The 144,179-nt window shown below is 39.3% G+C and overlaps 6 protein-coding genes and 2 long non-coding RNA genes across 20 annotated transcripts; 3 read left to right on the forward strand and 5 right to left on the reverse strand.

Annotated features, from left to right (window-relative positions):
* Positions 1–9,177: 9,177 nt before the first annotated feature.
* fam3c (FAM3 metabolism regulating signaling molecule C) lies at positions 9,178–15,180 on the reverse strand. 4 transcript variants are annotated; one of them, XM_044185766.1, is made up of 10 exons: positions 15,064–15,180; positions 14,518–14,572; positions 14,262–14,366; positions 13,781–13,807; positions 13,256–13,379; positions 12,218–12,276; positions 11,721–11,771; positions 11,555–11,639; positions 11,280–11,406; positions 9,178–9,998 (listed from the first exon to the last, which is right to left on the reverse strand). In XM_044185766.1, exons 2-10 carry the CDS (start codon positions 14,531–14,533, stop codon positions 9,909–9,911), a joined length of 684 nt encoding a protein of 227 aa, XP_044041701.1. In that variant the 5' UTR covers positions 14,534–14,572; positions 15,064–15,180; the 3' UTR covers positions 9,178–9,908. The 4 variants fall into 4 exon arrangements, with proteins under 4 accessions (XP_044041701.1, XP_044041704.1, XP_044041702.1 ...); XM_044185769.1 differs by having other exon boundaries at positions 15,055–15,075; XM_044185767.1 differs by lacking the exon at positions 15,064–15,180 and adding an exon at positions 14,804–14,955.
* Positions 15,181–15,230: 50 nt separating this feature from the next.
* si:dkey-159a18.1 (sortilin) lies at positions 15,231–28,046 on the reverse strand. Its single transcript, XM_044185755.1, has 21 exons — positions 27,435–28,046; positions 26,913–26,975; positions 26,476–26,552; positions 26,264–26,360; positions 25,434–25,601; positions 25,212–25,285; positions 25,022–25,068; positions 23,757–23,893; positions 23,493–23,576; positions 22,608–22,668; positions 21,354–21,506; positions 20,257–20,354; positions 20,046–20,145; positions 19,631–19,805; positions 19,290–19,483; positions 17,882–18,074; positions 17,556–17,672; positions 17,333–17,477; positions 17,106–17,212; positions 16,904–17,018; positions 15,231–16,786 (listed from the first exon to the last, which is right to left on the reverse strand). The coding sequence occupies exons 1-21, from the start codon at positions 27,690–27,692 to the stop codon at positions 16,772–16,774; spliced, it is 2,478 nt and encodes an 825-aa protein (XP_044041690.1). The 5' UTR covers positions 27,693–28,046; the 3' UTR covers positions 15,231–16,771.
* Positions 28,047–31,501: 3,455 nt separating this feature from the next.
* Positions 31,502–34,456, forward strand: LOC122871114. Its single transcript, XR_006376791.1, has 3 exons — positions 31,502–32,029; positions 33,678–33,890; positions 34,087–34,456. It is a non-coding gene; the product is annotated as an uncharacterized LOC122871114 (long non-coding RNA).
* Positions 34,457–37,301: 2,845 nt separating this feature from the next.
* LOC122871113 lies at positions 37,302–39,998 on the reverse strand. The gene is made up of 2 exons (XR_006376790.1): positions 38,784–39,998; positions 37,302–37,933 (listed from the first exon to the last, which is right to left on the reverse strand). It is a non-coding gene; the product is annotated as an uncharacterized LOC122871113 (long non-coding RNA).
* Positions 39,999–50,470: 10,472 nt separating this feature from the next.
* Positions 50,471–65,470, forward strand: impdh1b (IMP (inosine 5'-monophosphate) dehydrogenase 1b). Of its 9 annotated transcripts, none has more exons than XM_044185760.1 (17): positions 50,471–50,627; positions 52,866–52,964; positions 53,127–53,207; positions 56,968–57,016; positions 58,671–58,772; positions 58,887–58,961; positions 59,272–59,277; positions 59,526–59,732; positions 59,839–59,926; positions 60,017–60,216; positions 60,695–60,785; positions 60,954–61,049; positions 61,664–61,807; positions 62,024–62,168; positions 62,269–62,412; positions 62,499–62,582; positions 63,367–65,470. In XM_044185760.1, exons 2-17 carry the CDS (start codon positions 52,867–52,869, stop codon positions 63,386–63,388), a joined length of 1,632 nt encoding a protein of 543 aa, XP_044041695.1. In that variant the 5' UTR covers positions 50,471–50,627; position 52,866; the 3' UTR covers positions 63,389–65,470. The 9 variants fall into 9 exon arrangements, with proteins under 9 accessions (XP_044041695.1, XP_044041698.1, XP_044041700.1 ...); XM_044185763.1 differs by having other exon boundaries at positions 53,130–53,207; XM_044185758.1 differs by having other exon boundaries at positions 50,503–50,735.
* Positions 65,471–65,552: 82 nt separating this feature from the next.
* Positions 65,553–87,635, reverse strand: prrt4b (proline rich transmembrane protein 4b). 2 transcript variants are annotated; one of them, XM_044185753.1, is made up of 4 exons: positions 87,501–87,635; positions 80,970–82,036; positions 75,573–75,716; positions 65,553–68,325 (listed from the first exon to the last, which is right to left on the reverse strand). In XM_044185753.1, exons 2-4 carry the CDS (start codon positions 81,943–81,945, stop codon positions 66,266–66,268), a joined length of 3,180 nt encoding a protein of 1,059 aa, XP_044041688.1. In that variant the 5' UTR covers positions 81,946–82,036; positions 87,501–87,635; the 3' UTR covers positions 65,553–66,265. The 2 variants fall into 2 exon arrangements, with proteins under 2 accessions (XP_044041688.1, XP_044041689.1); XM_044185754.1 differs by having other exon boundaries at positions 87,505–87,629.
* A 13,261-nt stretch (positions 87,636–100,896) lies between these two features.
* On the forward strand, positions 100,897–103,769 carry LOC122871115. The gene is made up of 3 exons (XM_044185771.1): positions 100,897–101,086; positions 101,982–102,634; positions 103,140–103,769. The coding sequence occupies exons 1-3, from the start codon at positions 101,061–101,063 to the stop codon at positions 103,499–103,501; spliced, it is 1,041 nt and encodes a 346-aa protein (XP_044041706.1). The 5' UTR covers positions 100,897–101,060; the 3' UTR covers positions 103,502–103,769.
* Positions 103,770–110,379: 6,610 nt separating this feature from the next.
* LOC122871119 (leptin-B-like) lies at positions 110,380–111,974 on the reverse strand. The gene is made up of 3 exons (XM_044185774.1): positions 111,429–111,974; positions 111,035–111,191; positions 110,380–110,773 (listed from the first exon to the last, which is right to left on the reverse strand). Exons 2-3 carry the CDS (start codon positions 111,188–111,190, stop codon positions 110,453–110,455), a joined length of 477 nt encoding a protein of 158 aa, XP_044041709.1. The 5' UTR covers position 111,191; positions 111,429–111,974; the 3' UTR covers positions 110,380–110,452.
* Between the last annotated feature and the right edge of the window lie 32,205 nt (positions 111,975–144,179).

Here is a 144,179-nt window from a genome sequence, read left to right on the forward strand (position 1 = left end):
TGTTAGAAAATTGTTTTTCACAAAATGAAACCACCATGGACGTAACACCACATTAAATATATGTATAGCACACACAGTATACCACAGTCTATTACAGAGTATATGTATTACAGTACAGGGCAAAAAGAGACCTTGTATGATAATCTAATCCTTGTACCTCCACCCATATGAAATATAATATGGGATTAGAAGACAATGGCAACCTCTTTGTCACTCTAAGAAGACAGGCAGTGGTCCAATAAGAGAAAATCCTTGCAGCATACTGATCAGCATGAATCATGTCCCTTGACTCAAGGCTCTGATTCTCTGGCTCTTATGTCATGCATGTAGCCTTTATAATGTTAAATGTATATTGTTTCTGAAGTTATGAATAAAAACAGTTTCTTGTTGATCTCAGATACAGAACTGATAAAGATGGTCACAAGGTGCAATTTACTGCACTTTGTTCAAAAGTAAAAGAACACCATGTCAAAAGCAATGCAGTACAGTGAGATTTCACAATTTTACAAGCCCACAGCTAAAGTGATTTGGTTATAACAGAAATCTGTACCTGTACAGAGCAGAAAATGAGTTTAAATTCAGTATAAAACTATTTTTTATGCCAATGTTTTTTTCTGGGCTGTAAAAGAAAAGGAGAAGCCAGAAGAACTGAAACTATTCATGTTTTAAAGAAAACTGTAAAAAGTTTGTATTTTCTGGTAGTTCAAACTTACCAGTGCGAACTGTAATAGGGGTCCATAATGCAATATGCTGATGATGTTACGATACTGCAAAGGGATAACAGACAATATATCCAGGAAAACTACTGTATGGATGCATAATACCTCTCTCTCCACATATGAACATCATCTAACACATCACTTTCAGACAAACCACAAAGCAGGGCCGACCCGTGTCATAGGACCCCACCCTTGTCTGCGGGCTCCCCTGCACACATTTGTTTTCACATTCTACATGGTTATGCTTCTGAGGTTGCATTCAAGGCTGCTGGTGCAGAAAATGGTTCAGAGTTTAACAATATCCAGCTCTACATGGTTGCAGACAAACTCCAGTAAGATCTGTAAGATCACTGTAAAGGATGTTTTCATCTGAAGGGCTTGTTCAATCCACTGGCTGTTATCTGTGGTTGTGCAGTTTTCAATTCAGTGTATTCACTATGTCAATCACTACAGTTAACATACAGTAGACCTTTTATGAGGCAGCTGGGTAATTCTGACATGAGTAAATAACCCAAAATATCTGTGAAATCTGTTCCAATGTAAAAGATTCTGGAAAAGTATTTATCTAGGCTGTATCAAATCTGCTTGAAAGGATAGTTTGGTCTATCTACACCCTTATTTTCCCTGTGTTTGCTATAATGATCATTTCATTTAATGATAATTTATGATAATTTTATTGTATCATTGTTTGTGTTTTGTGCTGTTTTGTATGTATGTGCTATATTTTTTGTTGGGCTTTGAAAATACATAAAACTCACCTAAGGACAGGCCTTGCAAAGTAGCTTATGCTATAAATGCTTTGGTATGTGGCATTGATTCATGCTATATACTTGTCCCTATAAAAATACAAAAAAAATTCTTGACTTCATTTTAGAGTTATATGAATCTTTAGGATGATCGTTATCCATTCACACACACACAGTGCTAACACCAAAAACACTTTCATTTTGAACTGATATAATTCTGGATTAAGATATGTAGCAGGGGCCAAAAGCTAAACCTTGCTTATAGGGCCATAAAAAGGCTATGGTCAGCCTGTGCAAGTGAAATGCATTTCATGGCTCCAAACACACCAAGAGTATGTTGACATGAACTCATTGGAATGACATTCAAGCAGTTCAGAGTACTGCTGTTTATAGTTCTGCATATTTTTTTTATGTTATGCTGTACTTAAGTATGTGTTGTGGAGCGAAGGGCATGCAAGATGCAAAATGATGCAGTGAAATTTATGAGGTGGCTGTATTTATGGGAAAAGGCTGCACTGGCATGCCAGAAAAATATAGTGTGATTTTCTGCTCCCTCTCAATACCAGCTGGCATAGTTATGACTCTGTGAGTAAGCATGTAATCATTCTGATACTTATTATGCCACATATATGTAACAGTGTAATAACTCTTGTCAAAGTCATTGATTTGGTCAGAACAGTAACTCTCTCACATGCTACACATCGACTCGAATGAGGTTGTTGACGGGCAAAAAGTCATCCAACTCTCCCAGCAGGTTTCATGACGTTAATCTCTCACCTGCTTCTTCTTGATAGCCTCTAGAATAAGCAGGCCAAAATGTATATTATCATTTCAGCCACTTAATACTGGTAATGCAAACAAGATAGTAAATGGAATGGCAGGTGCACTGATGCCCTAAAGCACTGTGCATTATAAGGAATCACAGCTTACAGAGTGATAGTGCTCAATCAGGTAGAGTAGAGGAGAGTGTTGTCTGGACTGTAGACACACTGTTGCATAATGAATGAAGTAGACTTTGTGGTCATGTTTATAATATTCTTCCAGACAGCTTTTATATGCTCTAATGTCTGCATGCACTCACTTACAAACTGGGGTAGGTCCGAAATTATACTTTGTCCAAATGCAAACACAAGGGATCTCTTTTTCCGATAGTGCAGCTGAAGATAGACAGGAAAGGGGGGGAGGTGACACGCAGCAAAGAGCCGCAGGATGGACTCGAACCCAGGCCACTGCGGTAAGGACCCAGCCCCAACACATGGGGTGTGCACCAGACGAGCCACCGGGGCACCCCCACAGCACCATTTCTTAAGCACTGCTAAAAGTGTTAAGTAGAAAACTCTGTATCCACATGTACTGTATTCATATTGTAAACATACTGTTAATATTGTGCAGCTTGAAAGCATATTCACTCGCATTAATAGTATCTAGCTGTTTAGTAAGATAATATTCACATATTTGACATTTGCCTCTACACAATATGGCAAAGCTACTGCTGTTACAATGCCACAAATGATCCTCTGATTAAGTACAACAAAACTTTACAAAGCATAGTTTGCACCTAAGAAAATACCAATCTGAGGGAGTTAGGGGTTATTGCATACTGGGGAAGTAGTGCTCACCCTGGTTCGTGGTTTCCGCTGGTCCATTTGGGAGTGTGTCAAAAACGGGATGTGTCTATTTTCCAGTGATCTGATCCACCTCAACTTCCTGACCCTAAGCTAGAAGTAGCAGAAAGTCAGAATGAGGACTATGAATAAGACCTTTGTTTTACAGACAAGACCAGAGGGACCATGTGTGAATTTGTTTTATGAGCCATGTTAGCCATTAGTGAGGATGAAAAGGTTAGTGCTGTTTCAGTGCTCAGCATGTGTGTTAGTGTAAAAACTTGATTTTGTTTTTCCCTGAAAAAGTCTTGGTGGGATTGTATAACTCCATGAGGAAAAACAACACATCTACGGTCATAACAACTACAAAGAAACTGACTGTAAGGCACACTATTCAGCCATGCAAAATAGTTTTTAGTCTTCTGTATGATTCTTTGTACAAATCAAGTGTAGTCTGTCTGCTTGTGTGTGTCCATTTAGAAATATACAGATTGTGTGAAAAGATCCATATGATCAGTTATCAATCCAGTTGAGTGTCTGCAACCTGCGTGGTTATTGTCTGTCTGCGCTGAGGTCAGCAGGAAGTTCCCACAGACCCACAGAGTATAAACACTGCTGTCTGGATCAGTGTGTGTGTGTGTGTGTTAGAGAGGTAATTATAAGATTGGAGGTGGGGTGGAAAGCAAGGGCAGTAAGGCCATTGCTCAGATTGAAGGGATAAGGGGTAGCTGCATCTCTGCATAGCTGCTACGCTGTGACACTGCTTCCCATGACGCATATTGTGATTTCTGTGAGACCGATATCTGCACTCAACTCTTTCTCCCTCCTTGATTTTCTGTTTGCTTCACTCTCCTTAATCTTGACAATTTTTCAAAACTATCTTAGCGTTAGGGGGTAGCATCTGTTGCTGCCCTGTTAGCTTAGCTCAGAGCCTAGCCTACTAAGTTAGCCTCTAGTCATCCACCACTAACGCAACCTTGCTAACTGTGTTACGATGGTTTGTGTTAACTGTTCCGCCTTTGCAGATAGGATGTCTCTTCTAGAGAGACGTGTCCGTCGGTTAGAAGAGCTCATCTCTGCTAACGTTACCTTAGATGTCATGGGCACTCCAGATAGCTTCAGCCACTGGCCTGATGTTAGTGATAGCATTCGCACAGCCCTGTCTGCAGATGATGCAGAGTTTATCCCTGTTCAGCGGCGTGGGAAGGCTGAAAAGACCAAGCAACCGTTGTGTGGTCTGGTCTGCAGTCACCCCTCCCGACTGCAAACCAGTTTTCGACTCTAGTCAGCCCCTTTGGTAATCCTGTTGGCCTGTGTGCCTCCTCTGCCCCTGATGACAGGGTTAAACAACACATGCTAGTAATAAGGGACTCCATTTCCCACGTTAGAGTAGCATTGCCAGCCACTGTTTACTGTCTACCCAGGGCCGGAGCTTTTGACACAGAGGCTAATCTGAGGGTGCTGTCATATGCTGATTGTAAAGCCCCTTGAGGCAAATGTGTGATTTGTGATATTGGGCTGTATAAATAAAATTTACTTGACTTGAGCGTGGGTGTGAAGGAATCTGAAAGAAACAGTAGTGGGAAAAAGTTGGAAGGAGTTGGAGGGTTGATGTGCAGAGCTGGGTGTAAACAAGAGGGCTAGGCTCTGTTTGGGGTTCAGTATCAGATAAGAGACAGATTAAAGGAGGGGTTACAGCCTACAGACAATACAGGAACTCACAAATAACTATGTTTATGTTAGGAAAACCCTGCTCCAGGACCTTCATACTACATAATATGACCTGTCAGATTGTGTGATGAAAGCATGGTGAATTGTAGAAATAAAATAAAAAGATGCAAGAAGTGACTCATCAACTTTCATCTGTGCTGCTTTCATGTTCTGAAAATGGCAATTCCGCAAAGTGAGTTTGAGGTAAATATGTGTAAACCCTAGTTCCTACAATTCCCATAATGCCACCTCGATAGCATCTTTTGTTAGACCCCTCTTGCCTTGTAAATGCATACATTGTTCAAACTCCACATCGTCAGTTGTCACATCGTCACAGGCTTTCTGTTAGAAATGTGTAGTCTCCAATTCCAATCTGAGATGACCCTGATGACGTCCCTATACCAGCTATCGCTGTCCATATGTCAAAGTGTCCTTGAGCAAGACACTGAACCCCAAATTGCTCCTGGTGTGTGTGTATGTGGGGAAAAAAATGTTAGTCTTCTAAGGCTTTGGACAAAAGTGTCCACCAAATGAAGATCAGATAAAATGTTATTTTCTCAGACTTGACAAAGCTCTGTTCACAGCCACAGAAAACCATATAAAATTGTTTACACAGACTGAGTAGTACTCAGCATGACAAGTTAACTGATGTTGATGTTGTAAAATCAGTGGATTTTACCTTTAAAATGTATGCAACAATATAACTGCAAGGTTTCCTCCTCACGCAGTGTGGAGTGGAGTGAGGAAGCAGCACTGTGCTCAGTGCTGCCACTGCTGGCCAGAAACTATATTGCAAAAACACGCACGTAGGAGCATAGACTGTTGTAATATAACCTCTGGCCACCAGTGGTCACGATATGTATGATGTCTGTTGTTCCTAAGTTTTGGGTGTTTGGGTACATTTTTGGGTGCAGAGACACATAAAGTGTCTTTCTGGGTTAGGTATATGAGTTTGTGCAGAGAGTGTCTTGAAAAGGTCAGGATTGAGATGTTAAGGTTACTGAGAGATTTTTGTGGTGAGCTGACTCACAGGGTAGAGGTTGGGGGAAGCTTACAATACAGGAGAGGAGAGTGTATGGTAATGTGTTGGTGTGTGTGCATTTTGGTCTGTGGTGAGATGTGGTCAGCAATGGGGGTAATAGTGTTTGCTCTACAGAAACAGTGAGAGATATGTTTAGCTTTGGCCATATGTGTTTTAGTCACAGAAGTAGACAGGAAATGCATTTTCATCACAAGCTTTATGATAAGTAGAAGAGGAGTTGTTCTGAAGCTTGTTTTGGAGCACACAGAAGCGACTTGGTCATGGGGTGAAAGGTCAGGGGTCAGAGGTCACACCGAGGCAACAGCGAATTAGAAAGTTGAGCTCTTCACAGGTTCTTTGAGAGGCAAGCACCTTTGTTTAGTGGACAGATTTATTTTGGGAAGCAGGCAGAGGGGGAGAAAGAAAAAAACTCAACTTGTTCTATACAACAACAACAAAAAAAGTACCCACCTCTCCTGTTTCGTGAGAGCATGTTATCCTCTTAGTCCTCCTGTGTTTATACAGCTTTGCCCTCAGGCTCCCACAAGATGTCTCATCATTAGAGGTTTATGAGATGGGAGATATTCTATGTTCATACATAATGCATCATATAGCGTGTCTTATATAAGATGAGTTGGAGAAGATTCACTCCCACATCTCATCTCTCAGCGCAGAAACATGGAAGCTCAGAGGAGCTTCAGCCTACACAAACACCGACGAACACACACTTTTGAAGGCATCACAAGAACATACCTCTCTAACTGCGCACAGACAAACAATAACATATTGATATGTGAGGTTCCACATAGAAGGCCACATGAAGCACGAACAATGTATAAACTGAACAGCTGCCAAACAAATGCTCTCCCTTACATAAACACACATGTCAGAGGGATGTCGTGCATGGAGCTCAGAGGAGATCAGAGGGAGAGCCCCACGGTGTTTTTTCATTTACTGGGAATAAGGAAGAGCTTTGTGTTGAGGGGAACTCAGAAGGTCATTCTACTGGCAGAGGGACAAACCCAGAGAGGAGTCATGTGCAACATACAAGCTGGAGTGAGTGCGTACGTGTACATGAATGTGTGTGTTTACAAGTGACTACAAATACACAAATGGCAGTGAAAGTACAGAGTTGTTGAGTAGTATGTGAGTGTGCAGATAAATAGAGACTGAGGTATCACAATGTCAATCTACTTCTATCTAGAGTAGAACATCGTGTGAGGTTGATGCGTAGGTCTAGTCCATCCTGTTATGTTGCAGCAGTAAAAAAAACAGTCAAATGTACAAACTGTATACACACACACACAACTGAAGCACATGTACAAATGCATTATAAAGGACACAAACAATAGAACAAAAACTCTCACACTCTCTCCAACGATACACACATCATGTAATTTTGATCATTTTTCTCATGTGTGGCATATAAATTATGCAGTAGGCAGTTTACATTTAACCAAATTCTTATTCAAAATAGACCACACGTTCTGATTTTACACTCATGAGATGGTATAAATACTGCTAATAAAATCTTCTACAGAGCACAAGCAGGTGATTCTGTTGTTGAATGTAAAGAGAGTTTAATGAGAAAGAGACAAGCTGCTGACATATATTTAATCCGATGTATTACCGAAGCACAACTTCAAACACAACAAATACTGCACACATTGTACTACAAACCACAAGACACAGGCTGAACTAAATGAGGCAATGGCGCCCTCTGCCTGTCAACTGAAAGACAGCAGTTCTTATACAGCAGATGTTGCAACGATGTCTCACTTTCTTGCACAATGTGACGGCATAATGCATTGAAATTAGGAGACATGGACCATTGAGATATTCTTTTGAAGCATATTAAAACAAGCAGAGAAAGACTGAGGGTAATATGAGCGAGGAAGAAAGAGGGTGTTTTGAGACATTTCTTGAAAAGGTTGCTTTAAATGTGTAACAAAATGTCTGCTCAAGAAAATGTAAAAAGTAAGAAATTATGCAAAATATCCAGAACTTAAATATAATGTAGCATACAAGGAATATCTAATTAAAATGCTAGCCTATTTTAAAATCAGACAGTATAGATGGCCCCTATCCTATGGACTAATTTTGAATTGTTTGTTTTCACAGGAGACAGTTTTTGCAAGACAACAATAAAGGCAGGGCTCAGTGTTTTGGCTTGTTTGGGTTCGGTGTAGGAAAGCAAACAGCCACCCTCGAATAAAGGTGCTACGGTGAGCTAGAATAGAAGGATGTGCTATATTCACTCTCTCACAACAACTGAATACATAGTGGAAGTAGCTCAATGTGTATGTTTTCAGAAAGGCATCTAGTCCTCCAGTAAATAAGACATCTGTACAACAGTCCCACTTTTTGAGACTTATTAATGGGGTTGTCTGTGTTTGAAGACTGACACTGATACAGACAGAATGACAGCATACAATTCTCCTGCCATTCACACATTTGTAAAGCTCTATATCTTCAAAGTGTCTTGAAATTTTCAGCTGTTATTTTTTTTTAAGTTGTGGTTCACCACATGTAAATACTATCTACTATCAGCTGCAACACCTTCAACACGACTGCATCTTCCACCATTTAGAGATCACGTCACTCTGCACAAAATGTTTAAAATGACTTTTACTGGCTAACGTGCTGTATGTACCCACTACACTCTTTCAGTTCCAGACATACCGACGAAGTAATGAAAAATGATGAGGGTAAATAGCTTAATATTGTAGTAAATAAATCAAACTTTCAAGCACAGCTGCACAGGTGTGTAACACTAGGTTGATTGCCAATTAGCAGTATGTGTCAGCCATAAGAGGGTGGTACTACCAATCTGAAAATGCTGCTTATTAGAGCTTTAAAAATACATTTTGTGCTATTTTTACCCAAACGTAGAGCATACTGCAAAGGCATGTTTATTTTTCTACTTTCACTTCTTATGAAAAGACAAATGAATACATGTTTGATGTGATAAACTTTGCATTTAAGAAGCAATTCTGTAAGGTAAAGCAATGTAATTACTGATTTTAATGGGCCCTCGGTAGAAACTGTAAACTGAAAATAACACAGGAAGTCAGAGGCGGTTAACAAAAACTTGGATTGGATAATGCAATATGTGCATATTGGTCACTTCCTTTCAAGTCAACCACACAAACTACACCTGCCTGAAGATAACTGCCCATAAACGTCTTTGAAAGTGGTTGTAAACTGAATGTTCAGTGGACACAATGACGTTCAGTTGATCCACAGCTGTTGGCTGCTCAGAGCGTGAGTTCTACTGTACTCCATATGCACATAAAAAAGCAGTATCTCATTAGCACAAAGAATTAACTACTGACCACTAAATATAACAAAACACTTTTAATCCACACACACACATATTACTAACAATATAATTTATTTTAAGAAATTATATTATTATTACAATGTTCATTAAATTAGGATCTTTCAAATATGGACCCTACTCTGAAGAAATATTTACAAATTTCACAGTGAATTTGGTATATTTGGTTATAATATGGAAAGAAATGTCTTCAAACCCTGTTAATAATAATTTTCTCAAAATAAACGGAACTCCGAAAGGAACAAAATGAATCACAAAGTGATAAGAAAAGTCAAAAAACATGAATAGGTTAATGAGATTAAGGCAGGAAACAGGTAATGGAAATTTAGCCCCCCAAAAATCTGGGCTATGACATCAATTTCCATCAACAACAGTGCAATAATGCAACACTATCACAACTAAGTGTGTGGGCCTTACAGATAGAAAGCAAAATAAGCCAATAATCAAAGGAAGTCCCTTATAATCAGTGTACTCTACCTACTATTTGTAATTACAAGCCCCAATAAGCATCTATGTAACGTTATCCAATCAGAGGGAGGGACTGAAGGTGCATGCCAGTTCCTCTTTCCTGCTAATATCATCTGGTGAGATGTTGTTTTGTTCTGGAATGTAAATTTGAATAAAAGGCTTGGGCTTGAGAGCTGTAAAATGACCTTTCTCAGCCAAAAGAAGAGTAACCACTAAAAAGTCTTGAGGACGGGAATGTCAGGAGGACATGGTGGACATGCGAGACAAGAAATGGGTGGTCGATGATTACAAGAGCTCAGATCAGTCCTGCCTCTGAGGCACGCAGCCTTCCATCTCCAACACCTCGGGCCAGCCCTCGAATTTGTTGGTGTCTGCGCTGTTCTTTATATGCTGAGGAGGTAAACACAAGACACACACTCACATTGTGTTTTATGAAACCAGATTGTCTTTATAATTCAATGGATACAGTATCCTGGTCCTTGTCAGAAAAGCCCAAGTGGCAGGGTGTGACATACTTGAGAAGTGGCAGATACATTATACCGCCCAACAGCTGACATGAACGGGGTTGGACTGTTTAGCGCTGATAAGCACAATGACCAATAACCCACAAAAGCTTGTAACTCATAAGTGTTCTGTATCTTAAAGATTACATTCGGTTATATGAGACCTGTGTGTCCTCATATACAGTAATTACATTAATGCCAGAAGAATGTATTTAAAGCCTGAATGGCATGTGCCCCAATGCATTCTCCCTAAACCTGGCGTCTTCAAACTACATTTTATATCACCTCTTACTTTTACTAGTGGAAGTACAAGCTGTGCACGGGTTCACACTTTCAGGAACATGAAAAGGCTGACAGAGACATAGACAGACGAGTAACATATTAGGTACTGTATTTGTAGTTTTAGTGATCTGCCATCTTGGCATCACTAGTTTCTTCTTGTGACTGACAACAAGTCATGTTGCACTTCCTCCACTTGAAATCTTTATCTTCTCACACAAAGACATATTGTTTTTAGAAACAGAGGACAGAATCAACTTGTCTTGATGACCAAAGTGTTTGCAGTTAAAGAGTGTGGACATGGTTGTACTAATTTTAATAAGGAACTACCAAGTTACATGGAGGAATGCCGCGTTCAGATCAACATGAAAAAAACGCAGCCTTCTCATTCATTTGAATGGAGCCAGTCCGTCAGTGCAGCGGGGGTGCCAACACAAGGGGGCTCCGGCAAAACAACGCAGGGTCGTCTGGCAAAAAAGTTGAGCCAGGCTCAACTTTTGCTGCAACGTGAAGTCAAAGCTGCTTTGGCCAATCATGATTCCTGGTAGATTACTTTGTAATGTGAACGCTGTACTTCTACTGTTAACCTCATGATCGTCGTGACGAAAGATAAAATAGTTGCTGACGTGAAAACTTTACCATACCTTGGAACAACACGCTCCCACAAACAGCCTTTTAACAAAGGGCTGTTATCGGTCGGAATGCCTGCTAAGACCCAAGCACAACACACCTTTTTACTCCTTCACGTCCTCCACTTCCTGATAGGCTTGCATTCTCAATAACATAAACCTCGCAAACACACAGTTCCTTTGAACTGACCAAACAGATGTTAGATGTGAATACTTTGGGAGGGAGTAGATGTAAACATGGGATGTGTGGGTCATGTTACCTGTTCAAATGGACTCTTGGTCTTGATGCCTTTCCCTCCTACAAAGATCCAGTTATCTCGGAAGCCCAAATTACTGATAGCTGAGCTGCCCAGATCAGCAATTAGCTTCCTGGCTTCATCATTGAGTCTACAGAACAAAGAAGACATATTATTTCATGGCCACATCTGCAGCGACACTAAAGGCCAATATTAAAGATCACTAAAGAAATTCATATTAATCATGTGAATCTAAATTGTATCAGTAAGTGAGGGGATATTGTGGAAAAAGCCCTTACTTTGTTGCGGGATCATCAAATGAGGCCATCATCACGACTGTCCCGTCATCAATTTCCTTCAGGAATTTAATTAAAGGAGCCACATCTACACAAGGTTACACAAGGTTAACACAATGTATATGTGTTTTTAAATGTCCAAAACAAAAAGATTCTGAAATAAACTCACCTCCTGCCCACATATCAAAAAAGTCTGTCTTGATAACTTCCCCTGTTTTCCCTGTGGGGGAAAGACAACCCAATTTAGACCACTATAAATCTAATGTTCACTACATAAACCACAAGTTTTATAGTTTTTATTACCATTAATTAACTAACAACAGCATACACAACTTTTAGACCCAAGTGCACAATCTTGGTAGTGGTTCATTGCTATTTACTATAGGTTTACCACTAGGAATGACATTTTGGTTTTGGAACAGACGGGGTAGTCAAGCCTTTGTTTCTGATATGAACTGACCTGATTAACAGGTAATACAACATGTGAATCTTTAAATAGAACTAAGTTATTCTGCTGTGTAAAGGCTTTTGCTTTTGTTTATAAATGGCTCCATTCATCGTAGCACTTGTAGTGTAACACTGCTGTAGTATTATATTACCATCAGCAGTGGCTTCTTTATGAAGCAAATTGACTTTAAGGTGTGGAACTCCAGCCGACAACGTTACCATTAACCAGGGCAATGTTGATTCCTCTCCCCACGTTGTTCTTCACACCGCTCATTAGTCTGAAACAAAGCAAAGGAGGACAATGAGAGTAGAGCCCATAAGGATATTTTCATAAAAACACATTATAAAAAGGTAATTATAAGCAGATATGTGTGTGTATTAATGTATTTGTTAACAACTATAACTCTGTGGGTACCCATAAGTGGAGGCTGGTGTATAAAAAGATAATGAATGAAAATATAGTAAAACACAAGTGTAATAATATAAAATATGTCTTCATAGGAGAAGTTCTAAGTGTTGACAAATACTGTGCATTGATAAACACTTTAAAAAGTCCTTATACCTGTGTACAACTACATTATAGTGTGTTATAAACCATTAATTAAATGTTTATATACTGCTTAAATGCTACATAGAACTTAAAGTAAACCCAATGGAGATATGTTTGACATGACAGCAGTTCCTGGACTTGGTCATTCTGCCACCTTTAGCAAACATTATGACAGTCAGGACTTTTTACAACTGAGCTGTTTTAGCAAACATGTCACAAAGCACAAAGAATCAGCTATGACTACAACTATTGAGCATTTTCATTATCAATTAATTTATTGAGTGTTTTTCTGTCTGTGTTGTTATTGTTGTTTTGCTATTTACCAATTAATCATTTAATTTATAAAATATTTAAAAATGTCTTGTTTTGTCTGACCAACAGTCCAAAATCCAGATATTCAATTTATAATCATATAAAAACAGAGAAAAGTAGTAAATCCTCAAATTTGTGAAGCTGGAGCCAGTGAATGTTTGACATTTTTGCATGACAAATGACTGATAACAGATTATTCATTTTCTGTCAATTGACTAATCGATCATTCGATTTTAGCACTACAATCTGCACTTTTCAACCACACAATAAAGCTACAGTATAATGTATTTAAAATTGAAGGTGGTGAAGCTGTCTTGATTAGTTACTATGACAACCATGCATTTCTGAAAACTACAAGAATTAGCTATAAAGTTTCAAGATGTCACTTCACTTACAATTTGTCCTCAAGGCAGATTCTGGGCCCCACCACACTGGCCGCTCCACTCGCCATCTTGAAGGCGAAGTGTCTAAGTGGACATGACTTGGACAGCCCACACTTGTACCTGACTGGCTTTGTTACTGTGAATAGAAAACTCCATTTAGACACCAAGAAAAAGGTAGCACGATATCAGATAACAAGTGGTCCAATTACATAAGCCTATCCACAAACAGGTGCAGACACAGAACAAAAAGCAACGGTTCAGCATGAACTCTACCAACAGGAATCTATTTCACTCTAAATGCCAAGCACTAAGCTAAACAAACATGATAACTGTGTAGTGCATCTGTATTATCTAGATGCATACTGGAGAATTTAACCATAAGCACAGCACTGTGTGACACAGGCTCATTATTACCATTCTTGTGTCGACCGGTATAGAGAGATAAAATAAAAACAAGGAGGAACATGTATCAAAACAGATCAGTCATTGAGAAAACAAAGCTAAAAGATTAAATGATAATAATTTAAGCATACTTACAGCCATCATTCACTGGCATGGATCTTGCTGAAAAACAAAAAATATAAATGTTTGAGGAGATTTTCAGTTGTCATTTAAATGCAGCTCTGTGGGGAAAACTCCCTTCCCTAAACAAAACACATGCTGAAGCATACAATGAGCAGTGCTGGACAGTTATCAGAATACCATATTTGGTTTCTGTAATGTGAACACACTTACACTATCATTACTAAATACATAATAAAACTTTATTTATAGAGCACTTATCAAAACAAAGTTCAAAGTGCTTCACAACAAGATAAATAAAATACCACAGTGAATGATGAAATATAAAGAAATAAAATACACAAAGGCAAATTACAAAAAAACTTCCTCACAAATCTCTGAATAATTAGGTGTCATGTTTCCTTTACAACTGATACTCTCCCACTTTCTTTGTACAGCTGCTCAAGGCAATATCTGAAGTTGTGATGAGTTTCATCTAGCAAGAAATGTTACTCACATATCACACTGCCCAGGTTAAAATCCAAGTTAATCTGTAGCAGTTGAAATGCCAGAAAGACGGCTAGGAGGAATGCAAAGATGAGCGCTACTAACTTCAAAACACCTGTAAAAGTAAGCGATAAAGGAGATAGATAGATGAAACTGTCAGTTACAAATCATTAATCATCATCATTCACACAAAGATTTTCCATGGTCTTATACTATTGTGTTAAACCTTATACTGTAAAGTTATAGCTTAAAGGGCACACACTTACCGCCAGCCCTGATCATCTTAGCGAGCCTCCAGCCACTTTTTCCACAGCTAACAACCTGTGATGATAAAACAAACGACCAGTTTGTCAATTTTAACTATTTATCTGTGTCCCCGCGGTCTATGGAAGGTAGAGAGGGCGTCCAAAACAATTTTGGCTGCTAATAGTTGACATGAGGCATACGGCTAGCTAATACCACACGAAGTTAGTTGGATATTTTTAAGTTAACGTCACTTCAGCTTTACTGAATTGGTTATTACAAGGCAGTAGGCCTTTATGATGCACTTACCTAGCGTCAGTTGACTGTATGATACTGTACATAGCTTGGAAGCTAAATTTTGAAAAGCTAACTAAGCGTCAACTGTAGCATTTAACGTTAAAACTACGTTACGCTACGTTGGTTGGTCTGCTGTGTAACTTCCTCGTCTCTGCCTGGGTTTGCTAACTGAAACTGAAATAACTATCCAGCGGGAATTCACGGTAGTACTAACGTTGATTTGGAAGTAACGTAAAAATGTACCTTTGGATGAATGTCCACACCTTGCTTACCTGTTCAATTGCCGCGGTAACCAGGAATTCCCGTATGGTCCACGATATCCTAAATTCATAAAAGTCGTGTAATGACAGCCAGCTGAGCTGGTAAGTAGAAGGAGAGAAGGTAAGAGGCTCCACTCAGTCGGAGAAACCAAAGGCGAACAAGCGGTCGGACCCGTAGAGAGTGTGTATCGATTTATTTTTATAAATATATATAATTTTTCAGCCGAGCCCAACATTATCCAGCATAAAAAAACAACCTTTTTTTTAGCACTTAGCAGAATCTAACAAGAGAGTTGTAAAAAAAGTTTGTTTAAACAATCTAATCTTGACATCAAATATCACATTTATAAAGACCAAAATCATTAATAAACAATGTAAAAATGAAAACAATTTAATAAAAAACAACACGCCCTTTACAACAAACCATTCATTAAGTAAACTGGGGGGTTATGGGTTATTTCAGCTTTTATTTAGTTAGTTTTGGAGTTTGTATTTGTTATTGTACATTTGCATCTGTGTATGAAATACATCACCAATAAAATCATTAACAATAATTTCAACTTCTTTGTCCTCCACAATAATCCCACACTGAATGTTTGTAAATGTAAAATGTTTCCCATTTATGGTAAATAACAACTGTGAAAAAAGATTCAGAAGTTCAGATGTTTCTATGGCAGATTCACAGAAGGCAGTTATTTAAATCCAAGTTAAATCTGAGTCTAATATACTCCTTGGAATTATATATATCTAGAATTTTAAAGTGCATTTCTTTGCATTTAGGGAATATGGGAAATTATACTTATTTGTTTCTTAAAGCAATGATCCCTGAATGTAAAGTCCATTAAAAAAGATTTTCCCCACTGTAAATTAACATTTGAAATTTGATCATTGCAAAGTTCCCCAACACAGCAACATGGGACTCAAGTATCATGGCTAATTCAACAATATAATAATAATAGAATTATGTTATGTTACGGCCATCCTTTAGGAATAGTTTTACGCACGTTTTTGCCCAAAGATTGGTATGAGAATGGCATTAAATGCTAGTAGTCTCTATGGCCAAATATAGCATGTAACTAGCGAGCCATCTCTCTGTATTTCTTTATAGTACATAACATGTTACTTCCATACTGAGGAGTAATTTTCACGAGTGAGACATCTCCTTAATAACTTATCTGTGTTTCCGTCCCACTTCCTCCTTTTTCTTCTTCTCTGTTCACTTCGAAACAGATGGGACGCTACATCGCCACCAGTGTCCACTGATGGACAGAATCTGTGAAACGTTTACTGTGCATCTAGTCCGATCATGGCATAGTTTAAACTGTAACATACACAATAGAAAGAACACATAATAATATGCTGTACTTTGTTTTTGTTTTTTTTGTTTTTTTACAAATGCATATTTTCAGGATTGTCTTGTTTGTTTTCACATTGAACAGAAACAAAGATGGTGCAACACAGAAGTAACTTCACTTCAGTAAATAAAAAAAAAAAAATACTGTACAAATCAAAGAGTAGGCAAAGTAAAGCAATGAAATGAAATGAAATTAAGTAAGCGCAATAAATTAAGACACTGTCATGCTTGTCATTCAAATCCTCAGAACTTGCCACAAAGGGTGCTCCCATCAAAATATTAGGGATAAGTCCAGACAAAATGCCATTGGCAGTCTTTTTCAGCACAGCTGCTTTCAATCATGAATATTTATTACAATAATATGTGTCATTCAATAAGATCCTGTAAAAAAAGGACAAAAAAGTTGTCATTATTCATGGGGAAAATCACACCATCAGAAAGATTTTATAAGATCATAACAATACAACAAAAACTAAAACAGTGCTAAATAACTCTTACATCATCTGAGTCCTGCTGGCAGGCCATGCCATTGCTACTGGTGGCGCTCTCGAGATCTGCTGTGGCGGTGTTATCATCCTGGATCTGGAGGTTGGAGAAGCGATACACTGGTGTCCTGTAGAGGGCGACATGAAACCACAATGGTCAGCTAATATTGGGTGAATGAAGGTGTACATGCTGCACGGATGTGTGTCCAGCTTACCCGTTTCTGTAAACCACCCTCCTGACAGCAGTGACAGCGGAAATGATAGCTACCAGGACGATGACTCCTGCTCCTGCACACACCAGGATCAACACCAGCCTCTCTCGCTGGAAAATACATGCAACACCTGTTATATTCTTAAAAACTTCAACATGAACAATTAAAGATACATACACACACACACACACACACACACACACACTGATTAGAGCAACAAGTCTACTGACCGGTGTGTCAAAGTCTGTTACTGGAGACGTGGACCTGGCAGGTGGACCAGGGCTGGGTTTAGCACCACAGGGTCTGATGACTGTCTGCACTGCGAGCTGAGGAGTGAATCCCCTCTCACACCTATCACTCGGGACCTTACGGTACCTACAAACATGTCAGAAGTGTGTGAGTATATACAGGAGGTGTGTCTCTTCATTTTAAAAAAGGAGTGACCATTATTACCCTGCTGTCAGAAGCTCATCCTCCTCTCCATTCAGACAGAGCTCCAAGGTTTTATTCGCACTGCTGGATTGTCTCACACACTCTGAGGTGTTCGCGTGACGATAGTAACCGTAGTCGCTGTTGAAGAGGAGAGAGGTTAGGGCTTCACAAGGGAATATTCTCCATGCTGTCTTAGTTGTTGGGGCCAAAACATGTTCCCATACAAGCTTAAGTTCTGATAAAATTGTTTCAGAGGCCAGGTTTCACAATTTGGGATTTCAGATTTGAATATGGCATAATATCTACGTATTTTTTTTTACAACATGTCAAAAAACTAACTGACGTACCATAAGTAGTCTTCTCTGGTGCACAGGCAGGGGCTTTGCTTCTTGCTCACCACAAAGCCTCGTCCATTTCTGCACACGGATTGTTTCTTTAGCCTCCTGTAAGTCTCTTTGACACCCAAGACACAGCCGTTTCTCTCCAGGTCCCCTCCATCTGTAGAATGAGCCAACCACTCTTCATAGTCCTGGTCATTACCTGATGAATTAGATGATGACCAGTCAGAATACAACTGTTTTATTTCACTGGGAAACACCATCTAGTGGGCCTCCAATTGGTTAACCAATGTAATGCATGTTTTCCATTCCAAGAACAAGGTGTAGCCACTGTCCCCACATACTTCCTGGAGCTAAATTTCAGCCCTGCTCAAGAGGTGATGCCAAATCAAAGTTCCATTTACTTTCAGGCATTGCTAACAGTGCTGCTGTCACATCACAACAAAGATTAGCACTACAAACACGAAACAACAACCGTCATTTTACTTCAAAATCTGCAACGACAACCACTGTTGTGACCACACAGCAAAACTGAGTAGAAGAAAATATTAAAGCCCCTGAAGTATCTCTATGACATTAAATAGTCGTGACAAAAAAAAGCAACAATCAAAGTTAAAAAAAATCTTTTAATCTTTTTTAAGGGTTTAACTGTCAAAAACTCAGCTAACCACCCACAAACTGTCAGATTATCACACCAGTGAAAAGCCCAGAGAATAAAATACAGAAACAGAAATCTCATGTATGAAATAACTGTGATAACTTCTGTTTCTGCAGAATCCCATCACTGAATATAAGAAGCTGAATGAGAAAATATGTTTTCAAGGCCTTTAAAAAAATGAATGCTTACAGAAAAATCAAGGACCACAACACAAGCAGAAGAGTAAACAGCAAATTATTAAATGGTTTGGCGCACTGGATGCCTTTTTGGCCAACTGTCCTATGTTTCCAAAGCATGCTGGATTGTCAAATATATTAGAAATGAAAAAAGAGGAACACAGTGTGTAAGTCTCATAGGTTCTCAGAAGTTCAGGTTATGGAAAATCCCAGGTCATGCGTTATTAAAGCTAGGATAGGTAACGTTGGAGAAACTAGCAAGAGACAGCTTGATTTTTAAAGTATCCAACCGAAAAAATGGACTCTTTTCATGTGCCACGAGTGCAGAGTTATGTAGGCCTGTGGCAGCCACAGATACCAGATTTTTCCTTTTTTTTCAGAGCATTTGATTTATTGATTCCTGTCGGGATGTAAAGAGAATTTCAGCTTTAAGTTTCTGTAATGGAAAACTACCCCAGGCTCCACCTTACTGGACACAGCTTGATGCACCTACCACCAGATGGTAACATGCCCTATAAAGGCGCGGTGAGCCCGGGGAAGAATAGAAAATTGTAGTAGACGGCGTTGTTGCATTTTGACTCACACTCTCTTGTAATGAGGCTCTGGAAATCAATGGTGACAGCCACCCACATGGGCTGGCCGTCTTCCTCAGGCCGGAAGCCCCACACACTGACATTCATGGCCTTGGTCCCCGGCTCGGATGCCAGGCCTGCAAAGAAGAAGGGCTGCTCGGTGAAGTTGTAGGACTTCCAGCACTGGCCCTCGTCTGTGGAGAACCTGGTGATGAGAAATGATAGCAGAAGTTAGGTATAATTTGGAGCAATTTAGGTGTAAAGAAACTTTAAATATAAGAACATTCTGCCCTCCATTGCCAAATAATACTATTGTTTCATTGTGTATGAAGTAAAAATATCTGCTCAGTACTTGATAGTCTTGACTTGTCCTTCACGCTGGGCCTCCACAGCCACAATGAGACCACCAGAGTCCAATATGCTGTAGTGGTGAGTACCCCTCAGTGTCCCCCTCCAGTTATAACCCCCGTCTGAGGAGACAAACACATCTGGGTGCTGTGACGATGACAGAGAGTCACCCACAGTACCTGGAGAAGAGAGGAGATCTTCTGAATACATTTTTAAATCATCATCATTACATTAGATTTAAGACAAAGGATTAAAAATAGAATACATTTCTGAAAAAATGTCTTGAATTAAAAAATGACAGAGATATTTATTAAAGTTGCAAAAGGGTGCAGTGTATATCTAAACTTTGACATCATTTGTTCTGTGTATCAGAAGGTCTTGTATTGAAAATAAATATAGGTGCGTTGCTGTTTAATTACCATGGGCAATAACCAGACCAATAGCAGTTGGCTCAGACAGAGCCAGCATGGGAACGATGCGGTTGTTGCGACTGTGCTCTCCATGAATATGAAGGTTGCACTGATGAAAAACACACACACATAATGTTTTAGAGAACACTGGCTAACTTGTAGAATATAATGTTAAGATGCACATGCAGACTGGGATTCGATTTTTCTGCATATAATATACATTCTTGACTTGCTCTCCACAGTCCAGATTCTCAGGTTTGTTAAGTTGTCTCCATGTCCCTCCTCTATTAAAGGAAATGACAGATCTTATGCGGCCATCTGCAACAAAACACATCATTAAAGTCAAATTTCAGTATTTTATCAAAATGAAAAGGTGAAAAAGGAGACAGGTTATCTGTGTGATTTGTGTGGATATCAAGACAAGCAGTCTGATGTAAGGAATAGTTAATAGATGGATATATCAGTTGATGTCATGAGACAGCTCACCTTTCTTTACCTACTTAAGTTTAAAGGATAAGGCTGGCATTATTTGGTCAAAAAATCCTATTAAAAAACGAAAACCAACAATGTGTTAGTCTGTCTCTCAGTACTACTTTAAAAAATCTCACAAATATATAGTTTCATTTTTAAAAACACTCACTAATTTCCTAAAACAGCTGGGCACTGGTTTTAGCAAACATTACTCAAACAGGAGTAAATAGTGGATTTGTTGGGGACTATTTTCAGCTGTGGATTAATATACATTTGGTGTTCTAGTGAGGATTTATGGCAGCACAGCCATAAACTACAATGTTACACCCAGTGCCACAGTGTGGCTCTATGATTTCTTTATGTTTTTAATAGTTTTTGGACAACTATGACACAGAGGCACAAGTTCTATCAGACTTTGGATACCCAGACAATACTTGCTAACACATCAACTCATTGCTGGTTTTGGTGTTTTCAAGGGATTTGTTAATTAAAATATAGAATATCACCAGAGTTATCCTTTATGGTTAGTGCAATGCTGTGCAGACAAGAAATTGGGAGGCAGGGCCAACAGATCAGCTTGTAGCTCAGCTTTACAAAGGCATCAAACTCTTGGTTGGTCTACAACATGAGAACTGCACTACTGCAGAACAGAAAAATGTACTGTGGACTGTTGAACCAAAATGTCCGATTATAATGCCATTTCCAGTTACATGTAGGTCATTGTGAACAAAATAAAACCACTAATTCAATGTACACTAAGTGCATTGTTAGCACTAAAAGTGCTATAATTACTGCATGAATATATACAATGGTTGGATGGCAAGACACACAGGAGGAAGCCCCTACCCTCGTCTAGTTTGTTAGTGAGGTAGACTCCTCTCAGTGAGGTTATGTTGGTGAAATCGCTCTTCCTCTGCCCATCAAACAAGTGGCGCTCTAGTGATTTGGAAAACAGGATGCCGCGGTCGTCTGACGTGTACATGGTTCCAAAGAAGGTGTCTGTGGTGAAACAGAAGACAACAGAAAGAAACAAATGAGAATTTTAGTCTCTCACTACAGTAAGACACATTATTACTATTCTAATGTCAAGGGTCAAAGTTATCCAGTAGCCTATTTTGTTATTTAATGGAGATACCAGGTCACCTGCTAAGTGATAACTTAGCATAGATATTGTATTCTTTCACAGCCCAGATCATTGGTAGTGTCTATTTCATGTTGGTGGTAGTGTTTTAGTGTTCAGTCAAAACCTAATTTCCAACAAACCACATTACTTCCTGGTGCAAAGATTATGTGCTTTTTGTTTTATTTGAGAAACAAAAACTACTGAAAGTGATTTTTCTTTTGGTCTTCCCATCATTGTATAATCTGCCAGTGCCACAAAAGTTTTATTCGCAGTCCAGCATATTTCTAACCAAAACAAAACAAATCCACTGGCACAGCTCTCAAAGATGTCTCTAATTGAATGTAGTGAGGATTTATTGATAACAAGTCGCCCTAAATCACATTTTAACTGTGTGAAGCTCACACACGTGTCAGCTAAAGCCATTAAGGGCAAGCTCACCTGAGGGAGGTGATGGATGGGAATTACGTTTCCCGTGTGTCTCTGTGTGCGTGTGTGCTTGTGTTACACCCTGATCCCAAGATATGTTTGTCAGCTTTTGCAGTGTAAACTAAATCTCACTCCGTCCTGCCAACAAAAGATAAAGCCCCTCTACCCCTATTTATCTCAGCAGTACAAAAGTCCCATCACCTAACCCACACAGCACTAACTGGAGCACTTGCCAGGGAATGAAATATAACAATAATAATGTGAGAGGAAACCGAAATAGACATGAATGAGAAAGAGAGACTGAATGAGACAGAAGCCACGAGGAGGAGGGAGAAAGAGAGAGAAATAAAGGAACAAAGACTGGGTAGTTGGACTTGCATGCACAAACACACACTCAGTAGGATAAAATGACTTGTCAGCAACACCAAGAACTTGTGAAACCAGTCCGGCCTTTACCATTGAGCTTTTCCATTACAACAAAAGGGGCTGAGAGAGCTATAAATCCTGTCATGTTGTCTTCACAACATGGGCATATTTTTTTTGTCTGTTACCTCCGGGGTTGTCCACATGCAAGAAGAGCATATCTTCATCTCCATCCAGGATGGAGTAGAACTGCAAACACACACATATGGAGGGAGAGAAAACATGTGGGTGAGAAAATTGGGAATTTGCATTACAAAAAAACAACAACAATTTTGTGATGATTAATTTAATCTTTGCCATAAACCTTGTCTAATCGCCATGAGAGAGAGCGTGTGTTTGTGCTGTCAACAAGACGCCGTGGGTGTGTAAGTGTGTGTGGAGGTGTTTCACCAGAACAGTTTTGAAAAAGGAAATGTTGCCATTGATGGGTTTCTTTAAGGCAAACCAACCTCTGTAATGTCCAACCACTTAAAAGCATGTGTGTCTGTGTATCTGAAGGGCTTGACAGGAGAGTTTCTTTCCTAAATCCAAGTCTGACTCAAAGTGTAAGATAATTATAGTAACAGTATAACAGCTGTACATTTCCATGGTAAGGCAAGGTGTTGTGTGAAATATTTCGATACTAATGCCAATACGGTACCTGATACAAAAGTTACAAAAGAAGCCAAAGTTCTCAAATAGTAAATAAGAAGCAGCCATACAAGAACTTTGCCTAAATAAAAAAAGTGCAGTGTGGTTTGATACCAAGCCCTGTTAATAGACTTGTCCTTGGGCTCGATTTTAACTTAACTCCAAGTTAAATAAGCTAACCAAGCTTGGAGATGGAGGCCATTTTAAAATAATATGGGAACTCAGCAATCAAAAGATTGCAACTTGGGTCTTATTTTTGTTTTCACAAAACTACAAAAATAATAAGACCCAAGTTGTAATAAACAAGAAGTTTTCCTAAGCAGTTGTGAGCCTCTTTTCATTAAGCTGTTTCATCTCTCTGACAGTATTTTAATCTTTCTCACCTGCTCAGTGGAGGCAGAAGGGAGCAGCGCTCGACTGAAGGTGTCTCCTTGGTCTGATGAGAAATACATGACACGAGGGGATCTCTGGGAGCAAAACAACACATCACTGTGTAAACACTTACTCATTAATGAACCGATGACCAGCATGACTGTTATTAATGCTAGACGTTCTCATTTTAATGTATTGGTGGTCTTTTACGCCATTTGACTGCTAAGAATTTGTTGTGTTATCTAGAAAGGAGGCTTTGTATTCATACTACTTACAGAATCTTCCATCACAGAAAAGAAGAGAAAGGCTCCTATGTAGCCAAAACTGTAGATGTCCTCATGGATTGTGGTGAAGGTCTTCCCCAGATCCTTAGTCCTCTTCAGCACTAAATCCCCCCTCTCATCTGCCTCAACTTGGCGACAAGAAGCAAGACTTGGTGATAGGAATGTGAGACATTCAAGACTCTTATTTATTGATTTTCCCTCTGCTTTTTATTAAATTAAGCCCTATATTTTAACTGCTACATGTTTTAAATCTTAATTTTGAGACTGATAGGTGGATAGATAGGTGGAGTGTGGACTTTTTCTACTTGTAGACCTCAGAGGGTCAGCGTAAACACTGTTTGTCTAAGCACTGCATGTACTCAATGGGCTCTCTACAGTGTTGTGTCCTGTCTGTCCTGTTTATCTTCTATATACAGCACAATGGCAGGCACATTTTAAAATTCACAGATAACAGTTGTTGTCAGTCTGCTTCATGAAAATGAGTCACCACACGGGCCTATGGTTAATGAGCTTTTATAGTGGTGTGATAAGAACGTTTCCAAAAACCAAAGATCTGGCTACTGACTTCAGAGATAACATTACTTGCATTTGATACAGGTGTCTGAAAATGAGGCACAACAAGCTCAAAGTTTCATTTATTCCATGTGTAGTAAATGTACTTCTTTCAAATGTACCATAAACTGCCATTGAATCCCCCAACATAATGGGGACATAAACATAAACATAATCTTATCCTCATTCTTCTCTCTTGTAATTTTCATCAGATGGACTGTTTTATCACATTTATATTGTGTGTACAGTAATAACACTTTTAGTCATCTATTGTTTTATTGTGTGTTTATTGTTTTTATGCTGCCTTACTGCAGAAAGGATTTCGTGGCACTTTTTGGGACAATAAAGATCTAAACTGACAAACAACCATACAATGGTGTTTATTTTTTGATTAGATTTGACTACACTTTAATGTCAGATTTCCCTGCAAGGTGAACACTTTTTAACACACATAATAAAACAAAAACATTAAATCAGACAACAAAACAAACATCTGTATTACAGTCTGTCTGAGATTTGAGGTGTAGGGGCAAGCTTTCATCCATAAAGCACCACAGAGGTTAGAATTGTAGAATTGCAAAAGTCATAAATGAGTCCTTGAGTGATCAAATCACTGGTCACATTTTTTATACTTTCTAAGTGATAGGTGTCAACTTTTCTAAGCTCTTTGGTATCATGCAAGGGCATTTCTTACAGCTTCTTACCTGTGTCTGTTCGACTGCAGCTGAAGAACAAATGAATGCCAGCACCCCTGATGGAAAGAGGAAGTTAAAAACATGTCACAAACAAACAACACCAGAAATGTCACAACAGTGCAGTGTTGGTTCATCTAACATGCTTTCTTTTAGACACACTGGGATTTGGCGTGTGGTTTTGTTTCCTGTTTATTCTCACCATGAGAAAGAATGCACTCCATCATGAACTTTTGTCCACTTGGCGCCAAAGTCCAGAGACAGCCACAGACCGCCCTGCAGGTCAGGAACAGAGGAATTTTTACCTTTACTTTAAGGTGTTTAAGGTCTTCAAGGGAGACCACCGAGACCTTAATGAAAATAAAAAAAGTAAAAGAAACAACATTTAAAAGGCAGAAAGGAAGCTGTCAGCCGTCTGACTCACATCGATGCTGAGGGCCACAAGGTAGTCAGGGTTAAGGAAGTGGTACGTGATTGGCTGGGCCAGGTGGAAGGGCAGTTGGATGAACTTGAAGGTCGCACCGGCATCCGTGGAGGTGAAGATGATCCCGCCTCGGTTGTCCACCACTGGTATGTCTGCTGTCAATATCACCTGTCAATTAAAATCAATTAAAAGCAGACCTGAGATGGAACGTCGGTAGGGATGATGACAGGTTACTAAACATAAGTTAAATACAAAAATGACATTGTTTACGACTGCACATTTTGGAAAAGATGCTGCTTTTTCAAAGGGCAAAAAGATTTACTTTCTGGATCCGTGCAGAATTCCTGGATTAAAAAAAATCAACCTACATGTCGGAGAAAATATCTTTTTTCTATTTCTTTTTTTTTTTTTTTTTTTACATTTTCTAACACTGCTCACATCCATAACACTTGTATCTCACACCTCCCCCAGTTCACAAATATACCTAATTTCATGAGCAAGTAGAAGTTAGGAAGAAAAAGCTGGGCGGAAAACGAGGAAAAAGAGCTGAAAACGTGTACAACAGTGAAAATCTTGCTCTGCATACGTCTATTCATCTTTGTGGGGGTATTTTTTGAACACGTCAGCCACAACACTGTGAGGAAAAGAGCAAAAGTGGTTTGCCAATGAAGTTGTGGAACAAGCTGATTAGACAGCAGAGCAACAGGCGAGATGTCTTTACACTTTTTTGAGGCAACATCACACACTCCTCCCCGTGTAGGAACATGCAATGCAGTTCCCCAACTTAAACTCTAACTGGTCACTAGTGGATGTTACTACTGTTAACTTACAGAACTCCCTGGTCCAACACTGACTCCAAACTCCTCTCTTATGAAGGTGTTGTTGATCTGATGGGAAATGTCATGGAAGGATTTTCCGTAATCCGTGCTGATGAGAGAGGAAAGAATGTTTTTACTGTATGTTTGAGTTCTGCTCAGGGTGGGATGGATGTGCTGCTCGCGTTACGCTGCAATTTCCTGTAAGATATCAGTCACTAACTCACCTGCGATAAAGTCTTGAGGAGCCTCCTTCTATGAAAGAATCTATCGGAGCACTAAATGTTGACAGCACCAGGACGACCTAGGAAATGCAGCAATATGGTTTAAAAAATATCTGAATCTGATTCACCCATGAGGGTCTGTATGACCCCAAGTTATCATTTTTATGTCTATGTATGAGGGGCTTCAGGTAGATTGTCCAAAAAATATATATTTCAGATCATTTTTTCAAATAAAAGTAGGCTTAAAAAAACAAATAAATATAATATTTTGCCTAAAAATGTGAAGCTGAAATAATGAAGGTGTATGCACTGCCACAGATTAGACAGCAGTATAAAAGTTTGAATATTCACACATTTTTGAGTCTTTAAAGAGACAAGTAGACAGCATGTTGTGTTGATGATCTGAGGTTGTGGTACTGTAGTAATACTAAGATACTCACTCCTGTACCATCGCCCACCCATGTGAGAATCACATAGGAGCCGTCATCACCGTTAAACCCTGTCTAGGGGAAAGAGAGAAGAGATACTCACAGAGATGACAGCATCATAGTTAAACCACATTTATTCACTTCCTGTGATGGTCAAATAACACTGCTTGCAAAATGGGCTGAAAAGTATGATAAAAAATATTTAATGGTTGATTTACACAGTGGTAAGTAGACCATCAGTTTGCACAAATGTCATTTAGTATCATAATCATGCTTAAAATCTTTTTGGTGTTATAATTCCACTTGTTTCTATCATAGTTTTACTTTTTTGTTGTGTTTTTTAAGAAATATTTTCTCCTTGAATATCCTGAAACAATGCCAAAAAGCAGATAAAGCAAGAAAAATATCACTACCTGTCCTAGAAACACGTTTATCTGTGTGATTATATGACTCCTCTGCTGGACATTGCTCCTGTCTATTCACCAAACCCTTCGCAGCTTCAGAACAATGTCACATAACTCAAACACACCTCACCTCATGTGTATTGTCATCCAGAACCTTGTGCTCGGCGGAGGTGAGGGGGGTCCGGCAGGAGGTGAAGAGAGGCCCGTGAGAAGGCCTGGGGGAGCCGGAGTGGCTGCTGATATCCTTCCTGGGCCGTGCGCGCGCTTGGCCCTGGCTCTCATCCTGCTGAGTCCGGTGGAAAGTCACCGTCCTCCCCCCGCGGCTTCTGCCTTCGGCACCCAGAAGAAGGACGTACACCCCGTAATAGACCACAAGCCTCCAGATCATATCCGATGAAAAATAAGGGGACCTCACTAAAAATAACAGCACCAGTGACCGAGATGTCTGCCGACACTAACTGTATGCTAGTGTTGCGCTCTAAAGGCAAGTGGGGGGTGGAACATGCTTGGACGGGTAACATAAAAAGTGCTGTGTGAAGTGGTGCGTCCTTCACCAGCAGGTGTTTCTGCCCGCATTCAGGTGACCTGTGCTGCTATGAGCGTAGTTGATGGAAACGCACCTTGTGGGCATTTGTTACCAGTGCAAGAAAGGAAAGTTCGGGTTTCAGTGTGACTAACTGTGAGAAGTTAATTTGTGATGCGTTCATATGTTGTAATTAAGAATTACAGACAAACAAAATGTTTAAAAGCTGAAATGGAGAAGTTTCTTCTGTGGAAGGAGGCGTGAAGGCAGCATAACAGTGGGCACAACTGAACTCAAGAGGACGTCATGTCATTTAGAAAAAAATACAAAACAAATGAGCTTTTAAAATCATTATGTTGATGGTTTGGGAGTTGAATGAGGTAACAGTAACAGGTTTGCACAACTCGGCACTCCTACAGGCATATGAGAACAAAAAAACACAAGAAGCAGGTGTGCACCAAAATAAACCACACCAAAACACTGAAAATGCTGTGATGGCATGATCACGTCTATATAAAGTCTATTTAAGCTTCCATCCAGTTTGGCCGTCTTCAATCGACCTTTTGTATTAGAAATTAGACCTTCTTTGAAAAATATAAGAAAACTGCATGTTCATTTGTCACTATTGCTGGTGAATGGCAAAGTTAGTTTCCTTGTTATCATATATTTTTAAAGCTGCCTGTTTTACCCAAAACTATAATTACAATGTAATTAATAAATAAAATTTAAATAAATTTTACAAATATAAAAAAAAAAAAAAAAAAAAAGTAAATATAATGTCTCTTTTTCTGTCTTGCTCACTCACACATAAATGCCATGGAAACAGAATGATGGCCTAAACCGAGGTCATGTTAGGGCTGTATGGGATTACCTAACTAAGCAGACTAGTTTTCTCTTCAATTTATTTATTTATTTTATATATATAGCGCCAATTTATAACAGAAGTCCCTCATTGCACTTTTCCTATAGAGCAGGTGTAGACCGTACTCTTTATAATATTATTTACAGAGATCCAACAAATCCCACCATGAGCAAGCATTTGGCGACAGTGGCAAGGAAGAACTTCCTTTAAGAGACAGAAACCTTGGACAGAACCAGACTCAATGGTGGGCGGCCATCCGCCGCTGCCGCTCTTGATTGTGTTGCCTGTATTGATGTTGAACAAACAGTAACAATTTATTTTCCCCCTTCATTTGGTAAAAACTATCCTATTAAAAAGGTGAAAAAAAGTATGACAAACTGTCAAAGTGAAGTTAGGAACCATCACTAACTTCATTCATCCTCAGCACTCCATGTAAAATATCTGCATTTCTATGACTTATTTATTCACCCATCTACTATGTATTTTAGTTTATAATGTTTGTTTTTGTGAGTAGCATAAAGGCAGCTACAACATAATGTTGTTATACAACCCTGTGTTGTAAAATGATAAATCTACCGTGTGCATTGTAATGTGAACCCACGGGTTCCTCTAATCCAATTTTCACATTAAAAGGAAATGCAGCATGAAACTTCGTTAATCATTTAAGAACTGAACATTGTAATTTCTGTAATAATAGCCACTGGTCAATGAAAGCTATAGTTTTAGAATTACAAGATCACATAAAAAAAACTCTGATAGAGTTATTATTGTTTAGAAACAGACTTTAGACTGTTTCGTGCCTCCTATTGACTTAAGCTAGAATGCTTGTGATTATAACAGAAACCAGCAATTCCTTCTTTTAATATCTCAAACGCCAGCACTGGTGCAAGTGCTTTGTGGAGGGACTGGAAATGACTTCAAATGTCTTCCAAGCTGTAAATGAATAGTGTCATGCAAAGCAGTTTACTCCTTTATGTCACAGATTAAATACCTTTGAATCACGGTGTAGAATAGTCCAAATTCACGCATAGACCTGATTCTCACAATATCTTCCAAGACCCTTTTTTGTTATTTGTAAGTGGTCAAATTATATCATACTTTGTGCACACTAAATGGCATCTATAAACCATCACTGATGGTGAACTGTAAAATGTAATCAGTATACATTTTTTTGTGTTTAAAGTGGAAAAGTAAGTTTCTTGCTCACACATTGCCACATAGAAAAAAAACACATAAAACATTTAACATCTGACACATAAAAAAGCAAACAAGAAATTAATGTCTTTACTTTAGATTACTATATAAAGAAACTGTAGACACAATTGATCAGAAATGCAAGTTTTACTTCTGTACAATGACAGCATTTCAAGCCCCCACATGTATTTGGGGCTTCCTATTGGATGAAATCATATGATTGTCACCCATAATTTTGTTTTGAAGCTTCACTGCCACCTGCTGTCAATAGAAAAGAACAGCTGATATTAAACAATAATTTGCTGCATTACAAAGTGACTTAATGATACATGTCCTGTTCACATTTATGAATTATGATAGTCAAGGCAGCAATATTTTTCTGAGAAGTAATGAATATATTCAGAAAACAGGATCCAATGACTCCCTGAACGACAAATCGGGAAGAGAATAAATGGTAGAAGCTGCTGAGTTTTGGGAATGCACTGGATGATTTGAACTTTTCACAAGCAATATTGGACATAAGAAAAATTGAAAAGAGTGTTAAGGGAATGAATAGAGAGAACCACTTCCTGAAGGGGTCTGAGTCTGTGTAACCCTGTGGTAACTTGGGAACTCCTACTTTATTATGTGGTCCCCCCTGATTGCCCCTATCAAACTGTATATGATAAAAGGTAAACACACACTTTACCATTATACTTCAGCATGGCCACATCTGCAGCTTCTGCCTCATTCTGTCACTTAACACTCTCCTCCATTCACCAGCTGAGAGACACACAAGCATAGACACACAAGCATAGACACACAAGCATAGACACACAAGCATAGACACACAAGCATAGAAACACAAAATTAACAGAATTCACTGTGTATTTAGGGTCTAAACTCATCTCAGTATAGCCTCTTTTAAAGAAAGGTAAAACCAGAAAAAAATAGACACTCACCACCACGAGAGAGAGAGAGAGAGAGAGAGAGAGAGAGAGAGAGGTAGGGTGTTAATACGACCACATTCTATGTGTTAACACAGAACTTAACTTACACAGCTAAGTTATCCTCTCTGCTAGTTCATTGATGTCATCCCTGGCACAAAAAACGTGGCATAGGGCTGCAGACCATTCTGATTTCTCACTTTGCACTTGGACATGAGTTGACCTGTTGCAAACCCAAACTGGACAATTGAAGTGCTGGAGAGAATCTGGTAACGGTTTCCTGAGACACAGAACTTTTTGATAATATTCCATTAATATTTCCCTTTAACTGCTAATATAAATGATCATGTAATGTTTTCAGTTAATTTAATGGCATAATTTAACCAAATATCGTTTTAACCATTTACTTCTTCCCTTCAAAATAAGATAACAAGTTTTCATCAACTCCAAATTATGCAGTAAAGGCTCCATAATTTCCATTTTGAGTGTATACCACCACCTGCTGAATGTTTTGTTAAACTCTATCTTTTCAATCGTTTGCAAAAAATCTGCTGATGCATTAAATTTTGTGGTAATACACACACGTACACTATATTTCCAAAAGTATTGGGACACCCTCCCAAATCATTGAATTCAGGTGTTCCAATCACTTCCATGGCCACAGGTGTACAGAATCAAGCACCTAGCCATGCAGACTGCTTTTACAAACATCTGTGAAAGAATGGGTCGCTCTCGGGTTCAGTGAATTCAAACGTGGTACCGTGATATGTTGCCACCTGTGCAATAAGTCATTTGTGAAATTTCCTCACTACTAAATATTCCACAGTCAACTGTTAGTGGTATTATAACGAAGTGGAAGCAGTTGGGAACAACAGCAACTCAGCCACGAAGTGGTAGGCCACGTAAAATCACAGAGCGGAGTCAGCGCATGCTGAGGCGCACAATGCGCAGAAGTCGCCAACTTTCTGCAGAGTCAATAGCTACAGACCTCCAAACTTCGTGTGGCCTTCAGATTAGCTCAAGAACAGTGCGTAGAGAGCTTCATGGAGAGCTTTCCATGGCCGAGCAGCTTCATCCAAGTCTCACATCACGAAGTGCAATGCAAAGTGTCGGATGCAGTGGTGTTAAGCACTCCACCACTGGACTCTAGAGCAGTGGAGACACTTCTCTGTCTGGCAATCCGATGGACGAGTCTGGGTTTGGCGGTTGCCAGGAGAACGGTAATTGCCTGACTGCATTGTGCCAAGTGTAAAGTTTGGTGGATGGGGAATGATGGTGTGGGGTTGTTTTTCAGGAGTTGGGCTTGGCTCCTTAGTTCCAGTGAAAGGAACTGTTAATGCTTCAGCATACCAAGACATTTTGGCCAATTTCATGCTCCCAACCTTGTGGGAACAGTTTGGGGATGGCCCCTTCCTGTTCCAACATGACTGCGCACCAGTGCACAAAGCAAGGTCCATAAAGATGGATGAGCAAGTTTGGTGTGGAAGGGAACTTGACTGGCCTACACAGAGTCCTGACTTCAACCCAACAGAACACCTTTGGGATGAATTAGAGGAGAGACTGCGAGCCATGCCTTCTCGTCCAACTTCAGTGCCTGACCTCACAAATGCGCTTCAAGTAGAATGATCAAAAATTTCCATAAACACATTCCTAAGAGTTGAAGCTGTTATAGCTGCAAAGGGTGGGCCAACTCCATATTAAACCCTATGGATCAAGTATGGGATGTCATTAAACTTCATGTGTATGTAAAGGCAGATGTCCCAAAACTTTTGGCAATATAGTGTAATATCTGCAGTGCACTTGGTGCGGAGTAAGATTTGTAGTATAACTATAAACAAGTGCTCATGCATGAAATGGTCATTTTTGGAATCAAAAGAAAAGATCATGAAAACATTTATTAAATTATAACACCCATTTTATTAAATAACACAAGACAAAAAATGAAAATAAATCAAACTAAATATCTAGACACCAAACATCATCATCGTCCAGATCCTCTTCCCAGCCCACACAGGCGGTGTGAAACTAATTGTGGCAGTTGTCGCACTGGACCCACTACACCAAACCCTCTGAACTTTCCGGAGGGTCAGGTTTCCTCCACCGGCCAAACTGCCAAACCGTTGGCTCCTGTCCTGTCTTTCCAGCAGTGTGAGGGTCCAAGGTCCAGCAGATGAGGCTGCTAAAAGGCAACGGTGGAATTGTGAGGAAAGCCACAAGAAGTCAGTGCTCTCAACTTCCGGCCTCGGCGTCCACAAACAGAAGCAGGAAAGAGAGCTGCAGGGAGTCAGCACTCTCAACTTCAGGATTGGATTGGAAAATTGTAAATCCTTGTCCTTTTGAATAATAGTTCCCTTTTAATAGTAATGTATAGGACACCTAAATTAACTGCATTTAAGTAGTGCTTTAATCAAAAGCACTTTCTGATGTGTTTCTCTTTCACCCATTCACACTCACACACTGATGGCAGCAAGCTACCATGATTGTTCTTTGATTATTTTTTTTAACTAAGCTGTAGATGCCTATGAAAAAGGTAAGTTAACAATTAATGACAGCATTAACAACAATTTTTTATTTAACTTATTTAATAGTTCAGAAATGATTAATCTTACTCCCTCTTATACTGTTATGTATTTTTTTATAAGGTATAGATGGCTATACCAGACAAAGGTTAATACCTAATAACATCAACAAAAGTCTCCTGCAAGTGATAATCTCACTCACCGGTAATTCAAAGATTGTTTAGTTTAGTCACTCTGTTGTATTTTGATTTTTTTATTTTTACTAAGGTATTGATGGCTTTAACAGACCGCGTTAAAGTAATAATTAATCTTACTCACTCTGTTGTCTTTCATGTTTTTTTCCCCACAGATGTGTAGATGGCTGTGGAAGCTGAAGCAATTCCCCTGGTCTTCTGCATCCAGCAGAGGAAACCTCCCCCACAAGACAGCAACAGCGTGGAAGCCTGAGACTCTACATTTCCATTACAACAGAAAAGATATGTTTATTCCGGACCAGATGAGAAGGATGCATGACTATAGGACCAGCTGGAGAGCGGTGGCCACCTTTCTTTCAGTCAGCTAAGTACGTTATATCCCCTCACTAAGACTACAAAACTAGTAGTAGTGACATAAAGCAGTGATAAGCTAAAGTTAGCTTTACATATGTGGATTATATTTACTATAGGATTAAAGGAACCTTCTTGAATATCATTCAGTAAATTCAACAACATAGCTACCAACAATGCAAATTATTCATTACTTGTTTTTCTATTTAATAGGGCAGGACTCTGTGATTTTGGCGTTCCTGGGACAGCTGAAAGTGGACGTCAACCAGCCAATCATCTACACTCAGACATTCAAGAAAGAGACACAGTTCAGGCTGAATGAGGGGGAAAAAATTAATTCTAAAAGGTTATAAGTATTTAGTTTGTCACATTCAATACAGTCTGTTACTGTATACTGTATGTACAGTATGCACACCCTTTATATCCTGAATGGCCAGTGCAATAAATATAAGACAAACATTTCTAAATATTTCTTCATATTATCCACCAATATTATAATCTTTCATGTATTAGTCAGAAATCTGACAATGTATGTCTGAAATAAAATTAAATAAAATTATGATTTAGTGTGTTTTCATTTTCATTTAATTTCAAGTGTAATTTTGAACTGTGATTTTGAATAATTTGGTAAATGTACAGTATAATACTAATAATATTACATGTTGATCTAAACAACAAGTCCCACTCTTTACTAAATTAAAATTTAGGACTGTTGGAGAAATTTGAGCTCCTCTGAGTAGTTTTATGGGTGTAATAGAATTTATGACACTTGGACTAACATGATTTTACAAAGGAGGCCTGTGATTATGTTGTTTTGGATCATGTGGCATCAAATGTTTACCATAAGATTAGGTGTACCTCGAGAAGGCTCTCTCATATATTCATGTAAGGACAAATGAGGCTCTTTGAGTTATTCTTTAGTGAGGACCATCTCATCAGTACAGCTCTATTTCAACAAGGACCATTCTTCCAACCATTTCTTACAAGTTTTATACCAACCCCCGAAAGTAAAGCGAACAAGTATGCTACATGTGTGTTTGAAGCCAACGCTTCCCAAGAAATCACCAATACTATGTGGTGTAAGAGGTATTAACTCATTCAAAAAACATTTTAATTGTCTTTATAGAGCAGGAGGAGGAGGAAGAGTTTCTTTGTCCTTCAGCTCATGTTGATACATTTTAATTTTATCCAGATGTTTACATGAGCTCCAATTAGAGACAAAAGTATACAATTATAACCTTTTCATTTGGTTACATGCTAGTTAGAGGAAGGTAAACCACTCATAAAATGTGAAGGTCAAATCAGCCAAGTAGAAAACTGCTACTTACTGAGAACTTGAGGTAATGCAATTCAACAAAACATAAAACATATTGGCCTTATAATGACTCACCTCTGAGTCAGATGTCTAGTCTTTGTTGGAGTGTGGGCGTGCATGCAAATCTTCCCACTGTAACCCCTGATAGTGAAAAAGCTTTAAAGCAAGCTAGTACACTTCCTCACCTTTGGGGCAGAGGGAAGACTGGGAACAGAGGATAAAGAAAGATATCTGCTGGTTAGGGGCCTAATGGAAACGGTTTTTTGTTTTGGCAACTTAAGGGCACAAAAACTCCACAACAAGCAAAGTCAAATCCCAGACACGTTTCGCTTTGAATCCTACACTTCCCATAATGCCCCCAGTTTGTACTAGGCATCGGGTTTTCCAAAAACAGTCACATGAAATATTTTTGTAGGGGTCATATGTAACAGATTGGGAAGGCACTGATAAACACTGTCGTCCTGCCAAATAGGGGCTTTAGACTGGAAACGCTTATATGTGTTGTTTTGAAAGTGTCACAGCTCGGCTCTTAGACTGGGACAAAAAGGGGAGACACACGGGTTTACTAAATCATAATTTATTTACAACAAAATTAATCAAAAACAAATACAAACAAATCAGTAGGTCAAATCTGTAACGTCAGTCATGTAGGGAGCAGATGAGTGGAAGTGTGCTGCATGGGTCTTGTGTTCAATGAAACAAAAACTTAAACGCAGAGTGTGGGAAGAGGAGATCTCTAATGTACTGGGTGTTGCTCTGGCTTTTATGCCTTGGACAGCAGCAGCCAGCCCATTAGAAATCTCCTCGCTAACTACAATGCCCTACAGCCCTGGAAACAGAAAACACAGAGCAACAGCAGAGCAAACCAAGCAGAGGGAACGCCGTGAAAGGCAATGACAGACAGCTGAGTTTGTAATTTCGTTTGGAAAACGTGTTACTTATTACACACCGAGCAGACATGAAGCAGCATTAGCATTCACGTCTGGCCATGTTATGATCACTGACTATATACTTTCTTCATTCTTCAACTAAGCTGAGTGATTGCTTCACTTTTCAAAGGTAAATTATCAAACACAAGCAAGCAATTACATTCACTTCAGTACACATCAAGGTCGGTTCTGTGACTTTTACAGTTTTTTAACAAGCTTTTAACCAGGAAATGACATATTATATATCACGGCTGAGTTTACAATGGTGCTTTCAGTCACCAGTGAGGGCAGCTGCACTGCTACAACCTGCTGAGTCAGTCTGTGACAATAATTCAGATAGTTCTGAAAGTGCAGTATTCACTTTAACTTTTGCTTTTTTTTCACCAACTCATGACCCATAAAGCCAAACCAATGAGCTAAAAGAGGCTAAATTGCTGCAGAGCCCCAGACATCACTGATAGGCCTAACTCTCTGTGGGGCTTCATCTCTTTGAGCAGTCCCTTTCCACATAACATAATCATTTGATTCAGTACCTACACAGCCCCTGTTGTGCAATAAGCCAAACCCTTTGAAGAGAGAAAAATGTCTCTTTGAATTGCCTCTCCTAAGGCTGTGTTGAGACCCGTTGCTCTTGTGGGATTGTGAATCCCACTGAGTCATTGCATGTATCAGTTGAATAAATACAAAGAAACTTAACATGATTTGACTGCTGTACTTTCAGCTTGACTTCACTACTGTATGTTCTGCACACTTGCTTTTAATTGTAAAGAATTGTTGGTATGAAAGGGTCGTGTCTTCATTCTATTCAGACAAAAAAAAAAAAAGAACAAAAGACCAACTTTGTACTTATCTTATCAAAGTCTTTGACTACTTTAAAGTGAAGATACCTTGTGGGTTAATTATTTTGAGAACATATCCCTACATGTATTTGTGTTTTTTGTGCCCACTTTACGGGGATGGTAGAGCACTTTGGCAATGATGCGAGGCTCTGGTTTATCAACCTTTAGTTCCTAAATCCCTGCTGGAATGGTTTCAGTATTTTTTGGTTAATTTTCTCTACCTTTGATATTTGTGAGTCAGCCTGGCTTCCAACAACAAACTTTCCAGTTAACAGGCAGCCTATGACTTCTTTCTGTTTCTTAGAAGAGGATGCAGTATACTTGTACTCATTGCAACACTTCAAATACAGTTTTTTTTTTTTACTTTTATTAAAAATAACAAAACTCAAAATACAGATATAGACAAAAGACCAAACTTTTTCTAGTGCAAATCATTGTTCAGTAGTGCGGTTACATTTGTCGTCAGAGTTGTAGTTGCTTTAACACAGGCCAGCTGCTACAGTGTTCGACAGCAGATACAAAGCGGAGACATGCTGTGGGATTATGCATCCAAATCTACAAACCATCTAGTGCTGAGCTTTTTCAAAGTGCAGAACACGTCCAACAAGTTAGACATTACAATGACGTCAGCAATGGAACCAGTACAATTATTGTCTCCAGTTATTATAAAGTCTGTTGATCCATTGCCACAGTATCCAACATCAATCCAGTTTCCATTTTTGGTAAACTGATGAAGATGTTTCCCTTATGAGCCGATGTTTTTAGTCAGAGACGACCCTCTCCTGTGGTTGCTTGAGGAGACCTGCCTCTGCGTCTGGTGGTCAGGCTCCAAAATGTAGTACTGGTCCTGGACGTACATCAGACCACCAAAGGAGTCCACTATTCCATACAAGACTGCAAGGACACTCAGCGCCGTTCCAATAAAATACAGCTTGAGAACTGCTGCCATCATGGCTCCTGTGGTAAAGGACAATTGGCTGAAAAAGAATGATATTTTAAAGATTAGTTATAGTTCTTCTTTTGGGGTTTTAACAGCGGTTAGCAACCAGTATATTAGGTGCATTAGGGTATATGTTATTGTAGATGTATGGTGAGATATTCACATTTTTACTAGAAGTCATACCTGCACAAATACACTTTGGCCAATATTTTTGGACAATTTGAAACATCTATTGCACAATATACATGTGAAATAAATTACTGCAGTACACGATGCAATCAGTACAGGAACTGGTAGAGGATTAAGTAAAAATTACTTGTGCACGGAGAAAACGTATTGTGCAAGGACGTTATCATCAGACCACATCAACAGGAAGAACCAAGCTATTGGTGTGTTTAGAGGCTGTCGGAAATATCGAATTTGAATGACTAGCAACTCAAAACGGACCTTATTTGACTAAAATATTTTTTTAATTTTGATAAATGAAATGGAGTTTAGTTTGCGGGGAGTAGACAATGTTCAATATTTGTATGTTAAATTGATACATACGACTCTTCTCTTATTTTTCCTATCTTCATTTGGTTTTTAAACATCTAGGGCTCTATAACTCTTCCTCTTCCAAACGAACAACCACTAAACACCACAGTTGTTAAAGGAGTTATTTGTAATTTTGTTATGTACGTTCTGCATTTCTTTGTTGACGAATTCGACTTGAAACTCAAATGCAGGCGCTTAAGAAACGAACTTTAAGGCAGCCAAAGCGTGTCGGCGCGCAAGGCTTTGGAAACGATGAAACAAGAACCCACACGGCGAGGAGCAGCTTGAGTTTCGGCTTGTCCGTCTTTAACCCGTACTAAAACAAGGACACGTTATTTCGTAAAACTTACCAGAGGCTCGGCTGGTCCACGTGTCTCTTTCTTTTCTTTGCCTCGTGGCTGTGGAGGCTGAAGTCGCTTCCAATAACAAACCAGAGAAATCCGCTGATGTTTGTCGGTCAATGATTACAGACGGTTTTCTCTTCTTTTACGCTTAGAAACTCTTCATCTCACTGAAGCTGAAGTCCAACAGCTGTTGTCTGTCTCTCTCCCTGCTGTTGTCTATGCAGTAGGGCATATCAAGCACTGCTAAAGTATAATGCGTAACAGTGACATCACGTTGTGCAGTAGGCAATTTCCTGAATCATCAAAGAAGTTGACCTGAGGAGAGTTCAGAGATTTCCCCAAGGTTGTTATGCTTATTTCATACTTAATACATATATAAGTTTTCATTGTTTTATTTTGTCAGAAATAAGTGCTTAGTTTGTGCTCCTTTTTTTTTGTTTACTGTATTGCTGTCATGAGGACACATAAAGATGCTGTCAGGGGACTAGCCGTTTTATAACAGTGAGGTCAAGTATTCCCTGTAGATTTTATTTTCCAAAAGCCTGTTTCCAAGCCATTAATTCACCATATTATGTCTTACAATATTGAATATTTATCAATTAATTTTGCCTAAAAGAAGTCCATTTTAAATATATTGGGTCTAACCTAGGCACCGTGTAGGCTAAACACAAAGTACAGCTGAGACTAATGGAAATGTCATGTGTTGCACAAAAATTTAGTCATGAACCAAATTCTGGGTAAAACTCACCGTTGACCTGATGACAACACTCGATGTAAAGTTAAAGGGGAACTCCACCGATTTTACACATCAGTGTCTGTTTACAGGTCTTGGGGAGTACTATTTAATATGTGATGTGATGTCACTTGAGTCAGCATCGGATGAGTCTGAAGACTGCAAGTTTGAAAATGAAGAAAATCTGAAAGTGTGGCCTTAGAAAGAAGTGAGATTACCAGACCTCTGTAGTCTGGTCGAGTTGCATTGTGGGTAATGTAGCCACCGGGTTTTGACCAAGGAAGAAGAATGCATCGAATAAAAAAAGATATCTGGTTCTGCTGCATCGATTTTTGATTTTGAACTCTCTCTTTTATGGGATCAAAGTTTTAATTCATCCTGAGGGGGACATGAATGTCTGAACCATATTACAATTTGTCCAATAGTTGTTGAGAAATTTCACGTAAAACCACAAATGTCAACCTCATGGTGGCACTAGAGAGGCAAAGTCAGGGGATCGCTGATGTCAGTAGGATTCATCCTCTGGGGGACAGTGAATGTACAAAATTTTATGGCAATCCATCCAATAGTTGTTGAGATATTTCAGTTTGGACCAAAATGGTGGACAGACTCACCAACCAACATTGCCATCCCTAAAGACACGGTTGTGTCTGGATGGTAACCCTGGATTTGTGAAACTCTTGCAAGATTTATATGTGTTGTTTTTTCATTGTGCGCTTTCCTAAACCTAACCAAGTAGTTATATTGCCTAAACCTAAATCTCACGAGAGTTTACACAAATCCAGTGTTACCATCGAGGCAGGACCTAAAGACACACCGCTAGCATGACTAAAAATATGGAGTACCTGACCTCAGTGCTCTTAATGGGAGCTGTTGGTACTGTTGGATGTGATAATGCCTAGATACTGCTCTCATAGGTTGGCTGTTTAAATTTTTCCTTGACTGACTATTTTTTCTGTTCGATTACAGTTTGTTTTTAGTGTTGTAGAGACTTGGGGCAATGTATGTCATAATAGAAATACCACATCATGCCCTAACAGAAAATCTTGTACCACAGGCAACCAAGAGAATTACGAGAGAGATGATATCTCATTTTCACTTCTGTAATTTGTCTAAAGTGTTTGACGTATGTTCTCACTGACTCACAACAAAAGAGTGAGTGAGTAATCATTAAGGGAAATGTATATTGCATTTTCACCACACACCTACCTTGATGGGCTCGCTCAGACCTGTTCCTAACACTGTATAAACTTGTAAGAAAACCTGTTGTCTAAAAATAAAATCAATAAACTGTAGGGGTTTCCAGTTTATTCATGTACCAGAGCAGAAATTCCAGACTTTCACTCTGGAAAATTCCCCATTCAGAAGAATGAGCAGAGCAAAATAGCAGTGCTGTTATGTTTTCATCTACCAGTCATGATTTCACTTCCCCTGAGGCTTGAAACATTTTTTTTTTTTTCGGAAATTCCAGCACAGAGAGCCACTAGTAAAGTTCACTGGAGAGATAGTAACACAAATGTAGGGTTAACTCTTAAATCAACACCAAACATTTAATATGAGAGTATATAACTAATCAATACTTCATGTTTTACAACGTGTTAACTAATAATTTGGCAGGGTTGAAACTTTCTAGGCAAGATATGAGTTAAAAAAGCTGAGCATGCTGAAACAATTTTATTCGGACAAGCCTGCATAGTTGTAAATGACTTCACAATTAATTTCCTTTCTGTGTCTGTGATAGTTACTTTAAAATGGTTCCTATCAAGAAAATCAAGTCTGATGATTTCCTGAGGTTAAAAAAAGCATGAAGTTGTGTAACCAGCTTTTAGAGTACAAGACTCTAGGAAGTTAATATTCCGCATGTTTCACAAACTGCCATTTTCTTTTCCCACAGCAGCTAATGGCAGGCAGCCAACAGTAAGGATTACTCATCTACATGCACACATTAAATCCTTTTGTTTTTCATTTCACTGTCTGGACTTAAAATAACTGACTGTCAAGGAGAAACAATGGTATCTATTAACTATCTACTGTATAAACACTGAAAGGTTGACAGAGTCAGTAAGATAGGCAAACAATGGGACAGAGAGAAAGCACAAGGAGGAAACTCTTTAGTTATTTGACACAGAATCCATTAAATTGTTGTCAGGTGATCTTTAAAAGCGAAGGAATGAGCACATTATGGTGATTTACTGTATATGACTGACTAAGAATGAACAAATAACACAATACAATTAATGCAGTAGTCACTTTTAGTATTTCACACTTGCTATCCAAGGACTGGAAACAGTTCTAATTTCCTTTCTCCAATAATAGAGCTGACAAATACATGGCAGTACATCCATGAATAACAGTAAGAAAACTGCCCCTAAAAAAATCCCTGATTTAGGAAATTATAATGGTGTTTGGGGCAATGAAACATTGCATCCACTAGATGACAGTGTTTGACAGTTAATAACACATTCTCACATGGCTTCAGGTTTGGAGAGTAGTCTTGCATTACTACGTTTTAGTAAGAGGTCAAATTCAACACACCGAACACCTAGGCTTCAGAATACTGTTTATATTGTAATATTGTACCGTATTTAGTCTTGTAATATTATACTGTATCATAATAGGCCATAATAGTGACTGATGGAATTCAGCCATCATTCATTTTTATTATTTTCACCTGTGCTTTTCCTACTGATAACAGGCCTACTGATTGTTTTATATCTGGGCTGGGGGGTGTTAGCATTTAGGTTTATTAGCATTTTCTGACATACATAATTTATAGATGAAGCCCGCTCAGCTAGTTAATTTTGTAATGCCTCCTCCCCGTCTGCGGCTCAACGACACCAGAAGCGCAAGCTCAACAGTGAGGTTCCGGAAGTGAAAATCCCATTCATATTCTGAATAGAGGATTTTGATTATTAGCCATAAGGTCGGAATCATCCAAGGTAGACTTACCACGAGCTATGAGATTGTGAAACGATGGTATATGATCCTGTAGAAGCCACAAGTCTGTATGAAATCAACTTTGTTTTAAGAAAAAACACGTTTTATTCGCGATCTCATGGAGAAGTACTATATTACCCACAATCCTAAAGTGTTACAGCGACGTCTCTGATTGGTGGAGCTACTTGTTACCATGGAAATATTTACCGTAAGCCGCGAACGGCTATTGAGCTTTTTTTTAAATCTTTATTTATTCACTTACAATTTACAACAGGGCTAGCTAGTGGGTTACTGCTAGTGCCACCACTGAACTCTATGTTCGTTCACGTTACGTTTACCACAGAACAACCTTTTTTACATGCTGCATTTTTTTTAGAGAATCACTACAACACTATAATAATAACACATTCAAAAAGAAGAGCGCCACTATCGTTAGGTTGGAAATTGTTGGAAAGGTATCATTTGCAATGATACGCAGTTCCTTCACTCTTAAAATAATTATGTACACAGTCTTGTAACGTTTGCCTTTTTTTTTTCTTTTCTCCGTTTTCCAATCTTTTTTGGGCAGTGGGCTACACACCCACTGGTTTGTATCCAAGGCTGGTTTACCAACCAAGCAAAGTGAGCAACTGCTCCAGGTCCACAGACCCCAGGGGCCCCCGAAAGTCGTCCCAGGTTCACTGCAAGTGAATGGGTTTTAGTAATTTGATTAATTGCACGCTAAGGAAAAATATCAATTGAGGTAACTCCTACATTGCTAACTGCATCTTGTCTTTGTGTCATCTAGTTTTAAGACATTTATTATTGTAGTTTTATAAATAGGTCTATATAGTTTACATATATTGTGTTTAATCAAATTACCACAAGCACTGGAGTACTGGTTGGTGCCTGGGAATATAAGGAAGCTGCCATGTATAATCTTTAGTGTGCTTTGTACCTCTAATGGTGAATGTGTTTGTGACAGGTTACATACACAGTGCACAGGGGATGGTAGGTGGCGGTGGCCCAACTCCAAATTTTTGCCCTGTGGTTTTTTGTTTGTAACTCAGGCTGTCCATTTAGTTTCTCTGACTTTAGAAAGCTCTCACCACAATCACAGAACACATTATACAACTGTTTTTACAGGCTGCGTATTACTCCCAATGACTAGTAAATTGATCTTGATGTGTAAAATCAGTTGAGTTTTACTTAAATATTGTTATTCTGTTTCTCCACTTCCTGTACAATTCTACTTCCGCTACTTCTGTCAACTCTGTGCATACAGTACAGCCTCTCTTGCTCTTCCTGAGGTTTCTTTTTTCTTGTTAAAGGGTTTTTTGTGGAATTCTTTGTGGATGGAGGGTGTCGTATGTTGTTGAATATTGTAAAGTCCTCTGACACAGATTTGTGATTTTGGAATATACATAAAAAATTGACTTGAATCATATAAGAGCAGCAGTCCAAAATGGTGCCCCACGAGATGACACAATGATTGAAGCAATTACAGTAAAATATTAAAGCTGCAAGCAGCGATGAATGGGCCCTTGCATCTGATTGCAAGTCGGGGCGTGCAGCGTCATTGCCGGAGGTCGGTCGATGCGACTCTGAAAAGAGTGGAATGTCACTTTCTGTGTCCACTACGTGGCGCTAGAGAACACCCACTAATTATACATTGTGTTCCAGCATATCAAGTGTAGCCCACATCATGTGAATTTCATGTAAATCAAACAATGATTGTCACACAAGGCTGAAACGTGCTGCAGGGGCTGCTTTGTAGGGGGTACTAGCGAGCCATTTTGCCACACTCATGCCCAAGACCCAAATGAGACGTACATTTTCACCACTTCTGAATTTTGTGCAAAGTTTCGTGAGTTTTCAAGCACCTTTAGCCCCTCAAAAATGCGATTTGTTTGGATAAATAATAATAATTCCTTCGGTTTCAATAGGGACCTTGCAGTGGTGCTGCTTGGGCCCTAAAAATTGATAAATAACAGTTAATCACAATTGTGTTACTTACAAAATCTAACTTTATACCTGTCTTTTAAAAACATCAAATGATAGAAAAGGAGACACATTTATTTCAGTCCATCTAGTGTAGTGTATTGCTTAAAAAGAGGCCTGCGCTGTATCAAAGTAGTGTGACGTGAAATTAATTACAACTCTACTGTAGATTCAGATCATGTGATAGATGATATCTTCAGTAGCCAGTCATTCACACGCACAAGGAGTACTCTTTTGTTAGGAATGGTTACCCTTGTGTTAAATCTTATGACTCTGATTTGTCTCAGCCAGTTAATGAGTATCCACACTGTGCACATGACATTCATTATGACAAATGTAATTGAATGAGAGGAAGGACCGTGCAAAACCTGAGTTCATGCACATGTGAAATTAAGAGTGGGGTCCTCCCATCTCTTTAACTAACCCTTTAATGCCATAGATTACATGATTTTACGGGACTACAGCAGCAATGGTCTATCAATCCATTCACTTTACAAATGTATACTCAGAATGTATCCTTGGTACTAAAAGTCAGTTTCCTGATTTGTTATCTTCATTGCGTGGGTGAGGGGTTTCCGTTACCATGTGTTTACGATGAATGTGAGTTATAAGTGGGGAATTTACCAGAGCCTCAGAGGACAGGCTAAGAGGATTTTCCATCTTAACGTCTCACCAACTGTCACAAACAGTCAGTCACCTGGAGGTGATCCCTTTGAGAAGAGTGACAGCTCACATGTGTGTATGTGTGGAGGGGAACCCTTTCTACTCGCTAAACTGTACAAAAGTGTTACACAAAACCAAATAAACAATGGATGAGTTGACAGATACACTCCGTACATTGCATACTGTATGCAAGCGGCGGTGCTGTATGTAAGAACATTTGCAGAGCATAGGGGATATTCTTTTGAAATCAAAATGCTTTTGAAACCATTTAGAGTGATTATGTAACACTCTGACACTTTGGTGCAAGCTTCACTCAGCAGCATCAAGGTACAAGTACATGTTGTGTTAGATTGTGGGTCTAACCTCTTTTAGGGAGTGTAGTGGTTAAACCAGAGCTTATTTTCATACATACTCATTTTTACACAGCTATGGATTAGAAACTAAAATTTTCTGTTAGACCTGCACAAAGCATAAGAAGCAATGCAAAATCACACCCGTGGGTCCTGGTGTGAGGAGCTAAATTTATCATTCAAGTCCGGAGTCGTAAAAAAGGCTCTCTCTGTGCCAAATATTTCAAGAAATGCTGTTTGCTGTATGTATTTGGTTTTAGTAGAGCCCACTGAGACGAATAAAAATAACACACCACAGTGATGATCTTGCTGTTTGTGCCTTAAAAATGTGCAGCTCTCTTTGCAAAGCTCGTTTCTAGTCCTGTTCTTTCTAATTCTGAAATCTTCTTTGTGAAAGTGCCACTGATAGAAAGCAGGAATAACCCATACATAGAGAGGGAGCAAGACATAGAGAGAGTTTCATGGAGCACTCAGCAGGACAGTACCACTCACTCCATTCAACTTGTAGAGGAACGCTAAGGGCAATGAGTGCTTTATCCCACATATAAGTACAGTACAGGGCTGTACTGTGCTCATCTACCCTTTCCATTACCCTCTGCCTTCATTACAGAAAATCTCCTCCAACATTTCAAAGACATCAGCACAGCAGCCACTCCACAACAGCGCTCTGCTGCTGGCACCATTTCCACGGCGACACCCTCTCAGTGGGAGAATTACCTAGGTGACGCCCTCTATTGACACGCCTAGGGGTGGCTGGTGCCTTTTTGTAGGCAGGTGCATCCTGTGCAGGGGCAGACGACGTTGCCTGACACAGGTCTATTTTTTTCTGTTTTCCTCTCTGTGGGAACACCTATGCAGCTCTATATCTAGTGGAAGGCTGCAGCAGAGTAAATAGAGCAGACACTGGAATTTAGATAAGAATATTTAGAAACAAATAGAGAGTTAGCATTTGTTTTGCAAATTGTAACTCCTTAACTTTAACCAGGCTTGGGTTATGAAGTTCATGTAAATTCAGGGCTTCAAGAAGTCTTCAGTTTTGTCCCAAATGTAATCTTCAGCTGTTGGAAGTTTTCAGTGACTTTGTAAATTCTGTTTAAAACCAAGGACGTGTTGAAAAGCTGCAAAACAAGGCTCAAGAGCCACTGGATTCAGAGACTGACCTTGGACGTACTATGGAGGGGTATGGTTATGAGCACTTTGGTGCAGAAGGAGCGAGGGAGAGCCAGCAGGTGGATTATCGGAGAATTGTGGGAGACACTCAGCCCCCACGTACCAATGTTTCATCCCGGGAAGGTGAACATTATGTCCGTCAAACCTCACATGGCCATGGACATGAAACTGCAGCCCAGCGATACAGCGCCACACGCATCCAGGCCGGTCTAGGCCCAGAGAGGTGAGTTGCTGGGAAAGTGTAGAGAGAATGAGCCACCTTTAGGTATAACTCAAGCAGTGTATCGGTTAAAACACATCTATTTGTTTTATTATCTTCACAGAATGTGTCAGAAAAGAGAGTTCTGCAAAAAAACAGACAACTTCTTCCAGGATTTACAGATAGAGGATCAGTCTTGGTTGTAAAAAGATGGTTCAAGTGCAAAATCAAGACTTAAAATGAACTCTGCAGAAAGAGAAGAATGCCACAATAATCTCAACCCACAATGCCAATATCCGATGTGAAATAAAATTTCTATGTGATGTCAATCCTCTAGCTTTCATGCTATACTTTCCCTGGCTGTACCTTCATAAGGCTGCACATGTAAATTAACTTCATGTTGTCGGGTCGGTTTACAAGTCCACACAAGCTTGCATTTAGATCAGTTTGCAAATGCCCTTGAAGTTACATCTCTTGCTTTGGATGATACACTTCATTTTTGAGTAGTTTGAAGGGCCTGTAGATAATACTTTTGGCTTATGAGCAGACGCTAAAACAACAAACAATGGCTTAAGTTTTCAGGTGCTATTTTTAACGTGGCCCTTCTGCTCCTTGTGCGCACCGACAGTTCTGCAATGCAACATTAAGGCAGGATTGAGCAGCAAAACAAGGCTGAATCAACTGCTCAGAATAGCTACAGTGCAAAAAAGGAATCACTGACCCATATCTGCAATGACCCACATTTAATTTGACACAGAGTGGGAAACTCCCTGAGTCACCTTTGCAGACATATCTAGCAACCTAAGATTATAGAACAAGAGAAGACTGTGAAGCATACTGGGTTACAGGGAAGACCACATGGTTCTCTATTTTATTTGATTTCATGTATTTGACATATCAAAAAAAAAATATATATATATATAAAATATATATATTTATATATATATATATATATATATATATATATATATATATATATATATATATATATATATATATATATATAGCATTCAATATCTGAAATGTAATGTCAGTAAAACATCTCTGCAAGAAGCAGCCCCATTACAAATCCAACACAATATTAGCAACATACATATTTGCCTGATACTGCATGGGCTATGTGTCAAATTGCCATTGGTTGAATTTATACATGCAAGATTGTTTAAGGTGATAGCACTTCTGCCAGAAAACAGACTACTGGACTTGAATGCCTCTAATTCAAGTCAAAATAGCTCTTGACATGGTTAAAGTCATAAATGTGAAATTAATGATGTCCCTCCTTTTTTGGCAGCACATACGACAAAGCCTTTATTGGTAGTGAAACATTTTATTCTGATCTTCTGCTCCATGAAGGTGTAGAAGAGGTGATAAAAGATGCTGATAGTAATATTTTTAGTTGTCAGAATGCAACAGTGATTTTTTTGGCAGCGATTTATGCCAACCATTTATGCTGCAGAGAGCTCAATGACAAGAGCAGCATGCTGACATTCTCCATTCACAATGGGGTGTGCACTGAGCCATTTTTGGTAATGCTTTTTACAGATATTCTTAAAAGACTACTGCTCAATAAAAAAACTTTACTCATTAGATTTCACAGTATCTAATGAAATAAGCTTTAAAGTATGTGATTCTAATCCAATACATGTCTTTTTGTCAAATTCAGCGAATATCTCCTCACAGTCCGCTAGCTATCCGTTCTGTGTGTGTGTGTGTGCTGAACAAAAATCTGGTGTTTGTACACAGCCCTGGAAATAAACAAAGTGGCTCAGACCGAGCCACACAACACTATTCCAGACATTCCAGTCATGATTTGTGTGTTAGGTAACGTTTAATGACTTGCCCACAGACATTCAGCTTGCTTTCTAGTCTGCCAACATATGTTGTTGTTGTGATGTTTGCTATAGTAGCAGGAGAGTTGTGAGTATCGCTGTCTGGAGCTGGTGTGCTGGCTCTGGGAAACTGTCTCGTCCTCTTTGCATGTTAGCTTTGCAGCAGCAACTGTAGCGACAGTTTGCTAACCCACAACCTAGCTAACGTTAGTTATATTACTTGCTGTGTCGTTGTTTGCTCTATATCGTGGTATTTGTCATGGTAAAGGATTTCTCCAGAATCGCATACCCCACCTTTAAAAGATGTTCTCATTTTAACCCATGCCATTCTCTTCAGTGACCCCATGTATTATTGTTATAGCCTAAAATAGAACTGCTTCCTCTTATACTGGTTGAACTTGCTTTTTTTTTCTTAACAAATGCTTGTAAACAGTACAACACACTGAACAGCAGCTATAATGCATGCTATGATGCACAATTTATGAGTCAGTTTATCCACTTTTGTACTGTATATTGCATATATAAAGGTATTGGAACAAAAAAGAAACTGTGAATTTGATCCACATCAAGATATTGTGTTCCTTAACATAACATAAAGGAATGATATGTGAGAAGCTGCCACAGAAGTCTTTTCCTTAAGACATCATATCCAGCCTGAGCTATAGTCTGTTACATGTGGCTTCTCTGCACACTTCCTGCAAGTGTTGTCATGTGAATGAAATGTGGTTGGTGCTGGCTTGTCATTACACTTAATCCAGTTTACATGATTTACATGTGACCATAATTCAGACAGTGCTGTTAAAATTCAGCATGATGTTTCTCCAAGTTAAGGAAAATTATGGCATGAAAGGTTTGATTTTGGGAAGGCAATCAATGCACACACATGCATTTGACAATAGGTCTGAGAAAGTTGCTTAGCCACATGATTTCCTATTGCAAAGTGTTAAAAGTTATTCCCATACACTGTCACGGATTACCATTCAACCCTGTACATCTACCTAACTCTGCCAAGCATATGTTCAGCAAACAACACATGAGGAGTATTTTTCATTACACTAAAAATGCAAATTTTACAACAATACAAAAAACTTGTATTGACTAAATGACAATGATAAAGGAAGTACTCAGATCCTTTCCTTTAGTACAATTAGCAATACCACAGTATAAAGTACTCCATGACAAGTAAAAGACTTCCCTGCATTCAAAATGTTACTTGAGTAAACGTATCAAAGTATTATCAACAAAATGTACTTCAAATATCAAAAGTACTCATTATGCAGCAATAAGCCCCCTGTCAGTGTTGTGTTATATATTATAATACTGGATTACTATTACAGTTTAACATATAAGCAGTATTTTAATGTTGCTTATTTTAACTACACATACTGTTGGTTGAATCTATGGCAATGCAATCCTAATCTAAAAATATATAATTAAGACTTAATATGTGTAGTGGAGTAAAAAGTACAATATTTCCCCTCTGAAACTGTAGTGGAAGGATGAAGAAGCATTATGGAAGCAATCAAGTAAAGTACCTCAAAACTGTACCTAAGTACAGCACAGTAGCTTTCCACCTCTGCCAAAGCAGCTTTTAAAATTACCAATGCTAAAGTGATTTTAAAAAATGAAAGTTGGGGACCCTCTTAACTCTAATAACGTACCTAACTGGTGTCCAAGCATGGTCTATTGACATTGGACTGGCATCTCTGATAAACAGGTCTGTCAGCAGTTCAATACTAAAACTTTGACGTGAACCACTCTTATTGAACCCCTTCCGCCCTACTATGGTCCTGAATTTCACAGTAGCAAAACGCAGAGGGTTAAACACGCCTCTGTGAGGAGAGGGGATGTGACGCTCACGCTGCTAGTACATAACACCAACACGCACTGTCTGCAGCGAGAGGCAATCATTTCTGATTCACATTACTGCTGACCCCTACTCTCTTGGAGCCACGAACGGCCAATATTTCATCGAGTGTGTTCTTCGAGGTAGACTGAATTACTGCGTCTATCTTTTTTTTTTTAGCCTGACTTCTGTGTAAATTAACAGCTGGAAAGTTGCTTCCCTTTTGTCAACGTGGGCATCAGTTCCATGAGGTAACCATTAGCTAGCTAACGTTAGCCTTACTCGGTCTAGGTAAACATTATTGGAGTTTACGCTAACTAAGAAGCTATATAGTTTAAAACACATTGATGCCTGTTTAAGGGTGGAGAAACTAGCTTTAAAGTCTCGGGAGCGTTTTCCGTAGGTGAAGCCAAAATAATCACGCCGCTATTGCTAAATGCTAACGGTTGCGCGCGCCCACATGTCTGAGGGTTCGTGGTCTGGACGCAGCTCATGTCAGGTCTGCCAAAAGTTCAGTCTTCTGCGCATTAGTGGATTATTAACACATCTAGACCAGTTGGGACAGTTTTATAGTAGCGTCAATTGGGTAGAGTTTTCCTACTTAGCGTTATTTACGCTGATATAAAGGTAAAGAGGTAAAGTTAAATTGTAACGTTAGCGACATGTAGCTAGTATCTGAACGTTATAAAAACAACTGATGGCTTAAATGAGATAAAACGCGTAAATTAGGTAACTAACGTTTGTGCTTGTGGATTATTTTTGTCAAACTTACACGAGGTATTTTAACTTGCCTGTTAATTTAGCATGTAACGTTGAGTTAGTTAGCTGAATCGCTGATTGTTATAACAGTATCTCCAATCCTCCTAACTGTTTGCTAACATAACAGGTATTATAACTCTAACGTTAGGCCAATAGTGTTAACGGTCAAACCTGTTGTTGTGGTGACTAACTACATAAACAGATATTTATGTAGTGTTTCGTGTGATTAAAATATAAACTAATGCATTTCATTGAACGGTAACGTTACTACTGCTGGTACTTACGTTAACTAAAAGTACATCACCTCTCCTTCGCATTACTGAAAATGTTAGATGGTTATGCCAGCAATAATAACCTGCATGTACGATGCACGCCCGTGCTGTTGGCATGAAGCCCGACTTGCGCTTAAAGGCAACACCAAACTCTCTTAAAAACACTGCCAACATAGTGTTGCCTCTGTTCTCAATATGGCGTTATATATGGTAGAAAAAGATTTTACTTAAAATAGTGTATACAAGGAGCCACTCTTCAATTCGGTATGCATTGAACTCTCAAAACCTCAGTTATTGTAATAATAAAATGTCAACTTTTACTGTTGGTTTAGCTACCCGTTATTCCCACATTATTCCTCTAAAATAACGTTACATTTAGGTTTGCTAGGCTGTAATGGGTGGTGACTAAAAATGTAATCCAATCCTAAAAAGGACATTTTGTTAAGTGCTGCTTGGTTGATATGTTTCCAAAACACAGTGATGGTTAGCCAGGTATGGACTGAGAGATGTGGGGGGCTAACATGGATACTAGCATGGATAATGCTGTAACAGGGATGCTGCGTTGCCGCTTTACTGTATAAACAACAAAGAGAGGGCTAAAGTAACTCTAGCATATGTTAACTACGGGTGTGCAGTGCAAGGAGCTAATGTTTGCTAGCTGCTGATAATGTAACGTTAATGTAGGTCACCAGGCCAGTAACAAGCCTTTACCGTTGAAGTCGAGACAGTAACATTTTGAGGATATTGTGTTCTTTGGACACCGTTTCAATGAATATTAAAATCGAAAGTGTGTAGTAGTGGTTCAGTTAACGTTACATGTTAGTTGGTCACCCGGTCATATTTTGCTTCACACGAGGTCGTGTTGGGACTAGCTACTGCACTGTTATCATTTGCCCTATATTCTCCAATTTATGTTTTGAAAGTAATAACGGTCTTAATATTTTAGATGCAGAGACAGAAAATTACAGTAGGATTTTTATAGTGACGTATTACGTGTTTGTGGTACTTGATGTGTGACCTTAATGTTAAGGAACGGTTTTACTTCCTTGGATGTCGCTGCAGTAGTCACAAAAACAATGTGTACAACATTGTTACAAGTTTATTATTGGATTAATAATGGCTTGTTTTTGCAAGCAGAGGAAACGGTTGCATCTTGTACCTGACTAAAGGCTGGCTGGGGGATGTTGATGTTGCTATGGTTATGTCTTCCTGTGAGAAGGTCGCTAAAGCTCTGCCTGCAAAGTGGATATCCACTGTTCTTGCAGAGCATCATTTTCTGTCTTTAGCTAAACATCTTAATCTTTTGGGCTGCACAGTTGATTGAAGTTGCCTTTCCTTATCATTTGGCAGCATGGCGGATTACTTAATCAGTGGTGGTACAGGCTACGTCCCTGAAGATGGACTCTCAGCTCAGCAGCTCTTCTCGATTGGAGATGGCCTTACATACAAGTAAGTTTCCCTGCATCACAAAATTTGTTTGTCCGAAAATCTTAGTCAAGTAATGAAATTCATTCAAAGTAAGGTCTCCTAATTTTAAAATCGCACCTTCGCGCAATGGTGGTTGACATGTACGCAGCAGTGCTTTGTAATGGCCAACACATTTTGAACCAGCAGATCTGACCAACAGTGCGTTGTCTCCGATGGTCATACGGCTGAAGAGCTATGCTCTAAAGGAGATGGGTTGACTTACAAGTGAGTAAAACAGTCCTCTTCAAACTGTTTTGAAACTGTGCTGTTAAAAATCCTGTCTCTCCAAATAGTTAATTCATAAGGAGGAAGCAAATTACTGTCCTTTTTATAAAGCAATTTTACTTTGAGTGAAACAAACCATGCCAAATCTTAATCTGGTGTCATGAAAGTGCATGAATGCAGAAGATAAATGGAGGGCTTGTTGGAATGCTCAACCTGATCTTGGTCATGGGGATCAAATTTGCTTCCAGTGGACATAACTGCATTACTTACTTCAACTAACCATCACAGTGCACAACCTGTTCTGTGAATGCAGCATGCATGATAGAATAGCTCACGCCCTTTCTTACACATACTTTTCTTTGAGAAAACTACTAATTAAGCACTAATTTCTCACCTCTTACTTAACCTCACTCAGCTCTGGTAAGCGTTCTGGTGACAAATGAGAAATGCTTTGTATTTGAACTGATGCATTTTGAAATTATTTTCTTTTATTAATCCTTTTAATCACCCTTTTATTTTCTTAATCACGAATAACAAGAAGCAAAACATTTGTGCAACTCGCTTGTAGTGGTTGTTGGACACTGAGAAGCATGTAATTTCAATTTTATTTATATAGCACTAATTCATAACAAAGTTATGTCATTGCACTTTTCCTAGAGAGCAGGTCTCGACCGTACTCTTTATAATATTATTTACAGAGACCCAACAAATCCCAGACAGAACCACACTCAATGGTGGGCAGCCATCCGCCGCTGCCGTGTTAGGTTTTTTTTTTTTTGGGGGCACTATGCAAATACCACCTCGAATTTTTAAAATAGTAGTAATGTAATTGTAGTGTTAATATTAATAAATTAATAATAATAGAAATGATAGCTATAGGAATCCTTTTAACTTGGCGTTTTCTCTTCTAAAACTTTATCCTAGATCCATCAGTGCTTTACCTCTTGAATATGTTTGCCACAGGTCTTAACAATCACTACAATCAATGCTTAAGATGCCCTCTCAGCGTTCCCTGAAAGACCATTCCCTGAAAGACCATTAGTTAATGTATTATATATATATAATTGTTCACACTGCATCATCGTCTGCACAACAAAACTAAATTTCGATTTAAGTAATTCAAGTTTAGTTGGAAGGTTTTATCAACTGAAAATCCACCAATTCTTAGCTCTAATCATGCTACTCCTGCTTTACAGAAGCTAATTGAATAGAAAACATAATGGTGTTTTGAGTGTGTCCGCGTGTGATTGAATGACCTATCCAGACTGTAATAAAGTGCGTCACGACCAAAGGCAAGTTTGGCACATGATTGCCTGAATTGACATCATGTGGATTGCAGGAGGAATTGAGGTGGGTGGGGTTGGTTTGAGGATGAAAAAGTCTGCATCACTCTTTTCAAGCTATTTGTCCTCTGTCTCAAGCCCTTATAACTCCAGTATGACAAATATAGACAATAGTGTTAGGGTTTAAACTTCTATTGCAAGATTTCTTTGAAGCAGGTTTAACATTTCTGACTACTTTCCCTGTACATCTTTGATATGATTCTAAATACCCCCAATGACTTGATCAACATGAACACTAGTATATAAATAATATTTATATTAATATTAGTGCACTATCCACATTGCAGAAGCTGCCATTTTTGATAAAGGTAAAATGAATGACAAAACACCATTATAATGTAAGTGCTGCAGAGATGCCCCAGCCTATAAATCTTGTTCTCCAGATGTTGCTTGGTACAGACCCCAACAAATGTCACATCATAATGATTTTTTTATTATTATTATTTTTTTGTTTGTTTATTTATTTATTTATTTATTTCAGTGAAAATGAAAATTGTGATGCAAAAATTATCATTCCCACTAATCGGGAATCATATTGTAATATCTCTTTTTTTATTCATTTTTTTGTTGTTGTTGTTGTTGTTTACCATATCATGCAGCCCTACCTTGAACCAGTTGCAGAAATCATGTTAAGAGATGGGTGAAGGATATTATTTCTTAGCTGTTAACTAGACATTATGAGGCAAAGTGATGAACTGTATTTTATACACGTAGACACTGTAAAATACATCTACAAAAGATCCCTGTAATCAAGTTTAAAAGTCCCTCAAATGCCACATGCTTACCGATCAGACTGTACCACGTAGTGACCATAAAATCTGTCTTACCTTTTGAAAGCCATGGGCAAATTACTTGGCAAACCCAAAACTCCTCGTAAATACATTCCTGGTGTTAACTGCAGTATAATAATAGTATTATTGTCAGTGTCTTTTTTTTTTCTTTTTTTTTTCTTTCCACACAAACCAAATAAAGTGATGAGTCAGACATATAGATGTTACTCATTGAGATTTGCCCTTTTAAAGTTGCTGCTACATTTACAAAGCACTGGGTGCCATGCCCTCAGATGCTTTTGATATTTTTGGGCGTGGGCATACTATATTGTAAATTCTCTATTTATTTATTTATTTATTTATTTCCCCAGACAGGGATAGGCAACTGTACAAGCATGGTAAACCAGTTGTGGCCTTTCGTTTTGAAACACTCCCGCTCAGCCTCATGTCTTTGTCTGCATTAAACATTCAAATGAAAATCATAATAAGGCATCACCAACCCAGTGATTTTTCTTTACAATTCAAAGCCAACACAATGAACTCTGGTGTAGTCCTGACCCTGAGTCAGTACGTGCAGCCTGTGTGCTGCAACTGAGGTTTGTGGCTGCTGCTAAATGCTAGCAGATGTTTGATGGTTGATTTTTGTGGGTTTGGGGGCTCGAAAGTGAGAGGAAACAAACAGGACTCCTCCCTTGCAGTGTCCCATCTAGTGCGACTATTTCAGACCTTCCTTTTCCCCACCTACACTGAGGCAGCAGAGATCTGTTAGCAGGTCAGCTCTCTACCTTCACTTTCAGCTCCCATTCTCATTTAGACTTGGTTATGTCCACCTGTACTGCTCACCATTTACCTGTTTCACATATTCTCACTCTGTAGTTTCCCCTCCAGTTTTCTCTAACATCCACATAGCATACAAAGCGTCCGTTATTCCTCCATCTTTCCGTCTGTCCCCTGCCTGTTTTCACACCCGTCTGCAAAAACCACAAAATACATACAAACTCTGGTTGGAAAAAAAAAACACACCATTCCTGTGTCTAGCTCTTGCTCCCCCACTCATCTTGTTCAACCTCTCATTGTGTTTATACAGGCCAAGAGCTGAAAGAGGTCCACTGTAGCTTTTTACCAAGTATAAAAGACTCACCCAGCTACACTCGGTGTCTGTACTCAGCCACTATGCCACTTGGCAATATTCTGGGAACCATGAAGAGATCAACAATAGGTTGTAGGCTCTAAACTGTGGTGTTGTCCTATTTGAAATATTTTAACAGAAGGAAATGAGTAGAAAGACAAGACAATGTCTAACAAATACTGAATTCAAAGGTTCAATGAAGTTCTTAGATGAGATCACATCAATATCACTGTTTATGCAGTTATCGTTAAAACATCTTTTTCAATAGTACTCACATTTGATTGCTTTTCAGTTCACCTTGTTTACCGTGAACTACTCATAATGTAGGAAAACATTTATGGTGCTTTGCTTGGAGATATTTTGCAGAATTTATTACAAATGTTGGCTATTCATGTTGGTTTAAACATGAGGAACTCTTTTAGCTTTTGGTATTTTAATGCAGTATGTGTGGGCGCTTTAAACCTCACATCTTTAAGGTGCATCAGCCCCTTACTTTGCATTTTGTTTATGTCTTTCAGTGACTTCCTGATTTTACCTGGCTTCATCGACTTTACCTCAGATGAAGTGGTGAGTATGCATATGTGTGAAGGAAATATTTGAGAGTACAAAAGGGTGTGGTGTCACATCTGAGTAAAGACTGTCCTTGGTATTTTGAAGGACAAGCCAATCATTTCTTCAGTTTCTTCCACACCCCTTCATGATGATAAACGTACAACGTGGCAGTGTCAGCAGATAGACCATTCTTGGCAAAGCCACTTCCTAAACAATCAGCCTTATTACGGTGGAGTCTCTCTCTGGTGTGTGTGTGTGTGTGTGTGTGTGTGTCCCATTTGTTTAAACTAACTTCTGTACTCCAGACCTCAACTTTCATTTTTATAATCACAGCTTTTACAAAAATAGTCATGTTTTTGCCCATTTAAAACCATCTGCATCATTTCTTCTCTCCCTGCTGCCCTGCTATTTTTGCTGAATGTAGTCACCCACTGGCTGCTCCCTCACCCTTGTGTTTACATTTGTGTCTGCTTGGTTGCTCATCCACCACTCAGCAGATGACAGGAGAGTTAATCTCTGGGCTTTAGATGAAATCCCTCTATTCTGTTTCATGCATCTCAAAAGGTTTTAATTTAATTGATATCTCTAATCTCTCCTTAATGCCTTCAGAGTTAAAGAGAGCTCTCATTGCTGTGTGAAATGCTTGTCTGCCTCGCCATGTTGTCATGGGTTAGTTGTTTCCACAGAGTCTTGGTCTTGCCCTAGTTTTTCACTGGATAGTGAGCCTATTCAAGCTTGAATAACACAAATGCTTCCACATTTGGCCTCAGTCACAACATCGAATGGAGTAGTGTATGTTCACACAGCGACTCAGTAGATCGGACTGAAAATTGTAATATACTTTCTTGCATTTGTGCATTATGTTAGGTGTTAGAAACATGAAAAGGAGGCCACATGTGCATAGAGCTGTTGTGGGAAATTCTTCAGGCTTGTGATGTTCTTGATATTCTTTCCTAACTCTCAGTTGAATTTAGCAGGTTAGTGCAGTTGTGCTCTCTATGTGGAGAAGTGGTATTAGTTAATTTCTCTTACCTTCACTGTGAACCCCTGAGAAAAGCCTCCATAGTTTATGTCTGTCACAGATAAGGAGTAAAAGCTTGGACACCAGAGAACTCATTTGCTGGTTTCCCATGTGCTAGTATTGTCATTATTTTCCCACACACAGCTGAAGATAACAAAATCTGGTGCTGGCTGTTGTGGGAATCAGTAAGATGTTAGTTAAATGTTGCTCTTAGAGAGAGAGTAGTGTGGCTCATTTCCATTTTTTCAGACAGTGTCAGATGTCTGTCCCTGAGAGGACGGACCATGTTTTTGGTGGACCATGCATTTTGTTTGCAGACATCTCATATTACAGATGAACACTTGATAACAATGATAGGCTACAGCTAGAATTATGTACATTTATACTGTATAGTAGCTCTCGTAACATACACCAATTAAAAAAAAAAAAAAGTCTGAAATTGGCCTCATTGGCTTCCTGTCATTTGAGGTTATGTCCCTTTTTAGTGTCAATGAAACATTGAAAGGCATTAACCACTTGAAGACACAACTGTGCAGTATATTGTATCTGCCGAGTTTAGTCTGCCCCCTGGTGGTTTATTGTGCAAAAAAACAGAAACAAACTCCTCTGTGACATTGAAATGTGCATTCCCCTCTTTTTGTCTCTCAGGACCTTACATCGGCGCTGACCAGGAAGATCACGTTGAAGACCCCTCTCATTTCCTCCCCCATGGACACTGTCACAGAGTCAGCCATGGCGATTGCTATGGCGGTAAGGCACTGCTTTGCCAAAACTACTGAAATATTTAGAAAGAGCACTGGTTTTCATTAATTGCTTAATTCTAAAATCCACATATTACTACTTTTGAATTTTTGAATTTGGCAGCTAATGGGAGGCATTGGTATCATTCACCACAACTGCACACCAGAATTCCAAGCCAATGAGGTCCGCAAGGTTAAGGTAAAATAAGATTATCCTTCATATGTACAGAACTATTTTCAAAATCTTGTTTATGTTTTATGTTAAGCTATCTCAGCATTTTGTATTTAAGTCAAATGCTCACTAATCATGTTTGGTTTTCGTAGTATCAGTAGTAGAATCATTATTGTTGTTTTAACTGTCTTGTTGTTGTTGTTGTCGTCATCACTATTGCAGACTCGCATGCCCTTACACCCCACACATGTATACACACCATAAGGACTAAAGTACTAAACTTAACTCTCACATGAACCATACCCTTGACCTTTCTTGTTATCTTGTCCCTACATAGGTTATGGTAATTGTCTTCCGTGTGTGTGTGTTGTTGTTTTTCTTATTAATATTTAATTTATCGTTGAGTGTGTGTTTTGCCTATTAATATTAATTTGTTTTGTTTGTTACTGTTGTTCTTTTGTGTTTTGCGTAGCAATATTTATGTTTGTATGTCCTGTGTTTGGTTTTGCGCTGCTTTTGCTGCTATGCACTAATAAAGATAAATAAACAGTAGTAATAATTATATTTGGTTTGGTGTCTTTTGGTTTCCAGAGGTTTGAGCAGGGTTTTATCACTGACCCAGTTGTGATGAGTCCACGCCACACAGTTGGGGATGTGTTTGAGGCCAAAGTAAGACATGGATTCTCTGGAATACCTGTCACAGAGACAGGCAAAATGGGCAGCAAACTGGTGGGCATAGTCACCTCCAGAGATATCGACTTTCTTTCTGAAAAAGACCATGACAAACCTTTGGAGGAGGTGTGCATTTTTATGTTTTTAAGAAACATATGTCTGTCATTTTTAAAAATGTTTACATTACTCATTTGGTTATTTTTACATTGAAATTATGCTGGTTATCTCCAAGGCAATGACAAAGAGGGAGGAGTTGGTAGTGGCTCCAGCCGGTGTTACACTGAAGGAAGCCAATGATATTCTGCAGCGCAGTAAAAAGGGTGAATAAAAGTTCATGTGTGCCAGCAGCTTTTTCTAGTGGTCTCTCTCATGTAATTTAATAACCTCACTTTCACTTTCTCTGTAACCAGGCAAGCTTCCCATTGTAAATAATAATGATGAGCTGGTGGCCATTATTGCCAGGACAGATCTGAAGAAGAACAGAGACTACCCGCTGGCCTCCAAAGACTCACGCAAACAGCTGCTGTGTGGCGCTGCCATTGGCACCAGGGAGGACGACAAATACAGGCTGGACCTGTTAGTGCAGGCTGGGGTGGATGTCGTCGTACTGGTGGGTGTTTTGTGATGTTTGAATTGTGGTTGATGTTTATCTTACTATTGGTCTATCAGAAATGTGTGAGACTTGTTGGAACAGGGGTTGCTTAAAAATACATGAAACTGTTTATGATCAGTTCCTCTGATAAACAAGAAGTGTGGGAGTGTTGTGGAAGACCAGCAGTAGGACAGTGCATTATAACTGATACTTGGGGACAATGTAAAATAATAGAACCATGAATCAAACATGGTGGAAATTCCATGACCAAAATACTATAACTTGCTGGGAACTTTGTGTTTTTATATAATCAAGTTTATTTTATTATGTAAATCTGGAAATTGACCTCAAGCATTAATGTTAAAGTATTGTCTGAATATACAGTAAGTATGTGAAATGTCTTTTCTAATATGCACACGGTCTTACCTGTTAAGACTGCTGATTCTTCAGGTCCAATGGCCTTGAAACTAAATCATGAATGTTTTTGCATCTCCAGGACTCTTCGCAAGGCAACTCGGTGTATCAAATCAACATGATAAATTATATTAAACAGAAGTATCCTGAATTGCAAGTGGCTGGAGGAAATGGTGAGTTTGTTGAAGAAGGAAACACTTGAGTAAGCTGGTGTTGCTGCTGTTGTTGCCTCAATTAATTTAATTTGATTTGTACACATAGCAGCTTTCTTATAATGTCAACAAAATCTAAAAGTTTGGACACATTTACTGACCATTTTTATTCTTTTCCCTCACCTACAGTGGTTACAGCAGCCCAGGCCAAGAATCTGATCGATGCTGGTGTCGATGCTCTGAGAGTCGGCATGGGCTGCGGCTCCATCTGCATCACACAGGAAGGTACTCGGCCTTGTTTTTCAATGCCATCTCCTGAACATAGTTTGAACATATTTTCTCTTTCTCATTATCAGAGCACCAGAAAAGCAGAAATGGAATTTAATTTCATGTAGTTGGTTAATGTATAGCACTATGTTGATACCAAAAATTATGTTGAGACTATATAACTGCTAGCTGAGAATTTATACATCGGGAAACAGATAAATTAGGGTAAGCATAAATCTTAAACTGTATGTGCATGTCAGTCCCAGCTGTACCTGTTCTAAAGCTGGCTATGAGCTACAGTGAGAAGAAAAGGCTATCAGTTGCTAATGGAAACAAATACCCTGAGACCACTCCTAGTTGTCATGGTGATCTGCCAAGGCCCTATTCTGGGTTGCCATGGGGACCGGCCTCTCCTGCTCAGACTGGGTCACATTCACCAACAAGAACAGAAGGTGTTTCATCAAAAGGGCATGAACCTAATTATGTCATAATATCTCTGTTAGCAGTGAAATATAGCTGCTTTGTATTTTATAAGCTGATTTCTGTTTGTCCCAAGGTCTGATCTGACTTACCTGTTTCCTACCATACTCATTTCCATGGCAGTCATGTTAGATATTTTTTCTACCTTCTAGTCATGGCATGTGGGCGGCCTCAGGGGACCTCGGTGTACAAGGTAGCAGAGTACGCCAGGCGTTTCGGTGTGCCAGTCATTGCTGACGGTGGCATTCAGACTGTGGGCCATGTGGTGAAGGCTCTGTCTCTTGGAGCATCGACTGGTGAGATTTCAAAGATTATCACATACAGAATGTTGTAACATTGTGGGGGAGAAAAAAGGCCTTATCTAATCATCATATTTCATACAGCTTGTTAATCTTAGAAGAATCCAGTCTTAATAACAATAAAGCTGTTTATCACAGCAGGGATAGATTGGACAGGAGGTTAGATTGGGTAATACAAGAACACAGATAAGTCTTTCCTGTCTCCCACTCCAGTTATGATGGGCTCGTTGCTAGCGGCAACCACTGAGGCTCCAGGAGAGTACTTCTTCTCAGACGGTGTGCGGCTGAAAAAGTACCGTGGAATGGGCTCCCTGGACGCTATGGAGAAGAGCACCAGCAGCCAGAAACGCTATTTTAGGTACGTGGGAGGCCTAAAGTAGTGCAAAGCCAAATTCCATGAGCAGCTATTACAATGCTGGGATTCCATTGGAGGAATATTGATCGATGTCTTTCCGCAGTGAGGGCGACAAGGTGAAGGTAGCCCAAGGTGTGTCAGGCTCTGTCCAGGACAAGGGCTCCATCCACAAGTTTGTACCTTACCTGATAGCTGGTATCCAGCACGGCTGCCAGGACATCGGGGCAAAGAGTCTGTCTGTCCTCCGGTGAGTAGTGTGTGAATTACTGGTCATAATACAGATTTTAACTTTTTTATGTCGATTATATTTTACAATGTTTCTATCTTCCTCAGTTCCATGATGTACTCTGGAGAGCTGAAGTTTGAAAAGAGGACCATGTCTGCACAGATGGAGGGAGGAGTTCATGGGCTCCACTCGTAAGTGAACATAAAAACGTCTTTGCTGCATTAAATCATACATTTGGATACTTGCCATAACACTTGTGTGTAGAGTACACTTTATTCTGCAACAATCTGTTGTTTCACTGGCCAGAAATATTAGACTTTATTTTGTCCTCCTGTAGGGATTGTGCACAAAAGAATGATGACTTATTATCAGTTACAAAAAAAACAACCATCCTCCTTTTTAAAAGGAAATTGGACTGAATTGTAGAGGTAGAAACAATGTGTCTGTTTTCATAGTGAGAACAGGTTATGTCATCTGCCAGTCCCAGAAGCAGGAATGGGAACTCTGAACTGTGGTTTCTTTGTTGACTCTTCATAGATTTTATCATTACATTGCTAAGAAACAGCTTAACTTCAATATTACTGTACTTCTTCTTGGGTGTTGAATATGCAATGGAAAATAAACCTGTTCTATAGTTGCAAGAAAGAAGGGACAATGCAGCAAAGGGTAATTGTGTTTTCAATTCCCATTATTAGCTTAACTAGCAGCCAGATTAGAATATCTTTCTAGCTTTATCAAAAAGGACACATGCTAGTTTCTCTCCTGTTACTCCAGTTTTTACTCTTGGTCCCCAGACTTTGTACCTGCATGTCCCATAGTGACTCTTGTGCAAATGCAATTTAGCACTTTTCTGCCAAATGCATTCAGAAAACATGTAACTGGAAGATGCTTTTGCATTTAGCGTAGTTGTAGGTGCAATACTCATTTATATTAGAGCAAGCGCTGATTTCCTTTAAATTTTTCTCTCCTCCACAGTTACGAGAAGCGGCTTTACTGAACGGGTGGATGGAGTGCAGATCAGCAGTGCACGTGGCATGCCCAATCTAACACTTACCAAATGTAATTGCCACTTCTGCTAGAAATGCACACCACTCACTCTACACCCTGTCTGTCCTTCCCTACATCATATCCACCGTTACACTCGCTCTGATCCAAGCCAGCTGCTCTGGGGAGAAAAGAGGCATCGTAGCGAAATGAAAATCTTCAAACTGACACCCGACCCTCAGAACACCTGGGATTTTGCACTCAAGAAGCGGCGCATCAGGGTTTTCAGAATGACTTACACAACTGTATCTTGAGTATGCAGCTGATCCCAATTTTGGGTGCGTGTTGATAGTAGTGAGAGAATGAACTGTGCGTGTTTGGTGAATTAAATATAGTGTCTGAATGTGCGCTATAGTATAAAAGGTGTTGGGACAAAAAGTGAAGGTGCACTGTGTTTATTTGTTCTGTTAATATTGGGGAGTCTAAAGCAGCCGTGGTGCAGATCCCATCATCATCTTTTTTTGGGATCACGCTTACCAGCACACTCCCTGTCAGAAGCCTCTCACATCCCAGTTCTTAAACACACTAGTATGTACGTGCAGAAAACAAGACAAAACACTTGTCTATGTGCAGTGAGTCGTATCATGGCAATCTTTCTTTATTTTGCATTTTAAGTCATCAGAGGTATAAGCTACTTAATGAACAGTAGCTGCTTATTTGTCAGCACATATTGTTTACTTTCTGTATTGTAGATCCTGACGTACAAGATATTGGCCATGGCATTTATCATGTCAACTTTGTGTCCTCCAGTGTCCCCTACAATCAGTAGACAGAACCCAGACCCGCAGGTTTACCACTGTGGACATTCATTTTCCCTTCAGAAACATCTTGAGCCAAATAATCAGTTTCTCATCTCAATGCAGTGTTCATATGTTGAGCATGGAAGGGACCAAAAGCTGAAGATCAGGTATGTTTAAAAGGAAAAAAAAAACTAAAATATATCAAATCAATCCAAAATAGTTCGTGATGAGGAGAATGAGAATTTCTCTGCCTGTAATTTGAGTACTTTGGATAAAACAAACTTTATATTAAACCTGTATAGTCTTGGGGGCTTTGAATTGCGCATGAGCAAGTGTTTTTGATATGCATGTTTGTTTTTTCACGAAGCCAAACATGGCTATATTTATATTCAACTTTATTGTAATTTGCATACATACTGCCAAGTGTATTTAAACTTTCTGACACGTATTCTTTTGTGACTTCAAAACCAAAATTGGCGCAACAAGTTGCTTGTTACCTTATTTGTTCATTCCTGCGTTCTTACAGTGTGGCATAGGTTCTCTTTGATAAGTTTATTTTATTTGTTTCTTTTTGCCAGAGAAATGCCTTGAAACGGGGATGGATAAAGGCTGCAGATGACAGCTAAGAGAAAATGTATAATGCTACACACCCTCTCACTTCCTTTTCTGACTTTGGAAACAGTATCGCTGTGTTATCGTTCAGCTTGATGTCCTTTTGGACAGATGTACATTTTTTTTAAATAAAATGTCCCAGATTGTAAGAATTGAGTTGTTTACTGTAACGTGCTAATATATTTTACCCTACTCAGGGTTCACTTCAGTAACAAAAGCGTTGCAATTGGACAAATTTGTAAATGTATATGAAAATATATAGAGAAATGTATACCTATATTCAATTGGAAATGAAGGCTGCTTGTTTTCAGTTTCTCATCTAAAGAGAATTCAGGTTTTTAAAATGTCTCATTTGTAAAGTACTGAGTCCTGTTAGTCCATCTAAAAAGCACAAATGTGGTGTTAAGTGAAATATTAGTTTTACAGGTTTGTTTTTGTGTTGTACTTTTTTATGGTTTCTGCTTCAGTATATTGCAACAATAAAGCAGCAGCCAGAACACAGTGGTAGCTTCTTTAATCATCAACCATAACAATAAGCAAGAGCTTTTTAGATGGATGGAAAATACTCTGTATTAGGTATATATATTCGTTAGGGGTTTTTGAGGAATATCACTTCAAAACATGTTTACAGTAAAACACTCATGGTTCAATATGGTAAAGAAGAATAAATAAATAAAACTGTGTATGGACTACTGTCTTTTTGAACATAAGTTGCAAAGTCACATTGCCGGATGTCACTTTGAACCTTAAGTGAAAGAAGCCAAATGTTATAAAACAAACTTTATTAGACAATGTGTTGAGCACAGTTATGTTTGAACATAAATAAATTAGTAAGCTGGTCATAGAAGATGCCATCAGTGTATGTAGAAGCACAATCCATTTATGATGACTGTAGGAGGATAAGAAAACAGTGCATTTTTCCAGTAGAGGGCAGTGTTGCACAATAACTGCAATTAAGATGTGTGGCATATTGACATGAAGAGTTTATAGTTTGACAAATTTAACTTTAATCCCATTTATGCAACATGAGATTTAATGACAATGATATTCTGCTGAGTTTGAAAGGGTATGACTTCAGTAGTTTTTAATAAGTGCTTAATTCAGTCACAGTACTATCTATTGGAATGTTGGAATGCAATAAAAACATTTGTACAAATAAATTCCTGTTCTCACCACTCAGTAAAATGTTACTATTCTTTTGACTATCAAACTTAACCAGCCTTTATCAAACATGTAAAAGTTACAAATTACCTTTTGGCTTTTGACGTTCTTGGCACTTAGACCCTCAGACATTCACTAATGATCGCATAAGAAAGCTAATCAAACCTCCAAAAACTTTATTTTGGCAGCTATAGGTCTTTTATGGTGTATGCAAAAGCTACCATGCACTACCAAATAGGCTGTAAAAAACCTTGACCAGCTTGCTACAACAAGTAGACACCCATCTTCAGTGTAACCCTTGTTTGACCAGACTGTACTTACAAATCAATTGTCTCACTGCAGATGCTCAAAGCATCGATTTGTCTGCAGACATTGATGAACTCCTCCTGCACGGATCGGTCTGCCTCAGATGACATGTCCACGTCCAGGCTCTCCTGTGAGGCCGCGCCCAGTGTATGATAGTGCCTCTGTGGGTCTGCATGGCCAGAGGACACCCCATGGCCTGTACCCCCTTGCTGGAGAAGCTGACTAGCATGTCTCTCTGGGCTTGGGCAGAGGACCAGCGAGGAGCCCCCGAGAGAGGCTCGATAGAGGTAACAGGAGGAAGAGCTGCCCCTCCAACGTTCAGGAGATAAACAGCTGGAGGAAGAGGACAGGGAGGGAGATGGTGGAGCACCTACAACAGTGTCTTCTTGAGATTGGGTGCAAGGGGGCTGGGGTTGAGAGGCCATCTCCAAGCAGGAAGAGGTACGAAAAAGGCCGGGGTCAGCTGAGAGAGGATCACAGAGGTTGTTGCTGGGAAGTGCACAGTGGCTGTTTATGGATAGATCACTGCAGCGAATAGGCCTAGCAGGGCTAAAGAGGCTCATGGGAAAGAGGGCCTCACTGAAGAGTGCCTCGTCTATGCTGCGACGCAGGTTGATGGGTGAAGGTGGCCTCAGGTCTGTGGTGGAGTCACTGGTAAACGAGGATCCACCTGAGGGCTCTCCGCCCCCTCCATCCTCAGGTTTTTCTGAACCCTGTCCAAAGTCTAACTCCAAGTCCAGGTCTCGGTACGCCAAGGCCCGGTTGCTGTGGTAGAGGAGGTCCAGGCCATTCAGGCTGCTACCAAGCCTCTCATCCATCAGAGTGTAAAGAGGAAGGCTCTCTGTCTCTCCATGCCCTACGGTATCGACAATGGCGAGCTTCTCTTGCTGGCTCAGGGTCCACTGGTAGCTCCCAGGCAGGATGGGTGACTTGGATGCCAACAGTTCAGTCCAGCAGCTCCCTGCAGCTGGGAGGTGGTCAGAACAGTAGACTGGTTGTGCAACCACCAAGGCTAAGGTAAGACAAACCCCAAGCTCACACACTCTGCAGCTAAACTGAAAAGCCCACCAGGGCCAAGGATGGAAGACCTCCTCCCCACCTGCAACACCCATGGCATTGAGCATTGCATATAACTGCAGTCCTGCACATGCTAAAAAAAACAATGCTGAAAGACAAACGGTTACTGCTGCACGGTTCCAGTCCCGGCTCTCAGCAAAAGGGCAGCGGTTATAGCGCTCAGCAGGTGTTGGAGACGTGTTATTCAGGTGGTAGATGTGCTTCGAATCTGCCCGCACATAGATGTAGAACACAAAATAGGCGGCAGACAGAAATGTGGCCAGTACTACAAAGGCTCCACGGGAGATGAGTGAAAGAAAGAGGCAAAGGGGAGGCTTTTGCTGGTAGAACTTAAGTAATGTCACCGGTCCGAATGCAGCAGCAAAGTGCAGGACAACCAGGCAGGCCAGGAAACAGGGTCTCTGGAAGGCTGAGTAGGAGAGCTGCATTCTTGAGCGCATTGAGAGAAGAAGGAAAACCAGACCGAAAGCTGCAGTCAAGCAGGGAAACGGTGCTTCGTAGAGCATCAGTGAGGCCTCTGTGGAGGGTAAGCGGTCCTGGTGGCCATAGGCATCGTACAGGAGCGAGAAAGATCTGGTACAACCTGCAGCTAGTAGAAACAGGCTGACCAAGGCAAAGTAGCCACATCCGGATGGGCATCGTAGTGGCAAGCAGAGCAGATTGAGCGCTGAGGCTAGGGTTAGCATCGCAAAGGTGCAACCAGCGCCGTAAACATGCGCATCCCAGGCCAGGCCCCAAGCTGCCATGGCACTGTTCCAGTCAGTGTACAGCGGCACCAACATGGGTGGAGCTGGGATCAGGAAGGGGTTGATTGATTGGTTCGTGGCAGTTGTGTTTTGTGTGGGCTTGACGTCCGAGGAGGTTGTGGAGTCCCAGGTGTCGGAGAGGTTGCAGATCCCAGAGCGCTCTTTATTGCAGTCTGGAAGAAAGGTGACGTCACTGTCCATCAGGCTGGACATCCAGTCTTCAGTGTACAGAGTTTCTGGGGGAATGCCTGGAAAGAAAGTAGAAATTCAGTTTGATCAAATTTGCTTCCAATAGCTGGTAGAATACAAGATTAATATTTAACTGAGTAATTGAAAAGGAAGAGAACAAGAAGTTTTGCCATCTCCAAAACTTGAAGATGGCAATATCTACTTTTATATCACTTAAAAGCATACTAATCGTCCACTCATGAGAATACACAGACACATTTAATCAACGTTCAAACTATCTGAGCCAGAAAACAAATTGGCTCAGGTCCAGGATGGTAAAGGCATGCTTTCCTCTTAATGTGCTAATCCTGTTTATAAGCTTGTAAGAAGGCAACTTCAAACCTAGCTGGGCCCAAAAAAAGAGGCAGTGGTGTGTGTGTGTGTGTTAGAAATCAGCCCACTCAGAACCACAGAGCTAGTTTCTCTAGCATTATGTAAGCCATCTGGAGTTTTCATGCGAGAACAGTTAATTATGATTGTGTTAGACATGTTTTAGCACTGAAAAAGGAAATGGTTTAGCTTTGAAAATTAAGGAGTAACCACGTATATGTGTGTTTGCGTAAACATTACAGAGACGCCTGCAAAGCTCATCTGTGCCGTACAGGTCTATGTAATTCAGTTACTGGAGGATGACTTGAATGGGATGTAGCACAAGTCACTTCACACAGCAGAATGCCTCACAGATGGGCAAAAAGAAACATTTTTCAGCCTCCTAGTCTCCACATCACTGAGCTTCACATCAGGGACTTAACCATGCTACCATGCTATCTTTCCACCACAGAAAAGAACATATTGAGACCTTTAGTCTAATAATGGCAGCTTAAACACCTTGCCTTATTAAAAAAAAGAAGAGAAGCAGCTTATAATTGCATCTGTCATTTGTACACACACAGGCTCATCAGTCATTTTGCAGCAAGCTTATCAGAGACAATCATTCCACCATAAAGAGCCAGGTGCTATAATGGACCTCAGAGACACGGACAAATGAACAGGATAAACTGGCAGCACAGTAAATCACACAGCAGGCAGGTTTGGTGACGTGTGTGCTCATAAACATATTTTGCATTTAATTCTCTGTCAAATTAGAGACTTATTTTTTGGGTAAAAATAACCAAAAAGTATTGCTGTAGCTCTTGTCTAAAACAGCAAAAAAGAGGGGTTTAAATATGTCCAGTGACACCTGGGGAATACATTACATCTGGTGGTAATGTTATGTGCCAATTTAAGAACTTAAATGTGCAGACATCAGCACCACAAAACCCCTAAATCTTTGCGTATAGATTGAAGGTGTCTAATTTGTTTCCTAAGTAAAACTAAAAGTGGAATTTGTGTGGTTTAGCATTTTTGTTTCAAGTCTTTCTCATCTGTCTTTTAATGTACTTTTATGGGTTGTATTATTGTGTTTCCCATACCACCCTGTCCTGGTCCCCTAACTCACTCTTTTGCTTATGATTTCCCTTCAACACCCGCCTTTAAAAAGGGGAAACTCCCATAGGTGGGTTTGTTATTTTTAAACTGGGACAGTTTTCTGTTCTCTTTGACTGTCCTGAAGTCTCTTCCCATGCTTTATGTTTTCTGCTTCTGCTGCTCTCTGCTTCTTTCCTCCAAATGCATAGATCAAATGCATGGCAGCTGCTGCTTCCATTATGTTTAACATGTAGGACTGCAACTCTGGGGGAGAGTGAAATGGTTGACAGTGTGTGTCTGCTTTTAGCACACTAACATTACTGTGATGATGCTGCAATGCAAACAGCCTGAAGCCCTTGCACTTGGATTAGTGTTTCTTGTACAATGTGTGTCAATGTGAGCACACATTGGAGTGTCTATCGGTGCATTTGCATGTGTTTGTACTGTTTGTACGCTTTCTGTACTCAAGTACCCCTTGTGAACAAAGCCATGCTCTTTTCCTGCTTCAGATCCTCAGGAGTGGCAGAGGATTTTCACAAGTGCTTTAGCAAAAGCTTTAGCATCTGCTGTTGTTGACAAAGTCTATAATTTTTCCTCATTCATCTCCTGACTCCAGAGCTGAATCACTGTCCCAGGTTGTGATGAAAACGTCAAGCTCGAGGAAATATGACCCCAATGCCAACTGCTGCTGCATCTTTTACTGTAGCGTGATGCAGCAGTTTTATTTCAGACATCCTGAGCTGTCTTTTGAAGCTTAATCACGTCCTCAACAGGAGGGGAAAAATGGATCGATGAGTTTTTGAGAGGCTTTGTTTTTGTACTGATGAACTGTTTTTAAATTAAACCCTGATGAATCTTAAATAACAGAAAGTGAAATGCTGCTGAGATGGCTCCCTTACGCATCATTCTCATCCTCCAGCGTTGCACTGGACTATATTGTTAAGAGCAAATATGGCAGGGAGGAGAATTAGACAGATGTGTGAACATCAGTCAGTATATTCAGATATGCCACACATTCACACACTGCTGTTGTTCTGCCAGGAAAGTACAAGCAGTACAGCCATTAAGTCAGTTTAAACATCCCGTTCCATGCTGACGTTTAATTTGCCAGGAGGGAATGACTAAATTATAAACACAGTGGTTGATTTGTAATCACAGCAGTGTCCTGAGCTGTCTGGAACTCCTAACATTTTAAACAAACACTTTTGATTAATCAAAGTAGACGAATGATGTATTAATCGCTCAAGTCATTTATGAAACTAAAATCCCAAATATTTGCTGGTTCAAGATAACATGATTTCTGTTTATTTCACTGTAAATTGAGTACCTTTTAGTTTTGGACTGGTCCAGACAAAACAAGCAAGTTGAAGACACCACCTAACTTGCAATAGACATTTTTTCACTCTTTTTTGACTAAACAATAAGATTAATGTAACCAAATAAATGTTAAAAACAAGCGTCTACAGCTACGCTAGCAGCTCTGTATTGCTGTGCTTTAAGCTAAATGCTATCACAGTGACAATGCTAACATGCTAATGTTTATGTGGATGTACTGATATATACCATATGTATTATAATACATCTATGGATGTTTATGGATCTATGGATGCAATATTTAGCATGGTCACCATCTTAGTTAAGCATGTTAGCATGCTAATATTTGCTAATTAGAACTAAATACAAAGTACAGCAGGGGCTTACAGAATGTCATTAGTTTTGCACTTATTTGGTCATAAACCAAAGCATTTGACAAATAAAAATGTCAACCTGATGGTGATGCTTTATGAAAAGTCAGGGGATCACCAAAGTGATAACAATTCATCCTGAGGGGACCGTGAATGCCTGTACAAAATATCATGACAAACCATCCTATAGTTTAAACTTTTTTCACAAATGTCAACCTCATGGTGGCACTAGAGGAAAAGTCAGGGGATCACCAAAGTCATTAGGATTCATCGTCTGTGTTTCAGTCTGGACCAAAGTGGTGAACCGACCGACTGACCGACATTGCCATCCCTAGTGCCGTGCCGCTAGCATGGCTAATAATCATAAATGCATGTTGAGAAAATAAAGACGAGATATGCTTAGTCTTGTTGAAAGTTATGACATTAGCAGTTTTAAATGAGGGCATTAAATGTCACTTGCACTGTATGTCTGCACTGACAAACAGACAGTAGCTGTGTGGGAAATGTGTAAAACAAACACACAGCTGCAGGCATTCTGAATGTGGAGGCCACTGATAAAGTAGGTGCGGTTCAGTACAGTGTTATGCCAGTGACTTGTCAATTCATTTGTTTACTTTCCAGGGCAATGGGGATGATTTGGATGCCACTGAGTCAGGCCAAGTGGAAAACGTGACGGGTGTTGAATTAGTGCCATGTTTTGTTGCCTTGCTCATGTCAATAAATTCAAATCTGAGCCTGGACAAGGTTTGGTATGTGGTGGCTACGGTACAAGGATGGATCAGAGCGTAACGTTCCACTGCATGCTGCTCGGTCATCTGAAACATTCCTGTGGGAACAAGTCCGTCATGCAAGGGACAGTAGGCACATCTACAATAGACAGAAACAGCCTGAAAGCAAAGAGGCTGTGGACATCGACCGAGAGGTCATTGTAACTAATAAAAACTTATAAAATGTAATCTGAAGACTTGGAGTTTGAATTCCACTGACCAAAGAGGTGGACCAACCAACCCAAAGACAACAGACATTGCCATCCCTAGCATGCTAGGCTACGATAGCATGGCTAAAAATAATATGTCACGGTTTCATATAATCAACATGGCAATATTCTACACTTAACCCTTCTTTCATAATGCCTGCAGCTATTAAGTGATGATTACTGTGAATATTTGATGTGAGATTCAGTATAAATCAAAAGAATTTAAGATCCTGGAGCTGTCTTAAGATGATTCAGTTACTTATTAATGCAGACCGATACAGTATAAAAGATAAATGAAAACTAATCTTCCGAAAATCAGCAAACCCATATTATACGACTTGCTTCACATTTCTTGTGAGGACTAGTTTCATTTAGATCTCTGTAGAAACACTATTAGTGTGCAGGGGCTATATTTATGTCTTCATTTCTTTGGGCTTTGCTTGTAAATATTGAGCAGTCTCATCTAAGGCACCTCAACCTGTAGACCAGCTGAGGTAATAAAGGTGAAGGATTCCTCTGATGTTACATGGGAAACAACCCCACACACACATCTTTAATTGGCTGGGTGTTGATTCTGCATCATGAAAATGAGAGCTCCATAGTTTTCATTTGATTGCCTTCATTTTCAATTTGGCTCACCTCCGAAAAAGCAATTTAGTAGGAGCTCATGGAGAAGTTAGACCATGCATACTGAGGAGGAGCCAGTTGTGTGTGTTGGTAAATGTGAGGCTGAGGGTTTTATCTGCTTCTTAAACGGTTAACATAATGCAAAACCACCTGATGTGGGTCCATTAAAGCAAATGGGAGCGCTTGTATGATATTCAACAACAGATTTTTGCTTTAGGGATGACACATTCAAATGGCAGGCAGACAGACTACTAACATTATTGTTTCACTTACTTGTGACACACCAAGCTAGAGAGCCCCGTAGCATCCCATCATCAGCAAGTGGCACATCTGACAGGTCTATTTTTGAAAATCACTTGACAACATTTGCTATTCTGGGCGAGGTAATGTGGGTTACATATGCTCCTGTGAACTGGGCTGAAGTTTTTTAATAAGCACATTTTACCAGAAATCAAGTTCCTGATGAGGGACTAATATATGTGATAGAATAATATATATGGATTTTTATGTTAATATTATACCAGAATACAGTAGATTATGAGAATCTTTTTTGATTTAGCTTAAAGGAGAAATCTAGTGATATTCTATATTTTTTACAGTAAATTATTATATTAAACAGTAAATTAATCCTATTAACATGTTTTGTCTGTGTAGCCAAAGCCTGATAAAGTTTATTTTTCTTTGCCATTGTTGTCTAAAAACTTAAAATCACATCACTGAACCACACAGTTTCACTGGGTGAAATTAAATTTTCCTTTATTTCCATGAAAGTGGGCACTGTAGTTTATTTTGAGTCAATTCTGCATATACCACTCTGTTGCCATAAACACTCACTAGAGCACCAACCGTGTATTAATCCGCCACTGAGAAACTATATTAAACTATATATTTGTAAGCCATTTTTAAAGATTTACATCAGGTATGAGCTTGGGGCTGAGAGCCACAGCCAGGATACCTGTAGGTCTGTTAGAAGTATTGAGAGGTGGTAACATTCTTGGGTCTTTTCATGGGATTTGTTGACAATAGCCAGCTTTCCATCCAAATGTAGAGCAAATTTTAAAAGAAAATATGAATCAATGCGTGTTTCCATCCACTACTGTTATGCGAACATTGGGAGTTGGTTCATCAAAATAAACAGCTGGTGGCGCTAATTCTCTAGTCAGGTGCAATTAAACCATTGGAGAAGAACTTGGCGCAACGAGATGTACCAGTCAAACCTCATACGGTGGAAGACTGTAGAAAATGTGATGGGAATATGGCATTTATGTTTATTTCATGTATTAAAGGTCCAATCTGTAACATTTAGGAGTATCTATGGGCAGAAATGGAATATAATATTCATAAGTATGTTTTCACCTGAAAATAAGAATACATTACATTACCTCAGAATAAGCCTTTTATATTTACAGAGAGAGTGGGTCCCATTCCACGGAGGCCACCATGTTGAACCACCATGTTTCTACAGTAGCCCAGAACGGACAAACAAAACACTGGCTCTAGATAGGGCCATTCACGTTTTTTGCCACCGTAATTTCTCCTACACACTTGGAAGGGGAGGGTGAGGCGAGTGGTATTCAAATGGTTGCAAACTAAAATTTCACCACTAGATGCCACTAAATCCTACACACTGCTCCTTTAATTTGAGGAAGGTTACAGTCTCCTCATTGCTCCATACAGATCTGATGTATTCATCTGCCACCATTTTCTGTCTCTTCAGTGGGCATTTAAGTCACATGCTTCATGAACGGCATCATTTATTAACATAAGACATAAGTCTCCATTGCACTTTGTTACATTTCACTTTTGTCAATACACCAACTTTTCCTCCTCAGCCAAGTGCAGAGACTGTTTTCAACGTTTTTTTTCAAATTTTCTGCATTAGCGTTTTTTATGCGCAAATTGAAAGTGCGTATAGAAACAGGTGGATGAAAATGCGCTTAGTAACAACATTATAAAATATTGCCAGCCTTGATTTCTTCTAATGTCATATCTACAGTATTTGCACCAAATTTCTTTGTATGTTCGATCTCTAACCAGGTAATAATTACATAGCTATAATAAGAGCAATTTGATACCCTGCCTTGAGTAATAGATTCCAGAATAATTACAGAAATGACAGAATATAGTAGTAATGCTTTATTTATTGAAATTGACGTGCAGCAAACTGTCTTTGGCCAGCGCTTAATCAATACTTGTCTGTGTTTTCAGTTTTTTAAAGGCAGCAATTGTCTTTGGATCGATGACATATTATTGGTTTATTGGGTGGGTATTGTTCTCCATCTCTTCTGTTCTCAGGAGTTCTCCAAAATCACAGCTTGAATGAGCAGTTTTCTCCTCCCATTGGAAGCAATTAGTGGCCTCAGGCAAAGCATGCAGGGTAATTGTTTCTCTCAGTCCTCTGACAGATTTACAGATATTGAAACAGCTACAGGACTTCTTATGAAACAAACAGCATGCAGTCCTTTTAGTTGTCCCCCTAACAGCATGGCTGTGCAAACACATGCATGAAACGGATGGGATTTTGAAGTTAGTTACAATGTTTGTTTACATTTTAAGGGATTTGTTTGCTCACCTGTGCTCTGCGGAAGGGATGTTGTTAGCAGCTTAGCGGATGGCGTGGAAATGTCTGCCAACCTGGTGTCACCATCCTCGTCAGCTGAAGGAACCACACCTTCCTCAGCCTCCTCATCCTCTTTATCCTCTTTGCCTGGCAGTTCTGGGAAGACACATGCAATTTAACCTCTGAGCGATGTCAAAGCAATCAGGAACACAATTTAAAGAACACAACATAGCATAGCTCCAAGTAGTCTGAGAAAAACAGATTAGCAGTTCTGGAGCTTGCCAAAAGAAAGTTTAACCCTCTCTGCTCACAGTGAAGTCTGAGACTTCACACTGCAGAAAATGGAAGGACTATATTTCTTAACCCAGTTCTGTCAAATGGATCGGCCTATCACCCACTTAGTTGTAGCCAGTCATCCATAGCACAGTAGTCTGGCCCTCTGTAGTCTAATTAAATTGACATCCTGATGTGTGTGTGTATGCTTATCAGTGTGTGTGCAGTGGTGTGTACATCCTGGTCCATCAGAAATCCAGACCCCTTGTTCAATCATCTGTCTTAGTGCTACAAAGTGGAGATAAACAAGACAAGAGACAGAGAACGTAATGACTACATGACAGAGCCACATCATTTTCTTTTTGCTTTGGTACACTCACAAAATATGTTTTCACAGTCAGCCCTCTTCAGAGGATTTGTGTGTTTGACAACACAGTGCAGCAGTTATAAATGAAAGATGGGCCAGATGAGATTTGGGACGATATTCATTGAGTGAATCTGTTGGGAAAAACTGATGAGATGACTTGGTGATGAAGCCAGGGATACCAGGTACACTGTTAGTTTATAGCTTCAGAATTAATATCAATAAAAGATACCGAAGCATAAGGCTAGCGGGAGGAATAATGAGATAAGAAAAAAATCATAACGGCTATGAGGCAATGCAAACTACTATCGTACAATATAATCTAGGTCATGCTCACAGCACCCGAGTTAATTGTAAGTTTTAAAAGTCTCCAAAGCAAATTCTGCTAATCCCTTTATTGCCCTGTTGATCTCCACACAGCTGGAGATCTGTCTCAGCCAGAGGAGAGTGAGGTGATGAGGAACAGAGACAAATACTGCACATGTACACACCTGCACATACAAAAGTCTTGTGTCTCTTAGAGCAAGTCTTGATTCAAGTCTCATGTCCTTTAAGGCAAGTCAAAGTCCAGTAACAAGTCTTCATAAGCAAATTCCAAAGTGTGTCAAATCCTCCTTTTTGTGACATAAAGGTATCCTGTAGAGTTTTTAATCACCAGTGACTATTCCACTATAAATCAAACTCACAAATTTATTTAAGTATTTTGCCTTGAAATTTTGAGTGTGCACATTAAATTTGAGTAAGTCATTACTCAGCAAGTTATCTGAACAAAAGATGACTAGTCAATTTCCTTGAAATTTTTTGTTGTCACAACTTTTTTGTTTTTACAGTTGAGCTGCTGTTTGTTGAGCGTGTCCAGTGAATTGGAAGGAGACACTGTACACCACAGCCAGATCACTGCAGCATCTTAGATCTGCAGTACGGACACTCTGATGTGCCTGTGATTAATTTCCGCTTAAAATGAGATATAAGGAAAGTAAACATGTTCATTCACTCACTCACTCACTCACTCACTCACACAGTACAAGCAGTGGATCTCTTTAGCACATCACAAAGCGAAATTATTGATGCCCAGCTGTTTACAGAGACTCTGCTGATGCAAAATAAAAGCTAAAAGGGATTAGAGAGGGGTAAATGGACTGTACTTGTATAGCAGCACCTTTCTAGTCTTCTGACCACTCAAAGCGCTTCACACACTGATGGCAGATGCTAACTGCTCATCAGTCCAAAGAAACTAACTAGTGCATTATTAACTAAGCTTAACTAATTAGTGCATACATGCAGTAATTTCTTTTGGCATTCATGACCTTAAAGTATGATGTTCTATCTAGTTGAAGAAGAATCTTTCTGTGTGTCTCCTTCACTAACTGTGAATGGATGTTTCAACATGTGTGTGCAGAAAGGACAATTTAGGTTTCTTCCAGAAACATAGTCTAAATTGAATTTAAAGTAGTACCCACAGTGAGCAAAATCTTTGAGGCAATGATGGCCATTTTGGTGTTGCAGTTATTCACTGCACAGTGTTTCAGAAGATCCTCATTATCCTCAGCTCCCAGAAATAATAAACAAAATATGATGTTGCACTCCATTACACTCTGCTTTGTCTACATAAACCCTGAGAGAGTTTGTGAAAGAATACATGTGTGGGTTTGTAACAAACACACTGAGCTTAGAGTGATAGAAAAGAAAAGGATAGCAGGGGTTGGATAGCAGTGCAGCAGAAAGTCGGATGCTCATAATCAGATGCATAAAAATGGGATATTATGACAGAGATACCTCACTTGATTTTTTTTCGGGATGTACTTGCACAAAATTGCATCATGTTGTTGCTAATTTGGCTCATTTTTACAATACTTAATAACTCCATTACGCTCCCAAGTCTTGCTTTAAAATCAGTCTGAATAAATGTGAGAAATAAACAGATTGTTCTATAATTGCATATTTGCATTAGTCAGGGAAATGCAGTCTAAGAGCTGTGGGTCAAATCCTAAAAACAAACTAATCCATCCAGTTTTTTTAAAACTCAAGGACTCTGACTGGTTAAAGAAGTCATTATGAGAAGATTAACATAATATTGAAGTCCAGACAGTGTTCTCTATTTGCATTAATGACCCTTTTCCATGTAAATTCTATACCAGGGCATCAGATATTCATGTCACATGCTTTGCGTGTAAAACTATTTCCATAATCAATGAATCTGTCAATGGCCGTGCTATAGCTGTTTGGTATAGCGCTCGGATCACAGAGACAATATATCCTTGCAGGTATTAATGGAGTGTGCTAAGGGTCTAGTTTCGCCGCTGCCTGTTAGTACATTAATGGAAAAGGTGGGAGGAGGGGAAAGAAGGAGCAGGATGAAGGAAGGCTTTTTGGAAGATAATGTATTGCAGTGGCTTTCAGAGATCCTTTGAAAACCTACATTTTCAACCCCCACATCACATCAGCCTCAACCCCTAGTTCTTTTTCTGCTCTCTCCTCTCATAATTGCCCTTGCTATCGGATGTCAGAGTGTCCCTTAGTAGAGGATTTGACACAGATGCAGAGCATTGCTGTTTTTTATACCTGACAGCCTCCTCAAGGGCAACACCACCTAGCAAATGCTCTCTCGATCAATGTAAAACCCATCCGTTTGTGTGGTGAAGATGTTCCACACCTCCAGTAGGGAAATGTTCACCCTGTGTAGCTTTAAAATAGATTACAGCACACAGATAGAATGTTCACATTGGGATAATATATGATAATGCAGTGCTTCCGTGCTTTCATTTTCATATTAGTCTCCCCCTGTGTCCTTTGGCAAGGTGTAATCGTTTAAACACTGCAAGACTCCAGCGCAGTACTACATAAAAGCACCATATTCTATTGGTTGTCATATCCTCATGGATGAACAGAAACTTCTCTCATCGCTGTCAAGACATTTTCACCCTTCAAAGCAGCCATAGCTGACATGTCTGTCCATGGAACAAAGTGACAGGAATTTGTGTTTGTACAGAGGCAAAAAGATTGCAAAAGGAGGAAGGGAGCACGGAGGGAGGACACTAAATGGCAAGAAGCATGTTCAGCATCCATGAACAGCGACTGGCGAGCGGATGGTCCCACAGGAGAGGTGGTGGTTTCGCTGAGTGTGCGCTTGGAATACTGATACACGGCCACAGCAGCCCTCCCCACCCAGGCCAAGCCCCCTATCTTTTCTGTATGCCGCCACATGATGCACAACCGAAAACAAGTGCAGACACAACACTGGGCGCTGTAGACAAAACACAACATCACCAGTTTCAATACAAGCAGCGTAAAGCAGTGTGGGAGACACAACATCTGGAATAGTTGCATTCCAACACTGCAAAAAAACAATCACTCTCAACCTTTATTTTCCATTGAGGAACTGGGGTAAGGGTAATAAGGGTAATAAGAATATAACATAACATAATTTTGTTGGGATTAATTGCTAATTATTGTTTTGCCTGCTGGTTTGTGTAATTATCTATGGAAAATCTATAAAATTAATTAATGCATTTCAAAATTAAAAACATTTATTTGTAACGATTAATGGACGTTTGGTGTGATGGCAGCATTAAAACATGGAAGCAAATCGATATCATTATGTCCTACACATGCTGAGTGAATATTGCAGACACTACTGTGTGTATACATCCACCAAACAACCATGGTTTTAACAGATGGACACCGAACCTCCCTGGATGAGAATAATCGCCTCATCATTTTCTGGCCCAACCTTTGACCCTACATGATGAATGCGTCGGTACCTGGAGGAGGATGTTCCTCTGAAGACTTATTAAGCATGCAGACACCAGACTACCACCAGTGTTGGGGGATGGGCCTTGAAGGAGGAGGTATTGCCTCTATGTCGTGTCAAAGTCTCCTGAAATCTACTGGCTACCAGTAACTGTTTTAGCTCATCATCTTTCGCTTTTCATGCTCTGTGGAGAACAACACCCCCATTCAATCAAATAGTCTTTCCTTCCATTCACTGAGGTAATGGCTTATGCAATGTTGGAGTGGAATTGCTGCCTGAAAACTCATTACAGACTGTTAAAGGTATAGTTATGATTTTTTTTTAAATAGGGTGGTACGAATTACTCACTGGTAGTGATTGTAAAATGCAAAATTAACTTAGGGAAAGGCTAGGGCCAGTCAACAACAACACATCACTCAAAAAAGCTTTTTAACTATCCACAACAGATTGCACAACAGATTTTGATGCTTTATTCTGCATTCCATATTCTCTGTGTCATGGAACTACTTTATTGAATAGTTCAAAGTCTGTGGGAAGCAAGCATTCGAGACACAATAAAGATGTTTCATTCTTTTGTAGATGGCTTTGGCTGTATTGTGGAACAACTCCCATTTGTGAAAGCTGTCATGTTGCTGAAATGTCCATCCATGTCCATCCATTAAAACCACCACAGGGTAATACCACATTATATCAAAAATGTTTAACTATACCTTTAAGATCCTCTCCCTGAGCAAGATGAACAGAGATTCCCACACATAACCCATCATTGCGATCATGTAAATGTTGATTCCAGAATTGTACTTAATGATTGTTGACTGGGTTTCAACAAGATTGGGATTTATGCTAATGTAAAACCTTTGACTACTTACCATGTCAGAAATGTCATCGATCAAGCCAAACTGTCTGCAGCCTTTTGACAGCCATCTGTTGAACACTTGACCTGAAGAAGACCTGCCTGCACATGATTGATCACATCTATTGAGTCAATCCAGCCACTATTGATTTGTTTGACTTTGCTTACCTCCTGCTATTGGGAAGTTAACCCTTTGGCTCTGAGATGTGCTTGTTATGGATTCTGGCAGTAGTTTGTGATCGATCCCCATGGCAGTGGTGATTACCCCCGGCTGTTCCTCCGCAGGCCCCGACCTGGCCATGTCAGACTCACTATTAGTGTGGTGGGTTTCTGTCGTTATGGCTTCTCCAGCATGTAGGGTAATACCAACAGTCGGGTCTTGTGGTTTTCTGACAAACGTGATTTCTGAGGATGTAGGGGGTGTAACAGGTCGCAGAGGGTGTCTGATGGTCAGTGTGGTCTCCACCAGTCCTGGGTTTGTTGTTGTGGTTTGGGCTGCTGCCCGTGTCAAAGCAGTGGGAACTGTAGTTTCTGGTGCTATCGTTGAAGAGATCTTTTCCGTAAAATCTTCAGCCTCGTCTTTATCAGTGTGTTCCTCTGTGAAGTGTTGTGGAGTGGCACCCGTGCTGGGTCCGGCTGCTCGTGCGGTGCCCCGTGGTGGGTGGGTATGTGTTGCATTTTGTTCAGGAGTGCTTGTGCTGGTGGGACTGTTGGTGAACAGAGTGTTTCTGATAGAACTGCTTGTGGGTGAGTAGGAGTCTGAAACAAGAGTATCATTGTGGCTCTGCGCTATGCTGCTGTGTGGAGAATCTGATGTCCCTGTGGGAAGTGGTTCTGTTCTTATCTTTGTCACACTAGTTAGGAGATCCTGAGTCCAAGTGGTGGGTGGCTCAGAGGCTTCAGAAATGCTCCCTTCCCCTGAACCCGAGTGGTCTTGCAAGTGATCGATTGATTCTGTCAGGCCTTTGGTGGTTGTGGTCAACACAGCAGCCTTGTCGTTACCATCCAAGCTTTGTTTATTTTCAGGTGGGTTTTTTCTTGTTGGCGTCGGTCCCCAGAGGGCTTCTTCGTCAGCCACAGCCTGCCTGTGAAGTAGCAAAAAACACCAGAAGCAGAAAGCCAAGGTCCGGAGGAGGCGAAGCATGCTGTCGACAGTGGCTCACGGATCGGTCACATGTTGTTCTCCATTCTCCTGCTCCCTGAGGCGGGTTTGGCTGGCTCTCCGGCAAAATGGCCTAAAAGACAAGAACACACAGGACACTGAGTAACACACTTTTCATCCACTCTTGGGCAGCTAAATTTGAGTTGTCGAAAACTTAATAGAATTTGCATCTGTTCATTTTTCTTTTCATTGAACATTTTTGGAAGGCCGAGCTTCCGTTTCTCAGAGTGTGACCTGCTTTTCAGCTGTTCTTCCAGACTGTAAAGTAAATCAAGTATAGAAACTATGCCACCCACTATAAGCGACTGCTGAAGTTAGCAGGCTAAAAAAATATGTCACCCACCACAAATCACAACAAGGACTTAAGTATTATGGACACCCCACAATTAGTGGTGTCCTGTTAGATGTGGTGGTCAGTATTTATGTCATGCTGTTGCTCACATGCATGCTGTGTCGCAGTGGTTGGGCGGCTACACGGACTGACCAATTAGAGAACTTAAACTTAAAGAACTTCCATCCATATGTATTCTAATCAGTGAAGAGTGGTCAAGAGTGTGTGAGTAGAGTTGGGGGAGGTTTGTGAAGAATTAGGGTCCGCGTTGCCAGCATAAGAATAGAGGGACCTCTTTTTCTTCTTTGGAGCACTGAGTGGTTCAAAGTCACTAGCCTGTTGCCTCAGTGAAAAGACTGGAGCACCAAAGGAATTTCCCCTGCGAGAACAACAACCTGTATACTTTAGCTGTAGTTAACTCCCCACTAAAGCCCCCGCCCACCCCAGTTTTGGTCTTGCTCTCTTTCAATCTCAGATTTATTTGTTCTTTAAAGCAGAGGGAGAAAGATCTGTTTGTGTGGGAGTAAAAAAACATCAATATTCACAGAAATCCGCTATCACAGTGAAGTTCTCTATTATGCTCTCATTCTCTTTATGAGTGTTATTTCACACTTTTTCTTGTCAGCCATCTCTTCTTCTCTCTGACAAGTTTATTTACGACTCACTTTTCCCCCCCAATCCATGCCAGTTCTCTCTCTTCTCTTAAGTTCTTGCTATTTTGGTTCATACGCACACACAAGATCAATCAGCCGCTACTATAAGAGTCCCAGGCTCGTTCTCACTGATCAGGAGAGCAGGAACTTGACCTGCCGTCTCCCCCTCTGTTCCCGCCTGGAGGGATGAAACCAACCTGGATACACAGTCAGATGCCGAGATATGAAGACTGACTACCAGTGGGGTCAAACATAGAGCTTCCCACACATTCCCTACTTTTAGCATTTTGACTGAACAGCATGGAAATCAGTTTCCAATGAGGTGAGGTTGTTTTTAGATGGTTGTGTGCTCAAGCTTGCACCAAACAACCCACTCACACGGTCACATTTCATGCGTGCAGAGATATGATTGTAAATGAATTTGGATCTGACTCTGCATGTTAGTGCAATTGTGTACTTGTTCGCCCACATGTACTGTTCTGTAGTAGGTACACACAACCACGCATGCACACTTTGTTGGCTACTTCAAGACATTTTGCAAGCAATTTCTAAGGCTTACAGAAAGGCCAATGAACTATTAAATTCTGCCTTTAAAGAGAAAGTTGAAAGAATGTTTTGTTGAGGAACCAAGTTAATTTTATTGTGTATAGAAACATTTTAATTAGTTGTGAAGCTTGGGGCAAATTGATTGTCTCTTTGTTGATTTCATGCATAACTGATCAATTATTTAGACAGTGGGGAATATGTATAATTCATTTTGGCAAACATTCTCACATTTCACATCAGTATCACTTTCACTGAGTGTGTGGTAAAAGGAAACTCATGTAGAGCGCAAAATGCTTACTTCACTTCACAGTATATCTTTCAGCATGTTTTTAAGTTTATGAAGTTCAAAGGTACAAGCAACCACATTCACGTACACATAGTCATTAATAAAATAAAAATATTGATAACAGCAGCTTTAACATGTAAACAAAACATTTCAGAAACTGTCAATGACTCTGTCAATAACTGCATTAATCAATTACATTATTAAAAAAAATTAAACAAAGTAGCAATCAAGCTAACAAAGTGATTATCGACTGTACTAGCTACTAATGAATCGAAAACCACACCGCAGCGTGTGCTTTACTATCATTCCAGATTGGGCCTTTAACTTTCTTGTCACCACACATCACCAATTCAAATACATGGCTGTTAGTGAAGGCATTGTCTGGTTTGACAGGCAGCAGAGCAAGTGGAAAGGAACTATAAAAAGTGTCTGTGTGGAATTTACAAGTCCCCTCTATTATTTTGCTGGCGTTTTGTCTCGCTGCTCCTGACAAAGATGGGGCCTGCCGCTGTAGTGTACTCAGTGGAGTAGAGATGGAGAAGGAGAAGGAGAGGCAGAAGAGAAGGGCAGAGAGCAAAAGACAAGGGCAATAGGAGAGAGAGAGAGAGACGGGGACACCATATTGACATTCAGTTGTGGCATTCTTAGTCCAGGAGAGTAAACTCTGCGGCAGTCGCCCTAATGCTCATTTTAGTTTGTTGCCAGAGCCTCTTTCATTAACTCTGTAAACAGACTCCTGTTTTTCAATTTAGTGTGTGTATGTGTGTGTTCATGAGAAGCCCCCGTTCTCTCACTTCTCTCAGGACCATCAGCCATCTTGATCTCAATCAGCCTTCAACCTACTGTACCATATTTCTCTATGGAAATGTCTCCATTCTAAATTAATCTGACGGCAGGATTATTCCTTTACAAGCCCCTCTGTGATTGCTGTGATCATAATAAGACCACTGTAGTAAAGCTAACAAGAGAGAGAAAGATGAAGAGAGGAGCACAGTCTCTGAGAATGAAAGTAAAAGGAGAGGGAAAGAAAAAATAAAGCTATAAAAAGAGAGGTGAAAGAGAAATGCAGTGACTCAATTAGAGGTGGGTGTCGCTCCTGAGTGACTGAAATGGAGAGGCTCTACACTGAAGGGAGTCATAAATGGAGACGAATTTACTGCGGCTAACGTCATTTCTATTTAACAAATCTGGCAAGGCCTGAGGATCAATGACACAGTCCAAGATAATGGAGTAATTTACCTCCCTGCAAATGCCTATTTTTGTGGGTGACAGTTGTTTTTTTTCTGAATCTGCTGTGTGGGTGTGCATATTTACAAGCACTAGTTATCATTCTAGTATTATTTCCATGGTTATATGTAGTTGCACTTGCATTTGAGTGTATATTTACATGTGTATCCTCCCATGTGGTGTCGGGTCCTGTATTTTCAATTGCAAGCTCTTTAACATCACAGGCTCTATCTCCCATCTAAGGAGCCAACTTATGGCTTTTTCCTGTTGTCCTCTCCTGACTTTGACGCTATGTGGCAATGTCAATACTGCACAGATTCAATCTGACTGGCAGCTTTAAGCCAGCAGGGATTTATTAAAGCAGCACATTTGAAGGGCTTTCTAATGTGTTAGAGAGCTTAACGTAGCGAACAAGTGTCTGTCCATCCATCTTTTAATCAATGTAGTTGTCATTATGGTCATGACAAATTCTTATGACACCTTGGGAAAGACGGATGTACAGAACACCCAAGAAAAAAATGTTGATGATTAATGTCCTCATTTCACACAAAAAAAATGTTAAAGACCTTATTTGTTTTCTTCCAAGTTCCAGGATTAATTTTACGGTTGGTTTATTTAATCATTATGGACAACACTAATAAAGATTGAATATTGTAATTTAAAATGAATCAGTCAGGTTAATGGTATTTTAGAGTATCATGTTTCATAGTATGCTTGCATATTGCCACTGCCCAGTTTGTTGACGGAAAACAAATTTTGTTAAGGAATAGTTCAACATTTTGGGAAATACACGTACTCGAGAAGATCCATACCTCTCTCATATTTGTTCGGTAAATATACAGCTACAACCAACAACCAGTTAGCTTAGCTTAGCATAAAGACTGTCTTGGAGTCCCCGGTGATCAAGAAATTGTCTGGTGCATAACCCCCTGTAAAACCACAACTGATTGTTTTTACACTTCGTTTTTGTACAGATTATACAAACACGATATAACGTGTTAATTAGTGAGCTTTAGAGGGGCTGGTATGCAGATTTTGTTACATTTGGACAGAGCAAGACTTGCTGTTTCCAGTCTTTATGCTAAGCTAAGCTAATCAGCTGCTAGCTGTAGTCTTATGTTTACCGGTATGATGTGAGAGTGGTAGCGATCTTCTCATCTAACTCTAAGCCAGAAAACATTATTCCTCGTTTGACATCATTTTCAGTTGATTCTCTGGTGTCTCATTACTAACTTGTGAGTTGTGTGGGACAGATCCACAGATAGAAATGGTGCACCCAGCTACAGTCAATAGTCTCTGGACATTATTGACCATAATTAGAGCATGCTCTCCGAGAATAGCCAAACCTCTGGTCATGAGTCCAAATGAGCAGCATCACAGGCAGGACTCCAACAGGTTACGTACGTCCTGCCGGTTTTACAACCAAACAACATCCTGAGTCATGCTATTTACAAACACGATTAATGCCTTGCTATTCTAATCTGTGGGGTTTCCTCTGGCGATTCTTTGAAATGCCATCCTACAAATCCAATTTCCACATGCAGAATTCCTCTCAAAACATTAGCAGTACCGTTAATAACATCTTCCGGACTTTCATTTTTCCTGGTAAAACATGTTGATTTGCCCAAATGTCATTTTTCCTTTTTTTCTCCGAACATCTTCCATGCCTCTTATACTCCACCTCTTTAAAACCCCACTTTGACCACTCATGAAACATATTCCCCATGCTTGAGAATGACATTAATTGTGCTGCGCTAATGCTTGTGTTAGCCCTGGAGCTGATGAATGCAGTGAACCTGCCGACTATAAAGGGCGCTCTCAAACACAGGCGTTCCACCGGCTGCCTTTGCCATGGTGACAGCTGAAGCCAAAGACGTCTCGCTAATCCCCGGGATTTGAGCACCTTTTGGACTCCGCTGTTCCGCTTGTAAGAGCGTGCTGCACTCACATGCAAATGGGCAGTCACACACACACACACACACACACATAAACAATCCATGCTTGCAAGAGCATTTGCTGGTTTCCTAACACCAAAACACACACACACACACATGCATGCATATAATCTGGACATCCTTGTGTTAAAATGGAATGAATAAACATGAATATGATTGCATAATCCAAGCCAGATATTCACAAAAATTACAACATCTTTATATATCAGGTTTACCCAGATGACACACTGACAGACACAAACATTCTCATAAATACTACCAACATACACATTTCATGTTTTCCTAAAGATTTACCACTAAATGATTCCCTCTGATCTCATTAATCCTAAACCACAAGCCCTCTTACATGTGTTAAAGGAAATACAGTATGTGTCTGTGTGTTACCTATAGCTTGAGCTAGAGTGTGTGTCAGCGTGTAACAGCATATTGGAGTCAGACCCACACATCCCTATTCCTAGATGCAAAGCAGCTGTTTAACATGCAGATAGAGAGCGATACAGCTATGTGTACAGGAAGATGAAAACATGTCAGCTGCTTACCTACAGATGTATGGAATAAGATGGAGAATCCACAGCCAGCAGTGTGTGTGTATGTGTGTGTGTGCGTGTGTGTGTGTGTGCTGCAGGAGACACCGTCTTTCTGAGCTCGTGTTGGTTCGTCTATGTGGAACTGAGTTCCAGTCTCCCTCCCCACTCTCTCTCTCTCTCTCTCTCTCTCTCTCTCTCTCTCTCTCTCTCTCTCTCTCTATCTCACTCGCTCACTGCATCAGTAGTCCACTGTGTGTGTGGCTCCCATCACAATGCCTGTGGTCACACCTCACCGAGCAAATTGTTCATTAGCGGAGATCACCCAGTGCAGCGGACACTCAATGTTGACTTTTTGGCTCTGCAAACAAATCACCCACCACTCCATAGAAAAATGGCTTATCTTCATATTATGTCAAACTTTAACGGTTAATTCCAATTTATTACAACTTTGTTCTCATTTTACTAGTTCTGGCCATCATTCCTATTGCTTATGATAACACTGGACTCATCAGGTAATTCATGAGATCTGGGACAAAATACCTAATTTGTAATTGCCCTCCAAAACAAAATGTTCTGTTTTCTCACAGGTGTGAAAATAAAATGGTTTGGTTACTTTTAAGCTCAAAAACGACTTGGTTAGGGTTAGGGATGGTTTGGGTTAAAATAACTGCTATAAGGTCCATCTGCAGACTTTGTGGCTATATAACAATGTCACACTACTTCCTCCTTTGCTCCCAATAGACAAGACCCATAATTGCTACTGCCGCTAGAGGGCTTTGTCACTTGAACGTTAACGGGTGGTGTCAGATGGGCCAACAAACACGAGCAGAAGAGTAACAGACAGGTTGTAAGCGAGACAAAGGATTAGCCAGATTACAACTTTATTTGGAGGTACAATCAAACTGTGGCAAGTAGGGTAGGTCAAAGTTGAAACAGGCGGTCGGTCTGTAAACTGTGATGGATGGTTACAATGGATAGTTTGGGTAATACTTTTAACATTTACTATAACCTGAGGGTTTTGTCTAAAATCTGTTGGATCGTCTCACCACTTGTGTTTCTTAACCCTTTGGACTTCTTTTAAGCAATGTTGCCACATTCCCAGACCTCAGCGATTCATTTGTGTACAATGTTTCCATAACCAGTAGAAATGATTAAATTCCACCCTATCGCCAGACAAGAATGTCAATATTGGACAGTTGTGTAAAACCCAGAATTATGTTCAATAGTAATTTTTAAACAATTCTCTCCTTGTGCAATATCTGCGACTGGCAACCATGGCTAAGTTTAGATTAAGGGAAAATCGTTATGGCAAATAAACATTGGTTAGGGAAAGATCATTGTTATGGTTAACATAAATGAGGTGAACTCTGGTCTCCTGCGTAAAAGTAGCTATACGCCCATCCACCACCCCGATCTCCAATCATGCTACATATCAGCCACTTCCTGCGTTGGCACTGAATGTTGGCATTGGACATTAATCGTGAGGTACATAATTGTCCAATATGAATGTAATTCCTTGTGATACTGGGCTGCCAAAACTACAGTAATAAGACCCAAGTTGCTATAAACGCAAATGAAAGTACTCCCATAAAGCATCTGTGTTATTAGTTTCCATCCGACCCTACCCAAGCACAGAACAACTCACGTCATGTCCAACCTCCTACAAAGTTTACATAAGGAGAGAGAGAGACTCACCTTTGACACAGTTTATTTTGTCAGTTTATTTTTATCTCTGTTGACATCTAAGGTGTCCAGTCAATGGAGGGTGTTACTGTTGTGCACCAACTTTGACACATTTCCCAGATCTTTGCCTCTATGATTCCCAGGAATTTCCCAAATATAGAAACAATCAGTGAACTCCCAGCCCAAGGTAACGTAATTTCCTAAATGGTGGCTGAGCGGTCCTGCCTGTGATGAAGCCCCCTCCCCAGCTCGGCTCAGTCCCGTCGGCACAGGCAAGATCGCCTTAATAACATATTTGACCTTGACTCTCCTTGCTATTCTTACCACCTTTACTTTTACCCTTGTGAGATAAAAGAGTTTCCTTTCTACACAGGCTGCTTCTTCTACTTTGAATTCAATGTATTGTCATGTTTTTATATAGAATAATTGGATTTAGATTGGATGCATTGTCTGAAGATGTATATCCTCAGCACATGAAATACATAGTCTATTATTCTGACCTTCAAAAGTAGTCAAGACAGCCATATGCTAAAACCGTAACGTCTAAGGGACTGACACAGAATGCATCTCCCATTTGGAGAGTTGGAGAAGGAACAAACCCAATGTTTAAGGGTTTTGATACTTAAAGAATCTACTGTTTTTTGGTAAAAGACATATTGTACAAGGTTTGTTTAAAGCCTGGTTTCATGCTATAGAAGAAATCAAATCATTTTTGGAATGACTGTAGACAAGCGCTGCAGGCTTTGCTTAACAGCAGTGAAGGATATGAAAGATGAAATGAACTACCATTCTGATCTCAGGACAGATTTAAATGTTTCAGTCTTATGAAGTTATGAATTTGGGACAGGGTAAGCTGATCTTTAGCTGTGCCCGAGGACAGCTCTAGCAGCAGATGAGTATATGTGTTCTAATTAAGGATCTTTAGTCTAGTCCCGGCTCAGTTTTTATTTATTTATATCCTCATAATGTTCTTGTTTTTTTAAATTACTTTAATTTCTCATTTTGCCTTTGCAGTAATACAAATAGAAGACATAACTAAGGGCAACATTTAATATTCAACATCACAAAACTTGGTAGACCTCGACTAAAAGATAAGAAAATAATAAAAAAGGTTTTAAATACATTATATACTTAAGTTATCAGGCTCTGTACATATGCATTTCTTCACAAGTGCATCAGATATCTCCTCAAATGTAACTTTTCCTTGAAACAAATATGGATACAGCCCAAAATATAATTAAACTGCAATTAGAGCTGAAATGATTATTCAATTATTCAATTAGTTGATCATCAGAAACTCAATCAGCAACTATTTTGATAACTGATTTCTCGTTTGAGTCATTTTTCCACCAAAAATGCCAAACATAGGATTTGTTACCGTTCTCTGTTTTATATCATTGTAAACTGGACAAAAAATGACATCTGAAGACGTCACTTTGGCCTCTGGGAAATTCTGATGTGAATTTTTCACCTTTCTCTGACATTTTATCTATTAGTAGAGAAAATAATCAGCAGCAATAACTGATAAAGAAAACAATCGTTAGTTGCAGTTCTAATGACAATAGATTATTTATTTCCTCTGTCTCTGCTTTTCCCCCCCGCTGTGGAGTTATTTAGCTTCTACTCCAGCTCATGAAAGAACCTCCAGTATCTCGCTGTAACACTGAAAACGCTCCAATTTAAGATAATCTCTGTGGACCGTATCGTGCACTTTTACACATATTCCTGTGTTATCAGTGTGACTAATGACAGTGGACTTCAGTGCGTTAAAGGGACTTTTCGTGCTTTCTCAGGTCTTGAGGCATCTTGAGGACAAGCAGATCAGCATCCCCCAGAGAATACTAAGAATTCAGTGTGTGTTTGTGTGTGTGTGTGTGTGTGTGTGTGTGTTCTCTCCTTGTACAGTCCGCTGGCTCTAGCACACAGAAAGTGCCAGACAATGGCATATTATGGAGGTTAAATAAAGTTTCGTTGTCCTGAAAAAAACAATGGACTCTATCAATAGTTTATTGGCTCTGACATCTACATGGACCCTGCCCAGGGCCCTTTTAATAGTGACAGCAAGGTCAAGACCCCAAATCTCCCAAAACCTTTAGCTACAAAAACAATTACAGCAGGTTTTTTAACTTTTGTGCGTGTTTGTGTGTGTGTCTGTCTGCAGAGTGTAGTTGCATGCCTTCCTGCCACCACATATTAATCTATAAATAATGGTGTTTCACATTTTATATACTATAAGCTGTAATTTACTGAAGTAAAATAACAGACTGAGGCATGTCATTAATGTCAATCAAGCTCTTAATGTATGGAACGGCAGCAGTCATGATATAAATATGTCCTTTGAAAAAATCCATAAAGACAGTCTGACTGGGGGAGAAATCCATTACACACTTGGTAGCTTTTGACATGCAGAACAACTTCCCTGTGTGTGTTTCGAGTCTCACGCAAGAATAAAGTGCTGCTGGTATGTGTACTTTAAGCTTAATGAAGACTGTGTGTGTGTGTGTGTGTGTGTGTGTGTGTGTGTGTGTGTTCTAGTGCGTATTTATGAATGTGTTCCCACACAGCTTTCCCTGCAGATTTGATATGGCTGATTAGGGCTGTTAGATGACGATCGGCTATGACCTTGGTGGACAAATCATCTGCATTTACTTGACTGATACAGAGAAAAACCTCTGGGACAAATAATGTGCCATCATCACTTTGCTATCACGATAGACTTTTCACAACACTAAAGTATGGGCATTTTATGAAGCATTTTTGACTATGAGTGCTCAGTTTAAAGATGCATTTAGACTTTACGCAAAGCAGTTTGTCAGCTCACTTAATCCGCATGAATTTGATAGTACATATTTATCCACTACAAACTGCTATGTAGTGAGAGTGCAGGCATTCGCTCTAGCTAGCTAACAATATATACCGTGTATACAGTGTGCATGTGTAAGTGTGATCACTGAGTCTGTTTTCAGAACTCACCAGAAGCTCCACTTGTTGATATGTTGATATGGCTAACATGTTAGCAAACAATTGTCTACTTACTCATCCAGCAGACACGCAGCAACATTAGCATTCATTTGGAGTTGTTTTAGGCCACTTGACAAATGTAAGTCCAATTTCTGTCTCTTTAGCTGCAAAATGCTCCACTAAGTTCACTAGCTAGTTGCTGTCTGCCATTTAGTGCTGGGCAGGTAGTGTATAGTGGGTTTATTAGAGATTTTTTGCTGAAAACAGCCGCCATGAGACTGAACCAAAACAATAAAGTTTAAAGCTGTGTCATGAAGCAGAAGTACTGTTACCATGGTTACCAGCAGTTTAATATACCTTGCATGCCCTGTTATAACATTTTACCTGATACTTACCAACCAATCAGAAACAAGTATTCGCTGTGCCCATGGTACAACACGTAAATTAACTATATAGGAGATAGACTGTTTAAAACACAAAATGACAGCTATAGGTTTCAAATGTCCAGGTCCAGTGAGATGTGGGCTTGCCATCTGTAATCAATGATGTATGTTTAATACATCAGCTCTGTGAACCTACTGGGGATTTAACGTGGTTTCCATACCAATAAGGATGACTGATGGGATAAAAAAAAGCTCCTCCCTCAGACGACAGGTGTCACGCATAAGCTACAACACCCTGTAAGTGTGTTATGAATACAAATCACAGCCCTCACATGGAGAAGTGTGAAAGATGGAAGAAGATGGATGGAAAAGATGGCAGAGAGGTAAAGAAATGGTAGATCAACATGCCTAGTCTTGTGTCAGCCTTAACGCTGCTTCCTTGTTTTTGGGAAAATTGATATTGTATAATGTTTAGCTGCTGTAATCAATAGTTATATTAACAATGGATTAAGTAACTATGTGTAATGTGAAAGTAGCGACAAACCCACAAATAATTATCAAAAATGATGCAGTTCCCCTCAGCCCTACAGAGCTTTTTAGCATCTTTCAGCTTTTGGTTCTACAGCCCACAACTTTAATGCTTTGGGTCAAACTAATTTCCAGCAGCACCATGCAGCTGTTTTTAGAAAAAAAGCTCTGTCCCACTGTACATTACCTGATGTAAGAAAAAAAATGTAAGAGCTGGATATTTTCCCTCCTGGTGGAAACCAAACCAGAGCTAAAAGAACAGTGAATATTGGACTTTGACTCGCTGGGTGGCCAGACACATGGCTCTAAATGAATGCTAATGTTGCTCACGGTTTTATTAATTTCATCAAGGTTCACAATGTACAGTTACTAGTAAATCAGGGATTGTAAACAAAAGTCAGACGGACTCATGACTAGTTTAAGTTTACAGTTTTCATTTGCAGCATGAGCCAAAAACACATTTGATTCCACTATTTGGACTTAAGCTAAATATGATGGAGTTGTGCTCTTTACCATGAATTTCAGACGTTAATACCATTGAAGAACACATGAAAACAACTGCTGGATAGCAACACAGCTCCAGACTGTTTTGCTCTTGGTTCAAAATTTGCTACACCTTCCAAGCATGAGTGACCATAAAACTGCAAATTTACGCATGTTTCCTGTAGTTGGTTCTGGTTATATTCTCACTCCTTATGCTGTAGTTGGTGTGGAAAAAAAGAAAGCACCAATACGTGCATTTTAAATGGTTTTGTTGTGATCATTTAGCCTCAAATGGCATTGTTGCCACCTGCTCCCACAAACTCAAGTTAAAAAGTAAATCCTCCAGTGTTTTAACGCTTTGGACATGCTTAGTGTAATTTCATCCTATGCGTGAAGAGGAAATATGACAGAGATGAGTGAGAGGAGTAAAAGGGAAAGACTGGGAGAAAAAGCAGGAAGCTGCAACGGAATTTCCACACCCTGATGTGGGTGGACCCCTCCTGCCCAGAGAACAGAGAGGGCACATTCTCCCCTCGCTCCCCTCCTCCCCTCTTTTTATTCTCTGCCTCCCCTCCCTCCCAACTTTCTCTTTTTGCTCCAACAATAGGGGCCACGGTGAAACAATGCAAAAAGGAAAAGCCAGGGGTTTGTGCGGCAGCAATAGGGGGGTGGTCTGAGGTGCTGACAGGGGAAGATGGAGAGGGCCGTGGAGCTTTACAAGGGGGTCAGAAGAAAGTGATGGAGGCTTTCTTTTCCTGGGAGGGAGAGTTTTGATGAGGGGGATGTATAGAAAATCAGCAGGAAGGGGTTGTTTAGAGGTTGACGTAAGATGGGGATAAGGGATGTAGGGTGGAGAGGGGCAGCTAGCGTTGAGAGTAACACAGGCGCATGGCCGAAGGGGCGAGGGTTATGTTTTTGTTGGACTCAAACATTTTTCTGCCTGACTGAGCCTGAAAGTGATCATGCTGAGCCAGGCAAAGAAAATTTCAGGCTTTTTCTCTGTTGCACACAGACACACGTTTGTACACAAGATAAAATTGTTAGCCAAACTATTGAAAATAAAGCTGGACTAATAAATATTTTTATAGTAACAATTGATCAAATGACTATGTTTAATGTGAAAAGGGTCACATGACTCTGCAGTTCCCCTTAGCTCTAGGGAGTGTATTACAGTAGCATCTTTCAACTCATTGTTTTGACAAAGTTAGCGACTAGCTAGTGGAACATTTGGCAAAGAGCCAGATATTTCTTTCAGGAGCTGGTGGAGACAAAAACAGAGCTAAAAGAAGAGTAAATATTGAACTGCATTCATCAAAAGCATGACTCATGAATGCTAATGTTGCTCTGTGTGTGCTGGATGTGTAAATAGGCAACTGTTTCCTAACATGTTTGCCGTAGCAACTTTATGAGGTGATTAAATGTGTTACAGCTTGTTCTGCTGCCCCCAAGTGGCCAGGTTTCTGATCATCTGCATCAGGGCAGGCATGTCTTTAACTCTTTCAAACACTGATCATCGTATATATCATCATATATTTTGTTTTACTGACTAACTGCTACTATTTAGGGTTGAGGAGGCACTTGCACAGACAGCAGACAGTGATCAGAACCTGGATAAGGTGTTTCCATGCCACAGTATCCCAGTTTCTATCAGAGTACGGCTAGCAGGTTTCTCAAAACCAGGTTAAAGGCTTATACAGGTTTCTGAAACAAGGATATTATATTAACATGTGCAAAATGAATTCTAACGAATGAATGAAAACTAATATTAAACTAGAAACTTGCTGCACTCATTCCGAACATCATAAAACAGAAGTACTGGAAAATATAAGGTAGTGTGTCTGGGGGGGACGACTGCAGAAAATAGATCAAAGAAAAGAGAAAAAAAAGAGGAAGTGATGACCTAAAACTGCCTCTGTTGCTTGTGTGTGAAAGAATGGAAAGATCTGATCACAACTGTGACAGCCATTTTACAGTCACCTTCACAAAACACTGTCATGGCAACCACGGCTCACATTTACAGCAAGCTACACTGAGACTAACTGATGGTGATGTCAGAAAAGACATTTCTGTGGTTTTAAAGCCATTATGAAAAAGTAACACATAATAAAAACAGTAATACATGTAAGCTTGATGCAAATAACATAAATCAGATTAAAGATTCTAATTAATCTTAAACCCAACAGAATCACCAGTGGGACAGTCTGGTGTGCTGTGCAGCCAAGCTTTATTCAAACCCACACAACGTTATTTCACATTCACCTTACATTTCTGTGCCAGTTTGCTGGTTCAGTGGAAGATTTTTTTTGTTTCCACTGAGCAAATGAAGACAATGTGACACATCAGGATGTTTCCCGCAGCTAAGATGGAAATTCCTGGTTGAAATTTTTTAGCTATTTAAAAATCTGTAAACATCAGATTTTGCTGCATCTCAGGATCAAATGTCTTTCCAGTTAACATCCATCATGTAGAAATGAATAACTGAAATGGAAGAAGATAAGGCAATTGAATACATAATAATACAATAGACTTTATTTATATAGCTCTTTTCAAAAATACAGTTACAAAGTGCTTTACTCTAAGACAACGCTATTTTGACAAGGTGTAACTAAGTACATTTACTCAAGTACAGTACTTAAGTACATTCTGACGTACTTGTACTTTATGTGAGTATTTTAATTTTATGCTACTTCTTATGATACTTCTTCACTACATTTCAGAGGGAAATATGGTGCTTTTTATTCCACTGCATTTCTCTGACAGCTGTAGTTTCTACTTACTTTCAGATGAGGATTTAAAAACCTATAATGAGCCTATAAAATACAAGACATTGTTATACAGTAAATTAAGCCACCCAAAAGGATATAAAATGAGTAAAATCAGTCTTACTGCAGTCGGCTACAATATTAAAATGTTAATGCATCAATAATAATAATACAATATTATAACATATAAAACTGTAATACTGACAGAGCCCATTTTGGCTGTATAGTGACTACTTTTACTTTTATACTTTAAGCATATGTTGCTGATAATACTTAGTTACATTTACGTAAATAAGGTTTTGAATGCAGGGCTTTTACTTTAATTTAATTGTGGTATTTTTATTTTAACTTAGGTGAAAGATCTGAATACTTCTTCCACCACTGAATGAAGGTGTGAATATTATTTTCCAAGTATTTGGTGGATAGAAACACTCTAATCTGTGAAAGATAAGATGTAGTAAACAGGAATGAACCATAGATTTGGTGTGTTTGTCTAACATGAGGCTGCCATCAAATGACACCAAGATTCCTGCGGTAGGGTTACAGAATGAGACAGTGTACCTAGAATAAGAGAATTTGAGAATAGGGCATTTGTCTTAGTACTATTAATTTGGAGGAAATTCTGAGACATCCACATACGAATGTCATGAAGGCAGTTTTGGAGGGATTAAATTAAAGGGAAATAGTTTGCAGGGTCACATCTTAGATAAAGGTAGTTTGAGGAAATGTGGGCAGCTGTTATAATGACAAAAAAGATCAAAACAATAGCTGGAATGTATTGAATTATGCAAAAAAGACTTAATTTAATAATATACATTTCTCCAGGGGTGGATTTAAATGAAGAATTATGAACACCATGAGGCCCAAGTATCTTTAGGTGACATCAGATTCTCAGGAATTCATAGAAATAACATATCTTATATACATACATACTTACACACATATCTCTCCACTTTTCCTAAGTAATCAATATCAATTATACAAGTTGTAATGGACACATTCATTAGAGTGCTGATATTACTAAAGTAGTAAAGTTCTCTTCTTTCTGAAGCAACTGGCTGTGTTAGTCTCTGGCTCCATCTTGTGGCACTGAAATGTCTTGCAGTTATTTGATTAGGAGGTCAGAACAAAAACAGACTTAATGACCTTCTAATGTTTCCCTATTTAGATGAAGTGTGTGACTCTATTGCGTTATCCTGACAGAAATAGCTTGTTCTGGTCATGAGGTCCTTGAACTATAAATAACAGATCAGGGAATAAGCTATGTTTAAGCTGCAATAGAGTGTATCAAATATGTCACTATATTATTTAACTCATTATTGCTATGTGAGGATTATCATTTGATTGAATGAACTCCTATTTTATTATTGTCATTATTATTAGTATCACATTGTTGATGCCAGATGATTTTTATGAGCAATTCCCTATAGCTGTTGATGAGTATCTGGAAAAACTGCAACATAATTTTCAAGGGAGAATTGGGAGAAGAGACCTGATTCTGAAGCTCAGAGAGAAACTTTGATTTACATAATATTTTGCAAAGAAGTTCAGGAGACGAATATTAACGTTTTTTTCATTATCTGAGGAGCAAATCTGATTGTGAGGATATGACAGTTTTGTGTTCTTGGTTATTTTTTATCTCATTTTTTATTAGTCACTAGTGGAATGTAACTAAGTACATTTGTGAAGTACTGTACTTAAGTACCAATTTGAGATACATGTACTTTACTTGAGTCTTTTCTTTTCATACCACTTTCTACTTCTACTCCACCACATTTCAGAGGGAAATATTGTACTTTTACTCCACTACAATTATTTGTCAGCTTTAGTTATTAGTTACTTTACAAATTAATATTTTTGCACACAAAACATATGAAGAGCTTATAAAATATGATGTTTTGTTATAAATTAAACTACCCAACTGTTTATTCAAGTACAGCTGAAACGATTAGTCGATTAAATAATTAGTTGATTGACAGAAAATTAATTGGCAACAACTTTGATAATTGTTTAAGTCATTATACTTGTAAAAACATTTCATGGTTCCAGCTTCTCAAATGTGACGATTTGCTGCTTTTCCTTTTAATTATTTTCATTATTTCAGAGGTTTGTACTGTTGGTTGGACAAAATTACTATTGTGAAGGTGTCACTTTGGGCTCTGGGTAATTATGACTGCATTTCTCACTATTTTCAGAATTTTTACAAACCAAACAATCAATCGATTAATGGAGATAATAATCAGCAGATGGATCCATAATGAAAATAATCATTAGTTGAAGTCCTATTCGAAATAGTTGAAAATCAGCTCCACCTCAACCACTACAACTACAACAGTAAAATCCTGCTTTTACATTAACGCACGAGTAATAATAATCTAGTATCTATCTATCTATCTATCTATCTATCTATCTATATATATATATATATATATATATATATATATATATATATATATATATATATATATATATATATATATATATATGGAGGAAGGACCATCATGGGAGGACAAACCCCTACACGGGATGTACCACCGCAACATAACTGAAGTGGCTGATCAAGAAATCCTACCAATGGCTAGAGCGGGCTGGACTGAAGGACAGCACAGAGGCACTCATCATGGCTGCACAAGAGCAGGCCCTGAGCACCAGAGCAATAGAGGCCCAGATCTACCACACCAGACAAGACCCAAGGTGTAGGCTGTGCAAAGAGGCCCCTGAGACAATCCAGCACATAACGGCAGGGTGTAAGATGCTGGCAGGAAAAGCATACATGGAGCGCCATAACCAAGTAGCTGGCATAGTGTACAGGAACATCTGCACTGAGTATGGACTGGAAACCCCGAGGTCAAAGTGGGAAACACCTCCGAAGGTGGTAGAGAATGACCGAGCCAAGATCCTGTGGGACTTCCAGATTCAGACTGACAGAATGCTAATGGCGAACCAACCAGACATCGTGGTGGTGGACAAACAGCAGAGGAAAGCCGTTGTGGTTGACGTGGCAATACCAAACGATGGCAACATCAGGAAAAAGGAACATGAGAAACTAGAGAAGTACCAAGGGCTCAGAGAAGAGCTGGAGAAGGCCTGGAAGGTGAAGGCAACAGTGGTGCCCGTGGTCATCGGCGCACTCGGGGCAGTGACCCCCAAACTGGAGGAGTGGCTACAGCAGATCCCTGGAGGAACACCAGACATCTCGGTCCAGAAGAGTGCAGTACTGGGAACAGCAAAGATACTGCGCAGAACCCTCAAGCTCCCAGGATGGAGGACCCAAGCTCGAAGGATGGGACCACCCGCGGAGGGTGAAGGAAAAAGTTTTATATATATATATATATATATATATATTATACCAGTCAAAGGGGCCGTTTTTCTGCATTGAGTACTTTTACTTTTAATACTTTAAGTACATTTTCCTGATTATACTTCCATACTTTTACTTAAGTAACATTTTCAATGCATGACTTTTACCTGTAACTGAGTATTTTTACATTAATTACTTTAATTTTTATCTGAATACTTCCTCCACCACAATATCCACCACTACCAGTTGGAAGAAGCAGATGATATAATTGATTAACCATTTTCTTTGGCAGAGATGGTGAGAGCAATAAACAGAGCAAGACCAACCTCTCCAAGGGAAGATCAGGTATGCGATGTTATGCTAAAGCATCTAGTGGAAGGAGCGCTATCGAAGTTGCTGCAGCTTTATAACAGAGTGTGGGAGGAGGGAAGATTACTAAGTGCAAGGAAGGAAGCAGTAGTGAATCTGATAAGAAAACCTGGCAAGGATCCATGTAAACCCACTAGTTATAGGCCAGTCGCACTAACAACAAATCAAGATAATGGAAAGGATGATAACAGAAAGGTTATCATATAAGATTGAGAAGAGAGGAATGCTGGCATGTTATCAGAGTGGTTTTAGGAGAGGAATGAATAATATATATACTCAGTGATAAGGCTAGAGACTGAAATAGCCCCAGGCAAAGTACGGATTGGGTCAGACTTGTCAAATCAATACACATTTGGAAATGGAGCACCTCAAGGCAGTGTGATAAGCCCGCTACTTTTCATCCTTAAAAGATTACAAGATTAAGGTTAGGGCACTGTGCACTAAATAAAACGCTGAAGATGGTAGGGAAACACCAGACAGGCTTGTGTGATGGATGTCAGGAAGAGGAGACAGTGGAGCATGTAGTTCTGAGTTGTAGGGGGTATATTACACAGAGAGAGATGATGAGGAATAATCTGAGGGAATTAGGGGTGCAGGAATTCACATTAAAAGAATTACTGAGCATTGGTGAGAAAGCACAGGTCAGGGTACTGTTAGCTTTTCTAAAGGGCACAGGGGTTTTTAATAAGATATGATGGAAAAACAGGAATAGGGTGCTAGGGTGGCTGACATGGTTAGCATGGAGGATAAAACGTAGTTCAGGGTGTGTGTGCGTTTTTTTGTTTTTCTCATTTTATTTTATTTTGAAGGGATTTAGATTCTAAACCTAGTCTGTTCTACACCCCGGAGCAGAAGGGGGCGGTAATGCACCAACAAGCTGGATGCCAACCGCCGTAAAACAAAAAGAAGAAGAAGAAGACACTACCAGTTGGTGGCGATAATGGCACCAGTCCGTTGTTTGCCCACCGCCAAAAAACATGAAGAAGAAGAGGTAACCCAGTTGCCAGGACGAATCGACACCGTGAGAGAACAGACCGACCTTTCAAAGTCCTTTTTCAAGCAACCAGGAGGACGCGGTGCTCCCGTATAGTAGTCCCATAGAATGGGGAATCTGGCGCTCTCCACAGGGTAAAGAATGATTTGTTGCTGTGATATTGCTTGTGTGTGACCTGTCTTGCGGAACTTGCATGAGTATTAAAAAAAAAAATGCGGATGCTGTGCTACATCCTCCTCAGACCCGGTAATGCATTTTTTAATGTCCATTTTTAATAAGCAAGACACTGAAATCCAAATTGCTCCAGTTTCACCTCTATCGTTGGGTGCACGGGTGAAAGTGGAACATTATTATAAATATGTATTAATAATAATAATGATAATTATTATTATTACATAGCTGGAAGCTTAACACCCCCCTCCTCTTTTCAGAGAAGATGGCACCCATGGATGTATTATGGATTTCTGGGATATGCGTCAAACACTTTTCTTTTTTAAATGTTTTTGTCACACAGAACATGGGTGACCAAAACCAGACATCCATTTTATTGTTAGTATATAGAATAAATGTACATTGGTAAAATGCAAAAAAAAATTAAATAAATAATAATAACATAAGTTATTTTGTAGCTAAACAGTGAGTTTATGATATTTTTCTCATATGATACCAGTATCAGCCAAACATGGCTTTAAAAAGTTTGACTGAAAGCTAAATGGTTTAACAATTTTCAATACCCAATTTTTGGTTTAAATTTTCCATTTTTTAATTTTGTTGTATTTTATAAAATAATATACACTGATGGAAAATGCCATTGACCTGGTGTCCACTACAAAGGACATACTATAAATAATACATTTCAAAACAATGTTTTTGGGAAGTGTTCAACATTTAATTTGGGGTCTCAGGAGGATATATAGTGAAAGCTTTAGTTAAGTAAATCACATTTTTTATAATTATGCCATAAAAACCATTTCAGTCTTCTCATTTTTAAATCTGACTTTGGTCTGTCATTTGTTCCATCCTCTTCAGGACTGATGCAGCCATGTCTGATCAAGTCAGTGGAGGGAGCTTCATAGCCAGGAGGATCAGCAATGGCATAACTTATTATTACGCTCCGTTCTCAGACACAGCGGACCAGATGTTATGTCCTGCCAAAGAATCTCAAACATCCGCTGCTCTTTGCCCCCTCTCTTCCCCATCACCCTCAGCTCTGCCCCTCAGCGACTCCTCCTCTGCAGATGCTTCCTCCTCTCCATTGCTCTCAGATTCACCTTCACACACACCTGTCTCTTCCCAAAACCAATCAGATTCTGCCTCCACTTCCCGTCCTCTTCTTCTTTTCTTCTCCTGGCTCGGTGCCCAGCCGGGGGCGGTGGCCAAGTACAGGGACCTTTACCTGGACCGTGGCATGGATGTCCTCGTGGTCCAGAGCAGTGTAATGCACTTCCTGTGGCCTCGGTGGGGACTCGACTACGGGCTGGAGATTTTGAAGGTTCTGGAGGATCCTCAGTTCTCAGGGAGGGCGGTGCTGGTCCATGCCTCCTCCATCGGTGGCTACACTTTCACCCAGATACTCACCCACATTGCTCAGGGACCGAAAAAACATGCAGGCCTGGCCCAGAGGGTGAAAGGGCACATCTATGACAGCTTGGTTGTTGGCACTCTGGAGCACATGGCGATAGGTGAGTGAGAGTGATCCAGCTCAAGTTACTTTTGTGTTGGATATGTGTGTCAGTTCTTTAAATAATTCATTTGCCAGCTGACCTACTGCTCCTGTTTGTCAGGAGTCCAGGAATTCTTTGTGGCAGCATGTTTCTAACCTGCCTTAGTACAGTGTCTGCAAACAGTTTATATTATGTATGCTTTTTTTATTGGTTGATTGCTTTTATTTTTTCCATTTATCATCTAGTCAACAAAATGTCCCAAAACTGTGAAAAATTCCCTAACCCCAAGGTGATGCCTTCAAATTGCTAGTTTTGTCTGACCAAAACAGTCTAATCCCCCCAAATAGTAGTATGTCAAAGAATAGTAATAGGAGTAGCAAAATTTCTGTCAGTACTCAAAGTATTGAAGTATGATACCCAGCCCTATACAGCACTGTGTTGTGTATATATGTAATTACACACTGCTTAATTTTGAAATCTTAATTAACCCTCTTGATTATTTCTGTCTCTTGTTGTTATTCAGGCCTTGGCAAGACTCTGGTGCCATGTTTAGAGGGCTTTGTCAAAAACGCTGCCATGTTTTATTTCTGGCTCTTCAAAACCCACACGGCAGACTTCTATGACAACAGCATCCAAGTTTTCCACAAGAGCCCAATTACTGCACCAGCCCTCTTCTTTTTCAGTGAAAATGATGCCCTGTGCAACCCAGTTGTCATGGAAAAGTGTATTGACCTCTGGAGGAAGAGGGGCATGACTGTGGAGAGCAGGAAGTGGAAGGAGTCGATACATGCAGCCCACATGCGATGCCACCCAGAAGACTATATTTCTACCCTGGAAAAGTTCTTGAACTCACTGCCCATTTCCTCCCTCAAAGCTAAAATGTAAACTGTAACATGCTTCATGATTTCAAAGAGAAGATACTTTTTTAATTTTGCAGCTGTGGTAATATTAACAGTGTAATTTAACAAAGACATTATTTCTCTCCTTTTGTTTGACTTTTTTAAGTGATATGCAGTATTTAAGAAATTACTGTGGAGGTTATGTAATGCGATGCTTGTTTTGCACAGGAAGTGTTAATGAACTGTTGTTGCACTTGATACCAGATATCTGGTTTCTGCCCATTATGTAAAATAAAGCTTATTTTGAGCTCAAATGTCAATTGCATTGTTCATAATAGCACTTCTGTTTTTGTCTTTGCTCTATGTATTTCAGCAGAAAAGCACTAAGGTATATAAACTGTATACATCAGATTTACATAGTGCATAGTGGGATTTTGTTTGTGAGGGTGAACAGGTAGGAGATGCAGTAGCTACCACTGATCTAAGACCTGATCATGTGCTGAGTATTTTGTGGAGCTGACAGTACCATGGGAGGGAAAAGCAAGGTATACAGAGGTTGGCTGTTGGGGTTTTGTTGGAAAATCAGTTTTGTCCCTATTAACTGAACTGGGTATAAAGGGCCCTAAAGCAGGCAGTGAAAAACATGGCAGACACTGCAGTCAGTTCTAATGCATGGCTGTGGGTTAGACGAAAGGTGAGTGACTGGGGCAAATATAGGTATGTGCAGAATCCTACACTCTTAATGTTAACAAATGATGTTGGAAACGAGGTTTTCTCAAGCACTGAATCACTCTGAAGCAGTTTAAAATGGTTCACTGTTTCGAAGCATTTGATACAGTCAAAATGGCGACATCTGCTGGCCGAAGCGTTGGTATTGCATTTGTATGGATGGATTTAATCCGAGACCAAGATGAGACGGTCAGAATACAACTGGTTTTACTGCTTTCATTATTGTTATTTTGTTAAGCAAAACTTGTATTATAACAACGAATTACCTTTAAACAGAGTTTACAGCCCAGTTTAAAAAAAAAACTGAGGCAGATTGACAAGAACATCCCGTAATTCAAAACCAGAGCGACACCTGTGATACGAATGTCTTCTTCTGCCTTGAACTGTCGACTCTGAGCCCCCTTCATCCAACACCTGAGAGCATCTGATTGGCTGTGAATGGAGAGGAGATGGCAGAGGAAAGTGACGGATCAGGAAGTGAGCTAGGAGGAATGGAAGTAGGTGGCGGGGAAAATGAAGGTTGGAAAAATGTGCAGAGGATTAACAGTAGCCGAAAGCGTAAAACACAGAGGCAGCACAATGAAGGTTCATACTCAGAAGAGACTGATAATGAGCGAAATATAGCAGTAACAGGTGATCGAAATGAAGACTACAAAGAAATCATTAAACTGGTTTAAGAAGGTTCTTCATTTGGTGAGTGGAACCCGGTTCAACTAACTAAATCAATAAACTAATTGATCGGTGAGGTGAAAAGTGCTGCGTAATGGATCGCTGTTGATTCTTTGCAGGGACAGTACTCAACAAGGCTGTCAGATTAAATAAGATCGAAGGTAAGAGAGTGCAAGGGACACTGATTAATGATTTTTTTTTTTAAAGATGGTTACGAAGCGTAATTTCGGAAATAGCCACAAGTGTGCAGACAGATCAGATTAAAGAAAATGTAGCAGGAGCAAAAGTGACTGAAGCAAAACGCATGAAAACCACTCGTAATGGCGAGAAATAGTAATGTTGATTTGTGATAAGGAAAGACCACCGTCCAAAGTATATATTGGGTATATGAGCTACGAGGTCAGGCCTTATACCCCCCACCACTGTGATGCTTTAAATGCTAAAAGTATGGGCATGTAGCGGCAGTGTGCAAAGGCAAACAAAGATGTGGGCGGTGTGCCGGTGAACACGAATACGGAAAGTGTGAAAGAGGAGCTAAGCGCTGCCACTGTGGAGGGGAACACCGCTCTACTTACCGGGGGTGCGAGGTCAGTAAGACAGCAGCAGAAGTACAGGACTGAACATTTCTCAATGTATTATTATGTAATGTATCATCATGGCATTAATTATATTACATTGGAATGCAAGAAGTCTTATTGCAAATGGAATTGCGGGCATCGCAACCTGGGAGGTGTCCATTATCCTATAAGAATTAAGGTTGGAGTAGAAGAGACAAAGAAGAGGAACTGAAGATACCAAGATGGAAATTAGACAGAGCAAATTGGGACACAATCCAAACACTGAGTAAACGAAGGTGTGAACTTTTACTTAGAGAAGATATATCAGACGGGGATGAATTCAATTTTAAATAAGTTGGTTGCACTCATTATACAGTCGGCAGAGGAAACAATGCCAAAGGGTGCAGGGAGCAGAGGTAAAAAAGAGTGTACTATGGTGGGATAAAAACTGTAGGAAAGCTGTAAAAAGAAGGAATAAGACATTTAGGCAGTTAAAAAAAACATCATTATTTAGAAACATTAATTCAGTACAAAAGATCACAGGCAGTAATTTGGAAGACTATAAGAACAACCAAACGTGCATACTGGAGGCAATATTGTAATAGAATAGGGAGAGAGACACAGCTGTCTCATATATGGGGAATGATCAGAAGAATGAGTGGAATTAGGAGAAACAAAATAATACCGGTGTTGCTAAACAGCAGTCAGCAATATAGAAAAGGCAGAACGTCTGGCAGAAACATTAGTAAAAGTTCACAGTTCAGAAGATTTATCAGTAAGAGCTAGACAGTGTAGGGACACCATTCTTGCGCAGAATACAGATGTAACTGTAAGAAAAACTACAACAAGAGAAAGTTTAGACTTACCTTTCAGTTTGTTTGAATTAAAGAGGGCCATTTCAAATACGCAGTAATCATCACCAGGAAGAGTATGTTAGCTCATATGGAATACAGTCCTTGTAGTATTAAGGTTGTTCAATAAAGTTTGGGACACAGGAAAAATTCCTGTTGCATGGAAACAGTCAATGATTGTACCAATTTTGAAACCCGTTAAAGACCCATCAGAGTCCTCAAACTATAAACCAATAGCACTTCACAATAAGGGAAAACTATGGAGCAAATGGTAACGGAGAGGCTAACATATTTTCTGGAAAGTGGAGAATTGTTTTCTCCTTTTCAAAGTGGGTTTCATAAAGGAAGAAATAAAAAGGAATTATCATACACCTAGAGAAATTAGGAAAGCCCACACAAACAAGGAAATGGTGGTAGCTGTTCTTTTTGATGTAGAAAAAGCCTACGATATGTTGTGGAAGGAGGGACTACTCATCAAATTAAGTAAGTTAGGAGTGGGTGGCAGGTTATAGAACTGGGTGCTGGACTTCCTATTTGGCAGGCCAATAGAGGTAAGGGTAGGTACAGAGTACTCAAGAGTATACAAAGTTGAGAATGGAACCCCGCAGGGAAGTGTTTTCAATCCAGTTTTATTTAACATCATGATTAATGGTATCTTTGAACAAGTCAAGAAAGAATTTTGTGTTGAAATCTGGGATATATATATATATACACACAGAAGAAAATGCAGGCTGCAATTGAGATGGTAGCCTAGGTATGTGGTGTGCTGCCAGCTAGCATTAGGTAGCTGAAGAGGCTTGGTTGGTATGTTTGTTTGGTGGGTTGAGCAGCAGGCTGTTGGTGATGGCAGCGCGCTAGATAGCCTTAACATGGTGACTGTTAATGGTGTCAGACAGAGGTGCATGCTTTGTACCCTCGCAAGATTTGTACGCATTGTTTCTTCTTTGTGCGCATCCCTAAACCTAACCAAGTGGTTTTGTTGCCTAAACCTAAATCTTGCAAGAGTTTTTGCAAATCCATAGTTACCGTCTAGTCACAATCTCCTGATACCTACTGCAGGGCCCAGTGCTAGGTCAAAACATAATATAAAACACGAATGCTGGACTTCCATAGGAATGCTCACCCAACTTTTGACACATTTTACTGTGTATTGATAACTATCTGGGTACTGAAAGTCACTCTACAACATAACAAAACAAGATAGGGTGTCTTTAATTTATATTTGGAATTATAAACAGGCAGCTGTAGGTATGTCAGCTTGTAATTACATGTCTTTTCTACAGTTACAAATGAATGCCATGACAGCAATATTATAGCTGGGCAAAATGCTTAATAGATGAGGGGCTAGAGAACTCTCTTTTCTTTTATACCCAGAGTGAGATGCAGACAACTGAAGAAGACAAGAAAAGTAAAAGGTTATAGTGAAAAATGAAATTATACAGGAGAGTTTTTTTATATATATATATATATATATATATATATATATATATATATATATATATATATATATATATAGTAAAATGTAATGCCTTCTACTATGGGGTTTTGCTTAGGATGAAGCAATTCCATAGTCATTTCCAAATAACTTGGTTTGATTTCAGCCTAGAATAAAACATGAATACACTCACACACATAAATTATAAACGTGCATTCACTCTTCCAAGTAATATCATATTCCTTCATCCTACAGTGCTACTCATATGCCCTTCTAACCTCTACCCTGTTATATACACACATACTTTACATATGCAGTATACATGCAGACTTAGTTCTCTCTCCTGTATTCCCCACCGGAGCCCCTGCTATCCCATCTCTGCCAAAACTCCTTATAGGGCTTCATAAATGTTCTCACAAATGTCATTAGATTGCATTGTTGACATTTTCAGACATTGTCTTTTCTATGGATAAATAATATGTCATCACACTTTTCCATGTCTGAGTGGTACAAGTCAGGTTTCTTTCCAGTGTTTTGAAATAACTTTCCTTAAAACGAGTGTGAGCCTGTATTCTCAGTTCTCTGAAAAATACATGGTTTATGCGAGAATTCATTTTTTGTTTTACAAATAGCAGATATCCTTTCTTGGATCTCTAGCCAAGTTTTGTTCATTTTTGTACAAAACCAGAGGAAATGAATAAGAGCCACACTTTAAACACAAATTAGAGAAACTGGAATCAAATGTATGTATTTCTGTCCCTAGTATAATGTATTCTTCTCATGAGTTTGTATTGTATACATAAACTTAGATTCTCATTCAAGGAAAAAGATATTTTTTTCCAGTAGAAAAACTAATAAGAGGGAACAATCTTTAGATTATGCCTCAAGTAAAATACTTTGTTTTACCTATTAATTGTTCTTTCCCCCTTCTTTAAACAGAATTTCCATGAGGAGCCCTGGTTCTGGATTATCAAAGTTTTGAATAACCCAGTTTTTTGTGTCTAAAAAAAAAAAAAATCCTGATTTGTTATAACAATTTGCTGTGAGTTATTGATTGATTTATTTTTTATGCCATAAAATTAACCCTGTTACTTTTCAATTAAATACTGTAACAGGGAAAAAAGGAAGAAACTTCAGGAAGAGCGTTTACTTTAAATTGTCCATTGTGGGATTTTAGCTAATTTTGATGATGTATTCTCACCAATACAATGAATGGCAGAAAGGTGAAAAGCTATTGAGTAATATGAGCATATTTAGTTTAATTTACTCTGTAACACTGGCTACCTGGGAAAAACATAAAACTAAAGTAATTAAAGTAATTAAACTTCATTATCCATTTTTTTTGGTCATGGATATGTGCGCCATTTTATAGATACTGTATGTACGGTGTGGTTGTATAGCTACTTTTGTTGTCAATGGTAAGTTTACCAAGTGAATATTACCAATGCCTACTATTTTCACATCCCCTTGTGTGAATGCAGAGCAATGAATCACTGACTCCTTTGGCACAGCTGACCATAGCTCATGTCACATTAACATTATGGTGTCACACTATCATGATAGTTATCATGAAAAATCATTATTTTATATACATTAAAATTTGGTATTTAGCATCGTGTCTTGTTTTTCTGTAACATACGCATTATACTAATAATAGTGTCTATGTTACAAAAACCCAGATTATATTAAATTAAATTAATATTTTTGGTATAATCTCTTTCAACATTGAGTCATTATTTTATTTGAGTAAACTCAAATACTGAAATTAAGTTTAATCAGTCAATTTTAGATTTGTTTTTAAATTTAGATTTATAAAAGCATGTGAATATTATAATTTTGAAAATGTTATTTCAATTTGCTATTTTTATTTCCTCCAATTTTGTGTGTCAGAAGGTTGACCAGACTTTAAAACTTTAGATTTAGAAGTAATGAGATTGTTTTAAAAATATGCCTTGACTTTATAGTTTTAAATATTCTCATAGAATTTTTTTCAAAACACCTTTTGACAATTTGTACAGGCAAGAAATATTGACTAAAATCTTTATTGCGAAGTTTAATATAACAAATGACATTTAAGCTAAAAAGTCTCACATCCTATTAACCATAAACTAAATGTTTCTGCTCAATAAAATATTACAATAAACAGTGCACTTCAAATCAAATACCATTGCACATTGCACATAATCAATAGTTTTCCATAGTTTTCCTTTAAACAATCTTGCACATAATAGATTACCCATACCAACAACAACAAAACATGTTTTAAATTTTAAACCATAATGGAAGAAACATCTGTTGCTATATCTATTCATATATCTATATATTTTTTCAATTATTGAACCAATGTAAATATAATCGAATCATGTAAATAACAGATAAAATAAAATAAAACTGCAGTTCAAATATTTTCTATAAAGTTTTGTACAAAATGTTACACAAATGTTGTACAAAAGTGAAAAATATGCACCTCAAAAGGTATTTGCATTACATGCAAAACTTTTAGCAACCAGAGGACGAGCATTACTGCTTGAGTATTGAGAATTTATTTAAAAATGTTATTCACATGCTTTTTATCAGAAAACAGAAATATATATATATATATATATATATATATATATATATATATATATATATATATATATATATATAATTTTTTTTTTTTTTTTTTTTTTTTTTTAAATAGTATGTGCAAAGACAAATTACATTGTTGATTACACTGCATTATTTGTGCAAATAAGCCTCTAAGTGTGGATTTCTCAGCAGACCTTGAGTTTGTCTTTGTTGAGAAGAAACATGTCCAGGTAGCGCTGCACCTTGGTCAGAGTCAGGTAAAGGTGACTCTCGGGGAACAAATTGTCACTGGTTTCTTTTCCGGGTCTGGCCTGGATGGGACAGTCCATTGTCAGGGCGAGGGAGCGCACCCTTCCCTCCAAGCTGGAGACATCTGCCTGGATCTGGCTGAGGAGCTCTGTGAAAGGGCTCTGCAGTTCATTATCCAAAAGCCCAAGGTCATGGCTGATACTAGTTAGTCCCTCGATGGAAGGAGTGCTGAATTCTATCTGTGGAGCCACTGGCAACTTAAGGAAAGAAGAACATGTGAGCTGTATATCAGTGTGTTGCTTAATCTTGACTAAACAAAACTGCCTTACTTTAATTATGCATTACACTATTGCATGACCATGATATAAGTGTTCTGAGAAAATTTAGCTTGAAGTTAAACTTGTTAAACTAATAATGATGAAAACAAGCTACACATCCTACATTTTTCTTGAAACAAACTGATTAGATTCCACTGTGAAAAACTGGCAAACTATGCTTATATTTAACACTCTGCATACCTTTGTCCTTAGTTTCTTAATGTGGACCAGGGTTATCTGAGCTATGTTCATTATGCTGTGCATGGTATTTCTGATGGAGTCTCCCTTTGTGGGAAGACTTGAGCACCCAGGAGCCAACACAAGAGAGACATAGAGAAGGGCCAGAAGGATGTGCATCCTAAAAATAAAAAATAAATCAATTATATGAATAACAAAGACACCCTAACAAACATTTGTACAATCACTAACAGAGTTATATTAAAGTTTTACTTTTGCATTTGTGCAAATATATGCATTTTAAATTGTAGATTTTTTTTTTCCTTCAAATATATTAAGCTTTATAGAATTTTGTATTATTATTATTTCTGTCTGACCATAATGGTCTCCTATACTGTAAAATATATAATAGTCTTACCTGTGTTTTTGGACTTGTGGCTGTGCTCCTGTAACACTGAATGACAGAGAGATGGCGCATGCCTCTTTGCAGGTTCCCCATTTAAATAGTCTGCTCTGAACTTGCCTGGGTCCATTTCCCTCATCTCTCCTCCCCCTGACTCAAACCTGAGAATGACCCTTAAAGGTCAACTTATCATCATGCTCTGGTTTTATGAAATTCACACTGAATTTCATAAAAAAAGATAGCTCACATTCTGACTCAATCCCTTGGAACTCATACACATCCCGGGTTCTTAGTTTTGTTTTCCTGAAAGAGGATTTCACTTGATGCATGCGTGTCTGCTGATATAAACCTGTTTTTGGTGTTACAATTTAATCTTAACTTTTAAGTACTGGAAAATGTGTAGGTAGAATGTAGTTGGAATTGGCATCATGCAATTCAAAACCGACTAATACCCATGTGCACAACCAAACAAAGATACAGATGATAAGGTAGAGAAGAAAAGAAATATGTATGAAATAATAAATATGAAATATGTGTATGTAAATGTCGTTTTATACATGTGTAAATATAATAATAATAAATAATAAAACTATAGAGCACTTATCAAAACAAAGTACAAAGTGCTTCACAACAAGAGAAATAAAATACCACAGTGAATGATGAAATATAAAGATAAAATACACAAAAGCAATAAAATAAACAGACAGCTCAGGTAAAATCAGGATATGCTTTCCACTAAAAATGTGTTTTGAGAAGAGACTGAAACAAAGACACTCAGACAGTGAAATGCTTTGTAATATTACATGAGAAACTGGAATTTGCTATCTTGTAATGTAGAATAAAGGCAGTGAGTCATCATCTTGTAGCTTACCATCTTCAACAGTCCTGTGTAATTTCTTTACATGTGTCTTTGAAAGCATTGATCGTATTTTTGAGATATACATGGAATGAAGAACCGTGAAACTAATTGTCCTTGCTGGAACATGGTACATATGACATTTTCTACCTGTTTTTATTGTTGTTAGGGGCAAAAGCAGCGACAATAAGTTAAAAACAGAAACATAATAACAGCACACACAGTTCATAAACTGTTGTGGTTTCTGGAGTTGTTTTTTGAGTTCTGTCTGGAGTCTGATGCTCCTACCACCAAGCTTTTGAGTGTGTATGTAATTACTGTATGTGGAGAAAGTACATTCTCCCTTTTGCTGCATAGGCTGCTGCAGGAACGTTCCCCTCTGTCTATCTTAATTCAGTGTTTCCCCAATGGGAGTGCCCTTGTTGTGACCAACAACATGACACCATGACAGCCAAGTCGAAGTACACAAAGTACTGTCTAATAAAGTATACTCGTCTTACACTTGTTACATTTGGCTAAGACTCTCTCACAGAATTGTACTTAAGCAATTTACTCAGTTAAGTCAGAATAGTGACTACGTTTAAGTGAGCTGTTCCTTGGACAATTTTTGTATGGGTGTATCTTGTGTCACATTAGTATTATAATTATTAGGGTTACACTTTAAGAAGAGGCTCTTTGGTTTTCTTGGCTAGCATTAGCCCGCTAGCTGAGCCGAATACTCAAGTCTAGCTAATGTGTCGTTAGCTTGTTAGCTGAGCTGAATACTCGTTTGCTAATGCTGTAGACCAACAGGCTAACATGTTTTTAAGAGCCTAGTGTGCTGATTTTATTTATTTTATAGTGTCTCTTCTTTTCCAGTCATTATATTGTTGGCTCAAATGGAGCAAGCTGAAAGCTACTTCATGCATGTGTCCCATGGCATGCAAAGCCTCCATGTTGGAAAAGGCCCTCACCCTATGTGTATAGCTTGCTATTAATGCACTCAAGCTTCCCTGGCTGACCTGCAGGGGTGCAACCTTTGTGTGTTGATGCCAAAACATGCCCTAGAAAGGAGTCCAACATCCAAGCTTCTCAGTGCTATGGCTATTTCTTGGGCCTGACTATTTCAGGTGAGAGAGCAGAGGCCCCATCAAGGTTCTAATAGGCCCTGTCCTGATTAAAATGAGGGAAACCCGCACCCTCAGAAAACAAGAGGGATCGGCTTTCAGCTTTGGCAGCTGAAGGACAGTGGGCTAACCAGCAGCCTATTTAGAAAATCCAAGCCCTCTGGGCGAACACAGTTCTTCTACTCAGGTTCAGAAAGTCAGTGTCAACCAACATTTTGCTTTCAGTGTCAACAAGAAACAAAAAAAGAGTTTGCATTAATGCAGCCAAGCACAAGGTGAAGTGTGAAAACGCTGACAGGCTGGAAAATTCAGAATGAAGATCAGATCTTAAATTCACCAGTAGAAGCATAAAGGCAAACATTAGCCACACAAAAACAGACACACACTTGAATTGATCAGCCAGTCTTGTTTTCTAGTTGACGACACACTAAGACAACAAAGAAACGCGCATGTCTTGCATGCCTCTCATTAATTCCAAAACACACTTACATATGTGGACTCCTATGCAGGTTTAGTCTCATTCAATCAGTGGTGGAGACATCAGTTTGTTAAGAATTGCACTTAATATACTGACCTATTTCTTAGGTTGATAAATTTAGTGAAGAGGTGGAACCATTGGTCAGTCACAGACATTGAAAGACTGCTTAAACATTCAGTGTGACAGAAAATATTCCTTCAGTGAGTTTGATTGTGTTTTGCTTCTTACATCTTAATCTACATTCTTCTAGATTAAAGAAGGAGGGTTTAATGCAGTTATCTTATTGATTGTCTAATAACTATGAGCAAACTGTGCAAAATAAACATCATTCCTCTGCAGACAGGGTAGTGGATTAATTATAAATATCACTGAGCCATGAATTATTCCAGTAAACTGATTCTTCTCCATTGTGTTTTTCACTAACTCATCTTTCTTGTCCCTACTGTTGTGTGTACTGGCTCCCCTTTAAACTCTGCAGTAGTTCCATAGTTGGCAACCCAGTGGCACAATATTCCCAGAACTTTAATTAATGCCAATAGTTTTGTTGAGAGAGCGAGAATCATATAATGTAGCTTGCCAAAACAAACTGTTTTGCCCATCCAGTCGGGGCTACTGCACTGAAACACATTGCCCCTCTTTGTTGGAGGAACAACGTGAAGCAGATGGAAATACTTTGCCTCTGAAGTATATGATACAGGGAGACAAAAAATAGGAACTAGGGAGGAGAAATTTCTTGGAATGCCGGATTTGGTCAATTCCAGTAAGCTGACCTGGCACAGGGCCGCCTAACCCCCTTTTTTTTTCCTGGCAGATGACCCCCTCCACCCCCAATCCCCTGGTGAAATGATTTTTTAGTGCACCACTTTTATAGGGAACAAATAGTGTAGGCGATGACTTGTCTGCACAGGAAATAGTTGTGGTTTAATACACATGACTAAGGAATGAGAATGATTGTACAGTAGATATAAAGCTCCTAAAGGATTATACATCACTGACAGATGAAAAAAACTAAAGTGCAGTTATAGACCGTCAAAGTTGTGTATTTTTCTTGGAATTTTATGATTAAATACCTGCAAAACTAATGACATTTCCATCAGCCTCAGCTGTTAGCATGCTTACAGGCTAAACAAAGATAGCAAACCTGGTAAACATAACTTGCACTTTAGCATTGTCACTGTGAGCATGTTAGCATGCTGAAGTTAGCGTTTTGCTCCAAGCACTGCTATGCCTAAGTACAGCCTCACAGAGCCGCTAGCATGGCTGTAGACTCTTTGCCTAAGTTAGCATCAGCTTTCTCCTTTTATATTCACAGGGGTTCTCAAAAGTAAATAAATAGAATTTTAATCTTTGAACTTGAAGTGTATAGCTCTACTAGATGTTGCATTGTTTAAGTAAATCCATATAGCCATAATCCATTGCAGTTTACTCTTGTTAATGTGACTACATTCCTGTACTGTCATCTGCAGATTTTTTTCACTGTTTACTTAACTCTATCTGGATCATGTGCAATTTTATTACATTTCACTTAACTCCTTATAGGTGCAGTGATGTCAGACAAATACAACTACAGAGAGCTGATGACTACACCACTCGTGATGATGTTTTAACCACAGTTTTGACACAAACAAGTGGTTGCTCTTGGAATGAAACTCATCTACCAGAACTACTAAATGTGCTTGATTTATTTTGTTTGCGTCATCTCCAGTGACCTGAATGAAAACACAATATTGTTGCCAGTCTGACCAGCAGCACGAATGACTGGAACAAGATTTTTTTTCTGCTGAGTCCACTCAAGTCACTTCAAATCTCTTTTATGAGTAGGCTTTTGGCAATTAAATTTAATCACATCATTGAGTTGAAGCAAAATACTTGGCAGTGCTTGGCAAAAACACGAAGGCTGAGAACCAAAACACTGACCAGATCTTTGAAAGGCCAAAAGCCAAGAATAGCAAATTTGTCCTCAGGCAGCAAATTTTGTTAGACCAAATGAGGCATTGAATTATTCATGTTTAGCACTTTTTACCGTAACTTTGGTGTGAATACGTCATGGAGAGAAGACTACCAGTATGAATTTCATTCTGAGGCTCAACTGAATAAACCTGCTGTAAACTCATTGTTTCCAGCTGGCACTTGTGAAAACTTTACTGGAACACTTGAATTGGATTCAGTTCTTATTTTGAACTGTCTTTTGTTTGTCTTCGTGATGGAGATGCAGTGTGTTCTTGGTTGCAGTTCTCAAAACATCCTCTGGAGAGCTACACTCACCCAGAGATTTAATTGTGGAGCCGTTCACCAGCTTGTGTTGAGTATGTTTAAGTATGTATGACATTCATCCTTTCTTATTAATTTCCTTTTAAGCCGTAAAGAATTTCCTATGAAATGCAACCTCTCAGAAATCATGCAATTTAAGACATGCATTTATGAATTACAATGGATCTTCAGCAAGTATTTTCCTGTGGTGTTGGCCAAAGGTTCTCCATGCTTTGTTTGAATGTATTCTCTTTTACCCTCTCAACAATTCTCTTTGTTCTCTGCAGCTGGCAAGTTCTGTTCAATTCTTTCAACTGTTTGATTTGATTATTTTTCTCATTAGTGATATTCTTAAACTCATCTGGTCTTTTGGCTGATATGCTTCTCAATGGCAAAGGACAATCCAAATTTAAATCCATGCACTTCACTTTTAGTCTGCATTGTTGCATATGTGTCACTGAAAGTCTTTTTAAAGAGAACATTACTGTATATTTCACCATTATGAAGCCATTAAAAATACCCCAAAAGTTCATCCTCTTTCCAGACATTTAGTTTTTTATCAAATGACATGGAGCCACAGATGTTGAAAATAGATATTGCACATTAATATGAGACAAACAGTCCCTTCCCACTGTCTTTTGCCTGTGGTTACAAATTTAATTTACTTCATTACAAGTGGGAGAGGAGCAAATGTGCATCCACCAACCCACGTCCCTATCTGATGACATAGATGAGGCACTGCCCTATTTCCCAGGGCAATGTGTGACACACAAATTGAGGGCCACGGCTGTGATTTAACTGGGAATCTCTAGCTCCAATCTGAAGGTCAGTCAGAGATTTGTTAGGTCAATTAATGGATGCAGAGGCCTGGTCTACCGGAAAACATATACTCGTATTAGTCTGTGTGATACTGTAGCCACCCACAAGGCAGGAAGAGTCAGTGATTTAGTCCAGGATTAGTTGATGCTGTTGTTGGACGGTAAAATCAGTTTTAGACATAAATAATCAGTGCATTGTTCTTTTTGATTTGCTTCAGTAGTAGCTAGAGTGTATTTGTACTTAATATTTAAGGAGCTGGTTTTTTGTTCAACCTCACTGATAAATTCTTGTAAAGCAATTCTTAAAAAGAGAATTAGAAATCAATTAGTTCATTTTTTCACTAGCAAATTATAATTGCAATGTTTGTAATAGGGTAATGTAGTATTTAGCGATATTTAGTATGTGTACCTTCAGATAATACACACACAAAGTACTAAAATAACTGCAATCAATCCCAAAGGAAGGTTTATATTGGTTATAATATACTGGACCGACAACAAGACAGTACAATATTGTATATTAAATTTATTTCATCTTTATTTAACAAGTCACAGCACTTCAGAGGAAATGTCCAGCTCACAATAATGAACATGTAAATGGCAGCAACTGCTTTGAAGAAATGGCAAGGAGTGGATTTAAATCAAACATGAACAGAACATGGATAAGCACACAAGCACAAACAATAATAGTAATAATGCAGAATCAGAAAGCGAGAGAATTCTGAAAAGAGGAAAAGGATGCTGAGATGGAAGAGATGATCATTACTGTTATAATGAGGGATGCTACACATCTGCGAAATCTCACTTAACATGCTCCTAATTGTGTTTGCCCACTACACTGCAAGGAACGTCACATGTGCACTTGTGTATTGTATGCACAGTACATACACATGCGTATAAACACTCCCTGAGCGATCAAGTCATATGGTTTGTGTAAGTGAAGTGTCCTCGTCAGCACACAAAAACTGCCTCAGGTTTTGACATACAAAAACCACATTGTGGGGGCTCATGGGTTCGGATAAATAATCACACTTATGTAACACATAGTGTATCAAAGGCTCGAAGCTACACGTTAATTTCCCCTCAGCTCATCTGTTCACTGTGTACATCCTATTTATGTTGTTTCTAGAGGTAATTCATGAAACAGATACTCCTGTAACATATATGACATAATGCATTTTTAAGTATATTGTCTATAAATATACACTGTACGTATATAGTAGCATTATAATCTAAATTCTCTGTGCATAGATAGATGAACTTATAGCAATGAATCATTTAACGTATTGGAGGTGTGAAAAGCATCAGGCAGTGACAAATTCTTTACATCCAGTTATTTTCACAGTTAACACACTTTGACAAACAATTCGCAGATCAGAGATCATTGAAAATGTACAACACAATGTACACACAAATGCATGAAGACAGCCTATCAGTGACTGTGATTTTTATAACAATTTCCAGATGAGAAAAACAGTAAGACGACATGAAATATCTACATTCACTGGTAATGCCAAATATGGTGTTTTGGACAAAAAAATATCTGGATTGTCTCAAATCTCACTAACTCATCTGCCTTTCTTTGCCTGCACTTGCTCCTGTGTTATTATAGTTATTAATATGGACTAATATATAATATGGGAAATTAATAATGGCTTTTACCTGGATTCCTCTGTGAAAAGACTTAGAATTTTTTGTATATTTACTGTAGATGTCGTATCTTTTTCTGCAGCCTAATGACACTCCCTTTGCTGTGCACAGTGGATAATGCATGTAATGCCTGGTATGTTAAATTTGGCATGTTAAAAGTGTTTTTCTGAATGTTAATTTTGATATTAGGGAACTTTAGGAAGTGTAGCATTATACTCAGGTTGCGTGCTCTGATTAAGACATCTACTCTGCCATATCCTGTACTATGCCTCTCAAATGCTTCCTATTTAAAAATCACATTCTTATATTTCACAACTGATCAAAAGCCACACCTAAATTTGGCCAATCCTTTGACAATCACAGATTGTGAATGATCTTAAAGCAACTCCGAGTTCTGTGTGCATGCCACAAATGAGTACTGGCCTCACTCTGAAACCCCCACAGAGATGAGAGATACTCACTGCTCCATCAGGGAGAAAGAAATGCTGGTTCAGATGCCAGAATCCAGTGCAGATACTTTTTGGGGTAAGGGCTTCCTGGCTACTGCCTTAGGAACAGCAAGCCCAGACCGCAAAAAGACCCACAATGGACAGAAATGTGACTTTATCATCTTGTGGCGATCTCCTCAGCATCTATAGAAAGAAAAAGAGCAATCAGCACATCTGATGAATGCCAGGGATTTCTAAAGCAGGCAGTGTTCAATATGGGTGGAAACTCCTGGACACAACTCACTTGGTACAGTGTCAACTGAAAATATGTGCTTCTACTTTCTCATTTGATTTCACACTCACCACCACACCATCCAAACAATGCAGGTAAACCACGGAATATTAAAATACCACAACCAGAGTATAATACCAAAAGGAGAATAGAAAACACTAAAGGTATACATGGCTCCTGTACCCTCTAATGCTGCAGTAATATAATGAACTTATGTTACGTTAAGTATGTATAGTATTGTGGAAAAATGCCTCAAAAAGATGCAATACAGCATTTACAGAACAGCTATGAATTTGTGCATGTGAGAAAAAAGTTGGAATTGTGAATTTGAGACATCACCTTACCAACTAAGAAATAATCTTTAGTACTCTATAAATCAAATCAAGTCTGGATAAGCAAAAGGCACTCTTGGTCTTGATGTCAAGGTCAGGACCAAAACCTTTCATAAACAGCTGAACCTTATTGCTCCTAAGCTTGGACACCTTTTGCCTAAATGCCCTTTTCTTGACTCACTTCACGAGTTCCCTTCTGTCCAGAAAAGCTTGAACTATTTCTCCTGTTAAACGTGATTCATCCGTCATCCCCAGAGAGCCCAAGAGGCCTCATCCACAAAACATCTCTATCTGTTTTCTTAAGAAATGTACCTACAAAGACCCAAAGCAGCATTTATGAAATACTGTTTTACAGGTATAATTGAATGTGATTAATTTGTAAATTGGATGTGCGTGCCCTTGACTTCAAACAGACGGAATGAAAGGTGGAGAACAACAGAGATGTGACAAAATGTCAATACTGCTACATCAGAAAAATACAATTGAAATAAGACATGCTAGAAACAATAATGTCACTAATAAAGACAGTAATGCAAGAATTGGGGCATCATTTTCATTGTTAATTAGCCATCAGCAGAGTTGGACACTGACTAAATTCATGTATCGTCTTCATCAGTTGGTAAACTGGATGATATCATTGTGTTGATTTTGACTATTGGTCTTGACAGGAGCTTCCTGCCTGCTGTGTCTAAACACATCCAGCTGATTTTCAGCACACATATGGTGTGGTCTATGGTAGTGTGGTTGTATCATACTGTAATGAAATAAATGGTTCTGAAGGGTTTTACAGCTGATCAGGGGTCTGATTAGCCATGAGTTTTTGGTCATAACTTAACCAACAGACCATCTAGTTCATCATGAGACCCATGTTAATCTAACCTCCATTTAGTACCGCAGCAGCAACATGGTGCTGTTATAAAGCTGTGACTCCTTCCTGGCCAGTAGGAAACTACATTCAGGAGATTTAGATTGGTGTCACTGAATAACTGAACATTTAAAGTGTGAAAACATTTAAAGTCCTTCACATTTTAAATATGTAAATGTAGGTAAAATATGTAATCAGGACTTACAAATATTTACAAGTTTATGCTATCTTTTGGTCATTTTTGACATTCCTGTATGTGAGTATCCCTTGATCCTCCTTTTACTTTACTTTAACTTTGTCATATAACATGTCAATTTTGTCTCCATCTGCAACCAGAAAACCGAAGTGGCTAGAGGACTGAAACATGCTTGTCATGTTCTGAAGCAGGACAAAGCCTTGAGAATCCCCACTAATGAAGCATACAGACTCTTCCCCCCAGTTTGATCACCAAAAGAATAAAAAGAAGAAGCTGCCATTGCCCTTCTGAATGCAGCAGGTTCAGTATCTTAAGGGATCTTTCCTGCAAAATTTAAGTCTAAAAATCCTGAAGTTGATCTTCCATTCTCTCTCTTCAAAATGTGTCCAAGACTCACATTAGAAGAGATCCAGGATCCTGACATCCAGGAGTAGCACATTCTCCTTCTTGACCCTGGTCTTCTCTACACATCAGTGAGCTGGTACAGTCCAGTCCTCAAAGGACTAAGGTGTTCTCTTTTCCTTGGGTGGTAAACCCCGCGATGTGACATACTGCCCTCCACCATCACCACATTCAAGAGCTTCAGCTTTCATTAACCCTGCATTGGTTATGGCAGGAGATGATCTCACTCAGAATAGCACTATGGTATGAACTGTCTGAAGTTTCTGGGAAGGAAAGTCAGTGCTTATATGGCCACCCATTAACAGAATATATGAACTGAATATTGTATATATAGATTAAATATTGCCTTTTCCTGATATCAAAGACTACATTCCAGTTTCCTCAACGTATCTGACTGTTGTGGTGAGTGCAAATAAATGCCCCTACCTGTTTGACCACCTGAAACACACCACAGATTGTTTTATTTCACCCACCTATAGTTTTGATAAAATATTGGGTTAAAGCAAAAAAGAAATCATACCCAAAATATTGTCGCAATTTGAAATTGAGCCATCAAAATTGTGAAATCACTGAGCTTTATCCAGAAACATGCGCAACATACTACAAAAAGTGGAAGAACTGTTTTTACAATTCCAGCTTTTCATTTTAATCATGTTTAGACAAATGTATTGTTTCCACCATTTATCCACTATAACTCAACTTCATCAGCTTCTACCGTAAAAGCTCCGAAAGGTTCCATAAGTATATTAAACCACAAATATACAATTAGAACATCCCCAGTCACACCCCATCCAGTGTTGAAATAGATGATAAAGTTAGAATGAAAACATGACGGATTCACTGAGCTAATTTCTCAACTAGATCTGAATCTGTTGAGAAATCAACAAAAAATATATGTCTACCTACTGATTACCTTTGTTTCACTCAAAATGCCCTACAGGAAAACCAGGAAGTATAAAACATGCATTTACCACAACCACTGCCCACCATCAGGAGCCAGCCACCATATATGCCAGTGCACCAGTAGAAAACACAAGCTGCATCTTTCATAATGTGTGAATTTAGTTGCTCTAAACATCATTCCATGCCAAATATTTTGCATTAACTTTTCATTCTATCTCATCAGCCAAGGTGTATTTTGATCATCTCACTAGCAACATTTTTGTAAACACAATCCAATAAAATGCTTTACAACATTTTCTGACAGTTTTTGGACCATGCAGCTCAATTAAGAGTGTGTCTAGTCTCTTAGGTGTGCTTTTCATAAGGTTTACATTGTCATAATAACTGTTTTTTTTATCTTTTTTACAACTTATGACAACTGCCTTTCGATATAGGGGGTATTTATTGTGAAGGAATATCCTATCTGTTATACCAATCAAAAACTATTGAATTCATCTTGTTACTTCCTAGGACATGCTGTATGATCTATAACATTAAAAGATATGGTTTAGAAAACATCAACTATATTTTAAATATTCTAGGGACTACTAATGTGGATCACATCATAGAGGAGGTCAGCTCATAGTTTGTCACTTCATAGTTTTCAGAAACTTAAACAGATGTATTGTAAAATAGGATCTTGTTTTGGTAATCTATTGAGTGTAAGCAATTAATTTGGTTCCTAAAATTGAGTTGCTGAAATGCTTTTGCAGTGATGGCTTTATAGAAGGAGTATGAGAATGGGGGAATATTCCAGAGAATAACATTACACATGTTGTTCCAACCTGCAGCAATCATCATTACAACAAATATCTTGAGAGTTGTGTTTGTAGCTACAGTTTTTTGGTCTTCTTCACAAACCATTTTGCAAAATATAAATCTAGAAATTAGCATCTGAACTCTTTAATCAAATCTAGAAAAAAGGGGAAAATCCTGCATCAAACAAAAGCTAAACAGCTAGTGTAAATCCATTCAATGTGCAGGCTTACATCAAGAAATTTCATGCTCCAGTAAAGAACAAGTTCATAAAAGGTTTTTTTTTTTTTTTTAAAAAGACCTTTTGTGGTGTGTATTGAGGAGGCGTGCACGGCACACGACCACATCTGGATGATGGGGCCTGTAAATGGGTGTTACGTCAAGCCCAGGGCGGATAGGGACCAGCAGACTGGACCATCTGCACACGTAGGCATCTGCCACACTTACCTCATCACATGCGTCATATGTGGGGGGAAAAGTGTCACATCCCCTACTGCTCTTTCTTTAAATGTGTCCTATATTGTCCCATAGCCAGGTTACTTTGTTATACGTTTATGCACTGATGGAAGATAGTGTTTGATTATTTATTCACTTAATAAATAATATGTGGTGTATCTGTGATGGCTCAAACAGCCTCCAATTATCTAATTTTTGCAGTGTCAGTTCTACAGGCCCTTAACCAGTGTAAGCTTTCCGTCTTATAGGAAAACAATTGCATGGCACCTGCTCAGCGGCCTTAACACGATGGATGTAGGGAGAGCGCTCTCCACGGTCCTGAAATACACTGTGAGCTGTCCGTGGTGCTGAAACCAGCTCTCGCTGCGTGGTGAACGCCCTGCACAGGAGCCCAGTTTGTGGAAAGAGGGAAAAGTGGAGTTGGTAAAAATGGTTAAATGGAGGGTGACAGAAACACCAAAAATCCAAACTAAAAAATACAATAAAAACAGCTGACACACAACCATGTTAAATCTCTCTCTTTTGGGCATCACAATGGGATGTGCAGTCTGAAGATGAATTGATCGTGCATGAATTGGCACTTGTTGCCATAACGCATTGAAAGTCTGCCGACTGGGCAATATGTGTCTGTGCGTGCGCGTATGCGCGTGCACGCGTAGAACGGGCTAATCTTCCCTATTCCACGCTAAAACAAGTAACGTTACTTCTTTAAGGCTCCACGCGCACGACTGCCCCCCCCCTCCATCACACACACATACACATAACGCCCGGCTATGAAAAGTAGCCTCTTGGCAAATGATGATCAACCAGCTCCATTTCTATAGATAGCTCGATCTTAATGAAACTCACCGGGATCGTTAACATTTTACTATCCTAAATGATGTAAGAGGTTGAGTGATTGGCATTGCAATTAGACGACACTGCTTGCAAGTATTTCCTTGAACCTTTCATGGTGTTTCTAATATTTCAAAGATTACGGCTAGTCCTCAGTATTGTATTTATCGTACTAAAATGCATTTCCCCTCAGTGCACACTCTCTCTCAGCGGTGACTATATATCGATGGATGCAGAATTTGTATTGCATCGGTATAACGGGGCTGTAGACGGAGCACGTCCACCGCTGCGGTTAATGATAAAGAATTGCAATCAACTCAGTGGAAGTCAACACGAAGACACTTTTAGTTTAATATGCGTTTTCCTATCATCACACATCAACACGTCTCTCCGTAGGAAAAAACATTGGCCACTCACGCTTCACCCGGGGATGAATTTCTCAATGGCTCTCTTTAAGGCAACACTGTCTATAAGCACGAAAACAGAATGGCAGGTTGTTGTTTTACTCACTTCAACAATAAGCAAAGAGGAAATAATAAAAATAGAATGGGCTCACCCAGTCATCACCGATCCGAGGAAGCGTGCATCATTTTTCTCTTCCCCCCCCTTTTCCCTCCAATAATCCCTGGGAATTTGAACGGCACCCATTGATATGCAGCAGTAGGGTCCCCCCCCACCCCCCACCCCTCCACCTCCACCCTCTCACCCTCCCTCCATCCTCTCTCTTCCCAGACGTCAGTCGCATTGCCTCCCATTCATTTCGGTCTATATTTATTTTATTTCTGTGCATTTCTTAATCTTAATCCATTTTGTCCTCCTCCCTCCTCTCTGGAAAATGCTGCAAAACCTCTAATGGAAGCCACTCAATTCCTCCAGTCTGCTTCTTGCTGGTGACCTGCATTGACGTCATTGCGTCATTAGGTTTCCCCTGGAAACACGGGAGAGCCAAAAATAGAAACACATTAATTCAAACCCCAGGCTGGGGGAGGGGGTTGGGGTATAGGGGGTGGTTGGGGGCTGTTTTTGGCGACTATTTCTTTCTATCAATCCATACCCCCCAAACACACACACACACACACACACACATATACCCCTTTCTCTTTGGTTTCCCTTCAGTGCTTACTGAGCTCCATCTAAACACACACAGCGCACACACATTCCATCCACAAGGAAACATCCCTTTGTCATATTTATGGGGTATTTAAAATACACCTGATAGTAAATTACTTTTTATTTGTTTATGTTCATCCTTTGGCTCTTTTAGCATCAGTATATTGTTTATAGCTCTTGCGTTTCTGTGTGATTGTGATATTTTAGGGACATTATTGTACCTTAAGGTTATTTTACTCCATCTCTCAATATAATATTCTTATGATTTAGTGGATCTAGGAAGCTACAGTTTAGAGCCCCAAGAGCACAAGGGGTCTATATATTAACATCATATTGTACTTCTTTGATATTTCTGTAGTGTTTTTTTGAAGCATGTGTTGTTCAGTGGTGAGTTTACAGGAACTTATCAAACTTTGTTGTTATTAAAATCTCTGAATGTATCATTATAATATAACAAGGAATTTAAATAGTGTTTGAGTCAACTATTTATACTTTTTGTTTTGGTTTATCACACTTTGTGATTGTTTTATTGTCTTCTAGATGATCATGTCATTGGCACCTATTTGTGATTATATTATCGTAGTTTATGTTTTAATGGTAGCAATTTGCTGACATTTATCAACCTTTATAGTATGCACTCTTAACAGTGAGGCTTCTTTAGCATCACAAAGTTTTTTTTAGGCTTGCACCACATCTGAAACCTTTTAGCGAATTAATGGCCGGATTAACCTGCTAGTGGGCCCGGGGGCAAAAATGAGCTTGTGGGCCCCATTAACCCCTGTTCCTCCCAGTTTCTGTGCAATGTTCAATACGAACTGGCCCCTAGCTTTTCTGTGTGGTGATTTGATCAAACACAAATACATTTTAGGAATATGCAAGTACAAAACTGAAACAATACAAGTCTTGAAACTGGGATTTGACACAGATAGACAGGGCCTCAGGATAGGAACCTACCTCAAGGCCCTTATTATGTTGGTTGATATTGTGCTTTAATAGTGCATATTCCAGAACAAATTTTCAATTTAAATATTAATAAAATTAATTAAATCAGTTGACATAAAGTAAGGCTAGAGTTTTCAGGGGCCCTGCAGTTCTGGGGCCTCAGGGCAGTTTCCCACTTTGCCTGATTGGTTATCAAGTCTTTGGGGAATTGTTCTGTAGTGAGCTGTGGTGAGCTGTCCATACAGTGACAACTATTGGGAAAACAAAATGTGGATACATTATAAACAGGGTGATCAAAGGATGGTAAGTGACCAAAAACCAAGTAAATATGTGTCATATTATTTAGTAATCAATAACTAAAGCCCCGCACCATGCTCTCAATAAGAACCAAACAAATGACTGACTGTATCTTTAATTTATCAGAATATTAACCACAGTCATTCCCAAACATATGTAATACTTGTTTCTATGTAATAAAGTTAAAAATGGAAAAAATTAGAGAATAGGGGGATAGTAGAAAAGCTCCTAGAGAGAGAGATGATTTGTTTTTGATATGAGTCAACATGCAAAATGCACTGGCTGTCCAAGAATTGAGAATTGATGATAGTTCTACATAGAGAGAATTTTATTGCATCACTTCATCCCAGATTGGTTAGTTTAAGGGAAAACCCTTGATGGACAGATTTGAAGTATTTTAGCTCTTATAGCATCTTAAATTCAGCATATAGCCAATGATGCATGGGCAAAAAACGTGAGTAAATAATGAAATTGTGGTCTGAACTCAATGATCATGCTAAGGCAAATATCCCCAGTATAAGTCAATATCATGCTTTCAGAAAAACATTTATTTTTAATCTTATCTTTTCCTTTAAATAATACACCACTCTTATAGTATGATGTAAAAAGGTGGTATAAATATATCCCAGGTCAGTTTGAAAGTGGGTAAACTACATCTGACCTCAAGATGCTGATTATGATAAAGCAAACTACCACAGACTTAACAACATGAATTTATGCTTTCTTTTGAACGCATCCTCACATAATTTATATCAGTTTGACACTAACTTCTCAAGGAGATATAAATGGGCTGTAAAAAGAGGGCGAATTAAATGTAGGAAATAGGTCTATAAAATTCATTCATTGTTCTTTCATTCATGCAATCATTCATGTAGTTCTCTTCTTAATCCATTCACATTATCCAGGGCATGCCACCTTTCCAGTGACGCAAAGCCCTCCTCCCATTTAATCGCTTTAGCTTCATCTATCTGATATTCGAGATCAAGTGACATACGGCGCCTCGTGCACCCCCACCCCTTTCCAATGCGCCCCCATCGTGCACCACCGCTCACATAAAGGCACGTGTTCACGTGCACACGCTCCAGCCTCGTGACACCCGACTGGCGGCACGCGCACTGGCACATGAGTGGTGATGCTGCATTCACACTGTGGCCTTAAAGAAAGGAAGAGGAAAAAAAAGACTCTGGCAGCATCAGCATCGCGAGATAATAGTGGACCGCAATGTCAAACTGGTAGTCGTTGCCAAGGTGATTTCCCTAAACATGTAATTCTGCCATCCACAAACAGTAGTGTGTGGCTGTTCACTTTTCATATAATGGCTTAGATTATTACTCAAGGCTTCTATTGTGGCCCATATCCAGTACAACATTTATTGCCAAACTAAGCTTAGCCTGCAACGTCAAAAAAGTTAAGGCTAGTCCATCTTTGTCACACATTTCACCAATTAATCTTCTGATTTCTTCATCACTGGTAAAGCCAAATTAAATAATAATCATAAACATAAATAACAGTATTAACCAAACCATTGTGGTATCAGTATTATTATTTTAGTTTATTATTTTCATACCAAGTGAAGTCAGTACTAGCAAATAAATCTATTGAATTAATTCAAAAATTATCTGTCCAAAACAATTTCTGTGTTGTGGTTGTGTGTATCATTATAAATTTTTTCCTTTTCTTTTCTTGAAGGAATTAAGTGTTATTCCTCTAAGATATATCTACATAGGAAATAGTCAACAATGAAAAGAGAAACTCCTTAGTCTGTTTGGCTACCAACAAGAGCAGATGGGGGGATTTCTACCAAGTCGACTGTTGTTGCCACTTACTGATTACCCGTTGCTTTGAGCAACAGAGTATCCAATCCAAGATTGCACATTGTCACTGGTGTAAAAGCAACCCTTCTGGCCCCATGGACCACAGCGCCCTCTCCAGAAACATTCAATAACTGTTGCTCATGGGGACAATGTAAGTAATTCCTCCAAAAGACTGAGAGAAAAGGGTCAATTCCTGCTATTTTCTGGTTTTCAAGAAAACCAGAAAAGGAGTCACACCGCCTGAACATTTGAATAAACTTTTTGCCTTATTGGATGCCCACACGTAAAACGCTACTGGAGCTTGTGCAACCATGCAACTGCTTTACCCCTGCAGAAAGTCACTTCCATGTTCAAGTGGCTTCAGAGAGTAGCTTATATGTAGACTTTATTTTGACTACTCCCACCACTCACCCTTTCTCCAAATGTATTGGTGTGGTATTATTGGATCTGTTTTCCTCCTGCAAAGCCCTCTTTTACTGAGATGACCTCATCATTACTTGCACCTGACAATGTTGGGGTCAAACAAACTAAAAACTAAATTCAGACATTGTCCTCCAGATCTGGCTTGGCTTGCCCAGATCTGGTTTGCCTTTGGACTCTCACTCCAGAATGATCACAGACTGTATGGTTCACCTTGAGCTTGCACAAGGACCTGTCAATGACAGGGGCACTTTCTCACACATGTCAAGGCCAAGAAAGAGACTTTCTATTCTTCCTTCTTCACCAGTGAAACTCTATCAACCAAGATTAGTAACAGTTAGATGGTGCATCTAGATCATATGGTGCTGTGGTATGCAGACACCCTCTGCCTTGGCCAGTTTTCCATTGTAGGCATTTTGGTTTTGATACAATTCCAAGAAATACCAGGGTGGATATAACAATAAGGATAATGATACCAGTATTAATATCCCTAACTTTACCATTACCAGTACGCTACTGCTTCATATAATTTGGAGTAATGTTACATATAATCACATAACAGTATAATCTAGTAATATGCTAACACTGCAGGCTGCTTATATGTAAAATTTTATTTTTTAAAAAGACCATCAAGTCTCCTTCATATAGTAAAATATCAAAGAGCTACACAGATAAGCATAAACTAGTGAGTGTAAATGATGATTAATCATCTTTATACAGAGCATGATAGGATGTTAATTGCTTAATTGTGTAATGCAGTACACCTGTATGGAAGCATCTGCATAAAGTTTCTCTAATCATTTATGCAGGCTTTTCTTTTAACCTGTCACCTATCTGTGACTGCATGGCTTGATAGATACTGTACCACCAGAGGAAGTGACCCTTTAAGCCACGGTTTGTGAGTTTAACGTTACATTTAGCAACATCTAAAACACCACTAACGTTACAAGTAATGCAATGACGGTAACTTCAGCTTGCTTAGCTTTACTATAACATACCCTACATGCTATTTTAGTGCTCTATTTAACTACTATATTTAATAGCATGCAGTGTCGACCTTTTAGCTAACGTTAACTTTAGTTTTACTAGAGTTAACTTTAACGTTACTACCAAATTATGGCCAGACTTGTTAGCCAATTAAGCTAGCCTTAATTTAAAACGTCATTTTAAAGTTAGCTATTAGCTACTGTGACACCACAGAAAACAAAAGTTTACTGTTGGCTAAAAAAAAATCCAGCCGCTAGCTAACTGCTAGCTAAAAGGTACTATAAGATGCAGATGTTGTGGGGGTAATATTAACGTGTTGTGAATAAACTAGTACATTTCCTGTACAAGTTCGTACAGCCAGCCTGGATATTATGCAACTAAAATGGCCTTGTTTTACTTATTTATTTATTTATTTTAGGTGATGGCATGTGTCATTTGACTTGTACATGACAAACACTACTGGAATGGGATGCATTCTGCAAGATGACTGGAGCCCCAGAGCAGACATGCAACCTGGATTACCCATCAGAGCCACTCTGCAAAACCTTTATGGAGGACCTGCCCTGCCAACATGTGGTTTTTTCAGGTATGTAGATGATGTATACATATTTTCAAGGCTTTATTTTGTTATAAGGTGACCGCAATGTAAATATAAGGGAACAGGAATACTTATTCCATCCATGAAAAATCCAAAAACATAAAAATCCATGATAATTGGAGGAGTTGTGGTGATTGTATTTTTTTTTTTTAAGCTGAAGTTTGCAAAGATGTTGCGTTATGAATAGAATCCCTTTACTCTTCGTTCATGTGACCTGGTTGGTCAATGACATTTTCACTGCATGAGGTGAAATATTATCATACTGTATGCAGTTGTCATCCTTGCTGTGGCTTTGAAGTGCAGAAAGTAACAGCTTTGAGGTTTAATGTCTGTCTTTGCACATGTTCATGAGTGACAATAGCCATATTACAGGGGTGCCGGTTTGGCATTTAACATCCATGGTACAATACCATGGTAGTGCAGTTGCATGGTCATTTGGTCACTACCATGATTGTACAGTATGCTGGTACATTTTACCAGTACCATGGTATCATTACATTTTATATGGTATAACCATTGCAAGCATGGCTCAATGTTTACATGTACATAATCCTACTGGCCCCACCTTTTTAATCACATGTACCACAGTAAAATCAAAAGACTGAGTCCATTGAGTTTTCATACATTTATTGCTTTTAAAAAAACAAATAGTAAATCATATATATATATGATGTAAAAATCTGATGGGATTGGGCAACTTTCAGTCTTTATTGCTGACTCTTATGTCTCTTTAGAGTGGCTTTTAATACATAGCTCATCTTGTGTAAATTGTGCTTCCATGATGAAGTTAATTGCCTTTTCTTCTTTATTAGCTTTCTTTTATCGCCACTGTTTTGTTTGATCTCAAATGCTGATTCCTGGCTGATTGGAGAGTTTGAGTGTTGTCCTTGTGACAGTGATGATGCTGGTGATGACTGTCAACAAGATGACTCGACAGTATACTGTATGTGTGTGTGTTCCTGTGACTTGTCTTTGTTTGGAAATCATAGATGTCAAGAGTGGCCTAAAAGCAGAAAAGCTATAAGGACAAAATATGATTTTTTGTAGTTTTTCTCAGCACTTTTCTGATTTGATAGTGAGCTTGAGTTTGCTGTTGTGTTGTGGCTTTCCACTGTCCTCGGGCCAGTGAGCATTTGTTATTGTTCAGCTCAGCCTGGAGATATATGAACTCATTGCTCTTGAGCAAAGGAGGGCATGTGGGCCATTAAAAAACAAATGTAACTTTACAGTTTCACTTGCATAACTGGACATGAACTCATACATTAAATGCATGTAAAATGCAAATACAATGCAAAAGCAATTCATTAATCAATGGACTAAGAACTAAACAGATTCATGTCCTCTTAATAGTGGTCTTGACTAAAAACAGTCCCATCATAGCACATGCAGAATTAAGTTTGTGGTTCTTTTTAAAAGTGGTCTTTTAAAAACTGATAACATTTAATTAATGGTGGCAGTGTTAAACTTTTATAAAGCCATCTAAATAAAATGTTTACACTTTTCTATCTTATGTGGCAGTGATTGTGCAGTCATACCATTTTACTGCTTCTTACACTCTTAATTCTCATGATGATACGGTCTGTACATTTTACAGTTCAGAGTAAAAATGCACACTTTTCTCCATCCATTTAGACTGGCCATATTAGTACTGCTAGATGAAAACACCACTTAGATAAATGCAATTTTTTTCTCACCTCACCCCATTACCTCAGTCAATATCTTCCTCTTCCTCCTTCTGATGTTTCTATTGATTCCCCAGACAAGTTTTACCATGCTCCTTGCATGTGTATTAATGATCTCTCGCTTTCTTTCTCACACTCACACACACACACACACACACACACACACACACACACACACACACACACACACACACAAGCAAGTGGTGTGCTGCGAGGTCAAAGGCACTTTGACAGGGATGTAACAGGGATGTAACAGGGAAGTGTGTGAACCTAGATTGTTCGGTCAGAATGAGAAAACTTGATCTTTGGTCCACAAGCAGATTGCCAAAATGTACTTGCCTCACTATAGACACTGACCTAGGGGACAAGCAACATCGGGGTGGAAGCACTGCACACTGCACTAACTGCTGATGCCATCTGCTGGCCAAAAGCATAAACTGCAGTTACAGTGTTAACTGAGCCACCAGATCAAATACCTTTCTATAGGCTTTTCAAGCATTTCCAATACTGTGATAATCCTTACATACTTTATTTTAGTTTCACACTTTCACATCAGTTTTCCTGCACTGAATTCCTGTGCCTAACAAAAGTGTGCAGTGATGTGGATAAGCTGAAACAAAGATGTGTCCAAAAAGGTAGGATGAGAGAGAAAATCTAACATGCTTCTGATAGGACTTGTCTATCTGTATGCTTTTAAATTTGTGCTAAATTATCACTGCCAGTGGCAAGTAAAACATCTCTATGAAGGCAATATTCAAAGTCTGACATCAAGCATTTGAAATATCTAGCAAGTGAAACACAGTTAGCTTGACAAGTTTTATGAAATGATGTCTATTCTCTCTATAATTCAAGATCTAAATCCCAGTCGCTGCATTTATGAATGAATGAGCTTTACCACCCCTTGGTATTTTGGAATTTAAATGTATGCAAAGATCAAAGCCACCCTTCAGGACGAAGACGTGGTGCAATAAGCAGAAACACCAAGACCATTCACACAGCAGTCTCTCTTCTACTGTAGTCACAGCCTTTCCTGCAAAGTCAGAGGTGCTACTGCAAACTGCCACCAGGGGGCAGGAGTGCTCAGGAGTGTTTTTTCTCCCTCCCTCCCTCTCTCCCTCATGCCTTCTCTTCAGCTGTTTGTCTGTCTGCTCAGAGTGAAAGTAGATACACACATGCATGCAAACACACACAAATGCACACATACACTGAACTACATGTGAATATGAATATTTAATTCCTTGGGGGAAATCTAGATGTTTACACACAGTTGTACATTTGGAAAAAAATGCCTGTACAGACATCACATCACAGTGGCTCCCGAGCCTCCCGAAGATGACATTGCAGTTTCTCTCTGATCATAAGACCACATTATGGTTGTATGTGGCCTCGAAGTGATTTCACAAGGTCACAACCTCCCCATGTCCCCACCACTCATAGCTCCATCGCTGCACTGCATGATCAAGGTTCAGCTGCATCACACATTGCTTCACAGCTACACATCCACTGACTCCCTATTTATACCAGATTGTTAATGGCTACTCTTATTAATTTCACAGGGAGGCAATCAAACAAAGCCTTACTCTGGGGGGTGCAGCAGATGTCTGGTGTAACCTTCGAAGTTTTTTTAGTTGGACCCTTAGCAGGCAGGCCACAACCTTGGTGTTGGGAGGATGAAATCAAGGGGAACAAGAGAGAGGGGGAGAAAAAGAAGATGAGAGTAAGTAAGCTGTATGCAAAGACAGTTAGGAAAACAGGAAAAGAAAACCGAAAGCGTGTAAAAACATGTAGGAGGAGAGAGTGAAAGCGAGTGACGGAGGGCGGGCTGATATCAAAGAGGCCTTTGTTCAAGCCTCCTCCAGTAGCTGTATGAGGATCAGAGCCAGAGAGCAGTGGACCTTGAGGACCTTGAGAGGGGGAATTGAATGCTTACAGTGCAGAACTCTATCTTCAAGGCTCTGTGCCCTCAACTTTTTCATTTTTTATCATTAATTATTTCTCGCTAATTGCCAGGATTAGAAAAAGAGGGAAAGAGAAAGGGCACTCTGGGTCCCTGGAGTCTTAGACCTGTGTGTGTGTGTGTGTGTGTGTGTGTGGTGTGGTGTGTGCGTGCATGTGCAGTATGCCTACATATACACTTCTGCCCTGTATTTAAAGAAAAGACTAAGGGAAGAAGCACAAATTGAAGATTCTTGGTCAGCAAGGTTGTTAGCACTCTGTAGTTGATTGTGTTTGTTGAACCATAGAACTATTTCTATTAAGTTTAAGAATATGGTCATAGCCCAGCAATGTCCTTGTATAGTGGTTAACACTGGAGGTGAATAGGTTTGATTTTTTTTTTTTTTTTTTTTTTGTCCTTGTCTGTTCTGTTAAAGCATTCTTACTTGCTGAAGCCACAGAGGGTTTGATAGAAGCATTCATTTAGGTTACATATGTATTGTGTTGCGAGGTTACAGCCTGAATGTCATTAAAATCTTTATTCCTTATATTCAGAGATAAAAAGTTACTGTTGCTGACATCTATACAGTCTGACAACATCCAAAACGTGAAAGCAAAGCTCTTAAATTACCTATTAGTCTGTGTGCATTCCAACTCCCACCTATAGATCCCAAGCTTTCAGTAGTAATCAGAAGGATACGGTTGTGAGTAGTGATTTGAATTTCATTTTCAGGATATCTGAACCCTTGAATGTTATGAATGTTTGCCAATAAGGAGGAAGTTTTAGCTCCTCAAACAATGTATTCTTTACAGTATTGCCAAACATTCTCCGAAGCCTAATGTTGTTGTAGATTGTTGTATTTTTCATACCTTTTGAGACAGCCATTCATTTCAGTATGGTATAAAGATTCACTTACAAAGCCTTTAAACTTGCTTTCGCTAGGTAATCCATTATAGTGATGTCTTGTTTTATTTTTTGTCAGAGGTACCTTATTGATGATGCATTTAAAAGTGCAGACTTAATTGAAAAGTCTGCTGCTGACTCTTGTCTTTACGTGCTGGTAAAAGGCTCCAAAATCTCAGACATGAGTTTTTTGATGAACAGCAGGGAACTTGCAAGATATGTTTAGTTGGGTGTGTTTAGGGGTGTGCCACATCATATTATCTATGATAATACCGGTATAATTTTTAATATGATTTAAAAAAAAATCTGATTGTGATAATGGCAACATTCTGACGTACTGTTATGCACAGCAACAACGTGCATGGCTGAAAGCAAAAGTAACATTGCTACCGCCTCCACGGTGGAGGAGTTGGTTACAAAAAGGGGAGCTACTTCAGTAGTGAAAGCGGTTTGGTTACAAAAGATCACTTACTTGACTTTACTTGGCCGGACCGCCCAGGTATATTAACAGCGCCACCCGCAATTGATTTAACTAGTGGACAATCTCCTCTTGCTCTACCCCTCCCGTGCGGTCTACTGCTAATCGCGCATATGCTTTGCAGAGAAACACAGAGAGAGAGAGAGAGAGAGAGAGAGAGAGAGTCTCCTACATATGCTGTTGTTTAGTAAAAGCTTGGCACCTGTTGGTGCCGATGTCATTCAGTACCACGTTGGTTTTGATCATTTCGATAGGCTACGTAATTAACAACAAGCCTCCTCCACACGCGGCTCACCAAGCTGCTGTGAAAACGGACTTGTGGGTGAAAAAGTCCAAACGCGAGTTGTGTTTTATGGGCAACTTTATAAAACACACTGCTGATGTAGAAAGTCAACAGAGCAGACACATACAGGGCGAAAGAGAAACAGAAAGAGGTGGGGCGGGGAAAGTCGGTGTGTGTGGGGAAAAGTGAACTGAAGGGAAAAGCAAGGTGGGCAGATTAAAGAAGTCTGTGAGTAAACATTACAATAAGGTGGAGGATTAAGTAGAATTAAAATGGTGAAATAAGAAATAATTTACTAGAAATACGGTAATGTGTTCTTTCAAATATTTTGTATTTTTATTTTTTATATATATCAATTTTTTTTGTAATGATTGTTGTCATATTGTCAAGAATATCGTGATATTATTTTAGATCCATATCGCCCACCCATAATGTTTAGCCTCACAGTCTTTAATAAACAAACATGAACATCATGAAAAGTGTCATGTCAATTTGGCAGCTCCATGGAGTAAAAATTGTTCAGCCTACACTGGAATTATACTGTTTGTATTGGGCAGGACAGACATATTTTGGCAGATTTTGATGGAGTCTCTGGATATCTCGTCTTATGAGCAGAAAGATGTTGTCCAAGATGGCACACAGATCACACACTTTTTGCCAAGATCAAAGCAAGCAGCAAATGCTTTCTCCAGAAAACCATTCTTCCCAGCTCTCTATTAAAAAACGTGTCAGGATAGGGTTTCTGAACCTCTGTCAACACACCACATGATAAAGAGGAGATTACAGACACATAGTCTGTATCACAGTACAATACTCTGTGAGTAATACTCTGTGACTGAAGATGATGCTAGTCAGCAGTGTGATCAACAGTTCCTTTCCCAAACCAGTTATGGAAACCCAGTGTGAAATCATAGATTGCCCCCATGCATCTTTGATAATCTGCACCACATTCACTAACAATCCCAGACCCATCACTCCTACTGTCCTTCTTAGGAGCCAAGCCTTGAGAGGCTGGACCAGACTGGGCATCTTGCCTGTAGCTCCACTTGCCAGCAACAGTGCTCACCAATATTGAGGAAGTTTCCTGGGCTGTGCTGCAAATACATTAATCATTTCTCTGTACCACAATGTTCTCATGGGATATCAGTCTTGCCAGTTGTGAAGTATAAGATTGAGGACAGGAAGAGTTTACATCATGGCCATAGCCACATAGTGTGCCAATTGTGGGTGGCACACTATTGGCACACTATTTTATCTCCAATCAGGGAACCACAGCTTGCCTTTTTAATGTTCAGATCAGACTGGTCTTTACACTTCAGTTTTTGCACAGATTATACAACTGAACGAAATATAACTTGGTGCATTTTGTTACATTTAGGCAGAGGCAGGCTAGCTATTTTCCCCCCATTTCCTGTCTTTGTGCTAAGCTAAGCTTCATACTTACCATACAGACATGAGAGTGGTCTTCTCATCTAACACTCGGCAAGAAAGTGAATAAGCTTATTTCCTAAAATGTAAAACTATTCCTTTTAATAAAGAGGAAGTTTTTGGCCTTGTAGTGACAGGTTCTTCTGGATCACACTAGTGCATGTCACTAAAAACCATCTTCTATACCGTGTATTTGGGTTCCTAAAGATAATCCAAAGCCTTGCAGAGTTAAACTGCACTTCTAAATGTAGCACCTGTTGGCATAGTCTTCCTTCAGCAAAACATCATTTGGTTACTTGAATCACACCTGCTGAAGAGACACAGTTCCCATACTGAGCAGGTTAAAGGGCCCCAGAGTCCCATAAGGATGAATGGGCCCACCATGATTGGCTGTGCACATGCTTACAATTTCTCAGAATACCAAGGCAACTAGAAATGTTGCCTCAGTACACTGCCCATAGAGTCCCATAAGAGGGCTAATCCTGTGTGAAATCAAACCCTCTTTCATTAATGTACAGTATAGCTTGCTCTGATGGTATCCCCATTAATCATATTTTGAGATCAAATCACCCTGCACATTATTCGCCTTCCATTGAGCTAGGCTTAATTTCTTATCAGTTGATAATAAAAGCTCTTGTTGGCAGCACAGCACATACGTCTGGCTCCAGACAAAGCCCCGTGGCTTCTGTTATTTAAACAACAAAACAAAAAAGCAACACTTTTTGTGATGGATGAACCTACCTTGCTGCTTCTTGTGTTTTACAGTTCACCTGATGCCTTCCTTGTATGTTCAAGTTCAGTACGGTCGTTAAAAGTGCAGCTCAAGCAGCAGAAATTCTAATGTGCTTTGATTGGCATCCAGTGACTGACACTAATGCCACAGTTTACAACACTAATGTCACCATAGCTAATTGATTAGATTAGCTTTGGACACTGACATACAGTAGCTTAAAACATGCTTCATACTTTAAGACAGATAATGTGCCCCCCTGTAGTACAAAATAGTTTGGGCGCTTGAAGTACACTGAGGTGAATCTGGATAAATATTTTATTCCCTTATTGACTTGTGTAGCAGAACACTGTATGTACCAGCCACAAAACGGGATATGTTGAGAAAAAGACAAACGTTTTTCACTCATTATTAATTTCTGACATTTTTAGGTCAGGAGCTATGTGTGCAGTTTGTTTACCACTGCTGTTGGCAGGGCACTGAAGCACAGCTGTAACATTAACCCCAACTTGTGCTCAGAGGAGTTGTGACTTTTGGTTAGCATGTTACCCCTCCTCTTTCTTTATCCCTCTCTCTCCAGTTTCATTTTTGCCTGCTCCCCCAACAGTGTGCTGACATTTTAGCATTAGTGGTTCTGTCAGAGTGTGAAAGAATCAGCCCGTACTGTCCCCCCTTAGCGCCCCGGGATAGCAGACTGTCTGAGTGGTATATGTGTTTTGTGTATTCTCTGCACCAAGTGATGTTTTTCAGTCAATACCGCAGCCTGCTGTGTATCATTGGGAATGAAAGCACCTCATAGCCTTTCAACCCCTCTAAATCCACCCAAGATGATTCTATAACAGAGTGTCAAAGTTCAAAACATACAATATTCTCACTCAATCCCTCCATAAAACCACTGTCCTGTTCAATCACATCACTTTGCAGCAATTTATACTCTGTCACCCAGTCTCGTCTCTACCTAAATTCATGTGCCAGACCATGGACTGAGACCTCTTGGGTCACATGTAGAACACAGGGAACTGGCTGTACTTTTAGCAGAAAGCCTTCATTATATGGTGCCAATATGGAGTTCAAACTCTTGAGTACCCAGATGGACTACCAGAGGGCATAGAGGGACACATTTGTGTAGTGTCACAGTGCAGCATGTAGGTGTGTGTCTATGTGTGCACATTTTCATTTTAGATTATCAAAAGGTATTGTGTTTATGTCAGGTATGATCAAATTAATGTGTTTCTGTTTGAGTGTTAGATAGGGAAGAGTATAATGTGTTTGGGCGCGTGGCCTGGCCTGCCTGATGTGCTTAGTGTCAGGATACAGTGTAACTGTGTAGAGAAGGCTGGCATGGCTGGGCATGCCCCTTGTACCCCCACAGGGCTTTTGGGAAGTGCTCATCTCACCAAAATGTCACTATAACTACAATGAGCCACCCTAAACACAACCAAGTGCTCTTTCTCACTCTCCTCCATCTCTTGTCCTCTTTCACTCATTCTCTCTTACTTATTTACAAACACATCTGAATCATCCTCTTGAGGAAAAGAGGCGGAGGATGTAAATGCAAAGCAAACTCTCATGTACTGTAATGAACTGCTTGCTGTACAGTACATGCAGACTGTGTGTGTGTGTGTGTGTGTGTGTGTGTGTGTGTGTGTGCACACTGCAGTACCACATGTATGCAGATGTTATAGAAAATATGTCCACTTGAGAGGATGATTTTTGTGCACAAGTGGAGTTCAGTAATCTCCTTGTATGTTAATGACGAGAAGAGGCATATATTGCCTCAATTCAACATCTCAAATGCTATATGCGTAGTTATGCAATTATGATAATAAGCATTTTACAACCTGCAAAAGAGGCGCCAGGGGCCAAATGGGGAGATGAGGGAAAAGTTACTTAGGCCCTGAAAATAATTTGACGGTAGTTATTACAGGCTTATTGCTGCGGATGACATCTATTTCTCTGGTTTCTGACAGCACATCATCCTGACTTTCCTATAATAGCTTTGGTTGGCAGATCAGGACTGGAGAGAATAAATTAGAAATGATTCCTAGAGCACAGTATTAGGAGCTTTTTTTTAAATAGTGGCACTTTTATGAAAAAAAGTGCCATGTAATCACTCAGGCTAGACTTTGATTAAGCGGTAAAGTGAGCTGGTGAAAGTGTGGATTTCATGGTGACAGAGCTTATTTGGTTTTGACAGTTCATCCTCCATGTCTTTCTCTAATTCCAACCTTCCCTCATCCTTCCTGTTACGCTGGACCCCTTTCATGTTCGTTCCTATTCTTCATCTCTGTGCTTGTGTCATTTCTTCCTGTCCTCATGCTGTTATCGTATGTATTGATGTGTACTATCCTTTTTGCTGTCTTATTTACTTTAAAATTAGCTATTACTGAAGGTCCTGGTTTATTCCTGTGATGCCTTTATTCCTTTGAAAAGTAGTGATAGTCATTGCCTTTGTTATAGGTTTGCTGCAGTACTCCATGTACGTCATTGCACCATGGCAATGGCATTCAGAGACATGCCATGCTTTCTATGTTCAATACAATTCTATGTACCCTAAGGAATACAGCTCTCCTTAGTCTTTACATTGCTCTTAGATTTCAGATTACAGTTTAAAGCATTCATACAACAAGTGATTGAAGGGAATTTATTATAGCTCCTTGAAAGTAGCCTGTATAATTTAGTGGAGAGAAAAAATGGAAACTACATAAGTGTATTTTTTTAATAAATACCACCTTCAGTTAAGATTTGGCAGTGAGCAAGATTGAAACTTGGTTAGAAACTTTTATTAAACACACATAGTGTACAACCTTTGCTAGCTCAGCTGAAAATACCAATATAATAAGAAAATATCTATATTCAGGGTCACACAGGATCAGAGTGCTTTGACGTGGTTGAGGTTCGGGAGATATGGACTTGTTAAAGACCAAAGTTCTTCATATCTTAAAGAGCTGGGGCGTGCGATGGTAAGGTGGTGCTGCTGTAGCTTGCTGTAGCTGTTCCCAGTAGATTCACTGAGTTGTGGCATAGTGTGAAGTGTGTTCAAGGGCATATTGGCTGCTGTCCGAGTGCTTAACATTTTCTACCAGCCTCGGTTCAAAGCGCGTGTGTGAAATGATAATCTTTGCTTGAAGTGATTGATCTCTTGTTTTTAAATTCAAATTGCCCCCCGGTGTTGCCTTAAGTGTTACTATCTCCTCTTTCCATATGTGTATCTGTGTGTCCATGTACAGTGCAAAAGTAGCAAATGCATGCATCTTAAGTTGGCTTTATCCCATATATGTGTATGTATGTGTTAGTGAAGCCATTAATCTACAGTATGGGCATACTTGACTTTACATGTGCTTGAGAGTGTTTGGTAGAGGTCTAACTTTAAGATTGTGTTCTCATCGAAACCGATGTGTGTGCGTGTGGGTGCGTGTGACCTCTTAGCGTAAATCTCCGTACTTGACTGTGTGTTTGATCTTTTATCTCCAAAAGATTGAATAGCACTGTACGTGTGGACTATGACGAGATTAGCTCGGAGCTCAGAACATATTGATCAAGATTATATTTGGAGTGCAGCTCTGCGAGAACTGGCAAAGCACATTCATCAGTTATGGGGGACACATTTAAATTGTACAGTAATTACTCAACAATGTCAACTCCTATTCCACCACTCAACTCTGCTCCCTCCTCTCCACACCTGCTTTCACACACTGTTATCCATATTCATGATTAAAGATAGTCGCACTTGTCCTTTCTTGAGAAAAAAAAAGCACAGGTGTTTTTAGGGCGATGAAAGAAAAAAAAGCCCACACAATTAAACACAGGTATGAACATCACTGGTAGGCCCAAGAGCAGGCCTCTGAGCGCACACCTAAAATAAAGGTAGGCACACATACCCCCACATACACACAAACACACAGACAACGTGCATGAGTATTTCAAACAGCAGCATGCAGTCTAAAAGGCTCATACATAATATGGGACATACATTAAAACACACTTACAGTTACTACCACTGTGGTACCATGCATTTGCCGCCCTATGGATTAAATCCCACTTCTGCATATTTAACTGCTGTAAGATTAGAATTATCACTCTTTTCCAATTACTCTTTTCATAGTTCCATTTGCATTCTTGCTCTCTCCCCCTCTTTCTGTCCTCTTTTTAGTCTTTTTTTTTAGATTTCTAATTTTTTTCACTTTCCCTCTTTCCATCTCCCCCTTATTTGCAAGGTTAGAGTGGTAATTAAATGGATTGGAGGGTAATCACATCTTTCTCGGAGCTGTATGATCAACACTTTGTCCTGATGATACCACAGCCAAAATCGAAGGAACAACTACCACTACTTCTATCTCCTCTGTTTGTCCTTCTCTGTCTCCCCCCTGTCCCAATGTTTCAGACTTGCCTAAGTCTCACTTATCTCTTTTCTATTAATATGCAGACACAATTACACACAGAAGTAGGGCTGTAGTAAGAGAGGAGACAGTTAATTTTCCTCTAGCTGCAGGCAAGCATCTGGAAACAGCGTAGAGAAACATGTAGTGAGAAACAGAAAAAAAAGACGTGAGGAAGTTCGAAGGGGTAGAGATGGTGAGAGAAAACAGCTGGTGAGGTCTAACAGTGCTGTGTTTGCAGAAAACGTAGGCAGCTGGTGACCCAGAAACATCCTCTCCTCTTCCCAACAGCCAAGCATTGCTGCAATCACTGCAGTGAGAGAGGGAGAGAGTCACTAAGCATTCAGCCTCAGCTCATAATACAGTGGTTAATTACCATAATGAAACACCGATAACAAACAGAAAAGGCGGCCAAAGAATACAGAGTTAAACTTACACTGCACTTATGCAACTTCTTACTTCTGTTCCAGACTAGCATCCACAATATTCTTCACCAAGTGAGACAGGGAAAAAAAACTAGAGTCGACTGTGCAGTCTAGGCACGTGTGGAGTATAGCCCTTGAGTTGTTTATCTATTGTATACAAAAAGATGCACGTTTGTTTTGTTTTTTATGCTACTTAATTGCAAAATCAGAGGTAAACAAGGATAAATTGTACGTCTGAGCCTGTGAGGGATTTATGTTGTAGCATTTCAACATTAGAAGATTACATGCCAAGATTGTTTACTTTATTTCATTTAAACTCAACCTAAAGTTAAATGTAGCTGATTTGATTTTTAAAAAGTCATACTTTTAAATTGTGCAGGCACGTAGAATTGTTTGGCTTTGCATCACTTTTTTTAATCTGTCGTTTGGTGTAATTCTGCATTGGAGTGTGCTCTGATTATGTTATTAGTACACATTTAAATGATAATATTAGCCAGTGTATAGCAAACAATTAATTGTCTGATTGACTGGCCCAAAACAACATTAGCTGAAGCTTTTGATTTCTTAAATAATCAACACAAATGAAGAGGCTAAGTGGTTAATTTGAGGCTTTATTGATGATTTAATAAGGTTTTCATAGATCCCCTATGGATTTACTTACAGTCTAGCTCTATAATAAATAATGCTTTGCAGTCTTTCCCTGTTTAGTCACAGTCAGATATCATAGCAATTCAGTTCGATGCGAGTATTATGCAGAGTGGTATTCCATTTCTTATTAATGAATCCTTCCCAAAAATTCTGTTAAGCTTTATGAATCTTAAGAGAAACTTTGACTTGATTAATTTTCACTGAAAGCACACATTCCACTTAGCAATTAGATTGCCTTGATGGGATGCCGGCAGGGATGCCTGCACACATAATAAGCTTCATGAATGTGGTTGAGAGGTGGGGATCACGATGACGGACCCTGACATTAAAAGCTTAGGTGCAATAAGTGAGAAAATTCAATTGAGAGATTTATTTGTTATAAATTGCAGAAATTCACATCAATTTATATGCACATAGTCACATAGCCACTAGTGTATCTATTACCATGGCAACACAATGTTACTCTCTGCGCTCTCCAGAAGCAATTTGCAAATGTCCTCTCCCTTCTCTTCTTCTCTTCATCCATTTCTTCCTCTGACACTGTTATTCTTTTGCATTTCTCCCCTCAGTCTCTCAATCTACTTCTTCAGCCAGCGTTGCAGCAGTAGTTCAGGAGGTAGGCATACTGTGATATGCTGGTTAATAATAAAAAAGCTGATAGGTGGGATTAAATTATCATGCACATAAAAAAAGAAGGTGCATATACTTTATATACCTGCCTGTGCCTTCAACTGCACTGCTGGCTCCTTTTCCATACCTTTTCTGGCTAATTCTCCTATTCCTTTGTGCCCTTTTCGCTCCCTTTCTCTCCGCTCTGTCACTTCTTCTTAAAAGCTTTCATCTTGATGTCTTCCTCTGCATTAACCCTGCTTCTTTGCTTCTCTTCTCCAAACTTTTTTCACTATATATTTTTTTTCACCTTACATTTTTTGCTCTCCCAGCATCTTTTGTCTATGGGCAGTATCTCTCCCATACATATAGAAGTATCTTTCTCTGTTATTCTTTTTTGTATGCTCTTCTTTTCTCACTCCCTCTGTGTAGGAGG

The sequence above is a fragment of the Siniperca chuatsi genome, linkage group LG23 (genome assembly GCF_020085105.1).
Source record: "Siniperca chuatsi isolate FFG_IHB_CAS linkage group LG23, ASM2008510v1, whole genome shotgun sequence".
Classification (NCBI taxonomy): Eukaryota; Metazoa; Chordata; class Actinopteri; order Centrarchiformes; family Sinipercidae; genus Siniperca; species Siniperca chuatsi.

Excerpts from the sequence above, each read along its gene's own strand:
- prrt4b (XM_044185753.1), bottom strand. The coding sequence starts at position 81,945 with ATGCTTCGCCTCCTCCGGACCTTGGCTTTCTGCTTCTGGTGTTTTTTG. Across the intron at positions 75,717-80,969 it reads TAACTTCCCAATAGCAGGAG|AACTGCCAGGCAAAGAGGAT; the intron begins GTAAGCAAAGTC and ends GTGTCTTCCCAG. Across the intron at positions 68,326-75,572 it reads ATCCCTTCCGCAGAGCACAG|GCATTCCCCCAGAAACTCTG; the intron begins GTGAGCAAACAA and ends CTTTCTTTCCAG.
- si:dkey-159a18.1 (XM_044185755.1), bottom strand. The coding sequence starts at position 27,692 with ATGATCTGGAGGCTTGTGGTCTATTACGGGGTGTACGTCCTTCTTCTG. Across the intron at positions 21,507-22,607 it reads GCATGTGGACAACCCCGGAG|ACACCTTCTTTGGAACCATG; the intron begins GTAACAGACAAA and ends GTTTCACCACAG. Across the intron at positions 17,478-17,555 it reads GATGAGCTTCTGACAGCAGG|GTACCGTAAGGTCCCGAGTG; the intron begins GTAATAATGGTC and ends ACATGTTTGTAG.
- LOC122871115 (XM_044185771.1), top strand. The coding sequence starts at position 101,061 with ATGGGGAATCTGGCGCTCTCCACAGG. Across the intron at positions 101,087-101,981 it reads AATCTGGCGCTCTCCACAGG|GACTGATGCAGCCATGTCTG; the intron begins GTAAAGAATGAT and ends CATCCTCTTCAG. Across the intron at positions 102,635-103,139 it reads TCTGGAGCACATGGCGATAG|GCCTTGGCAAGACTCTGGTG; the intron begins GTGAGTGAGAGT and ends GTTGTTATTCAG.
- fam3c (XM_044185766.1), bottom strand. Across the intron at positions 12,277-13,255 it reads ATCTGCCTTGAGGACAAATT|ACTAATGAGCGGTGTGAAGA; the intron begins GTAAGTGAAGTG and ends GCTTTGTTTCAG. Across the intron at positions 11,640-11,720 it reads TTTTGATATGTGGGCAGGAG|ATGTGGCTCCTTTAATTAAA; the intron begins GTGAGTTTATTT and ends AACCTTGTGTAG.
- impdh1b (XM_044185758.1), top strand. Across the intron at positions 58,773-58,886 it reads CCATGGCGATTGCTATGGCG|CTAATGGGAGGCATTGGTAT; the intron begins GTAAGGCACTGC and ends TGAATTTGGCAG. Across the intron at positions 61,808-62,023 it reads GTCTCTTGGAGCATCGACTG|TTATGATGGGCTCGTTGCTA; the intron begins GTGAGATTTCAA and ends CTCCCACTCCAG.
- LOC122871119 (XM_044185774.1), bottom strand. The coding sequence starts at position 111,190 with ATGCACATCCTTCTGGCCCTTCTCTATGTCTCTCTTGTGTTGGCTCCT. Across the intron at positions 110,774-111,034 it reads TTAAGAAACTAAGGACAAAG|TTGCCAGTGGCTCCACAGAT; the intron begins GTATGCAGAGTG and ends TCTTTCCTTAAG.